The 144,179-nt window shown below is 38.6% G+C and overlaps 2 protein-coding genes across 3 annotated transcripts in view; both read right to left on the bottom strand.

The window, feature by feature from the left end:
• Positions 1–68,976, bottom strand: part of znf407 (zinc finger protein 407) — a 528,111-nt gene extending 459,135 nt beyond the window's left edge. The window contains exons 1-3 of the mRNA XM_039737697.1: positions 68,890–68,976; positions 46,124–50,351; positions 13,958–14,072 (exon numbers count right to left, since the gene is read on the bottom strand). Coding sequence (XP_039593631.1) covers positions 13,958–14,072; positions 46,124–50,294 — 4,286 coding nt within the window. The 5' untranslated portion in view covers positions 50,295–50,351; positions 68,890–68,976. The remainder of the gene's footprint in view (positions 1–13,957; positions 14,073–46,123; positions 50,352–68,889) is intronic.
• Positions 68,977–83,127: 14,151 nt separating this feature from the next.
• LOC120515857 (beta-Ala-His dipeptidase-like) lies at positions 83,128–143,192 on the bottom strand. Of its 2 annotated transcripts, none has more exons than XM_039737191.1 (12): positions 143,074–143,192; positions 135,304–135,414; positions 126,856–126,999; positions 125,608–125,770; positions 112,840–112,928; positions 112,555–112,752; positions 110,136–110,220; positions 101,266–101,426; positions 99,965–100,129; positions 97,922–98,063; positions 88,892–89,039; positions 83,128–84,079 (listed from the first exon to the last, which is right to left on the bottom strand). In XM_039737191.1, exons 1-12 carry the CDS (start codon positions 143,083–143,085, stop codon positions 84,013–84,015), a joined length of 1,485 nt encoding a protein of 494 aa, XP_039593125.1. In that variant the 5' UTR covers positions 143,086–143,192; the 3' UTR covers positions 83,128–84,012. The 2 variants fall into 2 exon arrangements, with proteins under 2 accessions (XP_039593125.1, XP_039593126.1); XM_039737192.1 differs by lacking the exon at positions 143,074–143,192 and adding an exon at positions 136,816–136,961.
• Between the last annotated feature and the right edge of the window lie 987 nt (positions 143,193–144,179).

Here is a 144,179-nt window from a genome sequence, read left to right as displayed (position 1 = left end):
TAAAATACACAAAAGCAGTAACAGATTGTTTTCTTAGAGAAGAAGCAGAATGTTACAAGCACCAGAATAATAGTATGGAACTTATAAAGTACTTGAAAAGTAAGGAGCCCACAATAGTGAGTAATAATCCATCCTTTAAATCCGCTGTGGGTAACAAGGGTATGATTTACTTTACAGGATGCAATAAGAGCCAATAATCTTGTTATTTAGAGTCCAATATCCTAGGTACAGGAGTATGGTGGGGAATGCCCCAAATTATTGTGAGGTAGATAACTAGGAGATGAAATGAAATGCTGAATGATGCGGTAGGGGATCTGTCAAAATCAAACCCAGATTAAAATGACAAAACCAAAGGGGCAGAGCAAACTCAAACTCAAACAGTAAAAACAAAGTCAAAGGGCTGAGGTTATCAACATTAGGCCTACTTATTAAAAAAAACAAAAAACTAATTGTCACTAAGAAGGCACTTTTAAACACACAGGGAATATCCACCAGGGGATGCAGATCACTTCACATGGCACTATATTTATTGTGTGATGTCTGAAAATATTGCACCGGCAAGACAGGATTGATAACAGTGTACAAAATGGCATCCTATCAGAAAATAAACAAGACTAAAAAAAATAAAGATTAAATGACAAAACAAAGGGGGGAAAAAAACATCAAAAATTCTATGCAGATACGCACCACTTAACACTTGAAATATGTTCTGTGAAACAGGACATTATGCAAACACCATATTTTATACAGTATATAGTACTTACCAAAGCTATATGGGATGCTGTAGTGTACCTGTTTTGACTAAATACAGAGAGATGATACGGCAATGCTCCAGAGATGTGTAATGTGCAAGATTGCATACATTTTTATATGATAAACATCTTATTTGAAAGCAGGAAATGTTGAAATTAAAATAATGATAGAAAGTACAGTATTGGCAGCTGTATCAATTTGTATGCAAAAGATGTAAGATACACATGTTGTGTGTTATTAAGCTGCTGCGTTCACTACATCCAGTTACGTTCTCTGATTGGAATTTCTCAACTGTATTATATAACCTTATGGGACTATGGTCGTACTGTATGTGTGGTCGAATGTTGCCCTAATCGATGTTATGTGGTGCATACCTGTACTTACAAAAACTTAAAACTGTAACAGGACAGTATTAAAAGGACCATCCTATTTAACAAAATAAACAGACAAAACTATACAAACACTATACCTAGCATTACACACTGCCTGCCCAACCCAGCAAAGCATGTTTTGTTAAGGTTAAAAAAAAAAAACAAAAAAAAACACCTTTTGAGCTTATGTGACTCTCTTTCGGGTCCAGATGGACAAAGCCTAAATTAGCATCTATCCAGTAAAATAATGCCATCAGTTCCTTGTTAATGCAGAAGACACACACAAAACTTTAAGATTTTCACTGGAATATGACATTTTGCAAACAAAAATAATATCTACACATAAGACAGGCATCATTATTGCAAGAACATCATTTTGTTTAATAGGAATGCATGCTCATTAAAATACTTACTGAAATTAGAAATCTTGAATGAATTATGCAAAAAGCCTTCAACTTTGTGGCGGGATAAAAGTAAATATTTAATATCAATTCTGCTGTCTGAAATCATCTAATACTCTGCATTTCCAAATATTTTGTAGCTTATGAAAATTGCTCATTTTTGCCACTTAAGTCTATGTGCTTAAAGACTTTGATTTGAATAAATGGAGCTCTTAAGTGTGCTATGCTTTATAAAACTCGGCATGTTGTATACTTCCTTACAAATAAATGGCTTCTACCATTAAAGGTTTAAATAATGCAATGTGTTTCATGCTCAGCCTGGAGCCGGATTCCAATGAAGTTGCTAATGCACGTAATGATTAAGTGTAACTCAAATACTAACTGTGTTGTTCAAAACCTGACAGGCAATAATTTGGTCTATTATATTCTGCCATTTAATTGCCTACTTCAGACATTCTTTGACACATTATGAAGCAATGATTTACAATTATTCAGGCTGCAAAGATCAGAGAGTGACATTATAATCATCTACATAGGGATTCCTTCTCATCTAAAACAACTATTCTCGAAAAATAAAAATAGTTTTACTGGAGTTTTAACATGCTTCTATTTGAGGATTATCAAATATTATCACATAATGTAGGTAAACAATATGTTAAAAGATTTGTTCTGTTTTTTTTTTAACCTTAGCAAATTATTATTTTTTTCTTTCTTTATTTTTTTATTATCTAATTTTTTTAAATGACTCTGGAGTGGTATGCCTCTTTAAGTGAATATTTAATAGGTTAATAATAAATACTGCCTGTAGTTAGGCAGACTTATCTATATACTACGATTTCTTCCCACCCCTAAGATATTCATATAAAGTTGATTTACCTTGGTAAGCCGGCCTAACGTCAGTGAGGATCACTGTGTTTATCAGTGTACCGTGTGATTTAAAGGTGTCCTGTCTAGCTATAATTCTTGCCTTTTTGCTTGATGCTTCCAGGTTAAACTGCAACTATGAGCAAACATCTGATAGAAATGGAAGATGGATGGATATTCATTACACTAAACATAAAAAAATAATTGTATTGATTACACTGCACTAAAGCAAAACTAGAGAAGTAATTATATATATATATATATATAATCTGCAACTGAAACGTTCAATATATTTGACAATTTTAAGTAAAGTATACTATAACCGTCTACAAAATAAAGCAACTACAGCTAAAAGGACCTTTCAAGCTATACATGCTGAACAAAACAGTAAAACAGTTACATTTATTGCTGGATTGGACAAGAAAGCTACTTGAAAATAACACCACTTCTCAAATGGAGTAGGATGGCTGGCACGTGCTTCATCCAACACTCAGCAGTGTAAACTATATGTGAAAAGTTAAAGAAACAAGAAAGAAAGCAACAGTTGCAAAGACTACAATGTTTCTGCAATACACTTATTCAAATATTAGTAACTTTACTTTTTATGAGAAGCATCAGTTATTACATAGCTTAGAACACTGAACAGAATACAAAACTAAGAACAATATTTGAGACATCTGTGATCCTAAAAAACTACATTTGATGGATATAAAGACAAGTGTTTTAAACTGAATCTAAAACAAGGCAAAAAGGTTGTGAGACCTTCAAAATAAGCGATAAAAATAGGCTTTCACTGGCCAGCCCATAAGAGTCTCCCACTCTAATCCAGCTAGTCCCCCAACTGCTACCTGCAAGCTTCTACCTAGGCAGGCCCAAAGTGGGGAAACTGGCTTTTAAAGGTGGAAATGCTGTTTAAAGCCTCAAAACATCACATATGCCACAAGAGGGGGACAAACCATGAACACTCCAGCTTGGAGAGACGATTCTAAGAAAAGATGGCCTCACCTCTTAAGTGTAACGCCCACTGAGCACAAGGGACATAAGAAAACAATACCTTACACACAGATACTAATTAAAACTAAACAATATTAATACAAATGATATAAATATATAACAAAAACTTTAAAATAAACAAAAAACAACAAAGGAAAAGAATGTAAACCTAAGCCAGAGAAAACCTCTGGCTAAAACAAAACACCAAGGAAGTTTGCATATACTGGTTCTTAAACAGATATAAGGTTAATAAAACGAACCATAAGAGACAAACCTTTTCTTTTTTATTTTATTTAATTAAAAACAAATAACAATCCATACAATCAAATCAAATTTAACAAAACCTAAATTCAAACCCCACCCAAAACAAAGAGAAGAGAGCCAGTCAACAAAGCAAATCTTTGAAGCAGCAAGGAAGGAAGAGTATACCTTTCCCCGATATAGAATCTTATTCTAAAATGTTATTGATAAGATTCTGCCATAGTTTAAAAAAAGTTTTGAACAGATCCTCAGAGTTTTTCTTCCCCAATTTCAAACTGTATAGGACATCAGTTACCCACTGGTAACATTCACAGGTTGAATCTTGCCCTGGAAACATTTTGGATAGTTTTAATCAAGAGTTTTTAATCAAACTTTGAAAGGAAGGATGGTTTGAAATAGAAAAAGAAGTTTGGGAAGGATGTTCATCTTAACAGTGTTGATTCTTCCTGCTAATGTGAGATGGAGGATGGACCATCTCTTGACATTTTGTTTAATTCTTTTTTCAATGCAGACAGCAAAATTTTGTTGAAAAAGAACTTTATACTTACTTGTGATATTTACCCCTAGATATATGAACTGATCTGCCATGATAAATGGGAAGGTGTCCAGTCGAGAATTGTGTGCTAGGGAGCACACTTTTATTGAAATTAATTTCGAGTCCAGGACTGCTGGCGCAGAATTTTCTGGGTCAGATATATACACATTACCATATAACCTGCATATAGTGATATTTTGTGTTCAGGTCCTTCTCTGAAAACCCCCTTTATCTCTGATTCATTTTGAAAGTAAACAGCTAATGGCTCAATGGCAATTACAAAGAGCAATGGTGATAGGAGATATCCTTGTCAAGGACCGCATTCTAGTTTGAAGCAGTCCGAAATAATGTTGTTAATATGAACTGAGGCTTCTGGACTAATATACGGTAGTTTGATCTGTGCACATATGTTTTGGCAGAATGCAAATTTGTGCAATGTGGTGAATACGTAATCCACAATCAACCATGTCAAATGCTTTTTCTGTATCCAAAGATAGTAAGATCTCTGAGGTGTTAGATTTAATGGCTGAATATATTATATTAAACAAACATCGAAGATTAGAAGCTAAGAGTCTGCCTTTAATAAATACGGTTTGGTCTTGTGATATTACAAATGGAAGCACTTTCACAACCCTTCTAGTTAGAACTTTGGAGAGTATCTTAATGTCATTATTCAGGAGTGAGATTGGTCTGTATGATGCAAATTGTAGCAAGTCCTTATTTTTCTTAGGAATGTTGTCTTTAGCTTCTATAAATGTTGCTAATAATAGTAGTGCTAACTTATTTAACATTTTTTTATATAAACTTCCACTGGGTAGCCATCAGGGCCGGCTGCTTTCCCACTTTGAAATGAGTTTATAGCGTCTATTAATTCAGAGAGTGTCAGAGGTTTATCTAGTTCCACAGCACTAAAAATATCTAGGTAAATTGTATCTGTAATGAGTCAAGAAATTCATTAGATTGTGTCTTATCTTCTTTAGACTGAGTGGAATGCAAGGACTTATAGTACTCTCCAAATGTGTGAGTTATACTTTTATTGTCTATGATTTTATCTCCATCTGTGCTGGCAATTGATGTTACTGCATTTAGGACTTTCTGTTTGCGGATTTTCTGAGCTATAATCTTACTGGCCTTCTCTCTGTGTTCATAAAAATGATGTTTTAAAGATGAGCTGTTCCTTTTCTTTAGTAGTCAAGAGGTTAAAGTCTGATTGTAAAACCAGTCTTTTCCTATAAAGTGCCTCATTTGGAGACCTGGCGTATTCTATATCAATTCTGGTAATTTTGCTGATTAACTCAGATGCCTTCTTAGTTTCCAATTTATTTTTGTAAGAAACAAATGAAATAATCTGTTCTCTTAAAAATGCCTTCTGAGTTTCCCAGGGTGTTCCTGCAAAGACCACTAGGGATACATTTGTCTCCAGAAAAATTCAATTTGTTTGGATATGAATTGTGTACAGTGCTCATTATCTACAGACATGGGGTTAAGACGCCAACTACGAAATGAGTGTGTAGAGTATAGTAAGTTAAGCTCCATGATCAGAGGGGCATGGTTGGAGATAACAATAGCATCATACTTAACATGATTTGATAATGGGCAAAAAATTATTGTCTATGAAGAAATAATCACTTCTTGAGTAACAATGATGAACTTGTGAGAAAATGGAATAAGTTCAAAGTTAGGATTTAAAAACCTCTGATAAATTATGATCCATTACAAACTGTTTTTTTTTTTTTTTTGCAGTATTAGATATTATCGCCACTGTAACTAAAGACCTATCCAGGTCTGGATTTAAACGCAATTAAAGTCTCCAGAAATTAGAATTTTATGAGTGTTCACATTAGGAACAGATGTGAATAATTTTGGATAAAATCTCTGTCACCCATGTTAGGTGCCCAAGTATTTATCAGAAACACTTTAGTATTAAATACATTGCACGTAACCATCACATATCGCCATTCAGGATCACATATTATGTCTGATGCTACAAATTGGATAGTTCTGGGTATTAAGATTCCCACACCCCTAGTTTTCTTTTTATAGCTGGAGTGAAATATTTTGCCAATCCAATCCCTTTGCAACCAAACCTGCTATTACTGTGAGTCTCCTGTAAAAAAAAACTGTTATGCGAGTGTATACCTTCTTTCTCTTTAATTCATGTTTGAGACCTTTGACATTCCAACTCACAAAGTTCACTGTTTGGTCATAAAAACATTACTTCTGAAGTAGTCTTAAGTTAATGTAGTACATTTTCACATATGATAGATTAGACTTTTATTATTGCCAGGTGTTATTGCTATGAAGCCTATTGTTGTGTTGGCATTAACAGTTATTGGGGTAGAAAGGATAAATAAAAAATAGCAAAGCTCTCATTCTCTAGCCTCCAATTTCAGAACTTCAGAATCATGACAAATAAGCTTAGGTGAGGGCTCTTTTTCAAAACAATTAAAAAGCTTGACATATGAATTGCATTTTCATTTACAATTCACATAAGCGGTTGTGAGCCAAGGTCATAAAATTGCTGCGTTACCAGAGAAGGAAATTATGGCAGCCAAGAGGTAAGCGTGGCGGATGATGTGCTTGGTATGGTGAGAAAATATTAAAGTTTACAATAAACAACTATTTTGTAAAAACACATTTTTTAAAATAAGGCTGTTGATAGAATGCAGCCTATGTCATTGTAAGCAATGTCACAGTCTTATTTTTTTTAATAAGAGTCACATCTCTGATTAGTTATTTGTATAGGTTTAATTTTTGTTTATTTAATTTTGTTTTTCATTTCAAAGAGAGTGGAGTAGTTACCGCTGATGCTTCAAGGATCTAGTGTCTTGGGTCTGAATCTTGCACCTAGTTACTTTCTGTTTGGTGCCGGTATATTCTCTGTGTCAAGTTGTTAACTATGTTTAAAGTTAGAGCAAATATCTGCAACAGCAGTGTTGTCATACACTTTACATATTTACATCCAATGTTAAAGACAGATAAACAATTCAAATAAAGTTATAATATTTGAATAGTGAGATGCATAATATGATTTTAAAAGTTTCATTCTAAAAGGAATCTATTGTTAACTTTCTAACAGAGCAATACAGATACATCTGGTGACTTAATCAAAGAAAACAACTTTTATGACATATTTATGGTGTATAGGTTGATGTTTTTAATCTCCCAAGACACATATTGATACTGTTCATTGCATTCTGAAGAGGTCACTACATGAACTATTACCAGGAATCATTCCACTAGAGAACTGGCCTGAGAGAACAGATGCAAAATGGGACTGACTGTATGGAGACATATATGAAAGGTTCATGGTTTGTTTTTTTATTGCACAACAGTGCCCAACAAAACATACACTATAAATCAAATATTGATGCTTTTTAGTTGCACACTTTTTTTTTATCTATTTCTTTGAGTAAATGAAGGAGCATGTGTAAACTAATTAGAAAGTCATGGTTACAGTAAGCTAAAAACTATCCAACTGCTATAAAACAACACATTCACTGGCCTAACAAAGTATACATGGTAATATTTAAGTATAATTTATGCTTACAGATAGTCAGTATAAAATGAAAGGCACTTTTCATGAGTATTTTAACAATTATTAAATCATGTCACTCTCATCTCCCCGACTTGTCTTGCACACATGCTCATTAAATGAAAGAAAATGTCCATATATTGATGAAGAACGTTATGGAAGTTTTAAAACAGATGGAGCAACTGGTGAACAAAAGAGACACAAATCTGTTTTAGTATTGCTCCGCTGCACTGTTTAAAAACTGTATAAATTAAACATGTTTTAAACTTATTGAAACGTAAACTATAAAATTAAAAATCACTTGCCTTTACAGCCTGCAATGAGGACAGTATAATAATATTATTATAACAATATGTACTTAAAAAAAAAACTGTTGTTAAACCCAATCGTACATACTACAGGTTAAAACTAGAAATGATAAAATCTCAGAAATTGACTGGTAAGCTAGCCCGGGGGAATTCAGGTGGACCGAGATGAAAGGTCATTAAAATTAAGTCTGGAATAGAAGGGACAAGTAAAATTTATGATGTCTCTATCCCTCCATGAGGAAAGCTTAGGGTAGAATGGGCGTGGAATTAGAGGACTGAGTTATAGTTAAATAGGATTGATATGAAGTATGGAGTCAGCTTATCATATTGGTCCAGGATGTACACCTTGGAAGATAAGGACAGAGGTAACACAGAATCTCAGGCTCTCTCTGCCATATTCCATCCATGGAGGAGAAGGCCAGGCCATGTCAAAGGTCATGCAGGAGCAAAGACCAAGCTGGACTAGAACATAAGATAGACAGTCACCTGGTAATAAGCACATGAACACAAGTTGAACTCATACTTAGGTTGCAATGTTATTTTTGTCACATTCATTTTACTTTATTTTTTATTATTTTGGGCATATTATTTATAATGCACAAATAAATGTGCAACTTTTTGCCCTGCCTGTTCTGGTACTCTATCAAATTGCCTGGGCTTGCATATAGCTTATAAAGGGAAGGAGGAAGTGCTGAACTACAGTACCTAACAATGTGGTAAGGCTACAGTATTTGAGGCATTCTTTTAAGATCTACATAATAAAGAGTATAAAGGGGGAATAGTGTCACCCTATGACCTTTACATGACAAAACACAGCAAAAATTAACATGTATGAGAGAATTAATCAAACGCAGTATTAAATTTAATTATTATCTCCAGAACACAAGAAATTCTAAATATAATTATGCTTATATTTTTTACAAAATTATCAATGAAAATAATTTATAGTATTATGAGGGAGACTGATGGATAAAATAATAAATACTGACTGTAGCCACTGCACTCAGTGCTATTTTTAATTGTACTTTTAAGAATATTGCCAACAAATATTTAAAAAGCCAAAACAAATAATGCAATACCATGTTTAAAATATAGCTGTATTTAAAAAAGAAAAATTGGCTGACTAAATAAATAGGATAGTAGAAAAAGTCTAATGATAAACTAAATAATCACTTGAGGAAACACCTTAAAAATGAACAGATTCAGTGTCTAAAGGATGTGATGACATCATTTATTCCCAGTTCCAGCTAATTATTTATTGATTTGAAATATTTCTCCATCCACTAATTTTATGAAACCTTTCTTCTGACATATATCTGCTATAAATATAAAATTGCCAGATATTACTCAATCAAACAACCATTGAAAAGAAAATATGGCTGAGGGCATAACACTTACTACAGTTATTAAAATGATAATATTAATGCAAGACATTTTCACTGACAAATATTTAAAGAAACTGAATTTAAGACATAAATTTGGTTCCACACCAGAAAAAAAATCATGTTGAGTAATGCTAGAAGTGTAGCCAGTGTTGTTTGAGAGGTTAAAGCTTCAGACCTAACAAAAGCTTTTTTTCTGTCCAGTTGGAATCCCGGGAACACACCATCTTAGTTAAATGTGTTCAAAATGTATGGAAAAAATGAAAAACAAAAATAGCATTGGTATGGTGTTCACCATGAAAGTTACTATATCAAATAAAGATTAATTGATTTTAACTGAGAAGATGAAACCAGATGTGGCAATTTTTCTTCTTTTCAGACATAATCTGAAAATGTGCAGAACATGTGGTTAATTTATTCTTGTTTGGATTACCATTTTTCTTTCTAAGAATATATCACAAAGACTAAACATTTTCACTATAGAAAAAACTAGGAATGTAAAAGCATACAAAAATAAAATTACCATAGAATGCCAAGGCCTTTTTTTGGTGTTGCACTTTTTGTCCTTTTTATTTTTTAACGGTAAATTTTTGTAACTAATTTATATATTATATAAAAAACTGTAATGGAAACCCATTGTTGCAATCCTATAGGAGAAATTTTTGAAATAATTAAACTTTGTAATAAGTATTCTAGAACTTCCAGAAGTACTGGAAACACAATAAAGTTTTGCAGAACTTTTGAAATATTAAACTCAACCATGCTAAACTTGAAACACTGTCTTTTAAATGAAAGTTCACATGTTTTTTATTTTAAATGTGCAGTATTTTTTTTTTACAATATACCAAGCCGTCAAACCATATCCAGAAGAATCAGACTTAAGGTCAAAAGCATACCCAGAGATATTACCAATTTATTAAAAAAAAAAAAAAAATCCATAATCACTCACACAGGGACTAATTTATAGATCCCAATCTTTGGAAACTGAGACACCTTGGAGAAAACCCACAATGACATTACTTTTTGATGGTGAAGGCCAGTGTAACATGAGCCAAGGAATTTCAAATTATTAAATTAAAAGAGAAAAATTCTAATTTGCACTGTATGCATGCATACTGTATTTGGAGCATTTTGTAAAATGTCTACTAAATGCATGAAGTTCCATTTACACTGGTATCTAAATGCAGCTCTCTCTTGAACACAAAAAGCAAGCTGTCATACAACAGAACAAATGGAAATTCTTTTTTAAGTGTATATTTAGGATATGGATTACCAGTGCACAATTTTAATAGCTCGGTAGGAAATGCTAGTTAAAAAAGGGAATGAGATATACCATATAGTGTCTATACAGAGTGTTTACTCCCTTGGAAGTTTTTATATTTTATTGTGATACAACATTGAATTTCAATGTATAAAACTCTGCATCTGTAACAATTATCAACTGAAAAAGACTATTTAATGTCAATGTGAAAACAGATCACTGCAAAGTAGTCTAAATTATTTACAAATATAAAACACAAATTAATTGATTATCATGTATTTACCCCCTTTAACAGGGCACCCCTAAATCATCACTGGTAAGGGCAATTGGTTATACAACTCACAGAATTATTTCAATGGAGATCACTTCTGTGCAGTCAAGAGTTTTAAATTCAATGCAGTAGAAGGGCACATGTATTACGGTAACTGTAGTAATTCAGTATTGTGGCCTTACATAGAAAATGAAAACAAAGGAACACTTGAATTAACTCTGTGATAAGGTTATTGAAATGCACATGTCTGGTTATGGAGACAAAAAAATATCCAAGTCACTGAATATCCCTGTTAAATTGGTCACTAAGAAATGGAAAGAGCATGGCGTAGCTGTAAATCTGCCTAGAACAGGCCATCCACAAAGTGAGAGATTGTGCAAGAAGACAACAAATGTTTGAGGCCACCAAGAGACCTATGAGAACACTGAAAGAGTTACAAGCTACAGAGGCTGAGATTGGCAAATTCTGTATACAACAACTGTTGCCCAAGTACTTCATAAGTTGAAGCTTTATGGGAGAGTGCCAAAAAGAAAGCTACTGTTAAAAAAACAAATGCATATGATATCTCAAATACAGCATGCCAGGAGACACAGTCAACTGAAGGACGGTTCATTAGTCTAGGGCTAGAATTGAACATTTAGATCACCAGACAAAGCACCATGTTTCTTGAAGGCCAAACACTGCATATTATTTTAAACACACCATAGCCATTGTGGAATATACTGGTGGCAGCATCATACTGTGAGGATGTTCCTCAATAGCAGGCCCTGGAAGGCATGTGAAAATAGAGAGTCAAAAGAATGAAATAAAGGAAAATACTGGGAGATGCAATCTGCAAAAAATCTGCACCTTGTGAGATGACTTATTCTGTAGCAAGGCATGGCTTAAAAACAACAATGTTGATATCCTAGAGTGGCCAAGTCGGGGCACAGATCAAAATACAATTTAGAATTGTGTGGCTGGACTTGAAAAGGGCTGTTTTCTTGTTGAAATAATTGAATGTTTTTGGCTCTTCAAACATAACAATAAGGAAAACATAACACTCTAAAGAGGTTAATGCAAAATCCTACATGGAACAGACTTTTAAGTGTCAACTTTTAAACTGCTCTGCAAGAAATAATAAAAGTGAAAATAATGAACCTGAGCTCATGTAAAATAATATTGTTTAAACCTTTGTAGCAATAATTTCTGCTACAGTACTGGTTAGAAAATTAAACTCCCTTATTGCATAACTTAAGGTTTCAATCAGGATACTACACATTGGAGCACTATGTCAAAATTAACTCATTTAAGGGTACCTGGAAGTTCATCCATCGATCTCTGTGTAATCTCTTATTGAACTTGCATACATTTCAATATTTTAGAAAAATCTTTCAGGCCCAAAGAGGATTTATGTCCAGAACCAAAACTGCTAAATTGAGAGAATATACTGTATATGGAAGGAATATAACTGAAATCAGTAGATGCAACTGAATTAAAAAATGTAATGAGAAATGCAGAATATTCAACACTGGCCACTAAATAAAATGAGCTCAATTTAATCAAGAAATTCTAAAGGATTATTTTTTATACTGTATTCATCATTACCGAATACAATTATTTAGCTATTGTGAGTAAAGTACTTGTTCACAACACAAAGTGTAACAGACATATTGGAATTAATAGGCAACAAGTTAATATAATACAAAACAACAAAATGACCATGAACAGGTAATAACGTATCTATAATTAAAAAGAAAGACAGTAACCGTTCAGCCAAAAAGAAAATACTAAGTAGCAACATTGATATTTTGATACAGTTTTTCTTTATTTCAAGCTTAAAAATTTTTAAATATTTGATTTTTCAGACATTCATTAATAATACAAGATGTCCCCCACTCTCTATGTTCTTTCCTTTATGTGAGGTCTATTACCAGTAGAGTATAACAAGGTGCACTCATAAAGGACCTTCTGAGCAGCTTATCTGAGAAAGTGCTTTTAATCCATTAAAACATAATCTCTCTCACTCATGTTTCATGCAAGATACTGGATTGCTTTTGAAGTATTCAGATTATCTGTATTAACAGAGGCCTTTCTACAGCCTCCTGGTCTTCACTCACTAAAATGTGAGGAAAGCCCTCTTTTGTTATAACACATCTTATTATTCCTTATATAGCATATGATATCCAGTTCTAAGGGCAGTAGTTGACCAGTACTTTAAGAAGATTGCACTCCAAAATGTCAAATATGAACAAATAGACTCTGCTATTTATTTAGATGTTGAATTGAATTAGGTCACTTTGTGTTTTTGGCTTTAATAATCATGGCTTCTTAAAATTATTTACTTTTGGGGTATTTAGAAATGCTTCAATTTCTTTTCCTTAAGCTATCAACAAGCTCTGTACTGTTGTAATTTACCAATATATGTGCCTTTAAAAATGTATGCTTTGTCTTATGTGTGCAGCACTCTGAACAAACCACTTTTCAGATTGCTACATAATGGTGAACTGAAGCAAATGAACAAACTGCAAAAGAAATACATATAGGTAATGAAAGAAAAACTAAGTAATATCTATAATGCTACCAAAATCAATTGCCACACTAAACATGGCAAAGACTTTATACTTTATCTGAACAAGTCTAATTTTGGCAAACTAATGGGATCAATCACATGACCTCAAGCAAGCTAAAAAAGTAAACTGTTTATAAAGCAATACCCATATAAAGACTAAATTATATATTTTTATGTCTTTAGGTGAAATTTACAGTTCTTCCCGGCAACATCAGTGAACATCCTATAATTTAGTCAATTTACAGATTACAGGTTCAGATTGACCTTAGAGACCATGAAATTGCTCGTGTTCAGTGCAGGATTGGAAGCAGATGAAGAATGTCATAACTGTGTTTAAAAAATTTACCATAACAATGGAACAGCAAGTATAATTTCAGATCTCCTGGGATGTGAAATACAGAGTTTTACAATTTGGACCATGTTTCCATTTTATTGCTGCAATGAGGGGCAAAAAAAAATCTCTTTGCTTACCCACACACATGACACTTGTATTCTCTCATTCCAAGGTGCCTCTTAACATGGTTGCGAGCATCACCCAGCTGAGCTGTAGCAAAGTTGCAAAGTTTACACTTAAAAGGCTTTGAACCTAAAACAATAAAAAAGTCGAGTTACTATGCAGAAATTGGGGAGTTGTGAAAACTATACATGCCATAGGAACAAAATGCATGTGTTTGGCATTCCTACACATTACAGGTTATTAAAGAAACAGAGAGAACTTTGACAATACTTTGGACTCCATTAACATTTAAAGCATAGTACTTAAAAAATAGAATAAAACGTGACATGGATTTTTGCAATGCACCTTTACAGACTTAATCTCTATACTTATTCATTAAATTTGTTTTTCCAAGTGTTATCATTATCAAACACTAGTCCCTAAAATTCAAAGCCTAGATAAAAGACAGTACTGAGAACCACTTTTTTGAGTTACAGGTTGGTGAATAAAAATACTTTTTTCCATAAAAGAAAGAAAGAACGAACTTCATTTAACTCAGATACTTTGAAATAAAATGAAGAATGAAGTAAATAATATTTAACCAAATGCCTGAAGTAAATTCTGAAAGCATCTTTGCGAAGTTTAGAGCTGAGCTGTTAGAAGAAATGAATATAAAACTTGAAACTGTCTAGCAAATTAGGCTAGGACAGTGAAAAAGCCTTCACAAATGTTAATATATTAAAACTGGTCATACTAAAACAAATAAAACTTTAACACAAATTTAAATTCATAGCATTTTATATGAAAATACAAATAATAATACAAAGGCAATGTTTTTTTCACAGTACAAAAACAAACTTTTCTCTTAAGTATTTAGTCTTCCAAACCAAATCTGAAATTAAAATTTCTCAAAAGCTTACTCACTGATAAACATTTTATGGAACCATATCATAAACTGATAGCTAGGTTTCAACAGAAGACACCATTAATTCATTTTTCAAATCCAATATAGTTTTAGGTGCTTCAATAACGGTGTTACAAGTGCAAATTTTATATTGGTTTGATAATAGATTTTGTATTTATAATAAACTTGCAGTGTTTGTTTTGTAATTTCTATGGAAAATGTAAGCATGTAAGCACAATTACAGAGTAACTTCAACTCCTCAAAACTGATGTACTCCCTGCCTGCAGTGATGAATTCATGTCAGTATGAAAGGACAATAAAGAAGAGATTGTGTACTCTCAACACAAGAAACTGTATACATCCATTTATGGGTTTTTGTAGAATTTAAGATTACTCTATGCATTCATAAAGAAGGCAGCAATTTAAAAGCAGCTGAACATGCAACATGGATTTAAAAATAAGGTCTATACATCATCTTTAAAACAAAGGGGAAATGAATTGCCACATTAAGTGAACTGGCAGATTGGGCTCTCTAACATGGACGCTTGATTCAGCAGATTTATATCAGTATTTACATAACATTTCTTAATATAAGACTACTGCAAGTAATTGTAGCACGGAGTCATAGAGTACTGCAAGCCATACCGGTTTGGGGCAAAACTCAGTTTAGTACCAGGTTGTCTTGTGGAATTTGGATGCTCACCTTGTTCACAGGCAGTCTTCTTAATTAAACTAAATCTTACTCTCCATAGTTTAAAAAATGCTGTCATACTAATTGACATTGCACCGTGATGGGCCACCAACGTTTGGAACTTTTTCTTCTGGAATAAGACTTTATCACACAACCAGGATAGCCAGGTTACAAACAAATTTGGCTGATTAACAGAATTCCCTTACATGAACCATAAATATTCCATTATGCTGCTGGGAACTGTAATAAAATTAGTCATCCTTTAAAATAAAAATAAATTTGTAGCTGTACTTTCAAGAAAATAAAAGTATGCATTCTCATAAACATCTTCACATATTCATTAGGTTCACAAAATTGATCATTGACAGCAACACTGTACTTGGGTAATAATTACATCTTAGCTTTAATAACGACGGTAATTTGGAGTGAACCTAAACAGATCATCGGCTATTATCATGGCAGCAGCAGCTCTATAAGATGAAATGTTCCATATTGGTCCTATCATTATTGATTTATCAAAAAAGTATACTATCTATTCATTAATCATCAGCAGACATTGAACTTGTTCAACAAAACTGTGTCATGTCTACAGAGAGTTCCAGTCTTGCACACATTGCAGCATGAATAGACTCCATCTCCAGAAGCAACCAAAACTGAAGTAAAGTTATTATTATTGCTGTAATGTCAGAAACAAAATGGATTGATTTCCAAACACTCTGAAGGTAATGTCAAAGTTACTTCTATAGTTATTTCTGAATCTTTTCTTGAACAGATAAAAGACATTGTGTGGATTACTAATGTGTTCAAACATGGTTCACTAGCTGCAAGATAAAATAAAACGACGCATTTAATTTTAATGTTCTAACGAAGATTGAAAGGCCACCGTTACTTATCAGATACGGAAATGGGTGAGTATTTCACAGTTCAGTGACAATGAAACCAGATCTCTTAATTCTGCCATTTTCATTTCTAGGTGTAGGTGTAAAGTATATCTAACACATAGATGGCTATATTCAGTCTGTTCTATGCATTTAAATGCCAAAAGGAGAAAGACATTACATCTAATAGCCATCACATCTTATCAGTCAAATTAAGAAACTCCATTCCACTTAAATGAGTTCAGTAAAACTGAACCAACCATTAATGCAATGTCATGTTAAATTATTACTGTCATCTAAATCGGAGATATGGAATTTTTAGATTTGAAATGAGACTCAGAAATATTCACTCTTTCCCTGCTATGGTTATCTTGTATTTCAAACTTCTCTACACAAGTTCCTTTTAAATCCATTAGAATATTTTCTAAAAATAAAATAAAGCTTTTAAAAAAATCATGTAAGAACGGCAGGTGCAGATGGTGTTAGAAGGAAAATAACTTTTGGTCTAAATGTCAACATTAAAGCAGATATCTTCTATTGAGCTCCCATTTTAGAATTGCACTCTCTAATAATAAAGTGAAGAGGTCCAGATTTAAAGATCAGATATAATACAAAGCAAAATATTATTTTTAAAATAGTATACCATATATTGTAAAAGAAATGCTTGTCATTCATGGTTAGCAGTTTAGAAAAATTTAAAGTGCACAGATTATTACCACCAGCCAATAAAACCATGTCACTTATACCAGTCACCAGACACATTTGAAAGTATACTTACATATAAACTGTTCTTAAATAATCTACAGCTAGCCTCTCTGTATCACTCAGATTTGCCTTTGGCTCTCCATATGTTATTAGTAAGCTGTGTACTTCGGAAATCAATATACCTGTTGCTTCTTAAGCCATTCAGATTTATTAGCCTCTTGTAAGATTATTTAAATGTGAGAATAAAGCACATCATCAACAAAAGAAGAAATAATTTTTAAAAAAGACACATTGCCTTCTTAAACTATACAATAATCAGAAAAGAATGGAAAGATAATGCACTACAATACAACAAAATGCAATACTTTCTGGAAAAAGCGAACATGTTAGAATTAATATTGAGAATTGAGAAAATTGGTGTGCTCTAGATGTTCATGACACATACCATTTGCTGAGAGCACATTAGTGCCAGAATTTTCCCAGCTGTAAACTAAACTTTTAGTACATATAATGATCCTAAAAAACACCCACATGACTGGACAAGCATTATATAACAAATTCCAGAACCAACAGATTAAAAATCATCAACTGGGCTATCATAACTGTTAGACAAAACAAGCAAATTTTGATTTATGCACACTTAAAGAAAAACTTTGCTATTTTTCATGTCAAAGTAATTTTTTATAATTATGGTATACATTAATTTGCCATCGGAAAGTGTTGTTCCAAGTTAAACAGTCAGTCATTTACTATCACGCTTAGTCCAGACCAGGGTTGTGGGAGTTGCTGGAGCCTATCCCAGCCAGCATGGGGCACAAGTGCTATTGGGGCACTCACTGTGTGATTTTGACCTATACAGTACAAAAATAAATATTGTATTGTATTGTAAGTAGGAAAAAACCCTGGGTACCAGTCCATTATACACACACTCACGGGCCAATTTAGAATTACCAATTCACCTAACCTGACCCTGTGTTAGGATATAGCGGATTGGATAATGGATGGGTGGATGGATTAGGAAACCCACGTAAACACAGGGAGATCATGCAAAATCCACTGCATCACCATTCTGCCCCTAAGGCAAACAGATTTTATAAATGTTATAAAATACTGTGCCTGTTCTTGTGGTTTAAAATGGAGTCTATGAAGCACTAGTGCAAGCATGAAAGCAAAAACTTTACACCTTTATTTAAAAGTAGGTATTTTAGGACAACAAGAGTAAATGGGAACTACCATAATACTTTTATTGCAGATTATTCACACTATATTTCTTGTGGTAGGTATACATTCCAGTTCACTTCTCTGTTCACAGCAACTGTCATAGGTGGAGTTTTAATGTACACAGGGAGTTAGACTATAGTTTAAAATAGCACCTTATTTATCTAAATCCTGAGAATATATCTTACCCTAAGCACTCAAATCACTTTCAAAAGAACAATGGCAACAGTAGCATTCATGAAATGAGCTACAGGAAACTATATTGTTGTGGGGGTGAAAGGTCATCATGGAGGAAGACAGAAAATGAAGTGAAGAGCACAGCCAGGTTTCTCTTGAAAGAATACTCCACTCAGAAATTATATTTTTCTTATGTAATATACTCCATGCATTTTGTAGTGATGATTGAGATAACATTTTTAATCTCACGTTTTCATGGAGAATGGAGGTAAAATGTTTATCACAAGTCAATGGTGACCAATGTTGTATAACAGCAAATGGTATGAAAAACATTAATGGAGGGGGAAAAAAACTTGCGTTACTCGTGTACTTTTTTTCTGTGTTTGATGTGCTTAGAACTGCATAAAGCTTAATAATTATAGAAAGAATTACATTTTGATCTAACAGCTTGCAAGTGAGGAAACTGCAGGCTTTTTCCATGTGCACCCACATAAATGACTATATGACAGCTATATAAACTTTCAAAGATCATTCTATTCATTAGTCAGTTTTCTAAACCTGTTGTTTCTTGGGGGCACAAGTACTTAGAGCACACCTTAGCAGCAAAGGGTAGGAAGCAGCAATAGAATAAGCTGCAGTCCATTGCAGAACACACTCAAACACTTCCTGCCACTGGAGTACTTTACACTAAACTTATCCTAATAACAGGTCTCTGATCTCTGGAAGCAAGCCAGAGTCTTCCTGCCAATGGACACCTGCCATAATACCATGTTTCTTTGTATATAAACCTCTAAAACTAAACTATCAGTACCAACAAAAAAATACTTCTATTGTACAGTAAGGTGTGATGAAAATAAATCAGATTGGACTGTATTAAGTTCATTGGAAACATGAGCTAAAACAAGCAAGTAATCATGCATACAGATTAAACAATATGCAACTATTTTGTTATTACATAAATGGAGGTTATTGGTTAGTAAGTGCCTGAACTTACTTTCAGGGCATTGCAGTAAGAACAATACAGACCCAACAATTTCATAAAGTGCACAGCCAGAGATATTGTTGAATTAAAATAAAATAAGCAAGGAAGTGTTTATGAAAAGTACTGTATATGGAAAGCCTGTGAAACTTTTCTTACTAGTGTTACAGAAAGCAACCAAATATCTCAACCTTCAAAATTAATATAAAAAATGTGAATTCATTTACACTTGTTTGGTTTTCTGAAGTGTTTTTCCTAAATATGAGAAATTGCTTTAATACATAACCAACAACTGCAATCAATAAAGAATATAAATCACATCAAACCCACAATAAAAAATATGACTTATAAATTGGATCAGAGGCAATTTGAATTTAAGTAATTATTTCTAATAACTTTCATATTAGTGTCAGTACACAAAGCACATCTCTGTGAGGAGACCGAAAATGAACAGCAATAAAATACTGTTCTTAAAGTCAAAAGATCTGTCCTTATAAATCATTTCAAGATGTAACTCCACAATGTCAAAAGAAAGTAAAAATGTATTATATTGTTGTGACAGGATCCTAATGGCTGGATCACCTTTACACCCTAAATTCTATCCTGATTGTTACAGAATAATAAATTTAGACCGGCTTCTGCTTCCCTTGATGTTTCAGCATACTCAGTTAAAACAGTCACTGATTACACACATGAAAACCTTATCTTATGCTCTTTTACTTATAAAATTACCCCAGTTAACATTTGGGTAATTAAAGTCCCGCATTACGACAATGCCCATCTCTAAACTTACTTTTTTAATATGACGTATTATGAAAAGCGCACATATTGAACTACTGCTTGCACTGAGCAGTCTGGTAAATCAGTTCTTAGTATCAGGCAGCTCTTCCTAATGCTTTTCAAATATCATCTATTAGATATGTCTCACCAGTCATTTAAAACAGACGTACATTGAGATGTTGTTTTACATAAATGGCAACTCGCTCACTTTGTCAATTTTGTCTGCCGTTCCCAAATATTGCATATCGACCTATATTAATCCCCATCTCTCAGATATGACCACACTTCTTATATCACTACATATAACTAACTTTATTGGCTTAATTTGTTATGCATTTAGCATCAAGTCTAGCCATATTTAATATACGTACAGTTGATTTTAATTCTGCTTATTAGATGTGGGTTAGAAATTTTGAAGTTATTGCATTTTTTATACTGTTATTTCTTCCTATACAAAGTTTTGAACCTGGAATGCCCTATACTCCCTGCTCTTAACTCCCTAGCTGAAATGTCTTATAAACCTATGCCCCTCCATTCTACACCATGATCTGAGCCACGAGTTAAGCCTTCCAATATTCATAATCATACCCAGGAACAACTACAGAGAAAACTACTTTGTCAGCTCTGCTCCTCAATTTTTACATTTGATTTGGATTGCAAAACTGCCAGGCTTGCCTACTGTATATTATCTATTCCAGCACAGTCACCAACAACTGGATTTATCCTTGTTCCAGCCAGGATCCTATCCAATGTCCAGGGATTTCTCCTAACAGTGTACAAGGCAGAAAAACTGCACATGACTCTCTAGCTCTACAGCAAATCAGAGTCTCAATTTCTCTAATAACTGTCTCCTCCACAATCACTACTGTTCTCTTTATGTGGGCTGGTTATGCGATTATCCACTAGGACTCCTTATCCCCATCTTTTTCCCCAGAGTTATCAGAGTCGTTGTCAGCCTCCACAAGATACTCTAAACAGTCTTGATAACTCCAACTTTGGGGAAGATGGCCGTGGAGTGTTTGCACCTCTTATCTTACTGCTCGTCTAAAATCTCCCCCTAAGCCACTTTATTTGTATAACTAAGTAGTTATATTACTACATAAAATAAAACTATACACAAACTACGCAAACTCAAACTTTTACATATAGCATATATTTGTGTTCATACTTAAATTCTGGCAATATCAACAATTTTTGGCCAATATACTGTACAGGCTTACTGAATTCCTCTATTTCATATCAATGTTCTGGTTCAAGGTTTTTCATACCTTGCAAGTCCAATACAGCCAAGAAAAGCTGAAGAAATTGCCTATAATGATAAATCAAGTTCACAAAATGAACATCTACCAAACATAGAAATACAGTTTTTTTGGTTAAAATATGATTTAATGCTTTTCCGATATTAGTAAGTTAATATATAAACTACTGTACTGTGAATATGACATAACTGTACAATACTGTATATCCATAAAATGCTGGGGGTATACTGGAGTCTACAAAGCTCTACTTTTCTTTATAAAATTTAATATAGAAAATAAAGGTTCCCTAATTAGTAAATTAAATATTATCAATGCATCTGAAAGCGATTTTTTTTGTCTTTCATAAAAGATACTTTACTTAAGCAACGATATTTCAACTTTGCTTCACAGTCTGCTTTGAAGATCTTACACTTACACACACATACACAACTGTAAGTAAATTACAATTGTATAAATATGAGCAATAAGCAGCATCTTTATAAAAATTGTTGAAATTTTGTGTTTGTGATCATACACTAGAGCATGAAGATAAATAAAGAAGATGAAATGCAACAATATTATACTCAAAGAAGGGCCTGTATTAGTTTAAATATTTAAATGCTGAATACAACAAAGTGTGTTGTTTAATTGATAGTGATAAGATTTCAATGAAAATGGTATTAGCATGTTTAATATAAAAGTGTTTTACTTTAATTGAGCTATAATGAGCTATACTTGAGAATATTAGGTTTCATGTTAACAAAGCTATAGTCAAAGCATTCCAAGTAATGAAATAATGTCTTCTTCAGGTGCTTAGCTATACTGTACAATGTGTCCCATATTAAATGCATCTGGTCCTTTGTCTCTGATATACAGATTTTTTTATTTAACCAATATATACTGTATTGCTGCATCTAGAGTTACTCTTAACTTCTGGATCAGCTCTTTAAATTCTGATATTTCATTAAGGTGCCTCCATTTTCTTTGAACTGCTAAATGCCCTCTGCTGTTGAAAGTTTCTGAAAACAATACAGCACAAAAAGGAGGTCACAATGCTGGGGGCCTCACACTTCATGAGATGCTCTTCATACTTAGGCTACATCCACAGTACCCTGACATTTTCAACCCACTGAAAAACTGATCCTTTTGAAAATACAGTTAGGTCCATAAATATTTGGACAGAGACAACTTTTTTCTAATTTTGGTTCTGTACATTACCACAATGAATTTTAAACGAAACAACTCAGGTGCAGTTGAAGTGCAGACATTCAGCTTTAATTCAGTGGGGTGAACAAAATGATTGCATAAAAATGTGAGGCAACTAAAGCATTTTTTTTAAACACAATCCCTTCATTTCTGGGGCTCAAAAGTAATTGGACAATTAACTCAAAGGCTATTTCATGGGCAGGTGTGTTCAAGTCCGTCGTTATGTCCTTATCAATTAAGCAGATAAAAGGCCTGGAGTTGATTTGAGGTGTGCTGCTTGCATGTGGAAGATTTTGCTGTGAACAGACAACATGTGGTCAAAGAAGCTCTCCATGCAGGTGAAAGAAGCCATCCTTAAGCTGTGAAAACAGAAAAAACCCATCCGAGAAATTGCTACAATATTACAAGTGGCAAAATCTACAGTTTGGTACATCCTGAGAAAGAAAGCAAGCACTGGTGAACTCAGCAACACAAAAAGACCTGGACGTCCATGGAAGACAACAGTAGTGGATGATCGCAGAATCATTTCGATGGTGAAGAGAAACCCCTTCACAACATCCAACTAAGTGAACAACACTCTTTGCCTAAGAGACTAAACTTCAGACAGAAAGGCCCACAAACAAACAGCAACTGAAAGCCGGTGCAGTAAAGGCCTGGCAGAGCATTAAAAAGGAGGAAACCCAGCATCTGGTAACGTCCATGAGTTCAAGACTTCAGGCTGGCATTGCCAGCAAAGGGTTTTCAACCAAGTATTAGAAATGAACATTTTAATTCCAGTTATTTAATTTGTCCAATTACTTTTGAGCCCCTGAAATGAAGGGATTGTGTTCAAAAAATACTTTAGTTGCCTCACATTTTTATGCAATCATTTTGTTCACACCACTGAATTAAAGCTGAAAGTCTGCACTTCAACTGCATCTGAGTTGTTTCATTTAAAATTCATTGTGGTAATGTACAGAACCGAAATTAGAAAAAAAGTTGTCTCTGTCCAAATATTTATGGACCGAACGGTACCCTTTAGCATCATATACCTCTGAAAACATCAGCTCAATGTTGCAGTGTAGATGGGTGAAAGCGTAGACTTTTGAAAACACAAACTATAATTGCATTCTGATTTGTTTGTGCTTATTACATAGTCCTTCCCTGATTGGATCCTATTACAACATCACAATCCCCAACTGGTCACCCTACACAAAAGAAAATGACATTCCAATATAGCAGATACAGAGAAGATGCTTTCCATGGGGTGCTTACTGTGTTACTTACCTGTATGCATCTAAATTGAATTTTGTACAGTTTGAATGCTTCATACATATGCAACTAGCAAATAATTTATCCAATTTTGAGATAAAAAATGTGGGTGGTGGCTTTACCATCCCTTCAAGGATTTTTCTACCATTGCACAAATGTCCAGTGTAGGGAAACACTTACAGTATGTCACATGCATTTTCTGTTGTTTTAGTGTTGGCAGAAATAATGTATTTTCTTAAATGATGCGAAAACACTACTGTAGACAGAGATACTTTTCTTTTAAAAACTGCATTTTTATTTAATTTCATTTTTATTTTATTTTTGTTTAAAACAGTGTTTTTTAAATGAACACTAGTAATGTGTGGCCGTAGACTGTACCAGTACTGCAAAAGCAGTCCTCCTTGTGCCTCAATGGTTTCTTTGTCAATGCACAAACAAGTTCTGTTGTTTTCAAAACTGCTTCTCAGTTATACATTTTTTAAAAATGTGTCTGCCAATTAATTTCTGACCCTCTCATCATTTAGCAAACACATAGTTTTATCCATAGCACATACTTACTCTTACTCTTCCTCATGACTTTGACCACACAATGATTTTATTCACTTCATTCATTATGTGAGTAAATTTATTTTGTAAACATGTTTCTATAATATAAGTAAAACATCTGAATGAGAAATGATACAAATATCAAAAGAAGAAAAGAAGAAAAAAAAGTCCCCGACTCATACACCACACCCAAGTCATCTGCTTTGTACATGGGAAAAACACTACATACATAAAATTATTTATTATCATTCTCATCTATCCTCAGTGACAAGTAGAGTTGTGTTCCTAATGCAACTAGCTACCAATGTTATTAACATCCTTTGTATCTTTCTTAGAGAAGGTGCTGCTCATCCATCCATCCATTGTCTAACCCGCTGAATCCAAATACAGGGTCACGGGGGTCTACTGGAGCCAATCCCAGCCAACACAGGGCACAAGGCAGGAACCAATCCTGGGCAGGGTGCCAACCCACCGCAGGACACACACAAACACACCCACACACCAAGCACACACTAGGGCCAATTTAGAATCGCCAATGCACCTAACCTGCATGTCTTTGGACTGTGGGAGGAAACCGGAGCGCACGGAGGAAACCCACGCAGACACGGGGAGAACATGCAAACTCCACGCAGGGAGGACCTGGGAAGCGAACCCAGGTCTCCTAACTGCGAGGCAGCAGCGCTACCACTGCGCGAACTGTGCCGCCGGTGCTGCTCATGATAATTTCCATTGCAAAATGAAACACCGGAATTCCTTCACTTTAATATCCATCAAAGTTGCATTGAAATCACTCATCATGATCAGTACTGGCTCTGATACGACCACTCAAGACAGTAGTCTCTTGCCAAGTCACCTATGAAAATATTAACAACCACAAGTCCTAAAATGTAACTTTTTAAATTGTACATCTATCAATTTCTTATATAGTGTATTTGCTGGGATTATGTTCACCTCTTCTTTGCCCACGATTACAGAACACTTAACTTCCATCGTAACCACATTACTCACCATTTTTTCCAATTAGAAGAATTCCAGTTAAAGCAATACCAACACACCTCTGTCATCAGCAAAATTTGAAATCTTCAACTCCACAAAACATTATTACACAGTGCCTTCAGTTTCCTTCCTTATACAGCAAATAACTTCTCTGCTGCAATTCAGGATCTCTACCAATTCAATGAACGTTTCTCTCATACTTTCAGCATTCTAAATTTCAAATGTCATACTATCTATTCTAAACCTAAACCTAAATTTATTAGCCCAATTAATTTCTTATGCCAGTAAATCAAAGCCAGCACCAACACACACACAGCATTAATCTACTACTGTCCTAAATCGCACTGGTAAAACACAAAAGTATAGACGAATAAGTGTCACTTCTTTCCAGTGAAAGATTATAGAAGCTTCAGTATAATCATAAATAAATTAGTAGAGTACTTGTTAGAAACTATAAAACTAAAACTATAATGGGACAAAATCCTGTCAATTGAAATGATTACACTTTTTTAAACAGGCAACTAGGAGCAGTAGGGAAAGGAAAATCACAAGAAATAAATTAGTAAGATGCCAAAAATCCATTAATATGGTTTGCACCAAAGATTTTTTATTAAACCTGGAAGCCAATGGTGTCACAATTAACTTACAAAATGTGATTCAAACCTGGTAAACAGACAAGAGACAAAATACAAATCAGAGAAGAGTGATCTACACAGGATTAAGTCATTAGTGGGTACCCGGGACTGTTTACTCTTTCTAATTATTATTAATGACAATAATGCAGATGTAACTGGTAAACTTGTGAAATTTTTAGATGAGAGTAAAATTGGAGGAACGGCAAAATATGTAGAAGGCAGTAAAATACATTCAGAATTGGATAATCTTTAAAACTGGGTATACATTTTGAAAAAGCAGTTTACTATAGACAAATGAAAAAATGCTACATGCAGGGTATATACAGCATATTTGCACCCTTCCTGCCACAAGTTTTTTTTTGTTTTTTTTTTTTAAGATGCAACTATGTTGTTTGGATGATTAAATCAAAAAAGTCAACATTTCCTAAATTACACAAACTCAAGAGACTGAAGAATGAAAGCTTAACCAGAGGGAATGGTGAAAAACGCTTATTTTTAGTAAAACAGGAGCAAGATAGAGCCATTATTTGTAAAAGAAGTAAAGGTAAAATTTCTGTGGGGTAGGTGGCTATTTGGACGGTTACTTATTGATGCTTACCTCACTTCTTGTTTTTGCATTAACTTGATTTTAAATGCAATTAATATATATAGTCAGGGAAGAATAATGGACTACATTGAGCACTTAACCTGCTGGACATTTTGAAATCAGGCAAGTGACCAGTGCAAACCTATTTTGCATTATAAACGACAAAATAAATCTTAATGGATTAAGAATGATCAGCTATCAACACACAAGGGAAATTAAGTGTTGAAACGCCTACATTGATTATTTTAAATTATTAGCCTTCTTCTCTTCTGGATTTTTTATGCTTTTAGTGAGCTTTAACACATTTACAAGACTTATTGACTATAATTACAAGAGAATTCAAGTAATGGACACATCAATTATAAGCTATATGTCTTGATCAGACAGTTGCATAAAGAATCCTAAACTGAGCTCCATTAGCAACCTCTCCAGCTGCTTTATTTTTTAAAGGAAAGAACCTGCAATATTTAGTCTTTTTCTGTATATGAATTATACTTTTAAAATAATGCAAACTGAAAATCAAGCAATACATATGATCACAACATTTTTCTTTGTTTGTCACCTTAAATTTCCCCATTAATCACTGAGTGGCAAAGAAAAGGATATTAAACATAAAAAATCTCTGGAGCTTCTCTTAGTAAGTTAGCTGGAATTGCTTTTAGGATAGCATGGTCATGTAATTTAAAATATTTATGAGACACCCAGGTAGCATTATATAATCCTACACACTAACAAAAATTAAATATCTATATGATCTTTATATCAATATTATCTGTAAGGTGAGACAATATTAACAACATACATTTTTTCCTTGATATCTAGCGACTGGGTAGAATAGCTGAAAATTGGCTGTAGAAGGGCTTATTAGTATCTGCGCCATTTCCACATGATATACAGTCTCCCTCCAAGAGCAGGTCGATAGCTGGCTGAGCAACTACTTGCACGTTCTGCAATTCACTTTCAACTATAATGATCAAAGCAGCATAACAGCTAATCTAATCAACAAAATTTCAAGAATATTAGCCTCAAAAGTAGCAATACAAAATGCCACACACAATAATCAAAGGCCACTCCCTTATTCTGGACAATTTAAAGTTAAAGGGTAATGCAGTGTTAGTCATGTTTCATTCCGATAACTGTAAATGTGAACTCTAAAATACTTTATCAGGGTGTACATGGTGGGAAAAAAAAACACCATGATTTTACTTGAGTTCTCCAATGAGGTTTTTTATCCCCCCACAGACAGTGGAAATACTCTCATATTGCAGTGCAAAATAGATATACATCATGTCTTTCACTCCATGGGGCCAGGAAGGTCTCGATAAATCAACCTAGTACACACATCTTTATTAAATGGAAAGAAACAATCAACAATGCTCTGGCTTTTGTTTTTAAAATTTTGTAGTCGTTTGTCAACTCAAAATATTTGAGACATTGTTTTGGGAGTTTAAGATGTAATGGAATCCAGTCATTGCATTTATTTTTAGAATTGTGTGTTCTTCATTACGTTAAAAATGAGTGTCATTTTCCCATAGTGCCATTTTCATGTGCTATGATACAGTAGGTGCTGCCTTTATGTGATCTTTGTTGCCTTTGTTGCCAGGCAGACGCTAAGTAATATTAACTGGAAACTTGTGGCGCATGACATCATAGGGTCAGCGTGAAACACTTCCTGGTTGATCCAGGTTAGTGGATATTTGAAGAAATCTTAGCATTTTACTCATGTGATTAATTTAAAACTCTTTTGTTTTGGCTCTGCTTACATGTACTAATTTGGCATTGACCCTTTTTTACTTTTTTTTTATTACTATTTTTTCTGCTAAACATCCTTGGCTTTGTTATCCAGATTCCTGACTACCCAGTTTTAAGCTTAGAGAGAAGTTAAAAAGCAAGCTATCTTCCAATTCATAATTATACATACTCACAATCTCAGTACAATTTACTCATTTAAACTTGTTTTGTATAATGCTCTTCATAGAGCACAAACATTTACACATATTTACAACAATAATACGCTTATGGTATATTACCAAATCATATAACATAAAACATATGTACATAACCACACTACTTATGTTAAATACACAAAAACATATGTATTCTCAACAATTAACAATAACACATTATAAAGTCCCTCAATATATTACAGTATAAGTAAGATATGGCCATTTGACAATGAAGGAGAGAAAAACAAAAACTCTACTCAGAATTCCTGAAGAAATTATTTGGGAGGTCACCATTTAGTTTTAGCAGACTAGGTCACAGCTCTTATAATCTTGGCCTACTTCCCACCCTCCTGCTTTCGGCATTCTACAATTTATTAAGTACATGCTGGACAATATAATAAACAAATAAATGATAATCTTGATTTAATCAAAGATATGTCATTTGATAAAATAACATGGTAAATATCACACACATGTTCACTGCTTTTCTGTAAGAACAGGACATAAAAAAATCTTTTCATGTAAATATGTATGACTTGTTTAGATTGTTTTAATTTTATGCTGGGACACTTGCATACAGCTCTGCATATAACAGGGCAGCACAGATTACAAGAAATGTAATTAGAATGATCGATTGGTTTTGTATCCTTAGATCTCTTAAATTGTACAGTCAGGTAAAATTATTAAATAAAAAAATAAACTGCATATGAATTTAAATTTTTTGTGCGTCCCATCTGATACTACAGAACATTGTCCAGAGAGGTGCAGTTCTTTTTACTTATTATTACTTTGAGAACACTGAGAGAACCTATAAGTTTCTAAATATGTTTTCTCTATTGGGCTTATCAGCTGTCAACCTTTATAAACCTACAGTGCATGTCTTTTTCTAAAAACATCCATCCAATGGAAATAATATTTCAATCAATGACTCAGTCTTAATAATAATAATAAATGCACTAGATAAAATTATTATTATTATTATTATTATTATTATTATTATTTTACCTCAAACCTTTAAACAAGCACAAAGCAGTTTCTTTCACATTTCAAATTGTGAGTACTAGTAGGAAAATTTTTACCCATAGTCCCACAGCAAACCACTTCTGAAACTGAAACAGCAGCCTTGTAGTTTAGTCCAACACCTTAGGTGGTGGGACTACACTGCTTACCTAATTTCACATTACAACCTTGTCTGATTTACCTATATGCTGGTCTATCTTGCACCAGATAAACTAAATGTTCCTTCTGTGTTGTTCAGAAGCTCTAGTGTTGCTATGAATGGGTAGTGGGCGGGGACACCTTTCTTGTTTCCTATTCACATAGTTTTACTTAATATATCAAATAATAATAATAACAATAATAATAATAATAATAATAATAATGACACTCTTTAATATGTAGGTTTGTTTAAATTTGAAATCTAAGACCAAAATAGACACCCTGCCGACTACAATGAACACAAACAGCCACAAACAGAATGACACTAATGTTAGAGATAAAAAAAAAAATTTAAAAACCACCAATGATATGTGTGTAAGAGACACCATGTGAAGTACCGAAACTGCAAGAAATGCTCTAAAGGCAAAAAAGTACTTCATATTTTATTAGTTTAATTACTTTAGTTGCTCTCTGTGGTCCAGAAGCTGGAAGTTGATTGCTTTTTCACTTGTAAACTTACTTTTAAAACTCTGGTTTGAACAATGACTCTATAAACAACAGAACACTATATATGTATTAAAAACTATTTTTGTACTAAGAGTAGGAGTTTTACTCATTCAGGGCGACTGACATTATTGTTGCCACGTTTGAAAAATAACAATGCACATTTTGTAAAACAACATAATTATGCAGATACAGTATATGTGACCTTTTCTTTATGTTACTCTATATTTTTAGTAGAAAAGCAAAATACATATTCAGCAAAATATCTAAAAGAAGGAAAAATCTGTTTCCATCTGAATAAACACTAAATACAAACATTTCTCCTACCCTCTGCTTAAAAAAAACAGTTTAAAACTTAGAAATTCTGACAGCTAACAACCCAATATAAAATCACATATATGCGATTTATTAATCTATTTTTATCACTAGCTGTTGGAAATCCCAGTGAGTTAACTAACACTTAACCCTTCTACAGGTTGATTAAGTCCCCGCCTTGGATGGGGTTCAAGCCCATCACATAGTGCACACAAACACATACACCAACATATTCAGCTTAGAGCAACACACAGGACAGTGAAATAGCAAAAGTAAATGATTTGAATGTGCAATTTATTGAGGTTTACGCATCCAAAAAACGCTAATCCCAAAAGTAACAGGGACTACTAAGTAGGTATCTTTGACTTATACTGTAAATTGTAGATGGAGTAGAGCTGCTTAGATAAAATAGGCTGAAGTCTAACAAATCAGCAGGACTAGATAATATTTGTCATGCTTAAGGCAGTTACTGAGGACACACATGAACCCTTGGCACAGATATTTTGAAAATCTCTGTACACTGAGGAAACTCCCAAGAACTGGAGGCTATAAAATGTCTTCCATTTTCATAAAAAGGGTGAGCGGGTTAATCCAAGTAACTATAGGCTATATGCAAGCTTAATGTTGCATTACAAATAAATTAACTGAATAAGTTATGAAGGAAAAGATTGAGCAGCACAGAATCAGCAAATACTCAACATGGATCTGACAAGGAAGGTTGTGTTTCACTAAAATGCCAGAAGTCTATAGGGAGGCAACAAAAGCTCACAATAAGAGAGGTGTATATGATATTATTTATCTTGATTTTCAGAAGACTTTTGATAAAGTATCACATGAAAGCTCAACCAAACGTAAAGATGTAGAAATTCAGGGCACGGCATTTAGGTGGGTACAGACTAGGCTTAGGAAGAAAAGGGTACTGGTGAGGGGACCTTTCTAGGAATTAGGTGAAGTTAAAAGGAGTGCACTTCAGGGATGAGTTCTGGGGCCATTGCTCATATTAAAATACATAAATGATCTGGACAAGAATATAACCAATAAGCTGGTTATGTTTACAGATGATACTAAACAATGTATAATGGCAGTTAATGTAAATCCAACTACATTTTATACAGGAATTTGCATATTAAACAACCTTGGTTAGATATGTGGCAGGTGAAATTTAACGTAAGTAAATGTCAGGTATTTCATGTAAGAAGTAAAACTTTTACATTTAAATACACAATTGGAGATCTGAAACTTGAAGGTACACCCTACTAGAAGGCCCTAAGAGTCATAGAGGACTCATCATTATCTACATGCAGTCAATGTAAAGAAGTGATCCAAAAAACTAAAATAATCTTTGGTTATATATCAGGATGTGTTAAGTGCAAGTCAGGAGAAGATATACTTAAGTTATATGACACACTGGTGAGGCATCATCTGTAGAACTGTATAAAGTTTTGATTTACATATTACAAAAAAGACATAGCAGCACTAGAAAAAGTTACAGAGACTAGACTGACTAGCTGAACCTTTTTAGTTTAAGAAAATGGAGATTACAAGGGGACATGATTAGAGTGTTAAAAATTATGCAAGGAATTAGCACAGGGACACAGTTGGAAATTTGTTAAGGGCAGATTTTCTACAATGTTAGTGAGCTTTTATTCATGTAAAGAACTATAGACGCATGGAATAAATTTCAAAGTAGTGTGGTGAAAGAGTAATTTAGGGACCTTCAAATCTCGACTTCTTGTTATTTTTGATAATCTAGGTGAATAGGACGGGCAAGCTTGGGCTGAATGGCTTGTTCCATCACAATTTTTCTAATGTAATATTTTAACATGCTTTTGGACTGCAGGAAGTAAGGGAAAACGCAACATTACCCTAAAGTGTCTGCATAACAGCCACTCTGGAAGAAAATACTTTGAGTAACTAGTAATATAACAGTGGGCCAAGTGGAAAAGGCATTGGGCAATATACAACAAGGTTGGTGGCTTAATAACCTTTGCTGATTAACTGTATGATAGCTCGGTTGCATCTAATTAATTTTTAAAATAATTGGTCAAAATTGTCAATTATTAAAATAAAACACAAGTGTAAACAGAGGCTCTAAGAAACATGGTCAAAAACTTGGGACAATTTATTACTTGAAGTAATTGCTCAAAACTGTTCTTACAGAGAGTACATCTACAACAAAAGAAATATACTGCAGTGGCAGGTGATTAAGCTTGTGTATAACAGAGCTGTTAATGAGAAGGTATGTCTAGCTGGTACTAGAATGATACATTATTCTTCAGCACAAATTAGATTGAGGTTTTTTTCAATTCCGCTGCAGAGGTCTGTGTAGGTGTTGCCCTGCTCAGGCTGAAAGCATTTTTCTCTTTGTTAATATATATATATATTCACGTAACACTTGGTATATCAGGAAAAGAAATATATATTTTTAAAGGTCAGTTATAACTTTATAGGGTTACTATTGTTATGTGTCCATGGTACAGGACAATTCTTACTTGCATGTGCTAATCAACATGCAAAACATTGCTACTCTCCAGTGCCACGATTAATGAGTAGAACTACCTTCCCACTTTTCTCTCCCTTACCTTAAATTTCTACCTTACCTTGTTGAAAATTAACACCATTCTGTTGGTAATCAGTTTTTAAAGTTAATTATCATTCTAGCCTTTGGAGATGCTAAAATGGGTTCTGGCAGTAACATCATAAAGCTATGATCTAACTTTGCATAGATTACAAACAAATGCTCCAAAAACAACAGATTACATAGTCTCAGTTATTGATGTGCTATGTCAATAGAAAGTTTTCACATCATCTTATTTAAAAGTGCAACATTTTCTAATTAATGTTATCTAAAGTTAGTATTTTTAACAAATAATTTTCTAACTATAAAATATGCCCTTGGGTACATAATGCATCGTTAAGCTGAAAGAATTCAGCTGGTTTTAATTTATCAATGTCTTTGAAAACTGAACAAGATCCCCACACCGTCTACTTTTCTCAATACTAAACAGCTTTAATTCTCTGAGACTTCTCAAAGATTCAAGGTTATGTAGAACTTGTTATCCCTTTTTTGTTTTACAAAACACTATGGTCTCTGTGTTCTTTTCATTTATGGTAATTCCATACTTTTTGCTGGCTTTTGCAACAAGCTTGACTAGTTCTTTGTAGATTTTCTGTTTTTCTATGAATTAAATCAATATCATTGGTGAATTTTAAGTTGGTTGGAAACATGACACTTGTTACATTTTCTTCATTATCAACCTTTGTTAAATCATATAAAGTTTCAGTCATAATTCTTTCTAAGTAGAATATAAACAAAATGGGTGATACAATACAACCTTGTCTGCAGCTTGCTGTTGCTTGGAAGAAATTAATCAGCTCTCCTTTGACTAATACTGCCGATTCTGGTTGGTCACATAAATTGTTGCTTAAATTTATTATGCTTATTGGCACTTCATAAGATTTAATAATTTCTCACATATGCTTATGGCTAACATTATCAAAAGCTTTTTTTAATTAATAAGACAGAAGGCAAAAGCACAATATTAGGACGCAGATTTTATAATAATTGACATTTTATTATATTAACATATGAATTGTCATACTGTATATAATTCATACAGACTGAACAAATAACTTGCCTTTTATTTTTAACCTACTTTATTGGCAGAGAAATGTCTATATTGGGCTTAGACAGAGGCAGTGGTGCTCTGAGAATTATGTTTCTGGACTTCTCTAGCACCTTCAACACCATCCAACCACTGCTCCTTGGGGACAAGTTGACAGAGATGGGAGTAGATTCATACCTGGTGGCATGGATCGTGGACTATCTTACAGACAGACCTCAGTATGTGCATCTCGGGAACTGCAGGTCTGACATTGTGGTCAGCAGCACAGGAGCGCCGCAGAGGACTTTACTTTCTCCAGTCCTGTTCAGCCAACATAGATCAGACTTCGAATACAACTTGGAGTCCTGCCACGTGCAAAAGTTTGCCGATGACACTGCTATCGTGGGCTGCATTAGGAGTGGGCAGGAGGAGGAGTATAGGAACCTAATCAAGGACTTTGTTAAATGGTGCAACTCAAACCACCTACAACTGAACACCAGCAAAACCAAGGAGCTGGTGGTGGATTTTAGGAGGCCCAGGCCCCTCATGGACCCCGTGATCATCAGAGGTGACTGTGCAGAGGGTGCAGACCTATAAATACCTGGGAGTGCAGCTGGATGATAAATTGGACTGGACTGCCAATACTGATGCTCTGCTCAAGAAATTACAGAGCTGACTATACTTTCTTAGAAGGCTGGCATCCTTCAACATCTGCAATTAGATGCTGCAGATGTTCTATCAGACGGTTGTGGTGAGCGCCCTCTTCTACGCGGTGGTGTGCTGGGGAGGCAGCATAAAGGACGCCTCATGCCTGGACAAACTGGTGAGGAACGCAGGCTCTATTGTAGGCATGGAGCTGGACAGTTTGACATCCGTGGCAGAGTGACGGGCACTGAGCAGGCTCCTATCAATCATGGAGAATCCACTGCATCCACTGAACAGGATCATCTCCAGACAGAGGAGCAGCTTCAGTGATAGACTGCTGTCACCGTCCTGCTTCACTGACAAACTGAAGAGATTGTTCCTCCCTCACACTATGACTCTTCAATTCCACCCGTGGGGATTTAATCATTAACATTATACAAAGTTACTGTCTGTTATACCTGCATTTTAATCACTCTTTAATTTAATGTTGTTTTTGTTTTTTTTTAGCAGTATGCTGCTGCTGGAGTATGTGAATTTCCCCTTGGGGATTAATAAAGTATCTGTCTATCTATCTATCTATCTATATTAAATAATGGATACATTAATTTCAAAAATAAGGATACTATACAAATGAGAGCACCCCCTGATGAATTTCCACTCCAAGAGTAACACTGGTATACATCGGTTACTCTCCTTTAGAGATTTACTAGCAGACTTTACCAAAACTGGTCCATTCTGGTAATGTCTTCATGTCCTGCAAACTGTCAGTCAGATAGTCACACCAATAAATTACATTTTTTGTTTCTAAAAAATCTTGCTAAAAAATAATTACTTCTTTTAAACAAGAAAAATATACAAACTATAATGGTGCCAGAATGCATTGTATGGATATGCTTTATCTTCCTTCTGTAGAAAGGAAAAAAAATGACAACTGCACACTTTGAAAATACATTATACATAGTAGCAATTTTATCACATTAACACTAGCATCTCTTGAGATAAATACATGCAAGATGCCTTTAATGTTTAATTTTGCACACTTTGACAGCGATTTAACGTAACTGATTCTCTTTGTAAGCTGAAACAAGTTCTCCTTCACCCTGAGGAAGGGCTGTTTGTTTGTAACAATGAATTGCAGTGGTGTTATTTATCTGTCAGGTAAAACAAACAGCTAAATATACCAACCCTTGGGTCTCTAGCTTTTTTCTTTGGTGAAAGGCAGGGCGGCTTCATACAAAGCACTGCAGACACTCTCCATAGCTTGTTATTTTGAAACCTCCTTGAAAATAACATTTTCTGTGACATTTTCATATTCAGATTCTTTCATTTTCCCCACTAACATCAAACTTTACCCTTTTTATCTAAACACACAAATATAATAAAGCCTGCCTATTTTAAAAATGAACTTCATTAATACTTAGCTCCGAAATGTGCTAATAAGAAATACATAATTACATTTTTTTCTGAAAAACAGTACCACCCAGACCACATGATTTCCTAGTTCAATATCTGGAATATAAAGTAGTAAAAATAACACACAGTACAGAAAAAAACTAACAATGGAGCACTGAAGTCTCTCTAAATGTATATTCTATTGTCAGCCATTCTCTCATTCTGTTTCTGTATTTCCAACAACAATAGCCTCACTTTCCTCAGGTATTCAGGGTCTGTTCTGCCAGTGGTGCCGACTACACATTTCTAAATATTACAATGTATTTTATACTGTGCCTAAAGTCACGTATGTTCAGATGTTGTCTTGCCAAAGTGTTTCCTTTAAAATATATGCCCATCATATTTGTTTTTTGCGTGTCCCTTGACAGTTTGTATAGCACCGGTTTCATCAGAGCCACTTGTTTAGTTACAGCACTGTTCCCCTAATACCAAAGCCTCAGACAACAATGGTATTTCAGTATATTATTATATTTCAGTATTTTTTTGATATGCATTTCATGGTCTCTTCCTTCAGTTGCCTAGAAAGCCATGTATGAAATGCAGGTCCTCTACTATTTTTATGATGAATTGTTTTTTTCTTTTTTCATCTTTTTTTTCCTTCCACCCAGTATAATAACAGACTTAACAAGATAGCCTTGGCTACTACTTTCAAATTTTCCAAATAATTAAAGACAAAAGCAAGTATTTCAAAACTTTGTTTCCTGTAGCCCTTGAAGATTACTTATTTATATACAGTGCTTTTACAAATTATTTAGCCTACAAGACTTTAGATTTTTATTTGTAACAAGATTAAATTGCCACTTTAATAAGTTATCTACATAGTTTTGCATTCCATTTTAATCAAATGAAACATGTTAAAAATGTCAACAATTTATACAAACCAGGGGCCTCATGTATAAACAGAAATGTTGCGTAAGAACTTTTCCACATTCAAATCGCGATGTATAAAACCTACACTTGGCGTAAAGCCACGCACTTTTCCACGGTACCTCATACCTTGTCGTACGCAAGTTCTCTGCTCGGGTTTGCAGACTGGCGGCACCTAGCGTCAAAGCAATGCTACTGTTCCTGTGTGGTTACACCTTATTTTCCTGACACGGCTTTATAAATACAATGAAACTAACCGCATATTGTTTATTAGTGTAATACATCTGATTGTAATTAACTTGTAACATTATAATGGGCCAGGGAATAGCCATAGTATTCCAAATACCATAACTGCTTTAGCGTTGTTACTCTCACTGCACCTTCTTCTTCTTTCAGCTGCTCCCGTTAGGAGATACCACAGCGGATCATCTTTTTCCATATTACTCTCACTGCACCAAACGGAGTATTTATATCACTGTATCTGAGTGTGAATCACAGCAGCAGCTGATCGGAAAGAGAATTATCGGTATACAGCTTCAAGCACACGCTGCCTCAGCCACGGCAAAACGTTTCAAAGCCTTTCCTGTACGGACCTCGCGGTTCAGAAACAGTTTCATCCCAAGAACTTTAAACGCATTTAATCAATTGCTCCTTGTAGAACTGTTTGTACTTATAAGTTAAATCACCCCAATGTAAACTTGCACTACAGTTATAATATCACACAACCTGAGCCACTTTATAAAGCGCATATTTACATATGATGACAATATCATTTTTAAGATGAAATGCAGCAAAATATGTTTATTATATTATACAGATAAAACTGGGACTGCCGTGAAGGATAGAATATTTAAACATGTACTACGAAGATATTTCAATGTTCCTTAAACGTTTTGAAGAATCGGCGCTCTAAGCTTACAGATGTCTTAACGTCTATTACATAGCTGATTGTGTGGAGATCGGTTACTTGGACAAAGAAAAGCAAGGACTGCAGGGGCGGCTACGCCAATATATATTGAATATAAAACAGAAAGAGAAAATAACACAGCTAAAAAGGCAGCGACAAATTTCAGCAAAAGTTAAATGCTTGTGTTATGAGCACAAGGAGGCTATGCATTGTCCGCAACGGACGTGGCCATCCCCATAAGCTACCTTACTGACATTGGCGGGCGAAGGAGCCACCGATTCTTCCTCTGCCCAGGGCCACCACAAGCTTAGCGCCGCCCCCGAGTACGGCTGCAATAAATTATTTCATCGAAGGTTGCACACAATCACTGCGCCGTGAAACCCATGTTTCATTACGTGCTTTAACTCCTATCATCATGAAAATGATATCACGTGTACATTTCAGTATTTTAGTTATTCAGAGAGCTGTAATATCACAAATGTAATGGACTCTGTGTCCAGTTGGAGAAAGAGAGCCGGTTTAAGAAGCAAGTAGTGATTCACACACAGAGCACAAAGAAGATCAAATACAAAACAAAGCATTTAACGTGCTACTTTAATTACGATGTGATTTGAGAAACTGGTTAATTAAACGATTTTAAGATGAAGTTTATGATGTTCTACTTTAATGACAAAATAAACTACATGATTAAAGTGGAAATTTCGAGATTGAAGTCGACATTTCGTGCTTTTTCCCCCCACTGTGTGCCTTTTTTATTCTCTGTACCATAATAAGCTTTCAAATGACACTCAGACAGTGGGCTACAACTCGCCTTTTCACGGCGACTTTGATATGTGACTTCTTTTTTATTTCCGCACTGTGCGATTTTGTGAATGTGAGCGTTCAAGTTTCTCCAACACGCTATGTCACTCGATCAACGTCCTTTTGTTGATTATACCACGGTTTAATTAAACAAATAGTATGTTTTTCCTTTGCCTCCACTTGGTATTCGCTGAAATTCTTATATTTTCCCCCGTGCTTTTCCCATTGTCTTTTCATAGAAGGCTGAGCTCAAGGGCGATTTATATTGATTTGCATATTCAAAAAGGCGTAATTCTGGGAGGAGTTGGAGCGTTACATAAAGCGCGTGCACGAGTGTTACTTTTCACGCTGATCGGGATTTATGTAGCGGAAGAACGTGGAAGTTGGAGTACGCACAGATTCCTGCATCTGGATTTTTCTGTGCGTAAGCACATTTCGGCTTTTATGCTTACACCATGTTATAGTGCGAGTTCTACGCACGCCGTTATACATGAGGCCCCAGGAAATCAGATCAGGAGCACATTCATTGTAAAGACAGGATTAAACTTGCTCAGATACAAAATATAACCACTTCAGGTCACATAAATTGTTGACGGACTCTGCCTGTGTGGAGAATTAGTGAATCAGCTGTGTTAAATAAATCTGTATGGATAAAAACCATGATCAATCTGTATGGTTCCATATCATGTAACAGGCTCACAAAAGAAACTGCAAAATGATGACAAACAAAACAAAGTCAAAAGATCTAACTACAGTAGCCGGTTTCCATTTAAAAAGACTTTATGAAAAGAAATATTTTATTAAAAATGTTTGTAGATGGAAATGGAAATTGTCCATAATATTTTTTAAACAACTATAAAACTTTTATCTACTCCATTACAAAATTTGCAAAAAATGTAGCAGAAACATTTCTAACTACAGTAGCCATTACTCCATTTGAAAGAAATCAATGCAAAAAATGTTTTAACAGTTTTAAATGTTTGTTGACATTAGTGATTGTCCATAATATTTTACAGATATCAATAAATGTTTATCCATTCTTTTTTTAAATGTTGGAAAAAAACTGCAGTGGAAATGTTTTTAACAGGAAAAACTACATTTATGCATAAATGTGGTGTCATGGAACAGGATTTTTATTAATTGTGTCTCCTATAACAACTCAAATCACTACAGGAAATTTTGTGTTGATGGTTTAGTCCATGCTTGTAAGTTCCATATTAACTAAAGTAATATGTTATTGCTTTAACCTACAGATTAGGTTGACATGCAGCTTGTCAAAATCATTGTATCTAGCTTTCATAATGTGTAACATCACTGTCAAAAAATAGCTACATTTCCTCTTGGACATTTATAAAAAGACACTAGTAATTTCACTTAAAAACAGGCTAGGGTATGCATAGTTTATGTAGGTGTACATAATATTTAGAGATCTTGAAATGGTTCTATTTATCTGCATACGTCTGATATGACAACTGTTGCATTAAGCTCACTTCTGCTGTAGGCGTACCAATGGACATTTCACAGATAAAACAATGGTCAACAAGCACCTGAGCAAATATAGATGGTCATTCTTTGCAGTTAACGTGGCTGTGATAGCTTGCCTATGAGAAAGAACAGCATGCCTGTAGAATGCTTGATAGAAAGCATATACTATATACCTGTAGCACCAGATGGGCCAAAGATTTGAGATACATAATTTCATTTGATTTCACAACGCTTTGCAATGGGCTTTCAGGTCAGAGACTACCAAGTGGGCCAACAAATGTTCCTACGCAGCTACACTGCATTTCAAATATTATTCTTAGTGTTTAGCCAAGATATAATAATTAGTAGAAATTGGTCAATATTAATCAATTGATTAATAATCCACAGGCCTTGGTACATGGCTGCTGGTGATCACAGGAGGGCTTCTGGCCTGGAAGCATTCGAGGAATGCAAGTACAGATGGTGTTTCCTCAAACCACAAGTGACGTGTGTGAGGCAGAGCAGGAATCATGAATGTGCGGGTAGGGTATGCAGCACAAACAAAATCCACCATTGGAGCAACGTGGAAGGAGCCATGGAAGACTGGAGCGATGGTGCTGGAGGGTGACCAAGAAAGGAAAATGTGTCTAGTAAACCTCACGTGAGGGACAGACACTGAATTTCACAACTTGTTAGGCTACTTACATCAGTGATGATAAAATGTGATAATGCTATCAAAAATAAATAAATCACACAAAATGAATATCAACATTTTTGCCTAAAGTACACACCCCTAAGGAAAGTATTAAAAGATCCCTCAACATCCAATACTCAAAACCAAAAACCGAAATGTAAATGAATATTACATTTTGTAAATGAATATGTATTTGTTATGTTTGTCTTTCCTTTGGTTTCGAAGTGGTATGCCAAATCCTTTTGGTTTACTACATTTTCAATACCTAAATAAATGGGGTGTTGTTACAGTGCATGTGTAACCTGATTGGTAGCATTCATTAGACAGTTAACAGAACCTTAAATTGCTTAATTGAGGATTTTCAACAAACACCAAGAAGTAGTTTCTTATTTTGAAGGATTATTTCTGATATGGGAAAACAAATAGAAATATCACGTTTTTTCAAAAGGCCTCATTAAGCTACATGGAATAAATATCCAGGATGAAGAATACACTGTCTTTTGCCAAACAAATTAGCAGAAAAGTGGAAATAAAACAGCAAAAATAGTCAACTCTTTTGGAGGTGTTTGACAATTGTTCTGTGGACATTTTCCCTAATGTTAATGTTTTGTTGCGAATACTGGTCACACTTCCAAGTACAACTTTCAGTGTTAAGAGAGTTTTTTTTATCCGTAAATCGGATCAAGACATGTTTGAGATCATCAGTATCATCAGTACATTTCAGCAACTTGACCATCATATCATTTGAACACAAATTGCTGAAAATGTAGATCATGACCAAATCATCAACCAGTTCAACCTAAAGCCCTGATAACTGCATCTGGCATAAACCTTTACAGGACATGTAGGGACCGATTCTGTATGTGTGTTTGTCACGGCACAACAACATTTAATTGCCTTGATAATTTTTGCTCAACTTTTGCAAGGTCCTAATAATTCATTTATGTGAATGTACCACAGTATGAATTGATGTAAAAAATTTGGAAACGTGACCTTATACTGTATATCCTACTAAAAACTAGAACACCTATTTTTACATAGGCCACCCTAAAATCTATTCCTGGCTGTGCCTCTGCTAGAGACAGAGAACTATGTTACAGAAACTTCAAACAGTATAAAGGAGTGGGTAGGAATCCTGCTGATGAAGGACTAAGCTTCAAATACCTAAGGAAGTGATGTTTTGGTGACACATATTTTAATGAGGAGAATTCAGGAGATGAAATTTACTCTAAAGCTTTGCAAAGTTTAAAACAGGGAAATCTACTTGATCTGTCACCAAGCCTAATTAAAATAGCAAAATCACAGACAAAAGTAAACAAAGGCCTAAGTCATAATGGGGAGACTGAAACAAAATGCCCTCACCACCAAACTTATTATCCAGAACTTGGATAACCAGGAGGTATTTGAGCTGATCTTTATACCCTCTTGTGACATCATGGGTTAAAACCTTCAGTCATCCTGCATAACAAACTTGAAATGACGGCAACCATGGAAAACAAAATGATGTTGCAGAAAGATGTTAAAATATTTTTATGCCATTAAATAAAAATGTTTACAACAAGATAAGACTCAGCAACCTTCCAATGCCTTACATGAACCAGAACATCCAAGAAAAAAGGGACAGTGACTCTAAACAGTGAACAAATGGTTACCCTTGAGGGATCTTGTAATTTTTTTATTAATATAGATTGCCGAGTAAAAATGGTGGAGTACTGTATTTATTATGTACATTTACATAGTACACAATATACTGAAATCACAAAGAAACAATCACAACACACACAATATCTTCAAAACTTCACTTGATAGCTTTGTTGGGCTGAATGGCCTGCTTTCTTCAAAAATTTTCTTAGGGCTTTAAAACAATGAATGGGAAACCAAACAACAGAAGAGCTGAATACACAGAAGAAGGATTCAAAATTCATTTTTCATACTCCCAAAACTTTCACAAGACTCAATTTTCACTGTATGAACACCCATTGGTGGTGGAAAAAAGTACATAAGAAGCAGAAAGTGCAGTAACCACACCAAAGTGGGTCCTCCTTGGCTTAGGTAAACAGTAACTTCCTTATTTCAGAATCCATCTAATTTTTAAATGCTTATTGACAGCTATAGTTACTCAAATACATTTCAACAAAGCAATGATACCAGTTATATACCATTGGTTGCCTCACATCAATAACAGTTCATTTAATGTGTAGTCATTGTGGGGATTTCCATGCTTAACAAGAGATTTCCTGGCTTTGGTGCTCTTGACCTTGGAAACCACTAGGTCAAGTTTCCAAAGATGCTTGACTTATCTCTTTTTACATAGGACCTGGAAATTCACCAGTAAAAATGCAAAACAACATACGTTTGAGAAGAGGTATAGTGGAGGTTGGGGAGCGATCAAATATATAAAATTTAGACAAAACCTCTTGAATGTGAGAGAAAAGATCTAGAAAACACTAGCATTTTAATAGTGTACCAAGAAAGTAAAATGTAATTAAAATCTATACATATAAATTATATTTTATACCTATATTCCAACTGGCATACAGTACATAAAGTGACATCATGCGAGCTAAGTAAGCCATCTGAAGTTTTAGGCAGAAATTTGAGTGTGAAGGACAGACTGAGTTTAATACTGATGTAATGGTATAAATGTATGATATAAAAAACATAACTAAACAGATGAACATATTCTTGTTTATAGTTTTTAAAGACTGGACAACTGGACAAGGTGAGGTGGCCTTCTGCTGTTATGCACCTAAAATCTGGAATAGCCTGCCAATAGGAATTCGCCAGGCTGATACAGTAGAGCACTTTAAAACACTGCTGAAAACACATTACTTTAACATGGCCTTTTTATAACTTCATTTTAATCGTAATTTAACTTAATCCTGATACTCTGTATGTTCAATTCATCATAATAACTATTCATGGTGGCTCTAAAATCGGTACTGACCCCTACTCTCTTTTCTGTTTCTTTTTCCGGTTTCTTTGTGGTGGTGGCCTGCGCCACTCAAAGCTTCATGATGCTCCAACAATGATGGACGGATTAAAAGGAAGAAGTCTACGTGACCATCATCATCATCAAGCCCTTCCGTGAGAATCCTAAATCCAAAGAGGACTGTTTCATTTATGTTAGGTAGAATGCCCAGAGGGGACTGGGCGGTATCATGGTCTGGAATCCCTACAGATTTTATTTTTTCTCCAGCCGTCTGAAGTTTTTTTGTTTTTCTGTCCCCTGGCCATTGAACCTTACTCTTATTCGATGTTAATGTTGATTTATTTTGTTTTATAATTATGTCTTTCATTTTTCTATTCTTTAATATGTAAAGCACTTTGAGCTACTGTTTGTATGAAAATGTGCTATATAAATAAATGTTGTTGTTGTTGTTGTTGTTGAATGGAGTAATGCTTTTGAATTACTTAGTTTTGAATCTGTAGGAATACTTTTTTCCTTCTTTTTACAGCTGATAAAGTTTTAAAGTACAAGACAAATTATTACCAATAGCAAAAACTCTGATTATTGTAGTAGGAAAGTGGTCTGGGATTTGTGGACTTTTACTTAAAATAACTGCATTAGAGAAGAGCCAGCGGCTGCTGGGGAGCAGACAAACAGACCTAAAAGGTCACCTTGCAAGTCAACTTAGGACACAGTGCGATGTTAAGTTTCTGTTGTTAGTAAATAAATAGCAAAATTCAGAAAACCTATTCAACACTTTAGCGCAGGTGTCCATTTTGTATCTTCATTGTGATAACACTGTAGGACCTTAGTTTGCTTAACTTTAATTGTTTTGCCATTAGTCAAAAGACAAAGTTTTAACATTTCAGCATATTCCTTTAAATTATTATGAACAACACTAAAACACAATATTTTTGTTTCATGTATTTAGATAGCCTGCAACACTGCAAAACTGTTGAAATTGAGCCCTCCTGTTTCACTAGCGCACACAGGTTAATCTCACATTTTTCTGCCATGGCCCAGACACTAACATCAAATGTAACACATGCTCCAGTCTAACAAGATGAAACTTTTAAGTGTGTGGTCTTGATGCTGAGGTCTATCTTTGGTACACCACACATCAGCTAGAGAATACTACCATCTCTTCCATGAAGTATCATGATGGCTGCATTTTACTACGAGTATAGTTCTCCGAAACAGGGCTTGGAAGACTTGTAAAGTTAAAAAAAAAAAAACTAAGAAGTTCTAAAGGAAAACCTGCTGTTGTCTGTAGGAGGCTTGGAATTCTGAAAAAAAAGGTAACTCTCCCAACAGGACAATAACTGAGAGCATAAACACAACTGACTGGAAATATTTAGGAATCATCATTTCAAACTCCAGACCCCAATCCCATCATTAATATTTGTCAGGAGTTAAAAGATTTCTGATAAGCAATGCTCACCATCAGACTCTGACAGAGACTGGGCGACTTTGCAAAGGAGAATAGGCAGACATTAGAGAGCAGGCGTGATCAAAGCAAATAAAGACATGTTATTGATGACACATGATTATAATTTCTGCCAAGGATGCCATAATCAAACAGTATTTGTGAATAATAATGTTCTGCCTTCCTTTTTCTTTACTTAAATTTAATTCAGACAGATCTATTGAATATTGTTTTCACTTTGATATTATTAGGTTTTTATATTAATCAGTGACCAAAATTCAAATTAAATATGTTACAGTTCCATATTGTAACACATTTAAATGTAAGAGTAATCCAAAGAGGTGAATACTTTTCTAACTTTTGAATGCACGAAGAAACCAAGCCAGTATTTGTAACTTTAAGCCTAGCTCAAATAAAAATGGAATGCAATACTAATTTAAATAAATACAGGAATTTATTTATCCATTCATTTTCTGTAGCCAGGGGTACTTGGACATGTAGTAAATCATGGCAGTAACAAACACAAAGGTGTTACACACATAAATACACAAATGTTAACCAACCTAACACCATATCTCTAGACTATAATCGAACCTGGGGAAAAAATAATGCAATGCAGGGCACATTTATAAATATACATTACAATTAGAAAATCACATTTGGATCATGAAGCCTACCTGTGTGAGTGCGAACATGTGCAAGAAAAGCCATGGAATTGCTGCTCTTGCAGATCTTTCCGCAGTACTTGCAAACACTGCCTTGGTTCTCTTCCCTTTCCTTATTGATCTGTTCAGTGTCTTCCAAAATGTACTTGTTCACCTCTCGAAGGAGTTCTTCATGCTTTTCCTTAATGTGCATGAAAAGATCTTGCTCAGACTCAAAGGGATCATTGCATTTCACACATTTAAAAGTAGCACCTCCTTCTGGTAGCTCCTCTACGCTTGCTTGTTCATTTCTTAAGTGTCCAACACTTGTGAGGTGCTGGTGCAGATTGCTTTCTGTGTAAAAGGATTTTCCACAGAGCAGGCAGTGGAAGTATTTCTCTTTAGAAGGATGCTTCATTGAAATGTGCACATTCAGCCCACTTAAGCCATCAGCCAGAAATCCACAATCTTCACAACGAATCCGTGCAGATTCAGTCTGTAAAGATCTTTCGGTTTTTCTTTTTCTTTTAACCTGTTGCACATTTGTATCACATGGGAAGGTACCAGGAGCACTGGTTTCTACACACAGACCTCTATCACTATCAGTATTTTCAGTGTCAGAACTGTTTTTTAACTGAACAATGCAATCATCAAATGGGACAGCTCTTGATAATTCTTTGTTCTGAACATGGTAGATATACCTTGACCCAGGTAATTGCAAATCGTTACTTGTTTGTTGTGAATTGTCTGAAGCGGATTCATTTGTCCTCCACATGCTGTCTTTTATGGCAGTTTCTGCCTCTTGCTGTGCATCTAGAAGAGCCTTTTCCACAGTAGGCTCTTCTTGAGAATCAACTTCTTTATCTGAATTTTGTCCTTGTTGGGTTCCGTCTACCTCATCACCTCTCACCACTGGTTCATTGTGACCAGTATCCCCGTTAGATGGCATCAAGTATGAGTCACTCATAACATCTGAAGAAATATATGAAGCATCTGTTGCTGTAGGTTGACTATTGATATTTGAACTACTAGTTGTGTTTTCATCAGATCTTCCTTCCTGTTCCATTTGAGTATCTTCAAATACTCCAACAGTTTCACCTTTTTTAGTGGGAGTCATGCTCAGAGATTCTTTACTACCGTCCAGTTGATTCTCTGGGATACCCACATCCATTTTTTCAGTCTCCAAGTCACTAGAACATGAGGTAAAGTCCTCTCGATTTGTGGCAGTGGTCTCTCCTTCTTGAGTGGTACCTTCAGATTCCACATTTTCCACAAAAGGTTTGGCTTCCTTATCTTTTGCTACTTGTAGATATGAAAGGCTTTTAAGTCTGTGCTTTTCAGTTGCTGCATGTCTTGAAATTTCCCGACGTGTAACAGCATAGTAGTTGCATGCCATACAGAAGTATTCAAAGTCTTTGGTGTGTTTACGTTTTATGTGAAGATCAAGGGAAGAACAGGAATGAGCAACAAAGTCACAATGTGCACAGGAATTGGGCAATTCACCTCTTGCTTTTTTTTGTGGTGGGCTTAACAAGCTGTCATCATTTTTATTTTCATCAGTTTCACCTTCATCAGATTTTTCTTGATTGTCATCGACATTCTGGTCATGAGATGCATGGGTTCCAGGTGCCATTCCTATTTTAATCTCCCCTGTTAACTGCGATATCACTACTTCTTTCTGCTTGCCATTGTCTGTGTCTACAATTTCCTTACTGGTTTTATCCTTTGTTGGTCTACTTGTGCTCTCCATTGCATCAGATGTTTTACCTTCTATCCCAGAATGAAGGAGTTCTATAAATCCATCCTGGATGGCCAACTCTTTGCCAGCATTTTCCTTCTTGGCAATTTCAGCACGATGTGCATGCTTCTTTGTTGCACAATGACGATCCATGTCTCCTTTAGTCACAGAATAATATTTGCAAATTTTGCAAAAGAAACTGTACTGGTGGCTGTGCCTGCGCCTGATATGAACACTAAGGTTTGTAACAGTGGAAGCAACCAAGCCACAATGGCTACATGTTGTAGAAGCATTTTCTTTAGGACGCCCCCTTTTATTTTTACTTATGGTAGAAACATTGTTCTTCCTCTTCCTGGAGCTGTTTTTTCCAGATGGACTACCTTTTATGGATGAACAAGCTGAAGGAGGGAATTTTTGAGTAGATGTAGTTTTTGGAACTTTTGGAACATTGACACATACCTCCTCTACTATTTCTTCAAATGAAAGGCCAAGATTGCTCTTTTCAACCTGATGCCTATGGCATTTTCTTTTTATATGCTTGTCCATGCCATTCTGTGTCAGCATATAAACGCTGCATACTCTGCAGTAGAAAGTATACACCTTTGCATGTCTCAGACGAATGTGCCGCATTATAATAGGTGATGATTTTGTTTTAAATGGACAGTTTTTGCACCGGAACCAGGTTCTAAGTTTTGCTGAACGCTTTAGTAAGTTTATAGCAAGTGAACGTATTAATGATGGCTTCCTATGAACCTCAGGTACAGCAACTTGAATGTCAAATGTCTTTTTCCCTTTTGGTTTTTTACCTAATCTACCTCGAAAGGTCACAGCCTTCAGGCATTTATGCTTAAAAGTGTGCAAGTGCTTTTCAAAGTAATTCTTTGTTAAACAAGAAAAGAGACACAATTGACAATAAAATGGCATTTGCTTAGACTGGCAGCTTTCAACATGAATTTCCAGACTCCATTTCTTCTTAAATTTTCTACTACAATAACTACAGGCAAGAGCAGGTTTCAGACCGGAGGATCTGACCTCACATTTGTCATGTGTCTTCAAAATATCCGGCTGTGTGCTAGTTTCTGCTGCTTGCAGTTTAGCCTCCTCATTTTCTTCAGAAAGTGTTATTGATTCACCTGAAAGGACATTGCATGTTGGTTTCTTGTTCAATGGTGTGTCACTGACCATCTTGTGCACCAATTCCACCGGGACTATTGTTGACACTGGATTCTTTTGCTTTTGCTCAGTTTCTTTTTCCTTTCTTTTCAAGCCTTTTTTTAGTGTATTCTTCAAACCTGGGGACATTTTTCCAGTACAATCTTCCATTGGTTTTTCTCTGTTGCAATTTTCCTGATTTGAAATTATATCATCTGCAAGAGGAGGAATTTTTCTTGTTGATGAGATGCTTTTAATTGCTTTGTTAACATGTGTCATTCCTTTAGAGATTTCGGTTTGCCTTTTTAGCTTTGTGTATCCTGTCCTGGGTTCCTTGTTCTGCTTGGATGTTGATGCCACTTTGCGTTTTTGAATGGCTTTGCCATTTTTATAATCTGTGTCTGATGGTATTAAATCAATGGGCAGAGGTTTTTCATTTCCACCTCCAACAGAAGCTGGACTATTTTTTTGACTGATCTTTTTAGCATTCGCACGAATTTGTCTTTCAGTAAGCTTTTTGCTTTGTTGCTTCAAAAGGTTTTCTCTCTTTTCTGCAAGATTCTGCCTACGGAGATGAGTTTTCCCAAGGAAATGAGAATGAAGAGATTCTTCATCAACGCACTGAAAGCAACAGAGATCACAGGTAAACACTTTCATTTGTTGAAGATTCTGTTTGATATGCTCCTCCAGTGCATTTGCATTCTCAACCTTGTGCTTCTCATTACTTGTTATTGCTGTGCAACTTTCAAAAGATGCAACTTCTTCAAAGGTTGCTGGCTTTCCAGTTGATTTGGCCCTTGTATTATCCTTCAACAAATGGCTTTTACTACCTGGACTTGTGTCTGCTGTACTAGTGCATGCAGAAGAACTGGCATTAGAATGCTTTCTTTTTAAATGGATCTTTAGTGCAATGGGGTTCTTAGCCATAAATCCACAGTAAGAGCACAAGCTGCCAGATTCAGAAGCATTTGCTTCTTTCTCATTTTTCTGATTTTGTGTATCTTGGTCGTTGTTACAGGAGGCCGATTCCATGTGCACAGGAAGCAACAGTTGACCTTCATTACTTTCTTCAACCACTGATTCATTACTCACACTGCTCGGTGGCTCTTCCAATTTAGGTTTTTTACCTGAAGGTGAAGTTTCATGACCAGCTCCCTCAGAGCACAAATCATCATTTTCATCAATATTTTTTACGTCTGCTTCTGTGTCAGTAATTAGTTTCCTTTTTGAATTAGAAGTATTTGGCATAGTATCAGTTACTACTGCTTGCTCTGCCTCACATGCAGAAGATGGTGAATCTTTGGTGACTTCCATGGCCAGGCACAGATTTCTTATTCTTAAAACTTCTCCATTAGTTAGATCCAAAATGCCCTAAAATGAAACAAAATATACATTTTAATATGCAATATTTGACAAGATGCAACAATATATTTTCAGAGAATGTTTTTACCATTACATGGATATCTTCAACCTAGAGTCTAAGTCAGCAGCAACAGTTGCCAAGTAGGAACCACCCATAATTGTGTCCTCAGATCTTCACAAGACACATTCAAGTACACACACCAACTAACTTAACCTGCAAATCTTGCAGCTGTAGGAGAACATTTTCAGAGAAAACTTAGGTGAACACAAGAAGACTGAACAAAACATAAAACAATAAGTAATTGTGAAAGGAATTAAGCCCTGGTTTCTGGAACTGTAAACGAGCAGCAGGAACCTACATGTCACCATTTCACTTATACTTACTCATTTTATTGATTCGATACTGGAAAACTAGAAAACTATTGATTCTCATTTGTAAATCTTTTTAACAACACAATTAACTGTCATGTCAATGAAATGTTCATTGAAAAGTGGAGAGAGTTGCACAACAGACAACATAGGAATTTGTTAAAAATTGTAAAAAGAAACTTGAAATTTCAGCTTGAATTCTTGAACTAATAACAAAAAGGTCAAATCACATCTGAATTTGATTCGTTGACCAAGCACGGCTTTTTTACATTTTCTTACATTTTCTTACATTTTTATTTAAGGTGGTTTAGAGTAAATGTATAAAAACTATTTTCTTTATAGTGTCTGCCTGCTAGGAGATTCTAGGCCTCACAGCTTCTTTTTGCATGTTGTTCTATGTTTAGGTGTGCTTTTCAACTAGTAATCCTTATACCCAAGTACAGATTACACAAATTTGAATCTTGCACATATATTCCCAAGCAGCACATAGCATAAAGCTACACAACATCCAGAAATGAATGCAGTGTAGAAATGAATGTGGTGAATATGTGGATACTAAAAACCACACACCTGAAACTCCAATTTGGACAACCCTTGTAACAGAATACAAATTTAAAGCTTGATGCAGATATGTGTGTTTATAACCATATTAATGCTTTCATTTGTGTACCACATATCATCATGCAAACACGAGTGTCATTTCCTCTGACACTCTGTAGTCTTCAGATACTTTTGGTATCGATTTATCATCAACTGGTTTTACACAAGGCCAGGCATATGTTACTTGGCCTAGGACAATTTCAAGAGCAAATGTTTATGTTCTTGACACAGAAAAGCAAGAAGATCTAATTTCCAATGAAAACAGATGGTTTACCCAGAAAATTGTGAATAGGAAAATTTTGTTTTTTGTTAAATATGTATATAGTTTTGTAAGCGTACAAGTACATGTTGAAAAGTTTTTCAGCATACAAGTACCCATAAAATCATGCAAGTATTCAAGTTATTTGTCCATTTCCTTATCCTTCTTTTGCACTTACAGCCATAAGCAGTGTGCACCTATCGAATATTACAGCCTTCTATCGACAGATGGCAAGACCTGCCATTATGGCTAGTTCCGTATTATCTAATACTCATTGTGGAAGTCAAGACGGTCTGGAATATTTAGAGCACTAGGTGAAATAAAACAAATAAAAACCCAATTCCATTAGGGAAACTAAATAGAATGATAACAGCAACATGAAAGAACTAAGAGTGAAAACCAATGTGTATTCAAAACAAAACAAACTTATTTAATAATGTGATAGTTTATGCCTTAACATCTTGATGCACTTAAAAGAAAAACAGCAAAGTACAATTGCTTCATATAAATATTTTACTGGAGAGCAAGTGGGTCAGGTGACATGCTCCACTTCAAATTCTGAGTCAATTCACATACTTCTCAGGAACAGATACAGCTTGAGAAGTGGAAAAAAAAATACTAAAAATGAGGTTTTGGTCGCACTTTATCGTGCATTTCTGCCCTACTTAACTATCTAGTGTCATTTTAATCTATCAAAAAAATCAAGTGTGGTAAGCTGTGTATTTCAGGTGCTTGCTCTGTCGATCAGCTTTTTGCATCACACCACCAACCCATGCTCAATGTGGCACATCGTGATTAAATTATTATGTAGGCTAATTATAGTCTTCTCTTGTTAGAAAGTAATAAATAAGATTATATTTACATTTTATGCTCAGTAATGTTGTACATTGTGGCACATTTGTGTAGTATGTTAATGTATTATTGCAGGTCTCTGGTTATTTACAACAACTATAATCAAAATGTTAACATATAATCTTTGATTGAACATCTGGTAACCTTAGAAGACTACAGCAATTTGCATGCTTATGTTTTACCTAAACAATGCATTGTACTTATCTTTAGACACCAATATTATCTGAATCTACACCCTCCTTCCTTTTTTATTTACATTAAACTGATAGCATACATGGGCAATTTTACCACTTGATTTTAACAGCAGCCCAGATGTGCACTTATAGACATCTATCATTTGTGACAAATATTAAATCTTTGCAAAAAAAAAAAAAATACAGTTTAACATAACAATTCCTTTGTGAACTTTACAAGCAAGGGAAGTGTTGCCATTGCCTTTAAACTGGGATACTTTGAAAGGATACAAAGAGATGCTCTGAGTACCTTCCATGCTTAATACAAAAGATAAATCTGGTGTCCTATATGCATTTCATCTAACAAGGTTTTGAAAAAAAAAAAAAAAGAATTACAGTTTTTTTTCCATGGCTGCATTTTATTTTTTGTGTTGAAGAAGCAGACTTTAAAATCAGGTAACTGGGTACTTGCTTTTTACTCTGGTTGGCTTGCATGCTAATATGAGCCAACTTTCATTAGATAAAGAGTAGTTATAGCTGATGGAGGGGTGGATCTTTCTTTTGTTCCAGGCCAAAAACTGCTCATTGTGATATTTGTAGATGGAGCATCTTTTGATTCATTTGAGATAAGCTGAACCAAGGAAGCAATGCTCACCATTTTACAAAATTAAAGGAGTTCTCAAAACTGGCGAGCAACGATTCATAATTGCAATTTCTGCCTTTCATACCTCTATAGTGTTCTATAATATCTTTTAATTACACTCACAGAAGGTACAGTAAGAAAATTCTATAGGAAAGTGTAATAAAGACACGAATCTTACATTTTAAGTTGGTATGAAAGGGGATGGTTGAAATTTTACTATAGATCTATCTCTGAATGTTATAAATGTTATTATAGGGACTTCGAAATGATGTCCTTCCAGAGTGTGCTGCACAAAACCCATCCTTGTGACTTTCAACCACACATCTCATCTGTTCTATTTCTTCAAACTGTCTTTTTTTAATACTCTACTTAAATAACAAAGTGTCCTGCACAGCATCACACTAGTTCAAACGCAAGTTAAAATATCAGGGCTTTGTACCCATCCACCTGGAGCTTGTTTTCATGAGCTGCCTGATGCCAGAAAGAGACATGTCTTGATACCTGTACTAAATGCATGTGGTTATAAAGTTTTATTTATTATGAACATGTTCTTCTTAAGTTTGCAAATGCTGGATTTATGTCCAAGTGTCTGTTGATGGCGTTCTCATTTGATAGCCAAGATTCGGCCAGCTCTCTGGCACTTTTAGTACAGGCCTTAAACCTTACTTGTACATTGTCCCAGTTAAATGTATGTCCTCTAGATTTACTATGCATATAGATCAGTGATCGCGAGTCCTTTCTTCTTTCTGACAGCGTTGCAATGTTCCTGTATATGTTTTGCGACTGTTTTTGATGTTTGTCCTATGTATACCACTGGGCATGAACTCCAGCATATGCAAACTTAAGAAGAACATGTTCATAATAAATACAACTTTACAACCAATCCCCCCCCCCAATCACACTGACTTAGCCCCTCCCACGTAATTTTTTCTATATATTGCCTTTGATTCTTGCAAGTCTAAGCATTATCCTCTGATAAAGGTCCCTGGCAGGGGCTGAAAGCTCAGGAATAAAAACAACTTTGTGATATATGATTCATCTTCTCCCTTTGTGGATCTCCAGCTGCAAATATGCAAACCGTATCACATACATACACATACATACATATATACATACATATACATATATAAAATTCACTAAGTCACCCCACCATGGGATACGCACGACAGAGCCCTTCTGCGTCCACCCTCGCTCTCGAGGCATGCGTACTGCCTGCTCATGTGCCCGCACGCCTTAATAGTCTTACTCTCACTGGCATGCCTCCGCATAAACTCAAAATTAAAATTGGTTCAATCATCATGCTTCTCAGAAACCTCCTGCCAGCAAGACTTCTCTGTAATGGCAATAGACTTTCTGTTACCAGCATTCACCGCAATGTACCGGAGTGTAAAACTATCACGGCTGCTACCTCATAAACTGTCCTTATTCCCCGGATTTCAATGACCCCATCGGATTCAAATTTGCCTTTTACACTCAGACAGTTTCCTGTTCGATTGGCCTTTGCAATGACAATTAATAAGGCACAGGGCCAAACTTTCAAAAAGATATGCCTGTATCTGCCAAAACCAGTTTTCACTCACGGACAATTGTATGTTGCTCTCTCCAGAGTTCCATCATTTCATTCACTTGCAGTCATATCCTCAAACCCTCCCCATTTGGACAACTGTGTCTTTCAGGAAGTCTTCACCCATCAGTGAATAATTATGCTGCGTGGGTTGGCTAGTATTATATATTATATTAGACTATGAGAGGCAACCAAAGCCCCAACAGGAAATCCACACAGCTTTTACAGGTTAGGTATGTACCTGTTTCTCAATCTTCCTCTTCTTTCAGCTTGTCCCGTTAGGGGTTGCCACAGCGGATCATCTATTTCCATACCTTTCTGTCCTCTTCATCTTGTTCTGTTACACACATCACCTGTATGTCCTCTCTCAGCACATCCATAAACCTTCTCTTAGGCCTTCCTCTTTTTCTTTTCCGCGGCAGCTCTATCCTTAGCACCCTTCTCCCAAAATACCCAGCATATCTCCCCTGCACATGTCCAAACCAACGCAATCTCGCCTCTTGGACTTTGTCTCCCAACCATCCAACTTGAGCTGACCCTATAATGTACTCATTTCTAATCCTATCCATCCTTGTCACAACCAATGCAAATTTTATGTGTATATTTCTCAATGCTTCTTTCTTTTAATGAATGGGAATTGTAACTGCACATGCAAGGCAGTAAATCAACTGTAAACATCTAGTTACTACAACTACTATCACACATCTAACATGCACTAAAATGATCCACAAACCAGTTGTCATTTCTATCTTTAGTTGTGTGTATCAACAGATCTGCGATTAAATGAATACTGTACCTCTTCTGAACGTACATAGGTTGCCATCTAGTGGTCACTCATTTAAATTACACAATAACTTTCCATAAATACTGTACATTCGAGCAGGTTAATTGTACAGGTTTTTAAAATAATATTCATCCCACCCCGTCCTTAAACTATTATTCAACTAGGAAGTAAATGCTAATAGAAAGTTACTTCTGAAACAAACTCTCAATGAGCAGCCCAGTTAGCCGTGACTTCCATGCATTCGGTATTCACTCCACTGTCAATTCAAATTCCGCCGTTGTTTAAACCATGTGTTTCAGTGAAAAGCACGGCAATACTGTTTACTCCACAGGCCATGCCTAACCCAGAACCTGCAAAAATTTCTAGAATGACTAGTATAAAAGAACAAGCTATTAAACAGATCATGTATTTATCCATTAAAAAAATAACTTCTGTTATAGCCTACAGTTACTTATTAAGCAACTTACAAGGTGGACAAAATGCAGAGTAACCACAGAAATGCACACAATGTGTTTAAAGTTTTTATTGAAAACAAAATGTCAAGCGGCTAAAGATTACCGGTAAGTTACAAATAAAAATAACACTGTTTAGTAAAGAGTCACAGAACAGTTAATATAGACCCATATTAAGTACTTTTATAAAATTAAATTGGGATTGATACGTTTTTATTGCTGTTTGTGAACATTTTATAACTTATATTAGAAGGACATAAAATGTCTTTTTAGCAGAGTCTGAATGCTTTAACGCATTTGGACTCGGATTCACATATATATGAAAGACATTTCCTAGGATTAGCTATGTAACTATCAAAAAATGAATTTTTGCAGAACCTCAAATCAGTGAATTTATTCAAAATAAGAATTTCGATGACTGGCAGACAACATAAGAAGGTAAAATTTCAAGATTATTTGCAGGCATTTCTTGGGGATTATAAAGCAGACAACAACCAAGAAACAGTGGATGATCTTCTGAAGCTGTACAAGGCCTTGGAGATGCAGCATGTCTCTAAAAATTCATTTTTTGGATTTTCGTCTAGACTTTTTACCTGGATATCCAGGAGAGGTCAGCAAAGTGTGTGGTAAATGGTTTCGTCAGGACAACTCTAAAATGGAAAAGCGATGCTAAGCCAAGTCCCAGTATGCTTACTATCCCCATCATGCCTATATAGCATACATATATGTTTACTGTACATTTTAATCATGTGTCACTTAAAATCTTTGTGCGATAGACAAAGTCTGATTAGATATTTGAATTCGGTATGATACATGCTGTAAGATTTGTCTATACTAAATCATGTGACAAAAACAGTTACTTTGTGTAATCACATACTTTAAAATTATTCTTTTTAAAATGACTGATTGGATAGCAAACAGTCATATGTGTATATTAATAAAAACAGTATACAAAGGATTTAAGAGTTAATGTGCTATTTTTTAGTTTTATAGGAAACTAAACTACTGTTACTTTTCCTCCAGTTTCAGTTTAAAAAAAATCAGATCACTACTTGATTTAATTTACACGTTACTGGAATTTCCAGTTTTGTTAATTTTCAGAGTAATTATTCCACTGAACTAGTACAAATTTAAATAGTATGTTAGTTTCCTTAGTAGAAAGTGTTTCCTAAAAATAAAAAAATATAAAAAAAAAAAACTCAATAAAAAACGGGTTGTTAAAAAACCTTTACATTTTTTCCTCCATTCGATCCGTATAAATGTCCTTAACTCAAGAGTCAGTCAGTCCCATTCCATGCTATTTTGCACAAACACAACCTCACACTTTAATCTGCGGGCAGTGTCCCAGCGTGGCGCCTCCGTACAGCCCAAACAGGCAACGTAATCCACTTGGCCACTCGCAGACAACGCTGCCACGTTTGGATTCAAGCATGTGTGCTGGGTACCTGAAATTATTCTCACAGTTATGATTTTTTTTTCTGTCTTCTGTGTGCCACCGAGTGCCTGTGTCCGAGGAACGAGAATCGTGTTCACTTGCTTGCCATTACGTAGAGTTTGAATTCTGTTAAGGCAATGGACTCCATCACGTGTGGGTCTTGTCGCCGTTCCGGTTCGTGATTTTAATGCACAGAATATCAAGACACACCTGAGGCTGGTGGAGCAACCAGTCTAGTCGGAACACCGAAGTTGTGCATCTCTGCTGTTTGCAGGCGATATCCTATTGCTGCCATCTGTGATCTCATGCACACACTGTACCATTTTACAGTTGAGTGTGATGCTGTCAAGGTGAATATTTGCACTTCCGAACCTAAAGGTACGGTTCCTTTCAGGTAAGGATTTGAGCAGCTGTCCCACATGGAGAAGTTCCAGTGCAATACTACCAGTGCAGTGTAAGTGGTTTTGCAGATGTTGTAGCTGACTTTAGTGAAGAAGCAGGTGGTAAATATTCAGACAAAGCTTTTAACATACCTGTCAGTCAAAATCTTCCTGCTCACCTATGGTCATGAACTTTTAGTAATGGCTGAAAAATTGAGAGGAAAAGCATGAAGAAAAACCTTCTGAGATTTGTGGAAAATCTGTCCTTAACAAGTTTCCAACTGTGTTCAAATTTCATTTTAAAGTAACAGCTAGTATCCACTGTATTCACTCCTTTCACATGTTTAAACACTTCACTCATGTCAGCTCTTAATCTCCATCTGATTAAACTCCTTCAATCTGTTCTCATACTTCATACCTCTCAGTTCCAGAATCAGACTAGTTATGCTTCTCAGGTCTTTCTCTATCACTATTGTCATCCATCCATCCATTATCCAACCCGCTAAATCCTAGCTACAGGGTCATGGGGGTCTGCTGGAGTGTCATTTTTTTTGTAATACAGAGATCCAAACAGTACACAGTACCCCACGCAAAGCTTCGCTAATATTATAAAACTTAAGCATAACCTCCCATGACTTGTTCTCCACACATCATGCTATATAACCTAAAACCGTATTATCCTCCTTGATTGTTTTTGTAATTTTGATGTAAACACCCTTGTTGATTGCTTCAGTACACTGTTTTGATGTTGATAGTGAAAAGTCCACTATGACTCCTATGTCCTTATCATAAGGGGCACTTTCAAATTTTTTTGAACTCGCATTGTATATTCAAATCTAACATTTCTGCTCCTTACATGTACCTACATTAAAATTCATTGTCCCAAATCTGCTTAAGTTTGTATGATACTAGCTGATTGTTGTTGCCCTTCCACCTAATTCAGTATCATCTGCAAACTTAACCAGCTAATTATGTTCTTATCTAGATCTCCATGACAGGTTGAGGTGCTCAGCAACACTCGAGGACTTTGTAGAAGAACTTATGCTTTTCTGGATTGAGAAGAAACCGTAGAGATTGTTTGGACAAGCAGTTAGGCTGCCCACTGGACACGCTGAATGAGGGAGGTGTTGTCAGGCACAGCCCACTAGGAGAAGACCAATGAATATACTGGATGTAAATATATGTCTCTATTTGGCTGGGAGTACCTGAGGTATCCCCTGGAAGAGCTGTAAGAAGTTGCCGAGGATAAGATTTCCCAGTTTGTCCAGGTTAGGTTGTCACTATGACCATCACCAGGAAAAGTAGACCAAAGACAAAGATGATGCACTAAAATGCAATTTAAAGTTGTTGGTGGTAAACAACTTGCCTGTAAGTAAAGCTTGTTTAATTCACTATAATACCCTTTTCTATAAATTACAGTCAATTTTTATGATAATGCCTGCTACAACAGCTTATCTTTGTTAATTTCCTGAACCTTACTTATCACTGCAGGGTCGTGGGAATTAAGACAGAACTGAAATGTAAAAGTTAAGAGACAATGTTAGTGCAAGCAACCAGAGCTCAAAGCTGGGTCAACGCTCAGAATGTTTCTGGCAATCAATACATGCAATGTTCCTTATGAAACCCAAAGATAAACTGTCATTACAATACAATAAATTTTGAACAATTTCCAGCATCATTGTATTTTTGGTAGCCTGGCAAGTATTAGTAGAGTCAGCAGCATCCTTGCAGTTAAGGTATCACTTGGAAAACTGCAGCAATTCTGAGAGTGTAGTGAATACTTTATCCAAAACCGCTGTGGCACGCGGCTGGGGATGGTACCCAGACGGGACGCCCAGGAGGACCAGAGGAGGGCTTGTGCCTCCTCCAGACCACGAGGGGACGACCGCCCTGGCTGTGTTGGGGGCCACGGTTAGAGGGCTTGGAAGCCCAAACCTGACGGGGCCCGTGGTCACGCCAGGGGGCGCCCCAATGCCTTGGAAGCCCTGGACCTCAGTACTTCTGCCAGACCAGGAAGTGCTGGGGGGGGAAGAGAAGCAGGGAAACCTGGATGTGCCCCAGGTGCTTCCCGGCAATCTCCGGCGGAAGTGCCAGCTGTATCCCCAGAAGCACTCCAGGTGTCCCTGCTTCTCTTCCCCCCCAGCACTTCCTGGTCTGGCGGAAGTACTGAGGTCCAGGGCTCCCAAGGCATTAGGGCGCCCCCTGGCGGTGACCACGGGCCCCAACAGGTTTGGGCTTCTAAGCCCTCTACCCGTGGGCCCCAACACAGCCAGGACGGTCATCCCCTTGTGGTCTGGAGGAGACACAAGCCCTCCTCCGGTCCTCCCGGCTGGGTACCACCCCCAGCCGCATGACACACAGCTTATACTCAAAAAAAAAAAAACTTACTATGCTCAAATAAGGCCACAACCCAAAAAAAGGCTACATATTGGCCATTTTATGTAACTCTGTAATTATTTATGTAACAAAGAGGGAAAGACAAAATGCATTAAAGTATTATTTCATAACTCCAAGAAGGCATCTCAGGGAACTATGAGGTCACAGAAACACTAGGACTGCTATTTAGCCCTCTACTGGAATGACATGCTCCCATGATGTCTATCAAAATCTAGCCTTAAGGTAAATCAGCTTATGTTTAGAATATTAATTAGTGAGCATTTCCATCCAAAAATACCATTTCACATTAAGAGTCAATACACAAATACAAATTCATTGGGTGACAGAAGAAAGCAGGGTATTAGCATTACCTTTTTCACTCTCTATCCATCAAAGTTAAGTACACTGTTCCTTTGTAAATGCCAGATGAAAATATCTTAGGACTCATAAGTATCAGAAAGTCAGACAACAAGAAACAAAACAATACTGAGAACAGAGGGAGTATACAAGTTATCATTTTAATAGATAACTATTGGAGGTGCAGTGAAAAGAGGTCTAAAGAAGTATATTAATCAATTCTTATTTTTAATTATAAGAAGAAAATAACACACACAAGCAGAAAAAAAACTAACATACAGGACATTATTAACATATATTTAGAATTAATAAAAAGGAATAGGCACTTTTAAAGGGACAGTGTCCTTTTGACAACAAGATATTGAGAACTGGTGCTCTCAATATTAATCAACATTCTACCACGAGATTGTATAAGCTGTGATGGATGTGTGCATTATCTGTCATTCCCTTTCTGCACTTTGATTAGGGTTTTAATATTTCACAAAAGATAAAGATGTTTAAAAATGTGTATTTCACTTTTTGCTACTGAAAATAACTGCATGCATCAACAACTTCTTGCTAGAAGTCAGAAGGCCTTTTTCTGCAATCACTCCCCTTGCTACACTAATTACTTGAATCATTTTATTGGAAACTTCCACTGCCACTATTTTCTGTTTTCCCTTGTGTACCAACAAGTCATTTTTTAGGTTCCATGCAAAACAGGATCTGCTGTTTGCTAACAAAATACCGAAACAGAGACAAGATAGTTGTGCACTTGGCAGGTAAATGTCACTTTTTCTGAAGGAGACCCAGCTAATGATTGCATTATGAAAAAGGAAAAAAAAGGTCACATTGCTTATAATATGCAATATTGATTTTCAAAATTCATCTTTAAAGGTAATTACTGTTATGTAGACAAGAGATTTTACAGATCTCTTTTTGTATAGAATATTGGATCTTTTGAAAGGAAAGCATTCTTTATAATCATTACTTTTATAGATATAGATGATGCAATCAACATTTTTTTTTTACCAGACAAGATAGAACTATACACATACAGAAGCCTTTACCTTGAAAAGGTTGGCCGTGTCATTCTTGTAACATGGCTGAAAGATGTGTTTATTTGTATAAAAATAGGTTGTACTTATCTGCTGCCATTTTCCCTTATAGCAGCCCTTCTTAACACTGAGAAAATTAGGTATGAAAGAAAAATAATTACTTTATAATGGCCCGGAGCAGCAATGTGTGGCAATGGCTTCAAGAATAGATCACTATGGCTCATTAAGCACTAAAGCAAGGGACTTCTTAAATTTAAAGAGTTCTAACATTTTCTGGGTGATTTCCATTACAGAATTGGAGTTAACAAAGTTTTTAAAAAATATATAAATGATATTGATGGTGAGTGTTTACAGCTCATGGTGACTTAATTAGATATTTGCAGATCTATCTACAGTATATCTGGATTTGACCAGAATCTGGATGCCCAAGCACTCCCGTGATCATTTTTCCAATTTAAATTGTATTAATTTAGATAATTCCAGCTATTGTATAAATTCTTAACCGTCTTCTGTCAGACAATTAATTGCCATCTTATCAGCGCATGCTCCAAACTCCTCCTCCTCCTCCCTATCAAGACTAGCACCAAGTGCGAGTAGCAACCCTGTACATCTGAAGCACATTATAATAAACTGCATATTTACAGATTTATGGCCACACCCAGGCTGAGTCAGAAATCCGAATCTGGCTATAGTTCAAACGTTGTGTTTTATGCCTTTTTGCAGCTAAATTCTGCTAAACTAAATATAAACTGCAGTTAAATCATTGATTTAGGGAATCTATTTTTTCTGTTCCACAGGATTTATTTTTTTATTGTCCATGAATTATGTATCGATTATAAACTGGAATCCTGTTCTTTTCTTTTGTAATGATTATGAAAGCCAGGATATAGTATACATTTATTTTAAGTGTATCTTATGTTTTCTGTGCAAGGAACCATCAGTGATTTATACAACATTACCATTAACTAGCTTCTATTTACATCCATTGGTCCTTGTCAAAGAAATTAAAGTAAAATGTGGCCTGCCTATTTCCCTTCATAATCTGAAACAGTGCTGTCATACCCCCCTTTTATTCTCAGTTTACCAACACATAAAGGATTAAAATGTCTCTAAAATATTCCATAACAAGGCAGCCTTGAATACGTCTATTAGCTCATCTCTGCATTTCTTCTACAGGTAGTGAGTGCAGTTATGTTCTTCTGCTAAAGCTACACTTAATATTGCACATGTGGCCTCACAAACACTATCCAAAGCATGATCCCAGTGTTTCTTGTAGTGTACTACAAATTTTAAAGGCATCCCTACCTAACAGCACAGGTAAGTGTTTCTTCATATTTTTAATTAATCATACTAATTGCTTTATTTTTTTTTTTCTATTACTACGTCTTTTCTGTCTTCTTTTTTTTCTCTTCTTAACATCCCTGGAGGCACTTAGTCGGCTTGAGGAACTGAGTCATCACATACGATGAACTTGTTTTTGTTTTGTTACATCCTGGATTTATGTGTATTTTCTATTTTTGTTAATCTTGAATTACTGTTTTATTATTATTTGTTAATGACACTTTGTTCCCATAAATGAGCAGCTATTACATTCACTTCATGGGTGAAGACACAGAAAGGAAGGCCACCATGATGTCATAACTGCAAGGTCCTCCCTCTGGCTTTATAAGTAGCCCAGAGAAAAAGATTCAGAGCAGTGGTTCATTGACATTTGTTGAAGTCTAACATATTACATACAGGCCTCTTTTCAGATAAAGCTTTGCTCAAAGAATGTGCAAGTCAACTGGCTGGTGTCCTCACAGACATCTTCAACACATCTCTGAGCCAGTCGTCAGTCCCAACATGCTTCAAGTCGACCACCATCATACCAGTGCCAAAGAAGTCATCAGTGACATGCCTGAATGACTACCGACCAGTTGCACTCACACCAATCATAATGAAGTGCTTCGAAAGGTTAGTCATGTCACACATAAAGACTAATCTCCCTGCCTCCCTTGACCCTCTTCAGTTTGCATACCGCTCAAACAGGTCAACTGAGGATGCCATATGCTCTGCCCTTCACATCTCCCTGACACATCTGGATAAAAAAGACACATATGTCAGGATGCTATTCATAGACTTTAGCTCTGCCTTCAACACAATCATCCCTCCAAAGCTGGTTGTAAAACTGAGCAGGTTGGGCCTAAACACCACCCTCTGCAATTGGATCCTGGACTTCTTGACAGAGAGGCCCCAGTCAGTTCGGATGGGCTACAACACTTCCAGCATCATCACACTGAGCACTGGAGCACCGCAGGGCTGTGTGCTTAGTCCACTGCTCTTCACCCTGCTGACTCACGACTGCACAGCCACGCACAACACCAATCACATCATCAAGTTTGCGGATGATACGACGGTGCTGGGACTGATAAGCAGGGATGATGAAAGAGCATACAGAGATGAGGTGAAATGGCTGTCCGCATGGTGTGAAGACAACAATCTATCTCTCAATGTCGACAAAACAAAAGAGATAATCGTGGACTTCAGAAAATCACGTCCTGCCCACATCCCGCTCAGCATCAACGGTTTAGATGTGGAGATTGTTAGGAGTACCAAGTTCCTCGGTGTGCACTTAACTGAGGAACTTACGTGGACACATAACACCTCATCACTAATCAAGAAAGCCCAGCAGAGACTACACTTCCTGAGGCGGCTGAATCAAGCACGTCTTCCCCTTCCATCCTCACCATGTTCTACAGAGGCATCATAGAGAGTGTCCTGACCAGCTGCATCACTGTCTGGTATGGCAACTGCAACATATCCGACCGCAAGCGCCTGCAAAGGATAGTGAAGACAGCAGAGAACATTATTGGGGTGCCTCTCCCTTCACTACAAGACATATTTTACAAACGCTGTGTCCGCAAGGCCTGCAGCATTGTGCAGGACCCCTTACACCCCTCACATGGACTTTTCACACTTCTGCCATCCAAGAGAAGATATTGCAGCATCAAAGCCAAATCTGCGAGGCTGCAGGAGAGTTTTACCCCCAAGCTGTTAGACTCCTTAACACCAGGCTGCCCCCTGGGACCTTCCACACGGCCTCAACCTCCTCTACAAAACAGAACTTTTATACATGAAAACCACTATCCTGCAAAGAACTGAAAATCTCATACTGACCTCTAAGGATTTATGAAACATTCTGACCTGTCATTGTTTACACACGTCTTAAACAACTATTATCATACACTGATAATTTCTGTATTATCTATATCTATTATTTATTATTTATTTACTTATTATATTACATATCTTACACATCAATATTGCTGCTACTTGTTTGTCCTATCTTTGCACAATGTCTTGTCTTGTTTGTTTGTGTTTTAATTATAAATTTTAAAATTTTTATTCTATTTTTAATTTACTATTTGCACATCATGTTGTTACACTGTGGACCCTGAGCTTCGCAATTTCGTCTATCTGTATACTTGTATATGGTTGAGATGACAATAAAGTTCACTTTGACTTTGACTTTTGACTTTGAATTCTACAGCCCAGTGTATTATTAATCCATGATAACAAACCAATCATAAAGATCAACTGTATAATGAGTTGACCAACCTGATTAACCACAACAGAAACCAATGTACAAGGAATGATATAGGCAAATACAGACAAATTAAAAGCTGAGGGGGAAGCAAATAGGACAGTCTAACCTTCAAATCATCAATTCTTACATCACAGCAAAAGTGAGCATTGCAACAAAACACAAGATGATCAACATGCATCAGCAGGATCCATCCCAAACTTAAATTTGGTACCAGGAAGGAGTTGAAAGATGCTATATGTTGTTAGCTTGTTAATCAGTCTACTGAGAAAAAAAAGTCAACTTCACATTCCTCTAAAGTTTCTACAACTACAACACAATCAGTGTAACACTCAGATTTCTAAAATTAAAACTTACTAAGCAAGGTTCATGTTAAACAAAGCTTCAAAACAGCAAATAATTCCACAACTGTTAAGCTAGTATCACATTATGTGACTTCTCGTGGTATGTCAGACTTGCTGACCGCAGTTGCTGATTTTGTAGCTGGATATGTCAGTTTAAACACCTGACAAAATCGCTGAAGAGGTCTAATTTACCAACTGAATGGTGACCTCCCAGCACACTTGTGCTTGTCCCTGTTTGATTGTACTGGAATGACTTGCACACTGCCAGGAGTATGTTGCTGGGCATATCACATTATGTGAATGAAAATCCTAGAAGCGTGTTACCAACTGCCTCTGACTCACTATGATTGTGTGAAAATTTATAAAAAAAAAAAAAAAAAGGAAACAAACAAATGAGAAAATGACAACCATCAATAAGTGAAAAAAGAAAAATCTCCAACCCACACCATCAGCCCCATTCTGAGATGGCAGAGAGAAGAAGCAGAGAAAAAGAAAGCAGTGCTGTACTAACAAGATGCCTCCCTTCACGCCCCAATTAAAGCAACACAGATGGTTCTTAATGTGTCCAACCCCTTTCTCAAGGGATGATACAGTAATTGAAGAGGACAGATAAAAGCGAGTGGCTGAATGTTCTAATAAAACTAAGATTTAAAATAAATTCTTCCTGGCAAGTAAAGTCTGTGGAACTCTATAATTCTAGTCACTTAGTTTTTGTCACATGCCTAACGGTGGCATGTTACACAAAAACTGCTACATACAGAATAACTGGTTATCATGTCCAGCAGAGGCAGCATCATTCTGAGAGTTTGAAGAAAAATGCAATAGTATACATATAAATCTTGAGAGGAAATACAGAAAGCATTCAGCCAAAGACACTTCCAACTAGTGAACATTTTGAAGCAACCCAGGCAAAGCTCATAGCTGGTAATTAAGAGCTTGTGGCCGAATATGAAAGCTGCAGCTTGATAAAGCTTGAAGTCGTCTGCTAAAAAATGACAAAAGATAACAGTTCTCATGTGCAAAGCTGGCTGAGGATTATCATAAGGGAAACACTCATGGATGGGCTATTCGATAGATAGATAGATAGATAGATAGATAGATAGATAGATAGATAGATAGATAGATAGATAGATAGATAGATAGATAATCATGAATAAAAAAGTGCAACCTATTACTTGTGTGCAAGAACTACAAAAATATACACATTTTTATAATGATATAATACTGTAATATAACACAACACTATCCCTTTGCCAAAATGTCTATTATGTTGTAAATGGCTAAAGGGAAAGAGGTTGTTATTGTAAAAGGCATTATACATTATGATGAATTCAGACAAATACGGCCCCCCTACAGGTTCTTACCACATTAGGATGAAAGGAGCTGATAACGTAAAAGACTTTGTGACCATACACAATGGGGATGATGGGCAGCAGTAGTCATTACAAATTACAATGCAGTTTCACTATATACAACATCAACAAGATCAAACTAGGTCTGGTACAGTATGCAGCATAATTCCTGGTCCAGGCTTTGGTCTTGCAACTCTCAGCTGGCAGAAGTACCAGTATGTGTCACCAAGCCACTATAGATGATTTCAACTGCAGCAGCACGTCTGCTGTTAAACCTTGTGAGATGGGCACATCACTCCCTTTTTCTGATTGTTACACTGGCTCTGTGTAGTGGATGTTTAAGAAATGTATATTTAAGAAATGTTTGAAGGCTCTCTTCTTTGGTGAATTTCTGTCTGATAATAGCTGTAGATTTTTTTGTAAGGAAGAAATTGTAACAATCCTGTATTTTGTTCTGAGCTCTCTCTCCCACTTGTATAGATCAGTTTTATAACCCTGTCCTGTAACACTCTTTCCCAAACAGTCCCCCTAGACTTATGCGTATTCGATTATGTTGACTTCTTTTATAAGTCAATTTGGATAAAAGCATCAGCCAATCAAATAAACCTAAATATTGTGATGACCTCCAATTTTTCTCCTATCATCCTTTCTACCTTCCCGTTTATTTTGATGTCCGAAATCCCCTGAATTACTGTTCCTCTTAAAGCAGATTACAGCACAGATCTCGTGGCTAGACTTCTACATAAACGTTGGCTAAATAGGGTGTAAACACTTATGGGTACTGATAGTGCCTTGTTTTTATTTATATGTGAGCAGAATCTGGAAGATGATATTTTAACTGTCGAATAAAGTCCGGGGGTTAGCGAATTAAAGACAATACACAAATTCACGATGTCTAAAGTGTTTTGATTATTTCATGTCACTTTCATATATTTTGGGCACTTTTTAATGTTGTACTTATATGTGACGTCACGGATACACTTCAATTACATTTGAGTTCAATGCAAATAAAAATAACTACAGTATATAATCCAAACGGCAGATTATACAATAATGTAAGAAAACTGCAGGAAGTAAATGCTTTTCACTGACGCTATAGATTTCAGACATAAGGCTGATTCCACATTTTCTAACTTATAATTTTAGCTTGTCCGAAACCGAACGATCACGTGATGCGTGAAACCAGCGATAAGCTACCGAGAACAGCAGCCATCAACTTCATAATTAAAGGGTAACTAAAGCCTAGATTCTGTTAGCGTTTTAATTTCAGAAAGCAGTTTCACAGAAAACTGTTGATTCGAGACTGGTAGCAAACAAGTACGCATGCGCTACTCTTTAGCAAACGATATTTTTCTCTAATTACCTCATCTCTAGTAAATTAATATTTTCGGATGACAGAACGTTACTCTATCATGTTTATTTAACTACACAGATCTACATCCGATTCCAAGTTTGGATACACCTAAACCCTAAATATGCGTTGAATTCGTGAAGTATATCAGTCTCTATCTTTATAACCAAATAGCACCGCAAACTGGCGAGCTGTACACGGACGGTGCCACGGACGCCACGTTTTCTTTTCCACCCGAAGGCTCACTGAAACTACTACAAAAGTTCTAAATTTATTCCAGGTTCGTACGATCAGATATCCAAAAGCGGCTTCCTCTGAACCACTCCGGTTAAGGTCTTCACACCTCAAAACCCCCAGCATAACCTGTTTGAGTGACACAGACTCAACCAATAAAAACTCGAATCTCTTTTCCCCTAATACCAAGCCATCCAATCCACAAACGAGAAGGCGTAGGCCTAAAAGACTGGCCCAGAAAACGACGGCAGCAGAGAGGCCCAAAAAGCCTTAGTGGAAAGCGGTGGCACAAGCAAGTTAAACGTCAAACCCTTTCATGAAATAGAACCTTCTGAGTTCTCTTACAAGTATAGACAAATGCATTCATATGTAACAGACATGCTGTAATAATATGATACTCACCGAAATGGCGATGTTTCCTCAGTCCGCTCGCTATGATCTTAGTCACAAGTGGCGTGCCGTAGACGGAGTCCTGCGTCACTACTCCGCTGATGGCGGGCAAAACAGTTCGCACCGCAACTTCCGGTTCCGTCCTACCGCGACAGCGGTAATAAACGAAATGAGCTCCAGGGACGAACGTTTGTTTTGATGGGTTAAATTAATCTCATGGCATTTAGTTAATCTGTGTGTGTGTGTGTGTCAAGTGTGCGTAGCGTATTCAATTACAGAACTCCAATATCACAGAATTTACATTGAAATCAATGCGGTTAAATGAAAAAGGGGAACAGGCTTTCATGGGAAATGGAGTCTTTAACTTTTCGCAAATCGTGGGTAAACTTCGGGAGTATAGAATACACGTTACAATTAGTTCGTCTGTTATTTTGTATTCTTATTTATTTAAAACTTTAACAAAAATAATTAACCATAACAGGTTTTCATATACTTGTTGAGGTTTAAAACATTGTTAAAATAGTCATAACAAAGCAGTTAACATACATCCTCAATGTCATTTCTGATGGTAACTGGAATATACTGTATACATTACCAGTATACAGTCTTGGTACACGAGAGATGCCTTGTTTTCATTTTTTAACCAAGATACCATTAAATATGCCTTTTTTTGACGCCGTAAGATGGACTTGGCTATATTCAAATGATGAAACCTTTAAATTTACAAATGGACAGGTCCGACTATCTTACTGCCACCTACAATCTATTATTGACAGCAGCGGCGCAATGTTATCCAAGCCAGACGTTTCTATGCCTATATGTATTGCTTGTCAGCCTGTCATTGTCCAACCCACAATATCCTAACACAGGGTCACGGGGGTTTGCTGGAGCCAATCCTAGCCACCACTGGGCAAAAGGCAGGAACAAACCCCGGGCAGGGCGCCAGCCCACCGAAGAGCACACACACCCACACACCAAGCTCACACTAGGGACAATTTAGGATCGCTAATACTCCAAACCTGCATGACTTTGGACTATGGGAGGAAACCCATGGAGACACGGGGAGAACATGCAAACTCCACGCAGGGAGGACCTGGGAAGCGAATCCAGGTCTCCTTACTGTGAGGCAGCAGCGCTACCACTGTGCCACCATACTGCCCATATGCATTGTTTGCCCATGTAATATTTAATAACATATATAACAAATATTTAATAACATATATATATAAGACATATATACATTAGACATATATTAGATATATGTATATACAAAAGACCTGTGTGTGTTTGTGTGTATGAAACTGTCCACTCTGCTCACGCTTAACCACAGCTACTAGATGGCATATGCACTTTTAAATTTTTTTAACACTTGCATGCACCTCAGTGCTTAATATAAAAGATGTGTGTGTGTGTGTACGGAGCAGTCTGCTCTGCTCACGCTCAACCACAGCCACTGGAGTTGGTGTGAATTCTACAGATGATGTAGAAGTGTACATAAGTGTGACCTGCAATTGGTGAGATTGTGCATGCATGCACTTTTAATTTTTTTAAGTGCTTGCATGCACCTCAATTCTCGTTCAGAAAACAAGCTACCATACGTTTACCTAAGACAGGTTCCAGCCTCTCCCGCTCAATTTATACCACAGCTGCACTCAATTACACGTCCATCTTGGACAAGATACAATCTGTCCGAGCACACTTCACTGACTAGGGAGTCTTTGTGTGTGGTTTTTGTCCCAAAGATCACATGTAGCTAGTATATACTGTATATATATATATATATTTATATATAGTGGCGAATAGCCAGGGCCCTTGGTCGGCTGGGACACCTCCAGGCTAAGAAGACCAGAGGAGCAAGTGTGACTAGAACATTACCTCCCCAGAACACTAGATGGCAGTGCCCCTGGGTTGCAGCGGTGGCTTGGACTCCCACAGGGCTTCATGGGAGTTGGAGTTTGGTACAGCCCTGTTGGGCGTCACCAGAGGGTGCTACAACTGCTGCCAAGCCCTGGAGAGCAGCTCTTCTGCCACACCCGGAAGTGCTACCAGAATTATGTCATCAGATACCAGGAGCACTTCGGGTGCCTTATATAAGAAGGTCAGCAGACACCACTCAGGGAGCCGAGTCGAGAGGTGGGAGACAAAGCTTGCTGAGGAGGAATGGAGGAGAAAGAGAGAAAGAAGAACTGAGAGATAAAGAAAGAGAGTGAGAGACAAGGAAAGAAGAAAAGAGGAAAAGTGTGTGTTTGGGCTGTTGGGGTCACTGAACTGTAAATAAATCACGTCTGCTTTTTGTACTTGTGCCTCCAGTGTCTGTCAGTGTTGGGTTAGCGTGGCTATAGCACCATCTAGAGGCCACTATATATATATATATAGAGAGAGAGAGAGAGACCACCTCAGTTTTTTCAGTTTTTATGGAAATGCTTTTATGTCTTAATGTTTCATGAAATCAAGGCATAGAACAAATAAACAATGGCAAAAAAAATAAGACGAACAGTCATTAAGTGTACTAAATATTATTCTTATTTCTGATTAATCAAAGTAGACACCTTTTGGTGAAATAACAGCCAAACAGTGGTAACCCTTTTGATTCAGAATGCCAGTCACTCTGTGCAAGTCATCAACTCTACCTCCAGCAAAAGAACCCCAGTCCATCACACTTCCTCTTCCATGTTTGACAGCTGGCGTCACACACTGAGGAACCATCCTGTCACCAACAAGCACCTTGCACGATGAACCAAAGATTTCAGATTTTGATTCATTGGTCCTATCTCACAAGCTGATGACCCTCAGAAACTTGTCTTCTAATTGGGTTGTGACTTTGGGTTTGCCAGATCTCTTCCTATCAGTGCCTCTTCCAGTTTCCAGTTGCCTTTGGATTGTGTAGGACACCACCAGACTCACTGACGCTTTGATTTTTTTTTGCAATTTCTCTAAATGAAAGGCCTATATTCATAAGGGTAATCATGCTCATTTTCTTGACATTATCACTGGAATATTGTCCAAGTCGTACTTCATAGGGTGTAATAACCCAGGTTGTTCCAACTCTGCTTTAAGAATGACAGAGATTTTTTAAGTAATCAGCATAAGTCGGAACACCTGTGCAAATTAGTTTGCTTCAACTTTCAAGGCTTCATTTACTTTAATTGCTGCAGAACATTTGAAGGTTGTAACCTATTAGTTGTTCCCTGAAGATAGCGCATTTGTAATATTCTGATATTTCTTTTTTTTCAGTTTTTGCTAACCTAAACTTTAAATTTAAATCTCTGGCAGTATACTGCTTACCTTTTCAACATTTTAGGTCATACATTGCATTTCAACTGATTAGATAGATAGATAGATAGATAGATAGATAGATAGATAGATAGATAGATAGATAGATAGATAGATAGATAGATAGATAGATAGATAGATAGACAGACTAGGGGGCAAATGCTTGCTTCACTCACCCAATCCCAGGCCTAATACGTGCCAGCCAATTCGCATCTCTGCTACTCACGTTGTGAAGGGGATGGGGGCTGAATGCACGCTAAGGAAATGCAGACGGATCAGCTGCGGTCTTGCTGCTGGTGAGTTGCATGTTCTGCTTGTCATGCTGTACATCAAACATTTAAAAGCCTGTAGAGCAGCTGTCCTATTGTCTCACTGCCTTGTCTCGCAGGACGTTGAAGTGTCTTCCAAGAAGATCACGTCTCGACCCAAGATTTTTTTATTATAATAGATAGATAGATAGATAGATAGATAGATAGATAGATAGATAGATAGATAGATAGATAGATAGATAGATAGATAGATAGATAGATACTTTATTAATCCCCAAGGGGAAATTCACATACTCCAGCAGCAGCATACTGATAAAAACAATATTAATTAAAGGGTGGTAAAAATGCAGTGCAAGTTAAACAATGCAGGTATAACAGACAATATCATTATATAATGTTAATGTTTACCCCCAAATCCCCCCGGTGGAATTGAAGAGTCACATAGTGTGGGAGAGGAACGATCTCCTCAGTCTGTCAGTGGAGCAGGACGGTGACAGCAGTCTGTCGCTTAAGCTGCTCCTCTGTGTGGAGATGATCCTGTTCAGTAGATGCAGTTAATTCTCCATGATTGACAGGAGTCTGCTCAGCGCCTGCCGCTCTGCCACAGATGTCAAACTGTCCAGCTCTGTGCCTACAATAGAGCCTGCCTTCCTTACCAGTTTGTCCAGGCATGAGGCGTCCTCCTTTTTTATGCTGCCTTCCCAGCACACCACCGCATAGAAGAGGTCGCTCGCCACAGACGTCTGATAGAACATCTGTAGCATCTTATTGCAGATGTTGAAGGACGCCAGCCTTCTAAGAAAGTATAGTCGGTTCTGTCCTCTCTTGCATAGAGCATCAGTATTGGCAGTCCAGTTTATCATCCAGCTGCACTCCCAGGTATTTATAGTATATATATATATATATAATTTAAATTTTAAGTAAAACTGGAACAGCTGATGTGCTCTCAAACCTTTGACTGGTTGAGCATATATATTTGTACAACATCATCCACATAAAGCAACAACTGGACACCCTCACATCTGCACCCTAATATCCTTTCCATAAAAACCACACACAGTAGTAGTGACAATAAACAGCCTTAAAGGAATCTGACACCCACAGTGAATGAATTTGACTTAACACCACGCATTCGGACACAACGCTCACTGCATTCATACAGGGAATGAATAGCACACTAGAGTGACTCCATATTCCTGTACAGTGGCACCTTCCACAAAACACGTTGAGGGACATCGTTATATGCCTTTTCTGAATCTACAAAACACATGTAGACTGGGTCATCATACTTCCATGCACTCTGCAGCATTCTTTTGTTTTAAGGAATGGTAATGATTACCAATGAATACCACTATACAACTATTCCCAGACAGTCCAACTGCATGCTTTTTAGATTCTAAAATGTTATCAGAGAAGATGAAGGGGTCTTTTTCTGTCTCACTTTATTGCACTTATGATAGTCTTTTAGATCTGATTAGTGAACACACAGACCAACAATCCTAAAATAAAGGTGGTTCTTATACAGACAGCTCAACATTGTTTTCACTATAAAAAGCTGCAATTTCACTGTGATCACATTGGTGATGTAACATTCCAAAGCAGTGCTTGTTTATTATCAGGCATTTCTCTCTTATTCTCATTCATGCATTCTGCATTATGTCTTGCATACCTCTGAGCATTTACGTCTGCCTGCTGTTCAGCTCCTCTATCTTAAGCACTTTCTGTGAAGTGCATGATGCTTATGTGTGATGTTCATTTTCCTTCTTCCTATTATGGAGTTCCTCATTACCTTCGATGACCAATAAACATAATACTTACACTTGATTTTGAATGCTTAACACAAATCATATTATGTGATAACACAAATCATATTATTTGTTTGGTTCTTTATTTCACCTTATACAATTTCTTGTATTAGGAATTTGTTAGTTTTTGCATACCCCGCAGGGTCAGCCATTGTACAGAGCCCCTGGAGCAATTACAGGTTAAGGGTCTTGCTCAAGGGCCCAGCAGAGTAGGATCTCTTTTGGCAGTGACGGGGATTCGAACCGGCAACCTTCAGGATACCAGCACAGATTCTTAGCCTCAGAGCCACCACTCTGCCCTTATTATGTAAAATCATCTACTGTTAAATTCTGCTCCATACTTGTAAAATTTGTATTTTTATACTGTATTGAGGATTTGTTCTGTTTTGTGTATTGTATTGACCCCCTTCTTTTTGACACCCACTGCACACCCAACCTACCGGGAAAGGGGTCTTTCTTTGAACTGCCTTTCCCAAGGTTTCTTCCATTTTTTCCTTGCAAGGGTTTTTTTATTGGGAGTTTTTCCTTGTTCTCTTAGAGAGTCAAGGCTGGGTGGCTGTCAAGAGGCAGGGCCTGTTAAAGCCCATTGCAGCACTTCTTGTGTGATTTGGGGCTATACAAAAATACATTCTTTTATATTGTATAAATGCCACGTTTCTTGAGAGATTATCAAAAGATGGGCATAGGGAACATGCTTTTATTACAATAAATGTTTCAGCCCACAAGTAAAATGGCCACCAGGTTGCCATGCCCTAAAACGTTTTGAATTTCCAGCACATATCAGGTAGTATTCAGAATTACTTCTTGCTTGCCTGTGTGTCTCAGCATCTTGGCTACTTACTCTTTCTCCGTCTTTGTCACCTAATTGCCTTCTGTGATGCACTTGACATTCAGCAGATGACGCCACTCCTTATTCTTCTTCTTCCTCTTTTGGTTTTCTTCATCACATAATCAGTTTCTGTGACCTGCTTACCACCAGTAAAGTAGACACGAGGTTGCAATGCCCCATATATTTTTGAATTTCCATAACAATTCAGGCTATATTCAGGATCATTTCTTCCTTGCCTTTGTGTTTCAGCATCTTTTACACACCTGAACACCATCAAAACCAAGGAGCTGGTGGTGGATTTTAGGAGGACCAGGCCCCTCATGGACGTCGTGATCATAAGAGGTGACTGTGTGCAGAGGGTGCAGACCTATAAATACCTGGGAGTGCAGCTGGATGATAAATTGGACTGGACTGCCAATACTGATGCTCTGTGCAAGAGAGGACAGAGCGGACTATACTTCCTTAGAAGGCTGGCGTCCTTCAACATCTACAATAAGATTTTGCAGATGTTCTATCAAACGGTTGTGGCGAGCGCCCTCTTCTACGTGGTGGTGTGCTGGGGAGGCAGCATAAAGAAGAGGGACGCCTCATACCTGGCCATACTGGTGAGGAAGGCAGGCTCTTTTGTAGGCATGGAGCTGGACAGTTTGACATCTGTGGCAGAGCGACGTGCGCTGAGCAGGCTCCTGTCAATCATGGAGAATCCACTGCATCCACTGAACAGGATCATCTCCAGGCAGAGGAGCAGCTTCAGCGACAGACTGCCGTCACCGTCCTGCTCCACTGACAGACTGAGGAGACCCACACCATGCGACTCTTCAATTCCACCCAGGGGGGTAAATGTTAAACGTTAACATTATACAAAGTTATTGTTTGTTTTACCTGCATTTTTATCACTCTTTAATTTAATATTGTTTTTATTGTTTTTTATCAGTATGCTGCTGCTGGAGTATGTGAATTTCCCCTTGGGATTAATAAAGTATCTATCTATCTTATCTGCTTAGTTTTTCTCAGTCTTTGTCATTTCATCACCTTCTGTGATGTCCTTGACATTCAGCAGATGGCGCCACTCTCTTTTCCTATTACTGTTTTCTTCATCACACACATAATTGGCTTCTGTGATTAGCTTGACACTCAGCAGATGTCACTGCCCTTCTTTTTCTTTCTGCCATGTCATTTTTTTGATCACTTTACCATGACAAACACTTCAGCACAGATCACTTTGCCAAGTTTGCTGCTACATTAGATTTTTTTTGTATTTCCACAATGTATCAGGTCAAAGGCTTTTGATTAAGACCAGAATCAAGATTCTAGCCCCAGCAGTTTGCAAGTGTTTGTGCGAGAGATGGACTGACCTTAGTATATTATACAGTACATACAATTTAGAAGCCTGGTACCCCACTTCTTGAAAGGCATTTATATACATTATACATGCTGTGAATGAGAGAGGGTGCTTGTAAGCCACCTTGGTACTCAAAAAATGTTTAGGAAGTTAAAGAAATAAATGGTGTGTTTATGATAAGAATAAAGCACAGAAAGGAGGGATAGCTACAATAAGTAATACAGTACACAAAAAAAATAACCCATTTAATGATAATCATTTTTAAACATGATTTGTACTCCTTCTTCTGTCATTCTTAAGCCAAGTAGTTTAATTTTACTTTTTTTCTTTGATTGTATTTTTTTTTTTATTAAGATCATTGATTATATTTTACGTTACATTCGGAATATTGTATTGTCTATTTTTTATGTTTTGCATATTTAATTATGTGCCCTGTGCATATAAAAAAAAAGGCATCAGGGAGTGCGGCCACCATGACATACTGCCGATGGACCATCCTCTGCTGCTTATTTAAGTCCAGGCAGTTGATCAGGTCCTGTAGATCAGCATTAAGTGTTTGGGAAGTAATTTTCTGATTTTTGACTTTCCCCTGCTGTTTTTTGATTTTTAATTGCTGCATTGTGGACTTACAGTACCTTGTTTGTTTCCAGGTTGCCTTTTATGAACACCTTTGGTCGACCCTTTCTAACATTTCCATCCATCCATTATCCAACCCATTATATCCTAACTACAGGGTCACGGGGGTCTGCTGGAGCCAATCCCAGCCAACACAGGGCACAAGGCAGGAAACAAACCCCAGGCAGGGCACACACACACACCCACACTCCAAGCACACACTAGGGACAATTTAGAATCGCCAATGCACCTAACCTGCAATCTCTGGACTGTGGGAGGAAACCCACGCAGACACAGGGAGAACAGGCAAACTCCACACAGGGATGACCCGGGAAGTGAACCCGGGTCTCCTAACTGCGAGACAGCAGCGCTACCCACTGGGAACAAATTTGTATACCTGTGCCAAGTCCAAAAAATGCCCCCTGGGGGCACCTCCCTAATAAACTGCAGTTCCTCAAAGGGAAATATTTGGGACCGAAACATAATCTTTAGTCTTCCCCTTGTACAAACAGAGATTCTGTGCAAAATTTAGCCAAGACAGGTTCAACAGTGTGAGTCTGCATATTGGCCAAACACACATTCAGCTTTATATATTAGATACAATATATGATTGCTGGCTGTTCAGTTTAATACTCTGACCACACCCAAAGTGTGTCATTTATTCTTCACCTTGTGAAATCTAATACAAAGTCCACCAGACACATTTGTCACATATCTTAGAATGAATTAACAGCACGAACTGGGTTGCCATCACTTAAACAGTATGGGTATATAGTATTGCCTTAAATAATAAAACTACCTTATCTCTCTGTTGATGAAATATCTCAGTTCTCCAAAGATTCTAGCTTTACAGTCCCATTGAGCAAAGACTCTGAACCTTTAGATAACCTCCTTTAGTATTAGACCAGCCTTGACTTATTAAAAAATGACACATTACTGAACTCAGTACCGTATCAATAGTGAAACACAAAGGTACGCCTAATGAAAAAAAACAAGTCAAGTTGATTACAGTAGCCAAGAAGATTGACATAGGTTCAGCAAGTCGACACGTATTGTCTTTGTGAAGTGCATGAAGTTTAATAAAGTGTACCTAACCTTTAGTTTACAAGGAAACTGTATGTTTGTAAGCCTGCCCAAAGCACTCATTGATGGCAGAAAAAAGAGTGAAGAACACTAGAGAAATGTCACTCACCAATAATATTAAATAAAACATCTCACCTACTCTCAGTGCCGGTGCTCGGTTATTTTGCGCCCTAAGGAAAGGTTTTTAGTGCACCAACTGACTGTTCGGTAGCAAACCCGGAACCTCAAGATGATGTGCACGCTAGACAAATGCCTAATTCACCTTAATGGTGACACTGGCCCAGCCTTCTCTTTGAACAAAATTTTAAAAATACTATTATTTTATTCTCAAAATAGCAAGTACATTAATTAAAAATTCCTTAATATTAAACACATTTTTTTTCTTACATTAAAGGCATTAAAAGGATCTATATATATAATTCACTAAGGCAAGACAACCATGGAAAGCACGCCGGAAGGGACGTGGATTCACTAAGCCACCGACAAGTGAGACACCTATGGCGCACGCAGGAAGGAGCCACGCCCACCAACTCCAAGACCATTGGCTACGACGACAACTCGCAGAGTCACGCCCACCAACTCAGACGCGACAACACAGAAAAAATGGCGTCATTTATATTCGCCTGTCGTAGAGGCCACATGCAGTGCAGGTGAGGTTAATGTCATGTGAATGTCATGCACCTCTGAGCTACGTTGACTGTTCATAGAGGCATGTTTCTCACGGAGGTCAATCGCCATATGCAGCGTGTGAAACGGTTTGCGAGGGGTATCCCATGGGATCCTTAAAACAATCCTTTACAACTGAGGTTAAAACACAATGAAGTAAGCAGTCTTTAAAAACCGAGTTTTCGGTTACGACACACGGCCGCGTGCACCATAGCAAACTGTTTTACACGCTACATACAGCAATTCGCATCCGCGACAAACATGCGTCTTCTTAGATGCTCCTGCAGGAACACGGAAGACGTTTTCCTGCCCACCAACACTCCTTTTTCACCGGCTGACGTCTACCCTTGCTCTCTAGGCATTCACACTGCCTGCCCATTTGCCCGGATGCAAAATCTCACCAACTACCCAGTTAGTCTCTTTTATCTGTGCTAAGAGTCCACATGCACGTTTCATCCACGCGCCGTTTGTTATGCCGTGGGTTCACTATTGTGTTGTATTTTGCTCTCTCCAGAGTTCCATCTTTTCATTCACTTACGGTTGTATTCTCACACCAACCCACTTTAGACATCCGTGTCTTTCCAGAAGTGTTTATCATTCAATGAATAATTATGCATGAGATTGGCCGTGTGTCTACCTAGCGCAGAGAGGCGTGGGTAAGCCATTGAACCCCATTTGGGCTGCAAGCCGTGGAATTCCCACTAAGTGTGACTCATACGCTCCCACTCATTACGTCCCTACCCTTTGTACACGCGCCCTTCTCACCTCGCTACTACCATGGTCGGGTATCTTGGTGGATTATATATAGAAAAGCAGCCAAAACCGAGGGGTATCCCATGGGGTCCTTAAAACATTCCTTTACAACCGAGGTTAAAACACAATGAAGCACGCAGTCTTTAAAAACCGAGTTTTCGGTTACGACGCACGGCCGCGTGCACCATAGCAAACTGTTTTACACGCTACATACAGCAATTCGCATCCGTGACAAACATGCGTCTTCTTAGATGCTCCTGCACTTTGTTCACACCCCCCTCCCACCTCACTACTACCGTGGTCGGGTGTCTTGGTGGATTATATATAGAAAGGCAGACAAAACCGCACAGAGCAATGAAAAGTCTAGAGTTCCATCTTTTCATTCACTTTCTGTTGTATCATCAAACCCTCCCTTTTTAGACAACTGTGTCTTTCCAGAAGTGTTCAACCATCAATAAATAATTATGCAGCGTTTGTTATGCCGCGGGTTCACTATTGTGTTGCATTTTGCTCTCTCCAGAGTTCCATCTTTTAATTCACTTACTGTTGTATTCTCACACCCTCCCTTTTTAGACAACCGTGTCTTTCCAGAAGTGTTTAGCATTCAATAAATAATTATGCATGAGATTGAGCGTGTGTCTACCCGGCACAGAGAGGAGTGGGTAAGCTGTTGAACCCCATTCAGGCTGCAAACCGTGGAATTCCCACTAAGTGCGACTCATACGCTCCCACTGGTTGCGTCCCAACCCTTTGTACAAACTCCCCTCCCACCTCGCTACTAATGTGATCGGGTGTCTTGGTGAATTATATATAGAAAAGCAGCCAAAATCACACAGAGCAATGAAACGTCTACAGTCAGTCACAGGTACATCTGGACTGTGTAAAGACGACGACTCAAGTGACGAGTTAGAGGTAGGCACATGAGCAGGCAGTGCATACTGAACGAGAAATGAGCAGACTAGCATGACGGACGGAGCTGAATGGACGTCCTTCTCCTCTCCTCCCATTCCACACTCCGCGCCGTGCACCCCCATCCCTCCGTCTGGCAAGAGAAGGCGCGAGGGCGGTCCGCCAGTTTTCAGTCACGGACGATTGTGTGTTGGTTCGTTCCGTGCACTGTTACAATGTTGCTTTTCTTGCTGATTTATTACATTACCGATTTTTCAAATGTTATTTTTCTCCCTGTGCTTAAAAATCATTAAAAAACCGGCCTGATTATGTGGCGTATGGTACACCGCGGGTTGGCTAGTAGTATATATTTTTCCTGCAGTGTTTCAGGAACATTCACTTGTTTACCTTGATCTAAAAAAATTGGAGAAATAAATAGCGAAAAGTCACAAAATTTGTCTTTAGGTGGCCACTTATTCAGAAGGCATCTTCTGCACACAAGAACTGAGAAAAAAAGGTAAAAGTTTATAGGGTCATTACTGTCAAATGCACAGAGCACAGTGAAATTCTGGTTTACAAGTGCTAATCAACATATAACACGTCACATTCTCTCCAGTGATATAATTAGTGAGTAAAACTACTCACCTCCAAACTTCTGTCTTTCACTCTTGAAAAATATCATGTTATTTTATAACCCAGGACATGGGGGGCACTGGAGAATATCCATGTTAGCATTAGGGGGCAAGACTGGAACAAACCCAGGACAGGGTTGCCAGTCTGATGCAGGGTGAACAAACACACACACACACACACCCTCAAACACAAACTAGGGCCAATTTAATGCCACCAGTTCACCTAACCTGCATGTCTTTGGACAATGGAAGGAAACCCATGAGGACATAGACAGAGCATGCAAAGTCCATGGAGGGAGAACCCAGAATGCAAACCCTGGTGTCCTTTCTGCGAGGCAGCAGCGCTACCACTGTGCCATTGTGCTGTCTCTCACTTGAAAAATCTAAGAAAATATTTATCATTAACAGACAAACAACAGGTAAATTCCAGGAATAACCAATATAAAGTATATAAACTAATTATAAAATGTAGGAATGGCATGATATTTAGGTGTGTTCAGGACTTAAAACTATTTTTAAAGTTGGAGCATTTAAAAAAATTTAGTTACATCAGCAGAGAGTCAGTTGAAACATTTTTGTTTATTAAATATTTCTTAAACAAGTCATATTCAAAAATAGCAATGATAATAGAATGTAATTACATATATTTGTACAGTAAATTAAATTCAAGCTGTTTAACAGCACTTTACAATGTCATGTAGCTAAATATCCATCCATCCACCCATCCATCATAGATATTATTATCCATCCATCCATTATCCAACCCGCTATATCCTAACTGCAGGGTCACGGGGGTCTGCTGGAGCCAATCCCAGCCAACACAGGGCGCAAGGCAGGAAACAAACCCCGAGCAGGGCGCCAGCCCATCACAGTGTAGCTAAATATGTAGCCCAAATAGACTTGTGGTGGCTCAATAGCTTTCATACACAGCAGAATCCAATTCAAGATATGTAATGGCATTGATTGATGCCCAGTTGTTAGTTTTCGGGTATGGTGTGTTTATGGCTAATTGTACATCAACTATATGAACCATAACACTTTTGAAACATGTGGTCAATGGTGAGTTAAAATATGTGTTTAAGTCTCAAGGTTAAATAGTTAGCAGCTTTGGATCATGGCAGAGAGCGGGTCTGAAGCTTCATAGCCAGTCAGTCATTGTGCAACCCGCTATATCCTAACACAGGGTCACAGGGGTCTGCTGGAGCCAATCTCAGCCAGCACAGGGCGCAAGGCAGGAACAAACCCTATGTAAGGTGCCAGTCCACCACAAGGCACAAAGCTTTATAGTGTCAGAGAAATACTGAATTATCGTAATGTGCGGATAATGAAGCCTTGAGTTTAGTATAACGTAATAGTGCACACAGTTTTGCTTACACAACTTTACAGGGCAATGCTCGCAGAGTTCCTTACTTTTTACATTCATTTCTAGATAACTGGCTTTTGCCCTTTTTTTCTTTATTTTTTACGGTTAACTTATGTTACATCAAGCAGCAGGAGAATCGATTAGCTGTACCAGCGGTCTGTGTGCGCACGCCTGCCCCAGCATTTGACTAACGTGTTTTGGGAAACTGTTTTGCCATCAGGAGTAAAAGAGGAAAATATACAAAATTATCAGGTGTGACATGAGTGAGTGGATAAGAGAGTCCAGGACTGAATGAGGGAGTGCGCCTGTTGGAAGTGTTTGAGGTTTTTATGCCTACAAGGATCACCACATCCTTGCATCAGCCCAGGTTTTGCACTGTGCTTAATTACTCCGTATTATTACTGTGTTTATTAATATTACATATTATTTGGGTAATGCCTTTATCCAAGGAAACTTAACTGCATTTTAGACAGAATTGGTTACATTAGTTTTATTTGTCTGGTGACTCTTTCTATGAGGACAGTAGACGGATTGGGGGAGTCATGAGGTCACTGGTAAGGGGTGTGTGGCGCTCCAAATATATATGCAAAAGTCTTTAGAGTCCTGGTGCTTCTTGTCTTACTTATATGGTTGCGAGAGATGGATGCTATCCAGTGAGCTGAGACAAAGACTGGACTCCTTCGGTACTGTGTCTCTTCGGAGAAACCGCTGGTTTGACTTTGTGTTGAATGAGTGGGTGATCATGGAGTCCCGAATGAGGCACATTACCTACATTGTGGGGGAGCATCAGTTACAGCACTACAGCCATATGGCACGATTCCCCAAGGGTGATGTGACATTATTGGGGACCCAAGCAGCCTGGACTAGGCCAAGGGGATACCCACGTAACACCTGGCTGTGGCAGATAGAGGGTCATTTCCAGAGGGTTGGACTGGACCGTGTGTCTGCCTGGGGGGTTGCCAACGAGGATCCCAAACTGTTTCATCGTGTGTTGGGTGCAGCAATGTGCTGTACCAGTGCATGCCACCCAACCTGACCTGACCTGACTTTTGTTTCTGTAATTGCAGCACAGGCTGGTGAAGGGACCTTTTTATGGTCATACAGTGTCAGTAATGGATTTGAACTGATAACCTCAGGGCTCAAAGTCCAAAGTCTTAACCACTATGCTACACTATCTAAAGTCATTAAAGCCATCTATTTGAATCGTCTTGAAAATGAAAAATTAACACCAGAGAGAATTGGGCAACTTTCATTCAAATTTCTGCCTAAACAGAAGTTGATACTGAATTTTCAATAGAGTGGCTGTGTACTTCCCATTGCACATTTAGATAATTCACAAAAGTAAATAACAAACATGGGGTTTCTATTTTTTCTACATAAAAGAAGATTTTTTGTTAAAAGATCTGTGCATGTTCTTTGGTGAGGTACTGCCAGTGTTATACCCCTTTCTCCCCTGGTGAATCAAAATTTTGAATAAATGGAAAAAAAGTGCAGTAAATGAAAACTTTTCTGTACAACTTTAAATAAGACAGATTTTTAAGTTTTTAAAGCAGATTATAATAATGCATATTAATAACATTAATTGCCCATGTGTATGTTTGAAGGGTTACCAAGTTTTCAGCGAAGCTGAGCAAGTTCATAAAAGAAGGCTGCAAACAGCTTTGTTCCTTCAATGTAGTTGGACCTAAAACAAAGACATCATACAAGAATAAGAATAATTGCACTGGCTTATTTGCTTTAAAAAGCTATGACAAAAGATTTCTAAAAAAAAACAACTATTTTAGTAGTCTCTTTGCTTTTAAACAGTTTCATTAGGTCAAGAATTTAGGAGTAATTATTGACTCTGACCTAAATTTTAAATCACATATTAATCAGATTACTATCAGCATTTTTTCACTTAAGAAATATAGCAAAATTTAGATCCCTTATAAGTTTGCAAGATGCTGAGAAATGAGTTCACACTTTTGTTTTCAGTCGGCTAGATGACTGTAACACACTCCTCTCAGGACCACCCCAAAAAAAAGACGTCAATCGATTACAACGAGTGCAGAATGGAGCTGCCAGAATCTTAACTAGGAAAAGAAAATCCGAGCACATCACACCAGTTCTGATGTCACTACACTGGTTACCCGTGACATTTAGAATTGACTTTAAAATCCTGCTTATGGTTTACAAAGCCTTAAATAATCTGCTCCATCATATATTTCAGAATGTCTCTCACCTTACACTCCTAACTGTAACCTTAGATCTTCAAATGAGTGTCTGCTTAGAATTCCAAGACCTAAACTTAAAGGAAGGTGCTGCTGTTATGCACCTAAAACCTGGAATCGCTTACCGATAGAAATTCGCCAGGCTAATACGGTGGAGCACTTTAAAAAACTGCTAAAAACTCATTACTTTAACATGGCTTTCTCGTAGCTTCATTTTAGTTTAACCATGATGTTCTGTATATGCATTTAATCATCATTATCAATCATGGTGGCTCTGTGATCCGTACAAACCACTAGTTTCTCTGCTTTTTTATTCCGCTTTTCTGTGGTTGCGATCTGCGCCACCACCACCTGATCAAAGCACCGTGATGTCCCTACATTGATGGATTGAAGGCCAGAGGTCCACATGACCATCATCATCAAATTCTTCCATGTGAAGCCTGAAAAGCATGAGGACTGTTTGAGCTCATTGATGTTAGGTAGAATACCCAGTGGGTGGTCTCGTGGCCTGGGACCCCTGCAGATTTTTTTTTGTTTTTTCTGTCCTCCCTGGGCATTGGACCTTACTGTTATTCTATGTTAATTAGTATTGCCTAATTTTATTTTTATATTTTGTCTTTTTTTGTCTTTCTTCATCTTGTAAAGCACTTTGAGCTACATCACTTGTATGAATATGCGCTATAGAAATAAATATTGTTGTTGTTGTTGCTGCTGCTGCAAGTGCATCTATAATACAAGAATACAAAACCTGGCCACTTTGTAAAGTGAACCAACCCATGAGCCGGCTCGTCACATATCTACTATTAGTACATCCCAAACAAAGGGTCAACATTGCAGAGACAGCAATGCTGGTGCACAGAAACTCCAATGTGTCCTAAATTTAACACAAATTAGGTATAGTAGTCATATATTTAGTTTCATTTTGCCGGACTGAACTTTAATCAAGTGACAGGGAAGGCCACGGCATTCAGCTGCATTAACTTATGTGTTCTGGGATTTCCCTAATCTTGTGGCATGTGGCATTATCCCCAAAATACCTCATTAGTAGATGGATAGTTGGCAAAGATATGCAGCTCTGCTTCTTTCATTTGACACAATTTGTGCTAGAAAAACACAACCACAGAATACCTACACTGTTGCCAATTTGCAGAATGGATCCAAAACCTCTTGGTTTTCAGCATACTCTTCTCAGACCTCAGCATAATTAATGAGGTGCAGCACTGTGTTTCCAATTTTCCTTAGCTCATTGTAATTACATTTTTTTTCCTTTGTCATAGTCATAATCACATCTTAATGTCCTAAAGCAGGGGTCCTCAATCACGGTCCTGGAGAGCCGTAGTGGCTGCAGGTTTTTGCTCCAACCCAGTTGCTTAATAAAAAGCACTTATTGCTAAAGTAACACTTCTGCTTCACTTTAGTGATTTTGAGCTCTTATTGCTTAATTTTGTCTTAAATAGCTATTTTAATTGCTCCTTATTATCAATAACATGCAAATGACAAGAGAGAGCAACATTTCTCCATTTAGCTTATTTACATTTACACCTGTGTGTATTTATCTGTACTATTGGGTTTAATTAAATACTTGGAAGAAAAATGAAGAGAAAAAAGTGAAGGACTGAGAATTACTCGTCCATTTTAGCCTTCAAATCATTTGCATGATAGAAAGGGAAAGAAAATCTAGGATATGAGAATGACCTGACATAGCAGAGTTAATTTAATTTCATAGCTTGTTAGTGCTTTATTGGCAAGAATTGCTTTATAATTAAGAAACTAGGTCAGAACAAAAACCTGCAGCCACTGCGGCTCTCCAGGACTGGGATTGAGGACCCCTGTCCTAAAGTATCATTTTATGCCTTTGTACCTTACTGTGCACGATCTTGATTTTATTTTTATAAAGCATTGCTCTTGGTACGATTATATTAGTCTGTTTCTCCATAATTGACATCATGTTTACCATTGTCATGCACAGTTGGCAGTCATGTGACTAGTTATGGGATCTCTGGATTCCTGATGGCATCACTATAAAACAGTGTCCAGGTTTTCTATTCCCTACCTAACTATTCATTCCTTTCTTTGACTCATAGTTTCTAAGAGTAGAGGAAACTAAAAGGAGCTTGCAAAAATTCTTTAAGGTTAGGACCATTTTTTAACTTCATTTTCTAACTTTATGTCTTTCTGCCTCACAGTTATGACCTCTTGCCTCTTTGTTTAATTGACTCTTTTCATATTCCCAGTACGTCGTTCATCTCCTGGCCTTCGTTAGCAGTTTTCTTTCTTATTAACTCCAGAGCCTACCAGGTTCCTTTCCTGTAATTTCATCCACTGACAGGACTAGAGCTGAAGGTGTAAAAGGGGGGGTGTCGAATAAATGAACAAGACATCAAAATTAATTTTTGACATTTTTATTTCAAATTTAAATTCGCAAGCATATAATCACAACGAATGCATTATAACTAAAATTAAAAAAAAACATTTCTAAGGCATAGATCTAATGACTAACTGACAAGCGGCGCCGCTGCTGCTGCTTTTATAGTCGCGTATTTTCACTCCAGAAAGTTCGAGACGTATCGGTGTCTGTCACGAATATTCGGGTAACAGTAGATCAGGTGATAATGCGGCGCGACTGCACCACATTGGCAGCGTAGCCAATATTGCCAAATTAAGTTAAATAATTTACTGCGTATTGGGTTATTTTCATGATACAACTAACAACGGTATAATATTTGTCGGACGAAAATACATTTGTCTCGCGCAGATTGACTTCATCGGTTTCTCGTTTACGAAATTTTTAAAAATTAAATCATATTTAATCGTTTCTTTGCATAAAAAAATAATTAAATAAGAATAAATAATTTATTCTTTGTTTTTTGGGATTAGAATTACTACCAAAAACCACACAAGGCATTTTAACAGTTATTAAAGCACTTTAAAAAAATAAATTGCAAATATTTCATCGAAGTTAGCCGAACACATGCAAATCTTATGGAAGTAAAAATGATAGGATACCACGACACCGCACAAGTATCATACCTTTGTTAGTTGTATTGTGGGTTGTTCTCATCTATCTTATATTATGCAGTGGGCGCAGAATTATTCCAGGTAGAAAAGGGGGGGGGCATGAAATACGAAAGTTTGAGAACCGCTGTGTTACAAGGTCCACAAAGGCTGTACATTCTGATAGACATTTTTTGGTACTTCAGTTGTACTCCGCTGTCACATGAGTGGAACAAGTTGTGTCAGCCTCCATTGCCCTCTTGTCATAAGTCTGTTCCTGACCACACAACCGCCATTAGCTGAATGTTCTTTGACAGTAAACCAATCTCAATTCACCATGACACTGCCATGCATGAATATCAAAGAAGAGCTGCAACTACGTGCATTTGATGGCCACTATAAAGCCATCTTCAAAGCCACTTAAATGTTTATAGTCTTGTTCATAGTCTTAATGAATTTCTAACAAACAACTAACTGGTGAACCACTCACCTTCTTGAATCAACATTGTCTACATATATAATAATATCAGTTTGAGATAAAACAGTGGGAGGAGCAAGTAGCCTGAACCAAGTGGCCAATCAGAGTAAAGTACCTATTACTGTACAAGAATAAACTCAGTGATCAGGCAGTCCCTTCCAATGTCACCTACATTTAGGGTTTTGAGACTTCTACCTGCCAATTATATCACTACTTTAGTGTCTCAAGTCAAGTTGGGGAGCATGCACTGGTACAGTGTGTTGCCGCACCCACTACACAACAAATCAACTTGGGATCCTGTTTGCCAACCCCCCCAGGCAGACACATGGTCCAGTCCCACCCTCCAGAAATGATCCTCTATCTGCTGCAGCCTGGTGTTACGTGAGCGACCCCTTGGCCTGGTCCAGCCACTTGGGTCCCCAACAATGAGGATCTTATGAGCCGGATCACCCTCGGGGAAACGCACCACATGACCGTAGTGCTGTAACTGATGCTCCTCCACAATGCAGGTAATGTGCCTCATTCGGGACTCCATGAGCAACCGCTCATTCGACAAAGTCAAACCAATGGTACCCAAGGATTTTCCAGAGAGACACAGTACCAAAGGAGTCCAGTCTTCATCTCAGGCCACTGGATGGTGTCCATGTCTCGCAACCATATAGCAATGAGGTCGCTGGAAAGGGGTGTGTGGAGCTCCCGATATCATATCTATACAAGAGGATGAAGGTCCAAGTCTTTAGAGTCCTAGTGCTTCCTGTCTTGCTATATGGTTGGTTTAGTGTTTACTTAGGTTTAATTTTCCAGGTTTGCTTACCTGCTGATTTTCTCTTTTGCCGAATGCTCTCCATCATCTGCCCCACCGATTGGCAGCATCATTATACTTTTCTTTGTAACATCTTGGAAATTCCAAGCAATCGGAATGGTTGATCCCTCTCTGATCATGTCAGGCTCAACCCCAAATACTGTTTTCGGAGGGAATAAAAAATGACAGGGTTGTATAAGGATTGCACAAATATTTTGTTAAACTCCATCAGCATTTCATTTCTCTATATATTCAGTATGCATATTTATTTAGCGTGGTGTAGAAAAAACATATTAGTTAAACCAAAGTAAAGCTAAGGAAGATAAAGACTCGATGGGAGCAAATCACAGATAAGGAAGTAGGAAGAGATTTTTCCAGAAAACGTTGCAGCTGGAAGTTTGCAGGTTTTTGCAACAAGTGGAAGGGGCTTTGGATAGCCATCTGTCAACCCATAGCCAATAGGAAAGGTTAAAAAGGCTACCTGCCAGCAAAAGACAAAGATTTGCCAAGAAGACTGCTGAAGGCCTGTGCGTTGGAACTGGGGAGAAATCTACAGCGTATCTTCAACCTGAGCCTGGAACAGGGGAGAGTCCCGAGGCTTTGGAAAACATCTTGTATCACCGCAGTCCCAAAGGCTTCACGTCCTAGTGAGCTGAATGACTTCTGGCCTGTCGCTCTGACATCACAAGACCATGGAGCGGCTGCTGCTTCACCACCTGAGGCCACAGGTCCGCCACCCCCTCAACCCTCTGCAGTTCGCATACCAGGAGAAGGTGGGAGTGGAGGATGCCATCATCTATATGCTACACCGATCCCTCTTCCACCTGGACAGAGGCAGTGGTGCTGTAAGAATTATGTTTTTGGACTTCTCTAGCGCCTTCAACACCATCAAACCTCTGCTCCTTAGGGACAAGCTGACAGAGATGGGAGTAGATTCATACCTGGTGGCATGGATCATGGACTATTTTACAGACAGACCTCAGTATGGGCGTCTTGGGAACTGCAGGTCTAACATTGTGGTCAGCAACACAGGAGCACTGCTGGGGACTGTACTTTCTCCGGTCCTGTTCAGCCTGTATACATCAGACTTCCAATACAACTCGGAGTCCTGCCACGTGCAAAAGTTCTCTGACAACACTGCTATTGTGGGCTGCATCAGGGCAGGAGGAGAAGTATAGGAACCTAATCAAAGACTTTGTTAAATGATGCGACTCAAACCACTTACACCTGAACACCAGCAAAACCAAGGAGCTGGTGGTGGATTTTAGGAGACTCAGGCCCCTCATGGACCCCGTGATCATCAGAGGTGACTGTGAGCAGAGGGTACAGACCTATAAATACCTGGGAGTGCAGCTGGATGACAAATTGGACTGGACTGCCAATACTGATGCTCTATGTAAGAGAGGACAGAGCCGACTATACTTCCTTAGAAGGTTGGCGTCCTTCAACATCTGCAATAAGATGCTACAGATGTTCTACCAGACGGTTGTGGCGAGTGCTCTCTTCTACGTGGTGGTGTGCTGGGAAGGCAGCATAAAGAATAAGGACGTCTCACGCCTGGACAAACTGGTGAGGAAGGCAGGCTCTATTGTAGGCACGGAGCTGGACAGTTTGACATCCGTGGCAGAGTGATGGGTGCTGAGCAGGCTCCTGTCAATCATGGAGAATCCACTGCATCCACTGAACAGGATCATCTCCAGACAGAGGAGCAGCTTCAGTGACAGACTGCCGTCACCGTCCTGCTCCACTGATATACTGAGGAGACCCTACACTATGCGACTCTTCAGTTCCACCGGGGGGAGTAAATGCTAACATTATTCAAAGTTATTGTCTGTTTTTACATGCATTTTATTACTCTTTAATTTAATATTGTTTTTTGTATCAGTATGCTGCTGCTGGATTATGTGCATTTCCCCTTGGGATTAATAAAGTATCTATCTATCTATCAACTCTGCTGCCATACTTTTTGAAGACTCCCACCTGCTACACTCAAGAGAACAGAAAAAAAACGAGTACAAAATGTAGACTTAAGGTAGAGCATTTTTAAAATGTTTTACTCAAATTGTCTAAGAGTTTCCAATCACAATTTTGTTTATTACATATTTTTGTAACAGTGAGTCATATTTAAAAATTTGGTCGTGAGCGTCACTAGACTTTGCGCTCTAGGAAACAAGTTACTCGAACTGTTCTATAACATTTCAGTAATTATTTACCACTCTAATGTTAATCTTTTTGATCATAAAATAGGTCATTACAATAGCAATTGATTAGAAGAATTCATAATTAATTGCATAATTATGGTATTTGAGGGGCAGCATGGTGGTGCAGTGGTAGCCCTACTGCCTCGCAGTTAGGAGACCCGGGTTCGTTTCCTGGGTTGTCCCTGTGTGGAGTTTGCATGTTCTCCCCGTGTCTGCGTGGGTTTCCTCCCACAGTCCAAAGACATGCAGGTTAGGTGCATTGGCAATTCAGTATGTGCTTGGTGTGTGGGTGTGTGTGTGCGTGCGCCCTGCCCAGGGTTTGTTTCGTGCCTTGCACCCTGTGTTGACTGGGAATAACTCCAGCAGACCCCCATGACCCTGTATTTAGGATATAGTGGGTTGGATAATGGATGGATGGATGGTATTTGGGGGTTTGGTAACATTTTATATTGTGTCCATAATTACACTGTAACTACTATGTAATTACCTGTATACATACAGTGTAACTGTGAGTTATTACTCCATACTTACTGTGTAATACAAAAAAGTAACGTTATAGTTAATTACTCAGTTGTCATTGTTATTACACAGTTTATATAATTGCAATGAAACAATTTATCACTGATCCAAAAACAAGTGTATTTACATAGTTACATTGTATCTGTACTTTCAAAATGTAATAAAAACATTAGGGCATGTAACTACAACTATGTAACAGATGTTCCATGGTCTGGGCATTTTTGATGGAGAATTGCAGTGATAACTGCACAGGTTTTCGATGATATTTCAAGATCTTTTCTAAATGGTGAAAACACCTTTGCAAAATGATTAACGCTTTTTCCTAAAATCTAGAGGGGCACCTCCTTGACAAACATTTGTCATATTCTTATAGTTGTGTTACACTATTAATTGCTGAATTTTTTGGGCTATTATACCCATCCCTAACATAATACTGCCAAACTTGCACCATTCAATCAAGGTACACAGGGCCGCAGAGCCATTCCAAGCATCACCAGGCACAAGGCAGGACACAGCCCAGGATGGGGAGCCATCCCATTGCAAGGCCCACTGACAAACATACCAGCACTCACGCTCTTACACATATGGCCACATAACCCAACCTACATGTCCCTGGGATGTGGCAGTAAACCATTTTGCAAAGATGTTCTCACCATTTAAAACAGGTCTTGAAATATAATCGAAAACCTATACATTTATCACTGCAATTCTCCATTACAATTGCCCAGACCATGGAACATCTGTTACATAGTTGTAGTTACATACCCTGATGTTTTTATTACATTTTGAAAGTACAGATACAGCGTAACTATGTAAGTACACTTGTTTTTGGATCAGTGATAAATTGTTACATTGTAATTATATAAACTGTGGAATAACAATGACAACTGAGTAATTAACTATAGCGTTAGTTTATATTATACAGCAAGTACGGAGTAATAACTCGTAGTTACACTGTACTTATACAGGTAATTACATAGTAGTTACAGTGTAATTATGGACACTTAATGTAAACTGTTACCGAGGGTTCCTCTAGAGCAGTGTTTGCCAACCTCGGTCCTGGGGGCCCACTGTGGCTGCAGGTTTTTGTTCCAACCAGATTCCTAATCAGTGACAACACCTGATAGCACTGATCTCATTTAATTAGCTGGTATTATTTTTCTTTTATTCTACATTCAGAAAAGTACAGCAGCATGATTTTTACATTTATAAGACACTAGCAAAATACCCGCGCTTCGCAGCGGAGAAGTAGTGTGTTAAAGAAGTTATGAAAAAGAAAAGGAAACATTTTAAAAATAACGTAACATGATTGTCAGTGTAATTGTTTTGTGACTGTTATGAGTGTTGCTGTCATCAAGGATTTGATTGTCATTATTTCTTTCAATCAGGTTCGTATTTGGAGGATGTGTTGTGTTCAAGTTATATTCCATGTTTGTCAACCGTTGTAACGATAACAGGTTTCATTCATCGAAGTGTTCACCATTCAAATCGGTACTCGTGAATCTAAGATGTTTAACAGGCATTCCCGGCATTAAGTTGTGGATTTGTCTGCGAATATTTAGCGGCAGCGTGTCTATGAACTTAATTTAAACTTAACCTTTACACCTTGCTTTCCTATTGATATGTGTACAAAGGCTTGTTCAGATTCATAGGGTTGTTCCTTTCTTACTGCATCAATAAACAGCTCGTCTTCCTCTTTATCTGAGACATCACACACTGCATGCACGGGTTTACCTTTCCCAGTCCTGCAAACTTTAGCAAAGTGGTTCAATTTACCACATTTTTTACACTGTCTTCCTTTGGCTGGACATTAACTTTTTCCACTGTGTGCTTTGTTTCCACAGTACCTGCACTTATGAATATGCTTGTATGCATCACACGCTTCATATTCTTTTGCTGCCTTCTCAATTGTGTAATGCGTTTTTTTGTTCAGCTCTCTTTGGAGGTCTTGCTTGTTCTCTGCGTACTGCGTTCACAGTCAGTTCCCATGAGCCGCTGGAAGTACATGCATCGAAGATTCTCAGCTGTGGTTGTGCTATCTCGTGCGATCTTGCAATGTCCACAGCTTTATTTAATATTAGCTCAGTCCCGGCACTTAAAAGTTTCTCTCGCACTTTCGCTGGGTTTGTGCCAAACACTATTCTATCCCTGACCATCTCATCTTCGTTTGCATAAGCACAGTCCTTCACCAGCAATTTTAACTCTGTTACAAAGTGATCAAAAGTCTCGTTTATACCCTGCGTCTTCTCATTAAACTTGTATCTCGCGAATATCGTATTCATCGTAGGCATGACAAACACCAGCGGCAGTGTGCCTATGAACTTAATTTAAACTTAAGGTTTACTCTGTGCTTTGTTTCCGCAGTACCTGCACTTATGAATATGCTTGTATGCGTCACTCGCTTCATATTCTTTTGCTACCTTCTAAATTGTGTAATGCTGACGGACGGCCTTATATGGGCAGACACTTAATTACGTGAGAGGCGTGACGATGAGGGACGAAACTCCGCCTCACGCGGCGACCGAGCTGCAGGCTATGGCCGTATATACACTCACCTAAAGGATTATTAGGAACACCTGTTCAATTTCTCATTAATGCAATTATCTAATCAACCAATCACATGGCAGTTGCTTCAATGCATTTAGGGGTGTGGTCCTGGTCAAGACAATCTCCTGAACTCCAAACTGAATGTCAGAATGGGAAAGAAAGGTGATTTAAGCAATTTTGAGCATGGCATGGTTGTTGGTGCCAGACGGGCCGTTCTGAGTATTCCACAATCTGCTCAGTTACCGGGATTTTCACGCACAACCATTTCTAGGGTTTACAAAGAATGGTGTAAAAAGGGAAAAACATCCAGTATGCGGCAGTCCTGTGGGCGAAAATGCCTTGCTGATGATTGAGGTCAGAGGAGAATGGGCCAACTGATTCAAGCTGATAGAAGAGCAACTTTGACTGAAATAACCACTCGTTACAACCGAGGTATGCAGCAAAGCATTTGTGAAGCCACAACACGCACAACCTTGAGGCGGATGGGCTACAACAGCAGAAGACCCCACCGGGTACCACTCATCTCCACTACAAATAGGAAAAAGAGGCTACAATTTGCACGAGCTCACCAAAATTGGACAGTTGAAGACTGGAAAAATGTTGCCTGGTCTGATGAGTCTCGATTTCTGTTGAGACATTCAAATGGTAGAGTCAGAATTTGGCGTAAACAGAATGAGAACATGGATCCATCATGCCTTGTTACCACTGTGCAGGCTGGTGGTGGTGGTGTAATGGTGTGGCGGATGTTTTCTTGGCACACTTTAGGCCCCTTAGTGCCAATTGGGCATCGTTTAAATGCCACAGGCTACCTGAGCATTGTTTCTGACCATGTCCATCCCTTCATAACCACCATGTACCCATCCTCTGGTGGCTACTTCCAGCAGGATAATGCACCATGTCACGCAGCTCGAATCATTTCAAATTGGTTTCTTGAACATGACAATGAGTTCACTGTACTAAAATGGCCCCCAAAGTCACCAGATCTCAACCCAATAGAGCATCTTTGGGATGTGGTGGAACGGGAGCTTCGTGCCCTGGATGTGCATCCCACAAATCTCCATCAACTGCAAGATGCTAGCCTATCAATATGGGCCAACATTTCTAAAGAATGCTTTCAGCACCTTGTTGAATCAATGCCACGTAGAATTAAGGCAGTTCTGAAGGCGAAAGGGGGTCAAACCCCGCATTAGTATGGCGTTCCTAATAATCCTTTAGGTGAGTGTATATATGTAAATAGGTTCCAGTTATGACCGTTATGCATAGAATTTCGAAATGAAACCTGCCTCTTTTGTAAGTAAGCTGTAAGGAATGAGCCTGCCAAATTTCAGCCTTCTACCTACACGGGAAGTTGGAGAATTAGTGATGAGTCAGTCAGTCAGTCTGTCAGTCAGTGAGTCAGTCAGTCAGTGAGGGCTTTGCCTTTTATTCGTATAGATTTAGAGATATTTCTGCTTTTGCTATATAGATTTTAATGCTTAACTCTCTTTTGTTCACTTCATTATATAGGGTGGTCCAGATCTAATTATGCAATTTTCATTACGCTATAACTTATAACGTTTATTACATAGAAAATCACCCAAAAAATCCCGGACCATCGAGAAGTGTGCAAGCTGGCGACATGAAGAATCATCTTCGCACTAAATCAAAGTCATCCAGACGATCTGGATCTGCATAATTAGATCTGGACCACCCTGTATTTTGCCCTTTCTCTGTGCAGTTTTTCCCCTTCGTTGTATCTTATTAACGACAATTAAAAATGAGTAGAGCAGACACCCGGACAGACAACACTGAATGATCAAAGGCTGCAACTACTTTAGCGTCAGACCCACTAATTAGTAAATAATGGATTAATTAAACAATTAGAACACCTAGAAAAGCAGAATGAAAATCAAGATTGAAATATTGTTAAAAAGAAAAAAAATACATTATTTCCATATAACTGCTTGGCACATTTTAATATACATATTTTGTTTTTACCAAAGTTTTGTAATTTCTATATTGTTCCCAAAACACAGAACTTTGGAAATAACACATCACTTAATTAGCCCAGGAGTCCAATTAAAAACAGAAGCTTGGCTGGAACAAAAACCTGCAGCCACAGTGTGCCCCCAGGACCGAGGTTGGGAAACACTGATCTAGAGTAGGGGTGTCGAGCTCCGGGCCTGGTGGGCCGCAGTGGCTACAGGTTTTCATTCTAACCCTTTTCCTAATCAGTACAGTTTTCACTGCTAATTAACTCCTTTTCCCTTCATTTTAAACATCTTGTTGAGTTGATTCTTTTCTTCATTAAATGGCGGCCAAACAGAAATGAGACGTAAAATGAGACAACAGATGACCAGTTAAATTGGGATTTCAAACTCCAACCAATTTCACTCCAACCAGTCTCTTAATGAGAAGCCGATTCTTGCTGTTAAATAAACCTGTTATTTAATTCCATGGCTTGTTGCTGCACTCATTCTGCCACAGCAGACATTTCCAAAACTGTTGATTTAATTAGTTTTTTCTAAGAACGGCGTCAAAATGTCTTGGTGACCTGAGCAGATCAACTTTACCGAGACCTTCACCTTTCTTTATCTTCAGATATTGTATGATGGCCACAGGTGAGTTGGTCATGTTTTGTGTCTCATTATTGTTTGGCTGCTAATTAAGGAAAAACAGACAACTAAGGGGCCCGAGTCAAGTTAATTAAAACTTAAGGCAAAATAAGTTAATTAGCAGCAAAAACTGGTCACTAATGAAGAAGAGGGTAAGAACGAAAACCAGGAGCGGAGTTCGACACCTGTGCTCTAGAGCGCCTCTTTCTCTTGCACGATTTGGCTCAAAAACGAATCAGTATATCGTCATTTCATAACAGGTTTAAGTTTCAAGTTTAGTGTTTTCCCATCTAGTCATTTGAGCTCTAGGTAGGCTGAGTGAAAACAGAGCCAAACAGAAAACCTAAATAAGTAAAGCAGCCAGAATTGAATTAGCTGATAAGCTGAAGTTTGAAAGCATTGAAAATGTGTGACCAATGCAGCGCACGAGGAAGTTTACACCCATTCTTTATATAGTTATAGTTATAGTTTTACTTTAACATGGCCTTTTTATAACTTCATTTTAATCTTAATTTAACTTAATCCTGATACTCTGTATGTTCAATTCATCATAGTAACTATTAATGGTGGCTCTAAAATCCGTACTGACCCCTACTCTCTTTTCTGTTTCTTTTTCCGGCCTGCGCCACCACCAACTACTCAAAGCATCATGATGCTCCAACAATGATGGACGGATAAAAAGGCAGAAGTCTACGTGACCATCATCATCAAGCCCTTCCGTGAGAATCCTAAATCCAAAGTGGACTGTTTCATGTATGTTAGGTAGAATGCCCAGAGGGGACTGGGCGGTCTCATGGCCTGGAATCCCTACAGATTTTATTTTTTCTCCAGCCGTCTGGAGTTTTTTTGTTTTTTCTGTCCCCCCTGGCCATTGAACCTTACTCTTATTCAATGTTAATTAATGTTGATTTATTTTGTTTTATAATTGTGTCTTTCATTTTTCTATTCTTTAATATGTAAAGCACTTTGAGCTACTGTTTGTATGAAAATGTGCCATATAAATAAATGTTGTTGTTGTTGTTTATATAGTTATAAAAAAGCAATTATTCTGAAGAACGAACAGCAGAACCATTTGCAATGGTTATGGTAATGTCTGCTGGTAACTCCTGATTTCATTAATAAGCTAAGCCTGGATATTCTAAACATATGAAAATATGGCAGCATATAAATATGAATTGTACCTGTCTTTATTGCTCTCCTGGCTGCCACAAATTGGGGATCATCGACATTTGCCACCCATGCCTTTGCTGCAATAGGCATCGAGATTTTAAGGGTGTTGCTGCTATTTCTTTTTGCAAAAATCTCATGAAGATATTCTGCAACCTACAGTGGAAAAAGAGAGCTTCAAAACAATCCTTAATAAACATAGAGGCACTTTTGAGTTAGAACTCAGATAAATGTCAAGGAAGCCAAAGTATGTGAAAGAAAAGCTTTTATTATCACATAAGTAATCATAAAAGATGGATGCAGGGTACTGAGGAGAAAAGGTACAAAATAACAAGGAAACAAAAGAAATCTACAGCCTGTCAAGGCCTTCCTAAAGAACTATTAGTCTATGTCTAATACTAATTGAGCCCACAAGCAGCTGCAGTGTTCCACATTTATTAGCAGATTGCAGAAGGATAAAGAATTTAGAATTGTTAGTTCTAACCGGTGCAGTACTAGTAGATGAAAGTAAATTCCAAATAGAATATTGGTGAGCAGAAAATGTATTTCAAGTATTGGAAAGTTGTCAGTAGAAAGTGTGTTCTTGCTTCACTAGTTATTTTTTTGAAACAAGGACTCCCATAAAGACATAAGTAACTGTCAAAGTCTTATTACGCTATGCCCTGCACAGACTGGAGATGCCCACTTCTCCCTGTGTCTAGGAAATTGCCCCTAAAGATGAACATATAATGATAGGTGGGCCCAAGTGAAACATTGTAAAACAATTGGACTGTCCTATAGGCTTCCTTCACTTGTTTGTAGCTATAAGAATGAAAACTGCATTTAAAAGCAAATTAAAACTACCCTTTCTTTTGTAACATATTTCTTGTTTTTTTATATTTCTACTGTGGTTATTGGGGAGGGACACATTGGTTCTAGTATGGCTGCAATATTAAAACAACACACATCCTGCTAGATTCAGTATTAGTGTAGTCAAAGAATGTTGATAACTAGTTATTTCAGGTGTCTTGTTATTCTTTTGCTAATTATTAATTAGTTGCATGATGTATAACATTTTAAGAACATTTATCTTCATACAAGCGCCAATGCCACTGAGGCAAATAAAGCTAAGATTTCTTATCTTCATAAACTTAAATATTTTTTTGCAGATACCTTTAAATCATGTGTTCATAATGTATCACTAACTGGAATGTCTGATTTAGCAGATTATATTCCAGAGTCTTACAGAAAGTTAGGTTACCATTTTTAGACAGTGTAAAAAGATGTTAATGCCAGGTACCTTGAATAAGAAAGATTCAAGAATGTGTAATGATGCCACCCAGCGCCATTAAAAAGCAAGTCATTACACAAGTTCACCCACCATCATTGAAGCATGGATGAAGTCAAACAAATCGGCTTGAAAAAGAGCCTTTCACATAACTGAGGAATCTCAAGACCATCTTTTCAGATAGATAGATAGATCGATAATTTTAGTATAGTCGGCAGGATAGATAGATAGATAGATAGATAGATAATTTTAGTATAGTCGGCAGGATAGATAGATAGAGATAGATAGATAGATAGATAATTTTAGTATAGTCGGCAGGATAGATAGATAGATAGATAGATAGATAGATAGATAGATAGATAGATAGATAGAGAGATAGATAGAAAATTTTAGTATAGTCGGCAGGATAGATAGATAGATAGATAGATAGATAGATAGATAGATAGATAGATAGATAGATACATTTTTGTATAGTCGGCAGGATAGATAGATAGATAGATAGATAGATAGATAGATAGATAGATAGATAGATAGATACATACATACATACATACATACATACATACATACATACATACATACATACATACATACATACATAAAGACATTCGGCTGCCCATGAACATATGAAGCACCCAGGACAGCTAAGGTCCACTGATGCCAGTGCTTACACAGACTCAAGGCTTCAGTCTGGACTGTTAGCACTTGAGTGTTATTAGCACTCAAAATAAATGTAGCACCTTTTACAGGCAGCAATGAATGTAAGTAGTTTAAAAATATAAAATATTACCTGCTTCTCCACAACCACAGGGTCCATGTTTGGAACTTGACGCATAGAAAATTTCCCAATGACTTTGTTAGGAATAACTGTTTTTGATCCGGGGTCAGCAAAAGCCCCCTGAATTCCATGGATTGACAAAGATGGGTAACGCCAGTAGTGCATAAGAACATCTTCCTAAAGGCACGAAGAACACAGGTCCACAATCCATGAAAATGTATTTTCCCTTGCATGTTGCACTGCATGATATTTTAGTTTATATTATTTTTAAAGTGGTAAAGACAGTTATACAAAATCCATCCATCCATTATCCAACCCGCTATATCCTAATTACAGGGTCATGGGGGTCTGTTGGAGCCAATCCCAGCCAACACAGGGCACAAGGCAGGAAACAAACCCCGGACAGGGTGCCAGCCCACTGCAGAGTTATACAAAATAAACTGCGAATACAAATAAACTGCAGCTAGTGAGGAAGAGAAGAGTGACGGGAATTACAGTTTCCCTGGACTTTGACCAAGACGGCATTCTATACTGTGAATCATTAAAAAAAGTTTTGTTTTTTTTAAGCATTTTATTTTTATTTCACTTTTTCAATCAATTTCTTTAGCTATTTGTATTTATCACACAGTATGTATTCATTTTATTAAGTGTTGTTATGACAAACCATGACCTATATGTGTGCATGCATGTGACATCATGACGCAGCCGTCTTTAAAAGAGCAACTATTTGCACTTTGTTGAGGAAAAGTTAGCTTCTTGAGTAATATCATTTCTTCTTTATGTTTTGCAAAAAAAAAAATGTTTGTACAGATGGTGTATGTTGGCTGCACACAACTCCATTGTTTGTATTGTGTATGGAATCAATTGAAAAGACGTGTTCACACTGAATTAAAATTTGCCACATGATGTTGTGAGATTATAAACCTGAAACACTTCTGGCTCAGACCCCACCACTGCCTCCATATGTTACATTAATCAAGACACTTACTGTAATTTACAAATGCTTCATTAGATGAAACACACAAATGGTTATACCATGATGTGTAAATTGCTTTGGATAAAAGCGTAAGATGCTTTGGGTTGTTTTGTAGTTTTGAAAGTACCAATGCTATTTGCGGTGAACATAAGCCAATTGATTTTTATTTTTGTTTTTATATTGCATTTAATATTTTTAACATCATATTGAAATACTAAGCATACCTGCATAAGTATCAAGTTTTGCTTTTTGGAAGGGCAGGAGCCCAGGCTTGTCATGTGAATCACCCAGGCAGCCAAGAGTGGCATATCCAAGGCTGTGATTTTAAGGGTCATACCTTCTTATCATAGACCAGACGTGTCACTCCTATGTTATTTTTATGTTCTTCGAGATCAAACTGAATGTTTTCATAGAGCTTCCTCTCCTCTTCAGTTAGTGGTGCAACATCATCGTAAATCCCTGGGACCAAAATCTGACCTTTAGCATCCACTAGGCTGTCTGAAATGACAAACAGGTACTATTTAAATGTACTGATTGGAGGAGTAGTAAAGGCCAAAAAAGACAAGCGCTGGGTGCCATTATGCATTTCATTTTTTGCCATGCTGGGTCACATATGGACACATTGTCCATATTACAAACGTCAGCACTCGTTTGGCTCATTCATGTACTCTTTTATCAAGGCTCATGGAATAGGATTGCATTACACAGACCCTTCACCAAAATGCAATAATACAATCAAAAGCCTGAAGTTATTAAAAAAGCCGTTCTTTAAACCAAATGTCATTTAAGAGATAAGAATAAAGTACAAAAATAGCAAAACATAAAACTGTGGAATCTCTTTGGTAATGCATTTTTGTTTTTGCCAAACGTATTATGAGACGTTGCTTTCCCCACTTTTCCACTTCCAGACTGGCACCACACACCCTTTCACCTTTCTCTTCTTCTCTCTCTCCATCTCTCAACATCAGGACTTCTCTACTATTTTTTTGTTTTCAAAATCACCTTCCGATTAGAGATTCAGCAGGCTTTGGAAAAGGGAATAACCTCATAAACCCAAAGCTGTGGATTTCCCAAGACAGATAAAGCTTGTTAAATTCTAAGGCCAGTACCTGACAGTGATAGCTACTACACACATCCCTGAGCTCTTTTCTTAATCCAAGAGGCAGGTGCCCATATTTGCTTTTGAATTATATGTCTGTCCTTTGTGTTGTGTAGAAGGGTAGCACATGTGCCAGGAAAGATATGTCTGATGCCATCTGTTGCCATAGAGAAGGTTAGATGAACTTCTGACTTTTCTTCTTTGTACTCTTTTCAGTATGGTGCCTTATTTGCACTTATAGTCCATACCTGTACACTCACATGTTCGGACACCCTTGAATTGCTGCTGTGAGTTTTTCTTTCTCTCTCTGTCTTTCATTAGTTCTTTCCGCATCCCCAGCATGTGCCACAGTAGTCTTATTTTCGCTCTTGCCATCTAGACAATTTTCTCAGTAATGAATACCAATCACCTGGCTAAATTTTTATTTTTGGTGCTGTTAATAAAAACAAAGGCACATAATAATTTCACACGGGGCACCTAATCTATACAGGACCTTTCAGTGCTCCAAACCCTTTATATTCCATTTTAAGTCAATGCCTTTGCCTCTGATCAAAAATGATATGCCTATGTACATATCTGCCTGCAACATGCCATGCAAATTTAGTGCATTGTGTATTTTGTAAAATAGTTTATAAAAGCATGCTTTGACAAAAGACCTAGGGGCCTCATGCATAACGCCGTGCGTAGAATTCGCACTATAACATGACGTAAGCACAAAAGCCGAAATGTGCTTAAGCACAGAAAAATCCAGATGCAGGAATCTGTGCGTACTCCAACTTCCACGTTCTTCCGCTACATAAATCCCGATCAGCGTGAAAAGTAACGCTCGTGCACGCGCTTTATGTAACGCCCAACTCCTCCCAGAATTACGCCTCTTTGAAAATGTAAATCAATATAAATAGTGCTTATACTCAGCGTTCAGTGAAAAGACAATGAGAAAAGCACGGGGGAAAATACTGTACAGTAGAAGAATTTCAGTGAATACCAAGTGAAGGCAAAGAAAAAAGTACAATTTGTTGGTTTAAACAGTGGTATAAACAACAAAAGGAAGTTGATCGAGTGACATAGAGTGTCGGAGAAACTCGAAAGCTCAAGTTCACAAAGTCGCACAGTGCCGGAAACAAAAAAGAAGTTGTCAGATATCAAAGTTGCCGTGAAAAGGCGAATCGTACCCCACCGTCTTGAGTGTCATATGAAAGCTTATTAGGGTACAGAGAAAAAAAAAATAGGCACACAGTGGGGAAAAAGCACGAAATGTCAACTTTAATCTTGAAATGTCCACTTTAATCACGTAGTTTATTTTGTCATTAAAGTAGAACATCATAAACTTCATCTTAAAATCATTTCATTTACTAGTTTCTCAAATCACATCGTAAGTAAAGTAGCACGTTAAATGCTTTGTTTTGTATGTGATCTTCTATGTGCTCTATGTGTGTGTATCACTAGTTCTTCTTAAACCGGCTCTCTTCCTCCGACAGGACACAGAATCCATTACATTCATGATATTACAGCTCTGGAATAACTAAAATACTGAGATGTATACTTGATATAATTTTCATGATGATAGGAGTTAAAGCACGTTATTAACCATGGGAACATGGTGGCGCAGTGATTGTGTGCGACCTTCGATGAAATAATGTATTGCAGCAGTACTGTCTCTCTCTCAAACGTACTAACCCCCAATTCCTGTTCTTCCTTTTCATTCTCCAAGTAACCAATCGCCACACAATCAGCTCTGTAATAGACGTTAAGCCATCTGTAAGCTTATAACGCCGATTCTTCAAAACTTTTAAGGAACATTGAAATATCTTCGTAGTACATGTTTAATTATTCTATCCTTCACGAGGCAGGAATAATCCGTGAACGGAGCACCAGATCCTTGCTAGCGTAGTCACACCATGTCCTTTAATTATTAACAATATAGATTATTTAAATGAAGTTAAAGTTTAATCTGTATAATATAATAAACATATTTTGCTGCATTTCATCTGTAAAATATTGTCATCATATGTAAATACACGCTTTATAAAGTGGCTCAGGTTGTTTGATATTATAACTGTAGTGCAAGTTTACAGTGAGGTGATTGTACTAATAAGTACTAACAGTTCTACAAGGAGCAGTTGATGGAGTGACGGAGTGCGTTTAGAGCTCTTGGGATGAAACTCTTTCTGAACCAAGAGGTACGTACAGGAAAGGTTTTGAAGCTTTTGCCATGTGAGAGCAGTTCAAATAGGAAGCATGGCTGAGGCAGCGTGTGCTTGATGCTGTATATTGATAATTCTCTTTCCGATCAGCTGCTCCGAGTGGTGCAGTGAGAGTAATATGGAAAAAGATGATCCGCTGTGGCAACTCCTAACGGGAGCAGCTGAAAGAAGAAGAAGGTGCAATGAGAGTAACAACGCTAAAGTAGCTATTGTATTTAGAATAGTTTGAGCATTCTGTGGACCATTATATTATTACAGGTTAATTACAATCAGATGCCTTAAACTAATAAACAATATGCGGTTAACTTCAGTGGATTTATAAAGCCGCGTCAGTAATGTGGATCTGAAAAAGAAAGATAAACCACACAGGAACAGTAGCATTGCTTTGCCGCTGGGTGCCGCCAGTCTGAAAAACCAAGTGAAGAACTTGTGTACGACAGGGTATGAGGTACCGTGGAAATGTGCGTAGCTTTACGCCAAGTTTAGGTTTTATACATCGCGATTTCAACATGGAAACGTTCTTACGCAACATTTCTGTGCGTACGCACTGTTTATACATGAGGCCCCTGGTGAAAAAGCAATAGTCCACCTTAATAAAAGGATACGTGTCTGTGTGTCTGTGTGGTTGCTATGTCTCTTCTCCAACAAATGATGCATCAGAAACATTAACACTGTCTTATCAATTCTGTACCAAACAGAGACATACCAATCAGATGGACACACTGCACTGCCAACCTTAATGATGTATACATCCAACAGAGAGTAACTGCTAGAAGGACAGAGATCAGCTTAACCACCTTAATAAAAGTGTCTGTGTGTCCATTTCCTATTGCAATGTCTCTGTCACTCCAACAGATGGCACATCACAAACAGTAATCAAAGGCATTACTACAAATGTTTGTGCTGCACGATCTGTTGGAAAGACAAATTCAACACATTTTTCCCTACATTCCGATATAGATGGTGCACTGCAAAACGCTAACACTGTGGTCTTTGTTGATTACTTAGATTTCAATCCAACGGGTAGCACAGCTAGTTTTTGAATAATCTGATCGTGCAGATGTTTCAATGCCCACTCAACCAAATGTAATAAGTGTTTTGTACACCAGCTTCCAGATTTATCATCCTGCTGCATAGCCTTCTTGACAAATCATTCTTGATGAGACTGCTCACTCACGTGCTATATTAAAATTTGCAATTAATTGTCTTAAAAAGTTTGGTGTCATGATATGGTCAACACTGCTGTCTTACAGACCTTGTGTCCCAATTTGAAATCCCACACGCTGTTGTTGTGTTTATGTCTTGTTTCTAATTTTTTTTATCTCTATCTAGAAGCTATTCCTACATTTAAAATGTGTCAGTTGTGTGTCTCTGGGGTTGCTGAATCCATTTCCAATGTTTTGTCTGATGTCATCTTGGTTTTCACAGGTGCTACCATTTAATGGTGCGGTTGCCACCATGTTAGTCAGGGATTAGTATTGTATGTTAATGTGCGATGCATTATTTCACTATCACAATGAAATAAAAGGTCAAACTTGGGCATTTCTGGGTCATCCAAGACTGGATAGCATCAGTGAATTTAAGGAGTGTATTTTGTTTTTAGTTTTCTGGTATAAAGACTATTCAGTTGTGAACTTTAACCACTGTCACACATGTGCAATTAGGAGGGAGCTGAGTGGACCAAGTGGAGGTAATTACCCACCAGGCCAGTGGGTGGCAGGGTGCTCTAAACCCACCTCTGTTATCTTTGCAAGCCAAATACGAGAAAAAACCTGCCTGATTTAACATCAATGATGCCACTTCTGGAACCAGCGCCCAGATTGACATCACTTCCGGTTACGAAAGGAGGCCATAATCCTGCTGACTACGCCACTGTAAAAGAATCAGTCTCAACACACAAAAAAGGTTTGGGGAAGCCACCCGTATATTGTCCCTGGCTGCAAAAGGGTATAGAACTGGGGTGCCCACACTTCTTCAGCTTGCGAGTCACTTTTAAAATGATCTACCTACATTAAAAATTATATATATTGTGGAGCCGACCCTGACACAGACAGGCGGACATGTTGTTAAATACCACCACACGTTTTATTTACAACTATTTACAAATATAATAATGGTCACTTAGACCCAGTCCCGTGCACAAACCCCAATAATCTCAGTCCTGGTCACAAATGGCTTCTTTTCGGGCCGCCTCCACTCCTCTTCTGCCTCGTCCTACTTCCACCCGACTCTAGCCTCGAATGAAGGGAGATGGCCCCTTTTATACATGACCCGGATGAGCTCCGACACTCCCCCGTTGGCCACGCCCCAGCGTGGCATAAGTGCCGGCTGTTCTCCCGGCAGCTCTCAGGGTATCGTCCTTATTCTTCCCCCCAGCACTTCCTGGTGTGGCGGAAGTGCTGAGGTAACAGGTCCCCAAGACATTGGGGCGCCTCCTGGCGGTGACCACGGGCCCCTACAGGGTGGGGCTTCCATGCCCTCAACCCGTGGCCCCCAGAGCAAACCAGGAAAGTGGCCCCCACGTGATCCAGGGTGGGCCTTGACCCTCTTCCGGTCCCTCACGGCGCCCCGGCCGGGTCGTTGCCCCTGGCATCCCTGACAATATATACAGTGGGATGCAAAAGTTTGGGCAACCTTGTTAATAGTCATTATTTTCCTGCATAAATCGTTGGTTGTTATGATAAAAAATGTCAGTTAAATATATCATATAGGAGACACACACAGTGATATTTGAGAAGTGAAATGAAGTTTATTGGATTTACAGAAAGTGTGCAATAATTGTTCAAACAAAATCAGGCAGGTGCATAAATTTGGGCACCACAAAAAAGAAATTAAATCAATATTTAGTAGATCCGCCTTTTGCAGAAATTCCAGCCTCTAAACGCTTCCTGTAGGTTCCAATGAGAGTCTGGATTGTGGTTGAAGGTATTTTGGACCATTCCTCTTTACAAAACATCTCTAGTTCATTCAGGTTTGATGGCTTCCGAGCATGGACAGCTCTCTTTAACTCACACCACAGATTTTGAGTTATATTCAGGTCTGGGGACTGAGATGGCCATTCCAGAACATTGTACTTGTTCCTCTGCATGAATGCCTTAGTGGATTTTGAGCTGTGTTTCGGGTCGTTGTCTTGTTGAAAGATCCAGCCCCGGCGCAGCTTCAGCTTTGTCACTGATTCCTGGACATTGGTCTCCAGAATCTGCTGATACTGAGTGGAATCCATGCGTCCCTCAACTTTGACAAGATTCCCAGTCCCTGCACTGGCCACACAGCCCCACAGCATGATGGAACCACCACCATCTTTTACTGTAGGTAGCAGGTGTTTTTCTTGGAATGCTGTGTTCTTTTTCCTCCATGCACAACGCCCCTTGTTATGCCCAAATAACTCAAGTTCCAATAATTAGTTCTAAAAGTTTTGGAATCAATAAAATGACAACGGTGCCCAAATCTATGCACCTGCCTGATTTTGTTTGAACAATTATTGCACACTTTCTGTAAATCCAATAAACTTCAATTCACTTCTCAAATATCACTGTGTGTGTCTTCTATATGATATATTTAACTGACATTTTTTATCGTAACAACCAACGATTTATACAGGAAAATAATGACTATTAACAAGGTTGCCCAAACTTTTGCATCCCACTGTATATATATATATATATATATATATATATATATATATATATATATATATATATATATATATATATATATATATATATATATACCGAGTATCAGAGGTGGGTTGTAATGAGTTACATTTACTTGAGTAACTTTTTACAAAAAATTGTACTTCTAAGAGTAGTTTTACTGCACCATACTTCTTACTTTTACTTGAGTACATTTGTGAAGAAGAAACACTACTCTTACACCCCTACATTGGGCAATACTCGAATCGTTACTTTTTTTCCCATTAGATAAAGTCTGACAGACAATTTTCAATCTGCTCTGTGTAGCGTATGCTGTCGAGTTGCACACACACCTTCCATTGCGTCTCCAGCTCTGATGCAAGGTTTTGGATGTTCCTCAAATCAAGGTGCTGCAGCTTTGAGGACAGATGTTGCATTTTTTGTTTGAAAGCATTAACTGAGCTAATCATATTGAACATGGTTTTCTCTTTTCCTTGCAGCTATAAATTTAGCTCATTCAACATGTTAGTCAGATCGTTATTAAGTTGCTTGCATTCTGCATGTCTAATGACAAGGAGAAACTCCTTTATCTCCGGCCAGGGGTCTTGAAATCTCAGCAGAAATTTCTCCCTAGCCATCTGCCTCATCTTTTATCATCTCTCCATCTTGGAAGGACTTCTTATGCTTAATGATCGAGTGACTCACCCGGAACGATGCTTCGGTGTGTCTGCCTTTGCTTTTGAATTCAGCAGAGTGAAAAATGACGGCTGTCCGATTATCTGCGATTTTAGTTCCCTCTCCTTTCTCTTTCTCAGATTGCTTTTCAGAAGAAAGTCAGTTTTATAGTTTTTTATGAACAGTTTGAAAGTGCCTTTCCACATTTTCCTTCTTTGGAATAGCAATGATAGACAAACGCACTTCGATTGTGACATTGTGAGAGGAAAAAATCCTCTTACAATTCCACATTCAGCTCATAACCAACAATTTTTTTTTTTAAATCCCTTCTTTAGTCGATATAAATTGGACGGCTAACTAGATCACTTAGATAGCCAGAGTTTTGCAGTAGCTCGTGTGTTTGATCGTGCGTGCGGGATGATCAGTGTGTTAGAAGAAAAGAGATCTCAGACTGGCCTGTATGTCAATCAAGTGGCAAATGGCATAGGGAGGATATATGACAGACTAACGTTTAAATAAAAATTTTTTTGAATGCAACGCGATCTACCTCCACTCCCTTTCCGATCTACCAGTCGATCGTGATTGACGTATTGGGCACCCCGGTATAGAAAAAAGTCGAGATATGCTCTCATTGAGTTCTAAACTAAACTGATTTGGTTACGCCCAGCACCTGCATGTCCTCTCTCACCACATCCATATACCTTCTCTGAGGCCTTCCTCTTTTCCTCTGACGATTATAAATTGTTTTTGTGTAACTGGAGGTACGTCATAACCGAGGGTTTCTGGTTTGTTTCGATTAACACATGAAACTATAATACTGCAGATTCATCACACTCCAGGAAAATGCACTTCGAAACAACCTGCCCTTTACTGATCATGTGTTTACCTTTCTGGATTGTGTATTTTCCATCAATTTATTTACTGAACCTCCATCCATCCATCCATTATCCAACCCGTTATATCCTAACTACAGGGTCACGGGGGTCTGCTGGAGCCAATCCCAGCCAACACAGGCAGGAAACAAATCCCGGGCAGGGCGCCAGCCCACCACAGGGCACGCACACATACACACACACACACACACACCAAGCACACACTAGGGACAATTTAGAATCGCCAATGCACCTAACCTGCATGTCTTTGGACTGTGGGAGGAAACCCAAGCAGACATGGGGAGAACATGGAAACTCCATGCAGGGAAGACCCGGTCTGTGATCCTTAATGAGTCACTTAAACCTGCCTATACTCCAGTTCTAAAAATACACATAAGCAAATGTACTGTACTATACTCACATATACTGTTTACATTAGAAAGGCACAATATATAGTACATATAATATACTGTATAAGAGATACAGTACTTCTAGCAATAAGAGCAAGTGGCAGAATCTTTCTTACCTGCGCACAAACTTTCACAAACTACTTGACAGTAGCAAAATGAGCAGACACAATGTCATGACCAGAGCGCTTATCCTAGACATGTCAGTGGTTGAAAATGCTGTTTTGGTTCATATTTGCGTGTTTGTGTGGATGTGCTGGTGATATATACATTGTGAAAAAACAACACATACATTTAAAATGAACGCTATAACCTTACCCAGTAAAGCTATCAGGTCAGCCATTGGCTCATGCAGACTGCCACCATGTGTCCCAGAGTGCAGAGATTGTTTGCCACCTGATACCTGAACACAAAGAGTTGAATGTAAAGTAGCTTGTCTTATCATAATTTTGTTTGATTTCAGTAAAACATTTTACATTTAGAACTTTTTAAAGAATCGCTAAGGAGTCAGATACTCAGCTTCCATAACCTAATTTGTTCTGTTATGGATTACAGTATCAGTGAACTAAAGCCCATCAGTTGCTGAAATGGTGGAATTCTCTGATGGTTACTCCATTAGAAATGAACCTGACGTCAGGAGTGTAAGTGGCTGTAGGTGAGGTTCTTGCTCAGAGGTGCTGGGCTCCTCTCCATCACAACATAAGCAACTAAACAATACAGAAGGATATTGAAGTAGAGCCTCAGTTCCTATGGATGATGTGAGTTGTGGATGCCCCTAAAACGGGAAGTGTAGCAGACATGACCAACTGAAAAAAGACTTGAGAGCTGACCCTCTCATGATGGAGGGATTTTATATCTCTCAGCTGGCCTTTGAGCACAAAAGAGAATCCCTCAGGGAAAGCTGGACACTGTAGCTGGGGATAGAGTAGTCTGTTCTGTCCAGCTGGTGCTGTCACCATAACCCCTCACCGGAATAAATGAATTTTGAACAAGTGTAATACTCTTTGTGTATATATTTTTAATGTTATGTTGTCTTTATTACAATCCTACTAATTGCTGTAGTGGTAGTAGCGTTATTTGAACATTAGAACACTCTAGACGAGAACAGGCCATTCAGCCCAACAAAGCTCGCCAGTCCTGTCCACTTATTTCTTCCAAAAAAACATCAAGTCGAGTTTTGAAAGTCCCTAAAGTCTTATTGTCCACCACACTACTTGTTAGCTGATTTCTGTCTATCATTCTTTGTGTAAAAGAAAAACTTTCTAATGTTTGTGCACAATTTACCCTTAATAAGTTTCCAACTGTGTCCATGTGTTCTCGATGAACTCATTTTAAAGTCACCGTCTCGATCCACTGGACTAATTCCCTTCATACTTTTAAAGACTTCACTCATGTCTCCTCTTAATCTTCTTTTGTTTAAACTGTAAAGGCTCAGCTCTTTTAATCTTTCCTCATAATTCAACCCCTGTAGCCCTGGAATCAGCCTTATGTGTACAGAGTCCAACATGTTGTCACTTTCTGGTGTCACAATAATTAAGAATGTTTCAAATTCATGGCTTCATTTTATAAGTGATAATTGTGGCATTGATCCTGACAAGAAACAGAGGTAGGAAAGCGTATTGTAACGCAGGGCCAGGACCACACACCTTAATACAAGGAAGAGTGTCCGTGTGTTTGTCAGGTTGGTATGTCTCTGTTATATCCCATTTGGTATGGGATTCATAAAGTCGGTGCTAATGTTTGTGATGTGCTATCTGTTAGAATAGAAAATACAATGCTTTTTATTATTACATGCATTAAAAGTACATTCCGGTAGACTGTGCACTTCAAAAGTTAACACTGTTTACGTCCAAGAGAGTGTAACTTCCAGAGTATCCACCTTAATATACTAAAAAGTGTCTGTGTGTATATGTCTGTATGTTTGTGTGTCTGTCCAGTTTGTTAGGGTTAGGAAGAAAATTTTAAGAATAGAAAAAACATGTAGAGGAAGGGTCAAAAAATCAAAAATGATAATAAAAATATCAAATAAGTGTCTACGATTTTGAAAATTGGTCTTATCGGTCTATTCTGTTGTCCAACATAATATGCAGATAACAGAAGCATTGTAGCAACTTTATTGCACCCGCTTGGACCACATGAATGAGGTTTATAGCTGTAATGGTAATACTGATAACTCCAGCAAGTGTTCCATAACTAGGCCTGCCTTCTTAATCAGATTGTTTATTTATTTATTCATTTATTTTTATTTATTTATCCGTCATCCAAGGTCAATGTGTGAAAAAGCATTCGTCCAAGCTGAAGCAGTTCATTTATGTTCAGTGCCGAATGTATGTATTTTTTTAAAAGTGGTATGAAGCTCCACTATTCATAAATCTTACACACTTGGGCTCAGTGAAGTTCCAAAAGCCCAAATTCTACAGGGTGGTCCAGATCTAATTATGCAAATTTTCATTACGCTATAACTTATTAAGTTTATTACATAGAAAATCACCCGAAAAATCCCAGACCATCGAGAAGTATGCGAACTGACAACATGAAGAATCGTCTTTGCGCCGAACTGGAATCGTCCCCACATAAATCAAAGTCAACCAGATGATCTGGATAATTAGATCTGGACCACCCTGTACATACACATCATGTGAGGATTAATAGATATACCTAAAAAACTCAGGAATAATCAGATTAGATTAGTATACAGTAAATATGCAAAATGGTTCTGCCTAACTGACCGCCATACCTCCACAAAAAAATAGCAGTCGCCTCGAGTCCCATATGTCAGGCCTGGTTTGTTGCTGATCCAGATGTTGTCTGAAATGACTATGTAGTCCACATCTGCGAAAAAGGTATCGTTCCGCTGTTTAGTCAGTGTATCCAGACCATATGAGCCGATCTCCTCCACTCCCTCAATGATAAACTTAATGTTCACAGGAAGGTCCTAAAGTCAAAACAGAATGATACTTTATTATTTAGGTGTTCTAAAATGTGGACTTGAAGAGAGACACAAACAGTAACAACATCTGACCTGCTTTAAGGCTTGGTAGGCTTCCACGGCATGCAGCCAGGCTAAAACAGGTCCCTTATTGTCTGTAGCTCCTCGTCCATACAGGTTACCTGCAACAGTAATGGTCAGGAAAGTCAAGCCACTAACGATTCTGGAAACCTACAGGAACTAAGAGGAGTAAAAACAAGTTCTTGGAAAGAGTGCTGTTCTCTGCATGTGGTAATATGACATGTGACCTGAATGAGATTTATATTAAAATCATTTTCAAAAGGATCTCCTCAGTTGTGTATAACAGTATCGTCTAGATATTTATAAAATTGGTATGTCTAGTCCTGCAAAACTGAAAGCTAGGGGAGAACCAACCAATCATTTTACGGAGGACACTCACATACAAACTTGTATGACTTCTAGTCTGTCACAAACTTGACCACAAGTCATAGCAAAGGTTTGGGGCAGCCACCCGTATAATTGGTTTCCTGGCTGCAAAATTGCAAACAAAAGATAGCACTGATGTTCACAAAACAGAACTGAGGGAGTAGGGGAAAGGTGGAGGCTTTTTAAAGGGGAAGACAGGCAGTGAGGTCAAAGGGGTTGGGCTCATAAGGGTCTTCAGCCATAGGCTCGAGCCCAAATGTGACATCAAAGGGGCCGGAGCCGGTAAGGTCTTCCTCCATAGGCTTGACGTCAACAGGGCCAGGTGAAATCCCCCGTGAATGGTCTTCAGGAAAGGGAGAAAAAGAGTCACTGCACTCTGCCACATCCCGGTCTGATTCGGAATTGTCCTTACTCAAGCCCTTTAGCTGCCTCCCATGTGCACGTGTGTGACAAGTCATACTAGCCGTCCCCCGCGGCTCCACCCACATGATAGTGAAACGGGACTCCCGGCCTTATGCAGCGAGCCATCCTCCTTCCGGTTACTTCCGCTCCTCACTAACACTCAGCGGGAGCGACCACTACCGACTGCCCCTGGGTGCCGGCCAAACACCTTGCGAGGGCTCCCTGTCCAGCTGCCTTTTGTTCGTCCTGCTCGCTCATGCACCAACTTTCTCCTCTCTTTTTCCTGCCTTTTTCCTTCTTAACCTCCGTCCATCTTTTCCATTCCTTTTTTCTTCCCTTCCTAGCCGCCTCGCGCTTCTATTTATTACGGGGGCGTGGATCAGGTGTGGAATTTAGCAGCTCCTGTCATCAATTACGGATGCGGACGACTCCGCGCCTGTGCAATTAAGCCAGGACCACCTGCATCACGAATTCACACGGGAACCGCTCCGGCCATACATACCACCTCGAGTGCGGCGACTATTTATTTAAAAAGTGGCCTTTTTGATTTGAGCTGTGGACCTGCTTCACCACACATGCATATTACAAAGCTATCAGAATCCTACAGTTCAGTTCTAAATTTCCCTTTAGGGTTAATAAAATGTATTTGATCTGATCTGACTACTATTCCAAAACATATCACCATGCAGTCACCATTTAATTTATATGGCATCTTTCCTTCTAGTGCAATCTGTCTTTACTTTAGTTGTTATGTTTCATGAAAAAACACCCATAATAAGTCCAGTTCATGAAATTTGTGATGTATGATAGATTCTATACTGTTTTCTTTAACAGACTCAGTAAGTTCTACAGCCCACTAATTCTCTTTTTTGTTCATTCTGTTTTGGTATGTAAATTATGAGTAGGGAATCCATTCCCGGGGTCCCAGTTGAGACTCCCGGACATTTTTCATTCCCGCATTCCCAGGAATGAAACTGCTGTAATTCCTGGGAAACCAGGAACGGCCAAGCTTGCATATATAGCATGTAAAAGTGTAAAAATCTATCAAGAAATAACTGAGTTATAGTTGAAAATAATTAAGTTGCACAGTTTTTTGGCCCACGGTGTAGTGTGTTGCCAATTAATTCAGTCAACAACAGACCAGCAGCAGTTGTCAGTCTCCCGGCTCCCACTAAGACTGAGCACAGTGGACTGGGAGGAGTCTGCACTCTGCAGCTCACGAATGCCGGGACGGCGCAGACTTCATTGACGTCTGTCAGGCAACAGCTTTGAGCAGCAACTTGAAATTGCAATGTGTCAGTCTGTTGCATCCGCATTATCTGTACCAAGAAACTTGCCATCACAGAATGATGACAAGAAACTGGATGCATCAGTAAAAGCTGAAATGGCGGTGTTTCAGAGCAACGGCAAGTGCAGGCGTTGTTTAGAACAAGTGTATCAGTATCCGATGACTTCAGTGGAGGCAGAGCGTGCTTTCTCAGCAGCTGGCGCACTCTGCATGAAGGTGCGCTCTCACCTGGACGACCGCACACTGGACACATTGTGCTTTCTACGCTCTTATTACCGCAACTAACTATATACATGTACTTATATGACAGCATGAACTGCTTGTAGATAAGGTTAGTCTTTTATTGGTGTCAACATATTGCAGTAGTTTTATTAAAAATAAGTGTCGGTCGTTCTAAAACCGTTCACATGTGAAATGCCCATGCAGGGATTCCTGGGAATGACATGCGGGATTCCCGAATTCCCGGGAATGGATTCCCTAATTACGAGGCATGAGACACGTGTATTCCTTTTCACTCGTCTCCACATTCTATGCATTGCATTTCAAGATGAGCATTCATTGGTTCATTTGGTTGTCAGCTCTCCTGCTTGAACAGTCAGCTATGCTGCCTAATGAGAAATTCAAACATTTTTGGTCTTATCCTAGCCAGTCTCAGACTAGTTGGTCTCAGTTGTTAAGTATGTCACATTAGGGGACTGCCCTCACAGAAGCTTACCGTTAACTTCCTCCAGATGGCTAAGATTATGTAAACGAAGGCTACGACTATAAAGCGCTGAAAAAGGCGTCTCATGTAACGTGGCCTTGATAAATTAACTTTCACTGAGAATGTTGGCACAGTGATTGTGCTGCTTCCTGACAACAAGAAGACCGGAGTGCTAGTCTTGGGTGCTCCCTGTGTGGAGGTTGCATGTTGTCTGCCTGGGTTTTTTCTGGCTGCTCTGGTTTCCTCCCACAGTTCAATGACATGCAGGTTAGATGGATTGGCTACATTGGCCCGGGTGGACAGATGTGGGTTCGACTGTCCTGTAATAGGCTGGTGCCTTGTCTAGGGATAGTCTCTGCCTGGCACCCAATGTTTCCCAGGATAGGCTCCTGCATCCATTACCGCCGCCAGGATTTAATTCAGGGGGGTGCATAAAGAGATTTTTTTCTTTCTACGCTCCCCCCCCGCAACAAAAACTTTTTTTGTATATGTATGTGCCCATTAAATACCTGCCAATACAGTCGCTATCTCTGAACAGTACAGAGCAGTCAGTTTTTGCATAGATAGATTAACCACTTAAGGCATGACCTAATTTTTAATTTTCTGACAAAAAATCATCGACTTTTTTTTGTTATCATATGATCACTGGAATATAGTTAAAATGTTATTGATGTATTCAGTGGCATAGGTAGTGCTTTTTTCCTTAAGTTTTTAATGTAATTTTGTAAGCACTTACATACAGCTAGACCTCTTTTTACGCCGGTTAATAGTTCCGATTTCTGAGAATAGTACACTTTAGAGAAAATATTTCAAATAAAAATTGTAGACATTGATAAGTTCTACAACTTTTATGATAAATATTTTTCTCTAAAGCGTACTGTTCTGTTTAGAGAGAGCACTTTACGACGATCTTTGATTCCTAATATTCCTCTGTTTTGTGAAACACGTTGGTCGGCAAAGTATAAAAGTATCAGAATATTTTCTGAGAACTTTTTGGTAATTGTCCAAGCGCTAGAAAAGCTTACAGAGGACAGTGCGAACAAAACACAAAGGTTAAGGCTCATTTGCTGTTCACTGCTATTACAACTCCAACTTACATTTTGACGCTTTTAGTAATTGCTACTTATTCGGCTAAACTCGAACTTGTGTGCAATCAGTTGCAGCAAGTAAATATGAACATTAAAGATGTAACTGCTCATATAATTCAATTAATAGATGTGCTGCAATCCCATCGAGACAATGTTTCTGAAGAGTTTTCATTGATTTTCAAAAAAGCACAATCGATTTGTGAAGAATTAGACATTGAATTAAAACAGCCACGGTTAAATAAAAGGCAAGTTCACAGATCGAATTTACTTTCTGAAAACGCAGAAGAATATTTTAGGAGGTCCATTTTCATCCCTTATTTGGATTCTATAATATCTTCTCTACAAATTCGGTATTCTTTTACACAAGAGAAAGCATTTTCACTTTTACAACTTCACCCAAAAGAAATGAGTAAATTGGATAAATCATCGTTTTTAATAGTTCCGGAAGACATTAACAGTCTGTATGGTGATATTCTTCCAAACTTTATATCTGATGCTACCACATGGTATGAGATGTGGAAAAATAAAAACATTGTAAACGAAATTACCGATTGCATGAGTTTAATTGAAGAGGCTACGAAGTTTTATCCGGCTGTTTCCGAGGCACTCAAGATTGGCATGACACTTCCTGCAACAACCTGCAGTATTGAAAGATCTTTTAGCACATTACGGCGCGTCAAAACTTGGAACCGATCTACAATGAGTGACGATAGATTAAGTGGATTATGTATGCTTAGTGTACACAAAAAAAGAATAAATAATTGTCCAAAATTTATCGACAAAGTTGTAGACAAGTTTGGACAACAAAAAAGAAGGCTTGAGATGCTCTTTTAGAAACAAAGTGAATGATTGTTTATGTATAGTTGTAAAATGTAAACGTCTAATTGTAATTTAAAAATTTAAAATAAAACTATTTTTTCGCGTTTTTCTTATTATTGAAAGATTTATTTTTTTTCTCCATTTCCTTTTTTTTCAAAAGCTAGGGGGGTGCACGTGCACCTACTTGCACCCCCCTGCCGGCGCCCATGCCTGCATCCCTTCTCTGGATAAGTGAGTTTAGAAAATGGAGGATGAGTACAAAGTAATTCTCAGTACAGCTTTGTTTCATACTATACAGCATATACATTTCACCACAATCGTTATAAAAATATGCATTGTCCAGCATTCAAATTTTCTTTTATATCGCACATCTCATAGGGAGCATTAGTCTAAAAGTGCCATATATACTTGCGGGTAAGTCGGACTTGATTTTACCATATAATTTCTGATTCGGTCGTATAAGCAAAATGCGGAAAACTCACACGATTGGCACAAGGGATTATGATATGCTAACGCCCACCTGAGAGAGAAACCACGGAGCACACTGACTTTTTTTTTCTATGTGGGTGCTGCAATGCGCTGTATCAGCGTGTGCTCCTAACCTCTCTCTGTCTCTCTATTGTGCCTACGTGACCACACGGTAATACCCGAACTATTCCGAAGCGACGTTTGCACTGATTTGTGTTTTTTGTATCTCACACCCTCATACACCTTTATCGTAACAGCATCCCTTATCTATGATGGGGCACTCAATCTGAAGAAAATATGAAGCTGGTTTTAAATTAAACGTCGTTGAAGTAGCGAAAGAAATTGGTAACTGCACTGATGTAACAAAACTTGACGCGTCTGAGAAACTGGTGCGAGATTGGAGAAAACAAGCAGATGTAAAAAAGAAAAAAAAAAAATAAGTGTCACATTTCTCAACGGGCGTGTAAGTCGGGGTTTGATTTTATGATCGATTTTTCGGGTTTCAAGACCTGACTTATACATGAGCATATATGGTAATCAAGCTTTATTCTAAAGTTTGCCATTAATACCACTGATACAAAGTACGGTACATTACAAAGTAATCCATCCTGGCGCTGTCCAGTGCTTTAAACAGCAAGTGCTATTGCTAAATACATTCCAAAGCAACTGATCCTCTCTACAGTACGTACAGCATAAAAATGTACATTAAAGCAATCAATCTCAGTTATGGGTAAATGTGTTACAAAACAGATGGATGGCTAATATGTCACAGAAAAGTATATTTGAAAGTTTCTTTTTCCAAGTAATTAGTTTTTCTTATTTATGCATAAACTTTCAAAAAAGCACAAAATCATTCTCTATTTTACAAAGTGTATTTTGTAGGAAGCCATTCATTTTCTGAACCCACTTATTCCACTAGGGCAGCACGGTGGCGCAGTGGTAGCGCTGCTGCCTTGCAATTAGGAGACCTAGGTTCGCTTCCCTCCCTGCGTGGAGTTTGCATGTTCTCCTGTGTCTACGTGGGTTTCCTCCGGGTGCTCCAGTTTCCTCCCACTAGTCCCTAGTGTGTACTTGGTGTTGTGTGTGTGCCCTGTGGTGGGCTGGCGCCTGCCCGGGATTTGTTCCTGCCTTGTGCCCTGTGCTGGCTGGGACTGGCTCCAGCAGACCCCCATGACTCTGTGTTAGGATGTAGCGGGTTGGACACTGACTGTCTGACTGACTTATTCCAGTAAAGAGTTGTAGGGTATCATAGTCTATTCCAGCTACTTTGGGCTTGAGGCAGAGCGCAGCTGAGGATTGGATGGCAGGTCATTACTGGTCACACAACCACTCATACATGGTGTCACACAGGCGTGTCACAAAAACAACCTCGGGGCTAATCATAGGTGCACAATACCCTTCCTTGCTGTCGCTAACAGTCTGGTCTTTTCTCTGTTCTGCAGAGGTGAGAAGACACCCCTTGAGTGCAATTGACCCTTCCGGCCAAAAGTCTATACAGTTCTGACGTCTCCAGATGGAACTGGACTTGCCAAAGAATGGAGCTATCAACCTTAGGAAGCTAAGAAGGCAATATTATTCTTATTTCTGTTTTGCACCCTTGTGCACCAATTTTGATTTACATTTGTTTGGAATTAAAAGGAGCAACCCTGCTGGCACCCTAGGGGCCACATGCATAACACTGTGTGTAGAATTCACACTAAAACATGGCATAAGGACAAAAGCAGAAATGTTCATACGCACAAAAAATCCAGATGCATAAATCTGTGTGTTTGCCAACTTCCACGTTCTTCTGCTCCATAAATCCCAGTCAGCGTGAAAAGTAACGCACGCGCCTGCTGTCCCGCCCCAACTCCTCCCAAAATTACGCCTCTTTGAATATGCAAATCAATATAAATAGCCCTTAAGCTCAGCATTCTGCGAAAAGGCATTGGCAAAAGCATGGGGGGAAATAGAAGAATTTCAGCAAATACCAAGCGTAGGCAAAGAAAAACGTACTATTTTTGGTTTAAACAGTGGTATAAACAACAAAAGGAAGTTGATCGAGTGACATAGCGTGTCGGAGAAACATCACAAAGTTGCAAAAGGTGAGTCATAACCCAGCGTCTGAGGGTCATATGAAAGCTTATTAGGGTACAGAGAAAAAAAAATAGGCACACAGTGGGAAAAAAGCACAAAATGTCAACTTCAATCTCGAAATTTCCACTGCCTCGAAAGCTTGCACATTGTAATCTTTTTAGTTAGCCAATAAAAGGTGTTATTTTGCTTGACTTTTCTCTACAAGTAAAATATCATAAACTTCAACTTAAAATCATTTAATTTACTAGTTTCTCAAATCCCATCGTGACTAAAGTAGCAAGTTAAATGCTTTGTTTTGTATTTGATCTTCTATGTGCTCTATGTGTGTGAATCACTACGTGCTTCCGGGCTTTCTCTTCCTCCGACAGGGAGCAGAATCCATTACATTCGTAATATTACAGCTCTCTGAATAATTAAAATATTGAGATGTATACGTGATATCATTTTCTTGATGATAGGAGTTAAATCATGTTATTAAACAAGGGAACACAGTGGCACAGTGATTGTTCCTGCCTCACGTAAGATGCTTGCTGCTCCATGCGTGACCTTCGATGAAATAATTTTTTGCAGCAGTACTGTCTCTTTCAAACACACTAACCTCCAATTCCTGTCCTTACTTTTCTTTCTCCAAATACCCAATCACCACACAATCAGCTCTGTAATAGACGTTAAGCCATCTTTAAGCTTAGAACGACGATTCTTCAAACATTAGAATAATTAAACATTACGAAGATATTTCATCTATCTATCCTTCCAGTGTCGCGCCAGCCCGAGCAAGAATACAGAGCGAGGCAGGAACAATCCATGAACGGCGCGCCAGATCCTCGCTAGCGATGCGACACTGTGTCCTCATATGTTTAATTATTAACAATATAGATTATTTAATGAAGATAAAGTTTTATCTGTATAATATAATAAACATATTTTTCTGCATTTCATCTGTAAAATGATATCGTCATCATATGTAAATACGTGCTTTATAAAGTGGCTCAGGTTGTGTAATATTATAACTGTAGTGCACGTTTACCGTGAGGCGATTGTACTTATAAGTACTAACAGTTCTACAAGGAGCAGTTGATGGACTGATTGAGTGCGTTTATAGTTCTTGGGATGAAACTGTTTCTGAACCGCGAGGTCCATACAGGAAGGGCTCTGAAGCGTTTGCCGTATGAGAGCAGTTCAGTAGAAAGCAAGGCTGAGGCAGTGTGCGCTTGATGCTGTATACTGAAAATTCTCTTTCTGATCAGCTGCTGTACATCTGTGATTCACACTCAGCTACAGTGATATAAATACTCCGAGTGGTGCAGTGAGAGTAAAATGGAAAAAGATGATCCGCTGTGGCAACTCCTAACGGGAGCAGCTGAAAGAAGAAGAAGAAGGTGCAGTGAGAGTAACAACGCTAAATCAGCTATGTGTTTTATCTTGGTAAAGTAATATATATATATTGCTCTACTTCCCATATTGTATTATTAATATGTAGCCTTAGAATGCCTAATCTCACAGACTTACCACTGTTTATAAGATATTATTGTACCATATAACTTATCCCCACTTTTCCTTCTATATCTATAACCTCAGGCAATTAGATGTAGTAAAAAGACAAGCAGGAGTTAAGTTACACATAAAATAATGTATTCTTGATAATATTCATAAATAACAAAATGCAAAGTACATTTGAATATTGGCAACCATACAACCTGATAAAATGGTGATGTGTAATTCAGGTGGCACACAGACTTGTAGTTACTTAAAATGTCTCTAGTCAAGGCATCGTTGGTGCTCAGCTTTCAGCCACATGTCTGTTCAATATGGCTGCTGAGTATCACAGGTTAGCAAGAGAGATGCTTCTTCATCATATGTTGGTTAGAGAGAGAGAATGTGGTTGAGCAAGCAAATTTATAGGTTTTCTGTCCAACCCCTACAGCCAATCCAGACAGCCATACCTCAGACCAATGGGTGAAATAGAACATCTTATCTCCTGCCCCAAAACCATATGTCAAACATCCTGGCTTCCTTGCAGGGGGTTCAAAGACTTTAGCAGAGACATACTCATCAAACTGGTTTAAGACACATCCCCCCAAATCCTGTCATAAAATTACAAAGAGACAGTCGTAAAAGGGGTTCAAACACGAATACCTCTAAATTACATCGGTTTGCCTAAATTATAAATAAAGACATACAAAACATTTATCAAGTTATATGCAAAATCTCACATCACAACACTATGGTATTTAGAATAGTTTGACCATTCTGTGGCCCATTATATTGCTCCAGGTTAATTACAATCACATGCATTAAACTAATAAACAATATGCGGTTAATTTCAGTGTACAGTATTTATAAAGCCGCGTCAGGGATGTGGATCTAAAAAAGAAAGGGAAACCACACTGCAACAAAAATACTGCTTTGACACCGGGTGCCGCCAGTTTGCAAGAACTTGTGTACGCCAGAGTTTTAGCTAGCATGAAAATGTGCGTGGCTTTACGCCAAGTTTAGGTTTTATACACCTCGATTTGAGCGTGGAAACGGGAGTATGCAACATTTTTGTGCGTACGCACCATTTATATACTGCCTGGCCAAAAAAAACTCACCACCTGGATTTAACTAAGCAAATAGGTATGAGCCACCTATTGGATAATTACTGCATGGGTGATTATCTTTCAGCTGGCAACAAGTTATTTAACCCCAACTGGTGCAATGAGTTGCTTCTCATTTATTAAACAACCATGTCGAAAGACACATCTCGTGGTCGTGGAAAAGATGTTAGTCTGTTTCAAAGGGTCAAATCATTGGCATGCATCAAGCAGAGAAAACATCTAAGGAGATTGCAGAAACTACTAAAATTGGGTTAAGAACTGTCTAACGCATTATTAAAAACTGGAAGGATAGTGGGGACCCATTGTCTTCGAGGAAGAAATGTGGACGGAAAAAAATCCTGAATGATCGTGATCGGCGATCACTTAAACGTTTGGTGAAATCAAATCGAAGAAAAACAACAGTAGAACTCAGGTCTATGTTTAATAGTGAAAGTAAGAGCATTTCCACACGCACAATGCAAAGGGAACTCAAGGGATTGGGACTGAACAGCTGTGTAGCCGTAAGAAAACCACTAATCAGTGAGGCAAACCGGAAAAAAAGGCTTCAACTTGCTAGGGAGCATAAAGATTGGACTCTGGAGCAATGGAAGAAGGTCATGTGGTCTGATGAGTCCAGATTATCCCTGTTCCAGAGTGATGGGCGCATCAGGGTAAGAAGAGAGGCAGATGAAGTGAAGCACCCATCATGCCTAGTGCCTACTGTACAAGCCTGTGGGGGCAGTGCTATGATCTGGGGTTGCTGCAGTTGGTCAGGTCTAGAGGTGCAGCAACAGTATGTGCTCCAAGAATGAGGTCAGCTGACTACCTGAATATACTGAATGACCAGGTTATTCCATCAATGGATTTTTTCTTCCCTGATGGCACGGGCATGTTCTAAGATGACAATGCCAGGATTCATCGGGCTCATATTGTGAAAGAGTGGTTCAGGAAGCATGAGACATCATTTTCACACATGGATTGGCCACCACAGAGTCCAGACCTTAACCCCATTGAGAATCTTTGGGATGTGCTGGAGAAGGCTTTGCGCAGCGGTCAGACTCTACCATCATCAGTGTAAGATCTTGGTAAAAATTTAATGCAACACTGGATAGAACTAAATTTTGTGACATTGCAGAAGCTTCTCGAAACAATGCCACAGCGAATGCGTGCCGTAATCAAAGCTAAAGGCGGTCCAACGAAATATTAGTTATCAATCTTATCAATAGCTCCTGATGACCCTGATTCTATTGATTCACTAACAGAATGTCTGACTTGTATCTCAGAATGGATGAATAGTAATTTTCTCAAGTTAAATAAAGAGAAAACTGAAATCTTAGTGATCAGCAATAATGGATATAATGAGGCTATTAGAAATAAACTGGATACATTAGGATTAAAAGTCAAGACGGAGGTAAAAAGCTTAGGGGTGATTGTTGACTGTAATCTGAATTTTAAATCACATATTAATCAGATCATTAGGACAGCATTTTTTCACTTAAGAAACATAAGTAAAGTTAGACCGCTTATATCACTGAAAGATGCTGAGAAATGAGTTCACGCGTTTGTTTTCAGTCGACTAGATTACTGTAACGCACTCCTCTCAGGACCACCCAAAAAAGATATAAATCACTTGCAACGAGTGCAGAATGCAGCTGCTAGAATCCTAACTAGGAAAAGAAAATCTGAGCACATTTCTCCAATTTTAATGTCACTACACTTGTTACCTGTGTCATTCAGGATTGACTTTAAAATTCTGCTTATGGTTTATAAAGTCTTAAATAATCTCGCTCCATCTTATATATCGGAATGTCTGACACCTTATATTCCAAATCGTAACCTCAGATCCTCAAATGAGTGTCTCCTTAGAATTCCAAGAACAAAACTTAAAAGAAGTGGTGAGGCGGCCTTCTGCTGCTATGCACCTAAAATCTGGAATAGCTTGCCAATAGGAATTCATCAGGCTGATACAGTAGAGCACTTTAAAACACTGCTGAAAACACATTACTTTAACATGGCCTTTCTATAACTTCATTTTAACTTAATACTGATACTCTGTATGTTCAATTTCCTCAAAATAACTATTCATGTTGGCTCTAAAATCCGTACTGACCCCTACTCTCTTTTCTGTTTCTTTTTCCGGTTTCTTTGTTGTGGTGACCTGCTCCACCTCCACCTACGCAAAGCTTCATGATGCTCCAACAATGATGGACGGATTAAAAGGCAGAAGTCTACGTGACCATCATCATCATCAAGCCCTTCCGCGTGAACCCTAAATCCAAAGAGGACTGTTTCATTTATGTTAGGTAGAATGCCCAGAGGGGACTGGGCAGTCTCATGGTCTGGAATCCCTACAGATTTTATTTTTTCTCCAGCCGTCTGGAGTTTTTTTGTTTTTTCTGTCCCCCCTGGCCATTGAACCTTACTCTTATTCGATGTTAATTAATGTTGATTTATTTTGTTTTATAATTGTGTCTTTCATTTTTCTATTCTTTAATATGTAAAGCACTTTGAGCTACTGTTTGTATGAAAATGTGCTATAGAAATAAATGTTGTTGTTGTTGTTGTTGTTATTAGCATGTGACCTTTTTTTTTGGTGGCGACTTCTTTTTTGGCCAGGCAGTGTACATGAGGTCCCAGCACTTTTCGGGTACTCACCCTGTATTCATTCACCTGTCCACAATGGCTAGTTTTAAGCCACCTTAACCCTAACCTAACTTGCTCGTTTTTAAGACATGGGAAGAAACTGGAAACTCCTGAGAAGCTCCGCAAGGTGACAGGTAAAATGTGCCAACTCCACACACATGCTAGAAGAAGCTGGGAATCAAATCCTAATTTCTGGAGCTACGTACTACAAGCGGTGTGAATCACTGTATCACCATGAAACATACATTTTAAATTAGTCAGGTTTTTATACACATTGTAACTGCTCATACGATAGCTACTATTTTAATGTTTTTGCTTTGTAAGTTCAAATACTGTGAACAAAACACCAACCGTTGATTTCTGTTAAGACATAAGGCTCTGTCAGCCAGCCATCCTCCTTCTTAGCTGGCTGCACATCCACATGGCCATAAATGCATAAAGTAGGCTTATTTGCGTCTTTTGGAAGCTCAGCTAAGATGACCGGGGGTAGCTGGAGTATCTCTCCATCTGGCATCTGTTAAAGAAAAGCAAGTCATATAACTTATAGTGAGTTTTCAACTGTTTGAATAGTCAATAGCTGAAGACTTACCTAAAAGAGAAAGGGGTGTTGTACCATGTTAGCCATTATGAATGTAGAGAAAAGCCAAGCAAAATGACACCTTTTATCGGCTAACTACAAAGATTACAATATGCAAGCTTTCGAGGCAACTCAGGCCCCTTCTTCAGGCGAGATGTAATCATTACATATTGCCTGAAGAAGAGGCTTGAGTTGCCTCGAAAGCTTGCATATTGTAATTTTTTTAGTTAGCTGATAAAAGGTGTCATTTTGCTTGGCTTTTCTCTAAAAGAGAAAAAAAGTCTTGGGGTCGGAGATGCCACATACGGCCTCCACTCTAACGTGTCAAGTGTTTGGATTTATTCTACCAAACTCATTCTCCAGCTGTCATTTTGGATTGTGCCCTCGATCTGATGGCGCACTGCATTATTAGATGTATCCCTAATGGAAGCACTGCCATTCCATTGGAGGGCACAGTCATTTACGTACTCACGCATATAGGGACAATTTAAAGATGTTAAATAGTGTACAACACATGCCTTTGGGATGTGGGAAAAAAACGATTGTTTCCAGAGAAAAGCCCACATTGATAATGAGAGAACATGCAAATTCCATAAAGGCAGTGCCTAGGCTAGAAATCAAACTTGGCACTCCAAGTTGTGAAGCGCAAGTGCTAAGCAGAACACCACCATGCCACTCAATATTTGATTTATATATCCCCTTAATGCACTGCATTTTTATTCATGTTGGATTTTTCCATTCAGAGAGGGGATTTTCATTTATGTCAGCTGATGGTTTTATCTGCAGCCACTGCCTCGTTAAAAAAATCCAGTCAAGATAAAAAAAATATTTACACATTTTTCAAAAAATAAATTATATATAATAAAGATATTTGTATTTTAAAAATGAACCTTACTTATATATGTTTTGTTTTAAGTCTGAGCTAAGAAATTCAAGTAAGTGTCACTTTGATCCCACATTTGACATCTTTACTTCCGTGTTTGTCATTTTAACTCGTGTTAACCAGACAGGAATTTCAATACCTGTTGACTTCCAACATCAGCCAGCTCAACATCACCTCCCAGTGATCGGATCTTTTCTGCTGTCACGTTCACCATCTGCATTACTTCACCAAACAGGGCAGACCTGCTTGAGTCGCTTTGTATTGCCACCCATTCCTTCAGAGTCTGCAAGAAACAATAAAGCGATTGGCTGTACCGATGTGCATTAACTCTACGGAGCTTCATTCGAACTGTCTTCTCTCCTGCAACATCAAAAAATCTTTATCTGACTATATCTCAGTTCCCTCCTCCACCTTCTTACATACACTCACCTAAAGGATTATTAGGACCACCATACTAATACGGTGTTTGACCCCCTTTCGCCTTCAGAACTGCCTTAATTCTACGTGCCGTTGATTCAACAAGGTGCTGAAAGCATTCTTTAGAAATGTTGGCCCATATTGATAGGATAGCATCTTGCAGTTGATGGAGATTTGTGGGATGCACATCCAGGGCACGAAGCTCCCGTTCCACCACATCCCAAAGATGCTCTATTGGGTTGAGATCTGGTGACTGTGGGGGCCATTTTAGTACAGTGAACTCATTGTCATGTTCAAGAAACCAATTTGAAATGATTCGAGCTTTGTGACATGGTGCATTATCCTGCTGGAAGTAGCCATCAGAGGATGGGTACATGGTGGTCATGAAGGGATGGACATGGTCAGAAACAATGCTCAGGTAGCCCGTGGCATTTAAACGATGCCCATTTGGCACTAAGGGGCCTAAAGTGTGCCAAGAAAACATCCCCCACACCATTACACCACCACCACCACCAGCCTGCACAGTGGTAACAAGGCATGATGGATCCATGTTCTCATTCTGTTTATGCCAAATTCTGACTCTACCATTTGAATGTCTCAACAGAAATCGAGACTCATCAGACCAGGCAACATTTTTCCAGTCTTCAACTGTCCAATTTTGGTGAGCTCGTGCAAATTGTAGCCTCTTTTTCCTATTTGTAGTGGAGATGAGTGGTACCCGGTGGGGTCTTCTGCTGTTGTAGCCCATCCACCTCAAGGTTGTGCGTGTTTTGGCTTCACAAATGCTTTGCTGCATACCTCGGTTGTAACGAGTGGTTATTTCAGTCAAAGTTGCTCTTCTATCAGCTTGAATCAGTCGGCCCATTCTCCTCTGACCTCTAGCATCAACAAGGCATTTTCGCCCACAGGACTGCCGCATACTGGATGTTTTTCCCTTTTCACACCATTCTTTGTAAACCCTAGAAATGGTTGTGCGTGAAAATCCCAGTAACTGAGCAGATTGTGAAATACTCAGACCGCCCGTCTGGCACCAACAACCATGCCACGCTCAAAATTGCTTAAATTACCTTTCTTTCCCATTCTGACATTCAGTTTGGAGTTCAGGAGATTGTCTTGACCAGGACCACACCCCTAAATGCATTGAAGCAACTGCCATGTGATTGGTTGATTAGATAATTGCATTAATGAGAAATTGAACAGGTGTTCCTAATAATCCTTTAGGTGAGTGTAGTTTGGCTTTGAAAACCAGCAAGTCAACGTTTACTTCAGAATGAAAGCATTGATGAGCCCTAGTGATCTCATCTAAAATATAACAGGTAGGAGCACTAAAGAATACAATTATAGGGTCACTAGGGGGCTTATCCCCTGCTTGCTTCACTCACCAACCCCCCTGGCCTGCGCTACACACCAGCCACTTCACGTCTCTGCCGCTCGTGTTGTGAAGAGGGGGGCTGAACGCACCCCAAGGAGACGCTGTCGCTCCTCCGAAATCCTTAAACGATGATACAATGGGAAACAAATAATAGGTTTTTTTTTTTTACCTCCTCTTTGCTCGATCAGCTGCTGCTGCTGCCATTCCGCATGATCTGCATCTCACGCGGCACTTCAAACATTTAAAAGCCTGTACAGCAGGTGTCCTACTCTTTGTCTTTTATTTCCAGCCCCAGGCATAGTAAAATCTCTTGGCACAAAGTCTCATCTCGCTGGACTTGAGTTCTTGATATTTTTTAGTTATTAATTTAAAAATGGAATAACAATCTGAAAATCTAACAACATCACATTAAAGTTCGAGACAATTCTGAAAAGAATGATACCAAACATATATATTATGGGCTGATTAAAGGGAACACATCACTGATCACTAGCAGTATAATTAAAGAGGATGACTACAGTTGGGTCTATAAGTATTTGGAAACTTACACAATTTTCCTAATTTTGGCTCTGTATGTCACAACAATGGATATGAAATAAAGCAATCAAGTGATTGATGTGTAGACTTTCAGCTTTAATTTAAAGTGTTTACCAAAAATATTGTATGAGTCATTTAGAAATGACAGCCATTTTTCTGCATGCCCCCCCCATTTCCAGGAGCTCAAAAGTATTTGAACAAACATAATCATAAATTTAATGACCACTTTCAATATATATTTAAATATATATTTAAATATCTGGGAGTGCAGCTGAATGACAAATTGGACTGGACTGCCAATACTGATGCTCTATGTAAGAAAGGTCAGAGCCGACTATACTTTCTGAGAAGGTTGAAATCCTTCAACATCTGCAGTACGATGCTACAGATGTTCTACCAGATGGTTGTGGCGAGCGCCCTCTTCTACGCGGTGGTGTGCTGGGGTGGCAGCATTAAGATGAAAGACGATAAACGCCTGGACAAACTTGTTAAGAAGGCAGGCTCTATTGTAGGATTAAAGTTGGACAGTTTAACATCTGTGGCAGAGCGACGGGCACTAAGCAAACTCCTGTCAATCATGAAGAATCCACTGCATCCACTTAACAGTGTCATCTCCACACAGAGGAGTAGCTTCAGTGACAGACTTTTGTCACCGTCCTGCTCCACTGACAGACTGAGGAGATCGTTCCTCCCCCACACTATGCGACTCTTCAATTCCACCCGGGGGAGTAAATGCTAACATTAATTTTATTTTAATTTTTTTCATTTTTATTACTATTTAATTTAATATTGTTTATTTGTATCAGTATACTGCTGCTGGATTATGTGAATATCCCCTTGGAATTAATAAAGTATCTATCTATCTATCTATCTATTTGGTTGAAAGTCCTACCCAGTCAAGGACTCCCTGAAGTCTGAACCTGTAGCCTTCTCCAAGTGTTGGGTTTCCACTCTGGTGATGCTTTGCCAGGCCTTTACTGCCACTGTCTTCGGGTGCCACTTGTACCTGACTCTACCTTATCACACAACTCCTGTCTTCCCTAACTGAAAAACCTCAGAATAAATTTTGCCTGATCTGATATAGTAGAAAAAGGGTGGCATGAATATAATGGACTGATGATCTGTTATGTTACTATGCTAAGATTATAAAATTTTAGTAAGATTTTTGGCAAGTGAATAAGACAGGTAATTAACAAAGTAATTTACAGTGACCAAATCTGTGCAATTTCTGATAATAAGATATTTGGGGCATGGCTTTGTTCAATGTACATCTGTTGATTGTCGCTTTATTGAAGTCTACCACTTAAAGGAATGAGTTCATTTGAATGGGAACACGTAATATAAACATCAGTTATGCATCACCGATTGACACTGTAATTAGACAAGGCAGTCTTCTATCAGATCTTTATCTTATCTTTATCTTTAAATTGCATATCTGGTAAACCAAACCCGGGGATGTGCGGAGCCCCCTAGTTTTACAAATAATTCTATAGCCACTGTGTTCATGCCACCAAAGTAATGTATAAACTTTGTCACCAACTGTGCATCTTGACAAAACATGAATATCTGATGATCGCTGCAATTCACAAGATGCAATATTGGGAAGAATAAAGGAATATGTATTATATCTCTCTATTATATAAAAAAATCCTGTGACAAGAAAAGACTTTTTTCAAGAGATTTTTTCAAGTCCCACGAGACAAGACTTTTGCCATGAGATTATTTCAAGTTGCGCCCTCCTCTCAACCATTCTCAAACAAGACCACGGACCACCCAGCTCTCATTCGTGTGAATGCTTTTGTCAGACAGGAAATTAATAATCAGCCCGGAACAAGTGGAATTGAAAACCTAGCAGGTCCAAGCGGGGTCAGAAATAAAAGACAAAGAGTAGATGACAAAGTAGAATGTCGTAAAGAGGTTCAAAACGTTGCCACGATACACATGCAGAGCAGATTAGAGATAATGAAAGTACTAAAATGTGAAAGTCTCAAAAAAATGATAGTAAAGATCACATTAGCGCTAACAAATGGAAATTATTACTTGGTGAAATAACGGAATAGCGAAAAGAGATCGAATATATGGACATATGTGATATGACAGAAGTATGTCAGTATTGTTCGGCTTTAAAGTTTAAGTCGGAGACCTGTAGATCATCTAATTCGTGTTGCCATCAGGAAAATGTAGAGTTGCTTCCCAATGAAGAGGTGTATTGAGAGAATTAAAAGATTTGCTATTTGGTGAAAGCGAAATCCACAAACACTGCAGGCAAAATATCCGAATCTACAATACTCTGTTCATGTTCGCATCATTCAATGCTCAAAACGTAGATTTACACGATTCTAGACTATACGCTATGAGAATCCGTGGTCCTGCAACAATTAAAGTTATGACAAGTTTAATTTCGAAGAAACCACAATTCGGTCAGGTTTACATTTATGAGCACGGAGGAGCGATGCAACATAGAATCGAAAGACTTAAACGATTGGATGTATTAGAAATTCTACAGCCAATAATGGATACAAATCCATACGTCCAAAAGTATCGCACTTTACACAAGATTTATCTGAAAAACAAGGATAAAGAAGTTTTCTTGGATTTTTCTATAAATCCAAAAGATCACGGTCGCATTTATAATAAACCAACATGTGACGAATTGTCAGCAATAATAGTAACGCAACACGAAACATAATTTTATTTCAATTTATTACATTTTACTATTTTTAACTATGGTTAATTACTCGCTGTAATGTACAACACTCTACTGCTATCGCTGTAATGTAAAATAGTTAGGTCTATTATGCATATGTAACAGTTCACATGAAAATAACAATCTGTTTAAATTATACATCCACTTACCCTTATGTGAGCGGCAGAGACGCAAAGTGGCTAGTGCCTGCCCGGGAGTTGGCGCGCAAAGTGAGAAGGGGGCAGAGCCCCTTAGTTCAACATTAAATTAGCGCCCCCCCATCTACCATCATTGGATCTATTTATGAATGTATGTTAGAATGTTCCCAAAAATAATCCAGTGGATGCTCTTCCTATTTCTGCATGGAATTTTTTTAAGGCAGCTGAAGGCTCTGGGTGCAGGTCCACCAGCAGACACTAGAGGGAGTTCTAGCCTCCTGCTCCTATAGTAAGCATATACAGCTCCTCGTCCTTGATGCCAGGGGCTGGCTGGGGTGATCCTTGCAGGAGGTTTAAATTCACACCACATCAGAGAAACTAGTGGGAAATCTGGGACCAAAACTGAAGTGACAACTGGAAGACAGAGTCAAGAGAGATACTGTACTTAACTACAGGTGTGTGAAAAGGGCTGTTTGGTGCTGTGTTGGAGTTGAACAAATACATCATAGACAGGGGTCAAAACCAACATAGGAATCTATGTTGTTTCTATTTGTTTCCCCCTTGGGATTAATAAAATATCTATCTATCTATCTTTCTTGATCACCTACCTTATGATAATCCTGTAACACAGGGATCCCCAACTCCGGTCCTGGAGGACCACAGTGGCTGCAGGTTTGCCTTCTAACCCTTTTCTTAATTAGTGACCTGCTTTTGCTGCTAATTAACATCTTTTGAATTCATTTTAATTGACTTTTTTTTTAAAGATTCGTTCTCCTGAATATCTTCATCGGTCCTCTGAATTGCTTCATTTCTTTCTTTAAATGGCACCCAAACAGAAATGAAATGTGAAGTGAGTGAACCAACAGAAGACCAACTAAGTCAGGGCCTCAGACTCCAACCAAATTCACTCCAACTCCAGTCTTGCCGTTAATCAAATTTTTTTATTGTCAATTCACTATATGTGCAGAACATACAGGAGAATCGAAATACTGTTTCTCTCTCAACTTCATAGTACAATAAAATATAAAAAGTATAAAGTATAACATATAAGATAAATAACATTGGAACTTGTAAAGTAGACCTGTGTACAATGTGCAATAGTCATTAGTGCAAAAGCCAGTAGAAAATGAGAAGGTGCATTCTAGAGTAGCTTATGAGATGTACAAAAAGACAGCAGATGTAATATTGAGTCCTTATATAATACCAGCCGAGGTAGGGTACTTGGTAGATAGTGACTCTTGTTACGGTCCAGGGGCAGGGGCAAGGGGAGAAGGTAGTGGACAGAGTTCAGCATCCTGACAGCTTGGTGGATGAAGCTGTTAGACAGTCTTGTGGAGTGGGCCCGGAGGCTCTGGTACCTTTTCCCTGAGGGGAGGAGGCTAAAAAGGGAGTGAAAGGGGTGGGAGGAGTCACCAGCAATGCTGACGGCTCTATGGGTGAGGCGGGTGTGGAAAATGTCCTTGAGGGAGGGCAGTGGGGGCACCAATGATCTTACTGGCCACATCCACTATGCGTTGCAGGGACTTCCTACAGGAGGCAGTGCAGCTTCCATACCACACAGAGATGCTGGTGAGGATGCTCTCGATTGTGCCCTGGTAGAAAGAGCACGTGATGGGGGGGTGGAACTTGTGCTCTCCTCAGTTTGCGTAGAAAGTAGAGGCGAGTTTGAGATTTCTTGGCCAGTGATGTGGTGTTATCTGACCAGGAGAGGTCCTCTGAGATATGCCTCCCCAGGAACTTGGTGCTACTCACCCTTTCCACATCTACACCATCAATGGTCAGTGGGGGGTGCTGTGAATGACCTCTCCTGAAATCGACCACAATCTCTTTGGTCTTTCCCACGTTCGGGAAGAGCTTGTAGTCTTTACACCGCTGGACCAGTTGGCTCACCTCGTTCCTGTAGTTGGCTTCGTCATCGTTGGTGATGAGGCCGACCACGGTTGTATCGTCCACAAACTTGACAATATGATTGGAACTGTTGGGTCAGTAGGGTGAAGAGCAACGGGCTGAGCACATACCCTTGTGGGGCCCCTGTGCTCAACGTGATGGTCTCTGAGGTGTTACTGCCGACTCGCACATTTTGTGGCCTCCCTGTAAGAAAGTCCAACACCCAGTTGCAGAGAGAGGTCTTGAGTCCCAAATGGCTGAGTTTTTGTTAAAATGTTTTGGGGACCAGAGCAGATCAACTGAGACCTTTATCTTTTTTTATTTTCAGATATTGTATGATGGACACACTTTGCCTCACATTATTGTTTGCCAGCTAATTAAGGAAAAACAAACAATTAAAAGGTCTGAGTCTTCAAGAGCAAGTCAATGAACATTAATTCAAAAGAAGTTAATTAGCAGCAAAAATAGGTCACAAGCTAAGAAAAAGGGTTAGAATGAAAACCTGCAGCCACTGTGGGCCTCCAGGACCGGAGTTGGGGACCCCTGCTGTAACAGATGCTCCATTTCGTAGCTAATGACTTCCTTGGCACTTATGCTGCATGTTGAGGGTTGGCATGATGTGTTCCTTTCTAGCACAATTTCTTTGCTGCTGTTCTTCCACCCACCCATTTTCAAACATGCCTTGTCCTAAATCAGTTTTGTAATGGGGGCTGGAGATTAACCCACCTAGAATGGTTGCAAGGAGGTCACCAGTCCACAGCAGGCCACAATCGCATCTCGAATGTGCACGTACGATCAATTGGTACAGGCCCGGTTCTAGAGGCGAAGCCGCCATCGTGCCACTTAATTTCAGCCGTCCCCTCACCCTATAATACCTTCACTCGTTTAAACACTGAACACTACCAAAATTTTTGATTGATGTACTGCGTAGTTGAGCTGTCACAATTCACGTGTTGTGACCTGCACGTTTTTCTTTGAAGCAAGTTACTGACATCCGACGGGAAAAGACAAGCCACGCGCCAAGCCTGCGTTTTGTTGACGGCGGTCGCCCTCTATGTTTGGTCGCCTTCGTGCATACATGCTTTGCACGACAGGCAGAACCGGGCCTGAATTGGTACAACTGTGGATGACAGTGGCTCTCAAATCAACTGGTGCCTCATTTATGGTTGTTGCCGTGTCTTGTGCCCAGTGTTTTGGGCTTGGGGGCAAGCTATGGCTACATATCAATGGTTCAACAATGAATAACTGGAAAATCCATCCACTATCCAACCCGCTATATCCTAACTACAGGGTCACGGGGACTGGGAAATGATTCGTTCAAAGTATAACAGAAAAAATAATATATTTTTTGTTTGTTAATAATTCAAACGTTTGTTTAATGGGGTGTTTACCTCCAACATGATCCCACCAAGAATGACATTTTTTGACAGAGCATTTTGATTTGTTGTTCAGTAATGGAACAACTTTACACATCCTACACTTGGGGGCACTGTTATCATGAAAAAGAGTAACAAAACAGATGTCACTTACCTGCACAAAGGTATCCTGATTTTTGTCGATATAATTAAAAAGCAACTCTGTGTCAGATGTAGGCGCCTGTGTCGTCATTTGTAGTACAAGTGCACATATGATGAGGGTGAACTGGGAAAGGAAAATAAATAAATAAATAAATATATATATATATATATATATATATATATATATATATATATATATATATATATATATATATATATATATATATATATAGTTAAACTGAAAACTTTACACATAACTCTTTTTGTTCACCCTGCCATCTTTTAACCCAGGTTCTATTGGGTAAGGATAAAGAATTCAGCCTTAGATGGGACACCAGTAACTCACATACCTCCCTTGCTCACACTTCTTCTTCTTTCGGCTGCTCCCATTAGGGGTTGCCACAGCGGATCATCTTCTTCCATATCTTCCTGTTCTCTTCATCTTGTTCTGTTACACCCATCACCTACATGTCCTCTCTCACCACATCCATTAGGCTTTCCTCTTCTCCTCTAGACTGGCAGCTCTATCCTTAGTATCCTTCTCCCAATATACTCAGCATCTCTCCTCTGCACATGTCCAAACCAACGCAATCTCGCCTCTCTGACTTTGTCACCAAACCATCCCACCTGAGCTGACCCTCTAATATGCTCGTTGCCAATCAGGTCCATCCTCGTTACACCCAATGCAAATCTTAACATCTTTAACTCTGCCACCTCCAGCTCTGTCTCCTGCTTTCTGGTCAGTGCCACCGTCTCCAGCCCAAATAACATAGCTGGTCTCATCCACTGGCTTAATTAGATTAGATTAGATTCAGTTTTTCAACACTGGGATGTCTCATCTTGCATCATGCTGGGAGTAAGGATGTATCAGTGTGCTGAATACTCTGAAATATTTAATCTCCGTCAGTGCTGTGTACAGTATGTGCAGGTGCCCAGGTGTGTGCGAGCGAGTGCCTGTGCAAAACTTAAACTTGCGCTGTCAAAAGTCCTTACGATCACGTGGGTGAAAGACGCTCTACTGTGACTTAGTGGAGAAAGTCGCGTGGTCTTCAACTGCGGCAAAACTCAAAAGGTGGAGCCAACCCGGACCTCGTGGCAATGCCAAGCCTCCCCACGGTCGCCAAAAGCGTCATTCATTGGCCTGGTGCAAAGCGCCATTAGGCTGTTTTTCGGCTGTCACTGGGCTGGAAATATTTCCAGGGCCTGTCATCCCTGTTAAGATGTCGTGAAGGTCACACCAATCGAAGCGACAGCCAGCCAGGTGAGAAATGCGCATTTTGCCATCGCCAGGCGCAGCTGGAGCGAGCTACTCGCCGATCTGCTATGCCAGCCACTTTCATTCGCGTCCGCGCCTTCCACATGACAGTATCTCGGACTCGGGGACACGCCCATATAAACTCACACACACATACATTCCAAAATGCGCAGAAACACGGAATGGCAGCGCGTAAACGGGCTGATGGCACTGCATGTCATAATAGGCACTCAGGTTAAAAAATAAAAACTCGTAAGAGGACGTACTTACTCTTGGAACGTCTAGTGTGGCCGACGCCTATGCCTCTGGCTCCAAACGGCGCACGTGACGTCCTTCCCAATTGTAGTTTTGCCGTAATCGACGTCGTTGTCTTCTCGAGTTTTGACGTTTAGGCGGCTGCACGTACCCTTTGAAAATAGCACAAAAACCTGCACACCGCCAAATCAAAACTTATCCCAGCACGATCTTGCAAAAATAGCCCAATCTGGCGTGAAAACTGCACATTAGGCAACCCCGGTAACAGGGTGAGTACGAGTGCGGCTTAGTTATTAACCAGGGGGGCAAAGTGACAGGTCAGACCTGTGACGCGCACGGGACTCGCGCTTCTTATGAATAAAAGCGTCCGCAGCCTGCCATTAAATCAAGAGGTCTAAAAGGGGCGTCGACCCTTCAGGGAAACAGCATGGCTAATGACAAGGGGGCACCTCCACGTGGAAGAGGAAATCCTTTGCAGCTTATCTGAAGAGTGCAATAGAATCCACTTAATTTCAGGAAGTCAAAGTAGTAAATATATGTTGTACTACGTGGCAGGCAAAATGTTAAATGTCGTGCTTTAAACTGAACGTTTCAGGACCAATCTAGGACTTAAACTAGCTGAGTTACTTGGCACTGACTGGATGAGAAAGTGGAAAGCTCGAAGGGTATGAAAAATTACAGATTATTTACACTGACTTCTCAGATGATTTTGCACTTAAGGGGAGTATTGATAAAGAGAGATGAGACGGAGGAGAAGAGTCAGGTGGACAGGTTTGTTTCTTGGTGCAAAGAGAATGGTCTGCATCTTAACATCAGCAAAACCAAGAAACTGCTTATTGACTTTCATCACACCGAAGAGCCAGTCAGTACTCGGAATGGATGTAAGAGGTGGTCCACTCCTACAAGTACTTGGGGATCAACATTAATAACACATTGGACTGGTCTTGGAACACAGAGGAACTAAAGAAGAAAGGTCAGAGCAGACTCTTCTTCCCTAGGAGACTTCACTCCTTTAATGTGGAACTTAACATCCTTCACATCTTCTACAAGTCTGTGATGACCAGTGCAGTGCGTTTTTCTACACCGTGGTGTGTTGGGCTGGTAACATGAATTCAAGAGGAGTCTACTCAAGCTAATTAAAAGGGCAGGTTTGGTTATAGGACACACTCTGAACCTCCAGGAGGTAGTGGCAAAGGAGAGAATTAAAGCAAAACTGAGTGCCATTATGAACAAGGCTGCACGTCTTCCCTCTGACACAGCAACACGGAGGAGTTTCAGATAACGAATCATTCAGTAGAAGTGTGTCAAGAAATGCTACGGGGGCTCCTTCATACGAACAGCAATGCATCTGCATAATGCCTCACTGTGACAGTGACAGCCAAGTCAGAACTTTTCGTTCTTTTGAATTTTTCTTGCTTTATATCAATGTCATTGTCTGTTCAGACCAAAGTGTGTGAATATTTATTTTACTTACTTGTCTACCTATTTATGTATTTATTTATTCAAATAGCTTCTGTAAAAAGCCAAATTTATCTGTCTATCTATCTATCTATCTATCTATCTATCGAATATTGAGTTGGGCCTCCTTTTGCTTTCAGAACAGCCTCTATTTTTTCATGGCATGGATTCAACAAGATATTGAAAGCATTCAGTATCCTGCGAACTATACTAAAATTTCTATCTATCTATCTATCTATCTATCTACAGTGCCTTTCATCTATCTATCTATCTATCTATCTATCTATAATATAGTGCTTCTCTTTATCTATCTATCTATAATATAGTGCTTTTCTTTATCTATCTATCTATCTATCTATCTGTATTGTCACACACATTCAGGTAGGAGTCAACCAAAGGGCCTGAAAAATGGCAATTCCACGTTCAACTAGGGGGCGGCGGGGTGCACTGACTGTCTTTCTTGATTCCTTGCAAGACCATTCTCGGGAAATCCCACAAGGCTCCAGCGTCTGGCTCAGGCAGGTCTGATGACATCACTTCTTACACTGGCCCTAAAAGCTGTCATTTTGTCTATATGCAACAGTTCTGTTTTGGACTCCGTCTTCTGAACAACTCACAATCTCTAACTACCTTTTTGCAGCCAAGGCATATTATATGGATGGCTGCCCCAAACCTTTATGATGTCTGTTTGTCGTTCTTCTGATAATATATAATTAATATTGTTTTTATAAGTATGCTGCTGCTGGATTATGTGAATTTCCCCTTGGGGATTAATAAAGTATCTATCTATCTATCTATGTATCTATCATGTACAGTAGTGTAATTCACATCTATCCATAGGACACTTTAACGTCCTGCGAGACAAGGCAGTGAGATATATGGACAGCTGCTCTACAGGCTTTTAAATGTTTGATGCACAGCGCGACAAGCAGAACACGCAGCTCACCAGCAGCAGGACCGCAGCTGATCCGTCTGCACCTCCTTAGTGTGCGTTCAGCCCCGTCCTCCCTTCACAACGTGAGCAGCAGAGATGCGATTTGGCTGGCGCGTATTACGCCTGGGATTTGGCAAGCGAAGTGACCATTTTCCTCCTATTATATACTGGTATATATATATATATATATATATATATATATATATATATATATATATATATATATATATATATATATATGTGTGTGTGTGCATATGTATTATTTTTCCTTCTTGGGCTAACAGAGCCCCCAGATTGCAATAATTCATTCCAGGGACAATATTGCCCCATCTAGGTAAGCTTGGAACCATCTCAAAAATAATGAGGGAAATACTTGATTAAAACCAAAGTTAAATATAATGGGTGGGAATCAAGCCTGATTTGGGATGAAGAGCCCACATCTCAGGCATTCCGCACAAGGCAGGCACCAGATTCTAGACAGAATGCCATTCTATCAGCAAACGCAAGTCAAACAAGCAGACCCAACATAAAGCATACCCCAGTCCGACTGGACCAGGTTCTAAGCATTCGGGGGCCGAGTCACTAACTGCTTGGTGCCAGTGTCTCTTAAGTGGTAATCGGTTCATTATTATCTTATGTGGTGCTTCTTTGTATGCTTCAGTATAATCAAAGACATCACAGGAATGGAACAGCAAAAGCAGAGCACTGAGGTTCAGCATTTGGCCGCTTTTCACCCCAACTCAGGTAACCCAAGCAGTCTATTCAGATCAAACTGTATACTACAGAATAGCTTTAACACATTAACTTAATCCGAGTAGTTCACAATCCTATCCACCCATCCACATACTGCCTGAATCACCGAGAGCTGGAATGTAATCTGTCAGCACAGGGTACAAAGCTCTACTGTATCTGCTACAGTATGTATTGTAACACAGTCCTGTTCACTCATGGTATTATTTGTGGCTAATTTAGAATCAGCTAATACTGCCTAATAGAAAACCCAAATGAACACACAGGCTCCATACGGCCAGTGTCCGACCTAATCTGTGTGCCCAGAGCCGTGAGCAGCAGTACTAATCTTTGTGACATACACATCTATACATTCATTACCTGTGATGTAGTGATTAAGGCTTTGGATCTCAAACCCTGAGGTTGTGGGTTCAAATCCCACCACTGACACCAGTGTGCGACCCTGAGCAAGTCACTTGACCTGCCTGGGCTCCAACTGGAAAACCAAAAGAAGTGGAACCAATGGTATCATAAATGTTGTAAGTCATCTCTCTGTATATAAAATCCAACATGTGTCTGTCTGTCTGTCCGCTTTTCACGAGAGAACTACTTCACAGATTTAGATCGGGTTTTTTTTCTATAATTTGCTTGAAAATTCTGATTGATTTTGCAACTTCTCTCATCGCACTAAGTATCACAGTTCACTTGAGGTACTGATTTATTCACACTAACCCAAGAGAGACAGGCAGTGGGACCTCAGGAGTGGGGAGCCGGGCGGGACCCTCCTCACTCACTCGCCAGCCTCCGCTGGAGTCGCTCAGACTCTCGCCACATATTGAAGTGTACCCTGCCTCTGCTTAGCTAGTGATACCTGTTTATTCAGCAGACATTATCATCTAGAGATTGTTAAAGAATAACGTTTGTCATTTTTGAGAGAGAGATCAGAGCTACGTGTGTTTTAGAGGGTAGCTGCTCATTGACGGAGATATCACGGCCGTCAGAGCTAAACGCGATCACATACAGTGCCAACGTTCGACTTTGGAGCGTACCAGCCTTCTGCTTGGCCAGAGATACCTTCCCACCTTTTTACATTTTTGGCAAAGAGATCACAGCTACATTCTCACCTTTGATAGCAAAAACCCAAAATCGTACATCAAGTGGCCCTCGGATACGAAAGCCATCAATATAAGTTCTTCTCAATACATATTCTTCTCAATTCTCAGTTCATATTATTACATTTTTTTGTATTGATTTTTAAAGTTTGTCCTTTTTCACTACTATGCGGGTGGAGCCACAGGGAACAGCTAGTCTTCCATCCCATCAGCATTGGGAACGAGGCAGAAACTAACAGAAGGCAAATTGTCAGTCCATCAGTCCTCAGAAATACCTGCAAGCACCCAACCTGCATATTTAATGGTGTGGCGGACGACTGAGGATCGTACCCAGCCAGGGCACCTTAAAAAGGACCGGGAGAGGGACAATACCTCCCTTGGACCACGAGAGGGCAGCTACCCTCTGTCTGCATTGGGGCCCAGAAGCTCAACCCTGTTGGGCTATGTGGCCACCACCAGGGGGCGCCCAGAGGATTATAGAGCCTTGAGTTGCAACACTTCTGCCACACTGGAAGCTGCCGGAAGAGATTGGGTGTTCATGCGGCACGTCTGCCACACCAGGAAGTGCCACCGGAAGATCATTACGAAGCACCAGGAGCACTTCCGGGGCGTTATAAAAGGATGAGCCGGAGTCGGGAGCTTGTGACTGGAGGAGTGGAGACGGCAGAAGGTAAAGAAGAGAAGTAAAAAGGGACTGAGTATTGTGCCGATTTATGCATGGTGTGCTATAAATAAGGAGGAACATAATAAACGTGTGTGCGTTTTGGACATCGTGTGTCCTTGGTGTCTGTCTGTAGCCATGCTGGTCTTTTACAATGGGTATGGGAAGAAACCAGAAGACCGGGACAATCTTCACAGGGAGAACACGAAAACTCCACACTAACTGTAACCGAGTATTGTAGAGCAGGAAGAGCCAGCAGCACAAATCAGTGGCCATACCTTTATATACAGGGGTGGGCAAAAGCGGGTTTACCGTTGCAGGTTATGATTGCTACACTTTAACAATAAGAAGAACAAGACATTCATCCATTATCCAACCTGCTATATCTTAACTACAGGGTCACGGGGGTCTGCTGGAGCCAATCCCAGCCAACACAGGAACAAACCCCAGGCAGGGTGCCAGTCCACACACACCAAGCACACACAAGGGACAATATAGGACCACCAATGCACCTAACCTGCACGTCTTTGGACTGTGGGAGGAAACCCATGCAGACACGGGGAGAACATGCAAACTCCACGCAGGGAGAACCTGGGAAGTGAACCCAGGTCTCCTAACTGCGAGGCAGCCGTGCTACCTACTGTGCCACCGTGCTGCCCACACACAAAATTAGATTGTTAATTATGATTTCTTTCATGTTGGGTTTCAAACAGTTATGTTTTTCCATCCATCCATTATCGAACCCGCAATATCCTAACACAGAGTCACGGGGGTATGATGGAGCCAATCCCAGCCAACACAGGGCGCAAGTCAGGAAACAAACCCCGGGCAGGGTGCCAGCCCACTGCAGGGCACACACACACACACACACACACACTAGGGACAAGTTAGGATCGCCAATGCACCTAACCTGCATGTCTATGGACTGTGGGAGGAAACCGGAGCAGACACGGGGAGAACATGCAAACTCCACGCAGGGAGGACCCGGGAAGCAAACCCAGCTTTCCTAACTGTGAGGCAGCGGCACTACCCACTGAGCCACTGTGCCACCCCCAAGAAGAAGACAAATAAATAATAAATAATAAGACAAGAATAAACTCTGTGTTTTGTGTACTCACCACTGTAACCCTACGTTTGCCCAGCCCTGCATATGCCATGTAATTTGAAATGCTAATTCAATTAACTGTCTACTCTACATTTCTCACTGGTCAATAGTCTTTCAGCATTTTATACAGAAGGCCCGTTCTGTCTGGACAAAGAGCACTTTGGTTTGTTTGTGTTTACTTACTGTCTGCTATTTCCGTGTATGAAAGAGTTTTTTGCAACCCAATAACGTCCTAAAGCTGCACTTTTATTTTTGCCATTTTCCTCACCCTTACCATGATTTTCATGTTGCAGACGCCTTTGGGATTTCCGCTAGCTCTCCTCACTCTCTCCGCTTGTTTCCACAAAGATTTCTTCTTCTCTCGTCCTGCTTTGCTTTCTCTCTTCCCCTCTTAGCTCCTTTAAATAAACAGGAAGGTGGGCTGTTTCGGGGGGCGGTGGTGGCGGTGGGTGGTGGTTGTCCTCGAGTAGGTGGACCCACAACAGAGTTCAATGGTTTCCATATTGTACACAGAGAACAGTAAATATGAATCAGAAGAGGGAGACACAGTTTACACTCTCAGGTAACGTTCCACAAGATGCAAAGGTCCAATTTGAAAGTAAAGATGGTGCACAGTTCCTAAAATGAAACCTTCGATGTAAGTGGAAGAATAGTATAGATTGACTTTACACATTATAAATAAATATTGTAGATGCCACATGGGCAAGTCACGCAGAAGAGGGGATGGTTTCTTACCCAGATGCAAGGCTCCTAACAGGTAGATAGGAGGAGAAGGGGATCAGGAAGGATCAGAATGGATGGATTGACAGCCCACTGGAAAAGAAACACATCGTTGGGGGCTTTTTACTCCCCCACCACGCTAGATATCAGGCGCAGCAGGAAGACAAGCTCCCTGCTCTAATAGACTTTCATGTGACCCATAAGTGCTTCCATCGGGCAGTGGTCCTGGCACGGGAAGTACTCCTGGGTCTTTAATAAAAGGGACCGCACTCCTTTATTCAGGCGCGTCAGAGCTGGGAGGATGGAAGACAACACTCAACCGGAGGAGGGCACTGTGGTACCATCCATCCATCCATTCTCCAACCCGCTATATCCTAACTACAGGTTCATGGGGCTCTACTGGAGCCAATCCCAGCCAACACAAGGAGCAAGGCAGGAAACAAACCCCCGGCAGGGCACACACACGTCCATAATATAGGACCATCAATGCACCTAACCTGCAGGTCTTTGGACTGTGGGAGGAAACCCACTCAGACACGGGGAGAACATGCAAACTCCACACAGGGAGGATCCAGGGAGTGAACCCACAGGTCTCCTATCTGCGCGCCAGCAGTGCTACCCACTGCGCCACTGTGCCGCCCGCAGTGTGGTACACTCAAA

This window comes from Polypterus senegalus, chromosome 15 (genome assembly GCF_016835505.1).
Source record: "Polypterus senegalus isolate Bchr_013 chromosome 15, ASM1683550v1, whole genome shotgun sequence".
NCBI lineage: Eukaryota > Metazoa > Chordata > Cladistia > Polypteriformes > Polypteridae > Polypterus > Polypterus senegalus.
The sequence above is the reverse complement of the archived record's forward strand: the minus strand, read 5'-3'. Positions and strand labels throughout refer to the sequence as shown.

Coding starts and splice junctions, on each gene's coding strand:
- LOC120515857 (XM_039737191.1), bottom strand. Junction 127,000..135,303: donor ATCAGGATACCTTTGTGCAG/GTAAGTGACATC, acceptor TGTTTCTTGCAG/ACTCTGAAGGAATGGGTGGC. Junction 125,771..126,855: donor CTGATGTTGGAAGTCAACAG/GTATTGAAATTC, acceptor TTTCTTTAACAG/ATGCCAGATGGAGAGATACT.